This window comes from Triticum aestivum, chromosome 2D (assembly GCF_018294505.1).
Source record: "Triticum aestivum cultivar Chinese Spring chromosome 2D, IWGSC CS RefSeq v2.1, whole genome shotgun sequence".
Taxonomy (NCBI): Eukaryota; Viridiplantae; Streptophyta; class Magnoliopsida; order Poales; family Poaceae; genus Triticum; species Triticum aestivum.
In genome coordinates, this window is record NC_057799.1 from 436,144,007 (window position 1) to 436,288,185 (window position 144,179).

Sequence of the window (144,179 nt, forward strand, 5' to 3'; positions counted from 1 at the left end):
GTGTGCGATACAAGTGCAATGTGAATCACCACGCCTGCGCAACGCGAGCAAATTAAGGCGGAGGTACTGGCTCAACTTTGTGCGATGCAAGTGCGCTGAAATCACCACGACCGCGCAAGCGCGAGCAAATTAAGGTGGAGGTACTGGCTCAACCGTGTGCGATGCAAGTGCGCTGAAATCACCACGACCGCGCAAGCGCGAGCAAAGGGTGGAGGTACTGGCTTAACCGTGTGCGATGCAAGTGCATTGTAAAACCACCACCTGTGCAAGCTAAAGGCAGGTAAGTTTATTTCGAAATTAGGACGAACCGTGTGCGATAGACCCCTAGCTAGAAATGTAAAAAAACAAACTACCCGCCTTGAGCGTTGCAAAAATCGGTGGATCTGCGCCACTTTTCCTTATTATCATACATGCCTATTGTTATTGGACCGTGCGTGATCTTGGGCACTCCCGCCCTGCATCAATTCCTTTACCCAAATTTTAGTAGCCGCCGTACTTCAACAGTCGCCCACACTCCTCCAGCACCGACCTTATAGTAAAATTGCAGTAGCCGAGGCATTTGAACCGCCACCCTCCCTCGTCCACCACCATCTCCACCCACCATTACCAAAACTTTCAGTAGCCGCGACGTATCCTCAAACACCACCCCCCTCCACAATCTACCACTGATGTCTACTACGCAACCTTCTTCTTGTAGATGTTGTTGGGCCTCCAAGTGCAGAGGTTTGTAGGACAGTAGCAAATTTCCCTCAAGTGGATGACGTAAGGTTTATCAATCCGTGGGAGGCGTAGGATGAAGATGGTCTCTCTCAAGCAACCCTGCAACCAAATAACAAAGAGTCTCTTGCGTCCCAAACACACCCAATACAATGGTAAATTGTATAGGTGCACTAGTTCAGCGAAGAGATGGTGATACAAGTGCAATATGGATGGTAGATATGGGTATTTGTAATCTGAAAATATAAAAACAGCAAGGTAGCAAGCGATAAAAGTGAGCGTAAACGGTATTGCAATGCTAGGAAACAAGGCCTAGGGTTCATACTTTCACTAGTGCAAATTCTCTCAACAATAATTATATAATTGGATCATATAACTATCCCTCAACATGCAACAAAGAGTCACTCCAAAGTCACTAATAGCGAAGAACAAACCAAGAGATTATTGTAGGGTACGAAACCACCTCAAAGTTATCCTTTCTAATCGATCTATTCAAGAGTCCGTAGTAAAATAACATGAAGCTATTCTTTCCGTTCGATCTATCATAGAGTTCGTACTAGAATAACACCTTAAGACACAAATCAACCAAAACCCTAATGTCACCTAGATACTCCAATGTCACCTCAAGTATCCGTGGGTATGATTATACGATATGCATCACACAATCTCAGATTCATCTATTCAACCAACACAAAGAACTTCAAAGAGTGCCCCAAAGTTTCTACCGGAGAGTCAAGACGAAAACGTGTGCCAACCGCTATACATAAGTTCACAATGTTACGGAACCCGCAAGTTGATCACCAAAACATACATCAAGTAGATCACATGAATATCCCATTGTCACCACAGATAAGCACATGCAAGACATACATCAAGTGTTCTCAAATCTTTAAAGACTCAATCCGATAAGATAACTTCAAAGGGAAAACTCAATCCATTCAAGAGAATAGAGGGGGAGAAACATCATAAGATCCAACTATAATAGCAAAGCTCGTGATACATCAAGATCGTGCCGAATCAAGAACACGAGAGAGAGAGAGAGATCAAACACATAGCTACTGGTACATACCCTCAGCCCCGAGGGTGAACTACTCCCTCCTCGTCATGGAGAGCGCCAGGATGATGGAGATGGCCACTGGTGAGGGATCCCCCCTCCGGCAGGGTGCCGGAACAGGGGCTTGCGACGGCGGAACTCCCAATCTAGGTTATGTTCTGGAGGTTTCTGTATATATAAGAGGTTTTGGCGTCGAGAACAAGTCAGGGGGGTCTCTGGGCTGTCCACGAGGTAGGGGCGTGCCTCCCACCCTTGTGGGTAGCCCGGGACTCTTCTGGCCCAACTCTTTTACTCCATGGCCTTCTTCTGGTCCAAAAGTAAGCTCCGTCAAGTTTCAGGTCAATTGGACTCCGTTTGGTTTTCCTTTTCTGCGATACTCAAAAACAAGGAAAAAACAGAAACTGGCACTAGGCCCGGGACTTTGAAGCACAAGTGTGGTAAAAGGATAGTAGCATTGCCCCTTCTCTCTTTTTCTCTCATTTTTTTTGTTTTTTTGGGCCTTCTCTTTTTTTGGCCTCTTTTTTTTCGTCCGGAGTCTCATGCCGACTTGTGGGGGAATCATAGTCTCCATCATCCTTTCCTCACATGGGACAATGCTCTAATAATGATGACCATCACACTTTTATTTACTTACAACTCAAGAATTACAACTCGATACTTAGAACAAAATATGACTCTATATGAATGCCTCCGGCGGTGTACTGGGATGTGCAATGAATCAAGAGTGACATGTATGAAAGAATTATGAAGGTGTCTTTGCCACAAATACGATGTCAACTAATGCAAAGCAGTATGACAATGATGAAGCGTGTCATAATAAACGGAACGGTGGAAAGTTGCATGGCAATATATCTCGGAATGTCTGTGGAAATGCCATAATAGGTAGGTATGGTGGCTGTTTTGAGGAAGGTAATGGTGGGTGTATGGTACCGGCGAAAGTTGCACGTCACAAGAGAGGCTAGCAATGGTGGAATGGTGAGAGTGCGTATAATCCATGGACTCAACATTAGTCATAAAGAACTTACATACTTATTGCGAAAATCTATTGGTTATCAAAACGAAGTACCACGCGCATGCTCCTAGGGGGATAGATTGGTAGGAAAAGACCATCGCTCGTCCCCGACCGCCACTCATAAGGAAGACAATCAATAAATAAATCATGCTCCGACTTCATCACATAACGGTTCACCATACATGCATGCTACGTGAATCACAAACTATAACACAATTATCTCTAAAATTCACAACTACTCAACTAGCATGACTCTAATATCACCATCTTCATATCTCAAAACAATCATAAGGAATCAAACTTCTCATAGTATTCAATGCACTTTATATGAAAGTTTTTATTATATCCCTCTTGGATGCCCATCATATTAGGACTAAATTCATAACCAAAGAAAATTACCATGCTGTTCAAGACTCTCAAAATAATATAAGTGAGGCATGAGAGTTCAACAATTTCTTCAAAATAAAACCATCGCCGTGCTCTAAAAAGATATAAGTGAAGCACTAGAGCAAACAACAAACTACTCCGAAAGATATAAATGAAGATCAATGAGTAGTTGAATAATTATGTAACTATGTGAAGACTCTCTAACATTTAAGAATTTCAGATCTTGGTATTTTATTCAAACAGCAAGCAAAACAAAAGAAAATACTGACACTCCAAGCAAAACACATATCATGTGGTGAATAAAAATATAGCTCCAAGTAAAGTTACCGATGAACAAAGACGAAAGAGGGGATGCCTTCCGGGGCATCCCCAAGCTTAGGCTCTTGGTTGTCCTTGGATATTACCCATGGGTTCCTTTGGAATCCCCAATCTTAGGCTCTTGCCACTCCTTATTCCATAGTCCATCTAATCTTTACCCAAAACTTGAAAACTTCACAACACAAAACTCAACAGAAAACTTGTAAGCTCCGTTAGCGAAATAAAACAAACCACCACTTAAAGGTACAGTAATTAAATCATTCTTTATTTATATTGGTGTTAAACCGACTGTATTTCAACTTCTCTATAGTTCGTAACCTCCGATACTAGCAATAGATTCATCAAAATAAGGAAACAACACACGAAAAACAGAATCTCTCAAAAACAGAACAGTCTGTAGTAATCTGTATCAAACGCAAACTTTCTCTAACTCAAAAATTCTACCAAAATAGTAAGACCTAGATAATTTGTTTATTGATCTACTGCAATTGGAATCAGTATTTTATCACGTTCTGGTGATTTTTAACAATTGTTTTCGTGAATAGAAAGTTTCTGATTTTTTTCAGCAAGATCAAATAACTATCATCCAAGAAGATCCTATAGGTTTTACTTGGCACAAACACTAATTAAAACATAAAACCACATCTAACCAGAGGCTATATCAAATATTTATTACTAAACAGAACCAAAAATCAAGAAACAAAAATAAAATTGGGTTGCCTCCCAACAAGCGCTATCGTTTAACGCCCCTAGCTAGGCATGATGATTTCAATGATGCTCACATAAAAGATAAGAATTGAAACATAAAGAGAGCATCATGAAGAATATGACTAGCACATTTAAGTCTAACCCACTTCCTATACATAGGGATTTTGTGAGCAAACAACTTATGGGAACAATAATCAACTAGCAATTCCTACAAGCATATATTCCTCCCTCATAATAATTTTCAGTAGCATCATGAATGAATTCAACAATATAACTATCACATAAAGCATTCTTTTCATGATCTACAAGCGTAGAAATTTTACTACTCTCCACATAAGCAAATTTATTCTCATCAATAGTAGTGGGAGCAAACTCAACAAAACAACTATCATGTGAAGCATAATCCAATTGAAAATTAAAATCACGATGACAAGTTTCATGGTTATCTTTATTCTTTATAGCATACGTGTCATCACAATAATCATCATATATAGGAGGCATGCTTTCATGATAATAAATTTGCTCATCAAAACTTGGGGGACTAAACATATCATCTTCATCAAACATAGCATCCCCAAGCTTGTGGCTTTGCATATCATTAGCATCATGGGTATTCAAAGAATTCATACTAACAACATTGCAATCATGCTCATCATTCACATATTTTATGCCAAGCATTCTATGTAATTCTTCTTCTAGTACTTGAGCACAATTTTCCTTCCCATCATTTTCACGAAAGACATTAAAAAGATGAAGCATATGAGGCACCCTTAATTCCATTTTTTGTAGTTTTCTTTTATAGACTAAACTAGTGATGAAACAAGAAACAAAAAGATTCGATTGCAAGATCTAAAGATATACCTTCAAGCACTCACCTCCCCGGCAACGGCGCCAGAAAAGAGCTTGATGTCTACTATGCAACCTTCTTCTTGTAGACGTTGTTGGGCCTCCAAGTGCAGAGGTTTGTAGGACAGTAGCAAATTTTCCTCAAGTGGATGACCTAAGGTTTATCAATCCGTGGGAGGCATAGGATGAAGATGGTCTCTCTCAAGCAACCCTGCAACCAAATAACAAAGAGTCTCTTGTGTCCCCAACACACCCAATACAATGGTAAATTGTATAGGTGCACTAGTTCGGCGAAGAGATGGTGATACAAGTGTAATATGGATGGTAGATATGGGTATTTGTAATCTGAAAATATAAAAACAGCAAGGTAGCAAGCGATAAAAGTGAGCGTAAACGGTATTGCAATGCTAGGAAACAAGGCCTAGGGTTCATACTTTCACTAGTGCAAATTCTCTCAACAATAATAATATAATTGGATCATATAACTATCCCTCAACATGCAACAAAGAGTCACTCCAAAGTCACTAATAGCGGAGAACAAACCAAGAGATTATTTTAGGGTACGAAACCACCTCAAAGTTATCCTTTCTAATCGATCTATTCAAGAGTCCGTAGTAAAATAACACGAAGCTATTCTTTCCGTTCGATCTATCATAGAGTTCGTACTAGAATAACACCTTAAGACACAAATCAACCAAAACCCTAATGTCACCTAGATACTCCAATGTCACCTCAAGTATCCATGGGTATGATTATACGATATGCATCACACAATCTCAGATTCATCTATTCAACCAACACAAAGAACTTCAAAGAGTGCCCCAAAGTTTCTACCGGAGAGTCAAGACGAAAACGTGTGCCAACCGCTATACATAAGTTCACAATGTTACGGAACCCGCAAGTTGATCACCAAAACATACATCAAGTAGATCACATGAATATCCCATTGTCACCACAGATAAGCACATGCAAGACATACATCAAGTGTTCTCAAATCTTTAAAGACTCAATCCGATAAGATAACTTCAAAGGGAAAACTCAATCCATTACAAGAGAATAGAGGGGGAGAAACATCATAAGATCCAACTATAATAGCAAAGCTCACGATACATCAAGATCGTGCCGAATCAAGAACACGAGAGAGAGAGAGATCAAACACATAGCTACTAGTACATACCCTCAGCCCCGAGGGTGAACTACTCCCTCCTCGTCATGGAGAGTGCCGGGATGATGGAGATGGCCACTGGTGAGGGATCCCCCCTCCGGCAGGGTGCCCTGTGCCGGAACAGGGCCCCGATTGGTTTTTGGTGGCTACAGAGGCTTGCAGCGGCGGAACTCCCGATCTAGGTTATGTTCTGGAGGTTTCTGTATATATAAGAGGTTTTGGCGTCGAGAACAAGTCAGGGGGGTCTCTAGGCTGTCCACGAGGTAGGCGGGCGCGCCCAAGGGGGTGGGCGCGCCTCCCACCCTCGTGGGCAGCCCGAGACTCTTCTGGCCCAACTCTTTTACTCCATGGCATTCTTCTGGTCCAAAAATAAGCTCCTTCAAGTTTCAGGTCAATTGGACTCCGTTTGGTTTTCCTTTTCGGCGATACTCAAAAACAAGAAAAAAACAGAAACTGGCACTGGGCTCTAGGTTAATAGGTTAGTCCCAAAAATCATATAAAATAGCATATAAATGCATATAAAACATCCTAGACGGATAATATAATAGCATGGAACAATCAAAAATTATAGATACGTTGGAGACGTATCAAGCACCCGCCCCTCCCCCCCTCGAACCTTAGCTCGCGGCCGCCCCCGGTGCCGCCGTCAACCCCTGCCGGTCTGCCCGTTCCTCCTAGCTTAGATAATAAAGTTCAGGTTACCCAGCGATTCCCATACCGTCGCCCCACTCCCCTGAGTTTTTAGATGAGGCCTGCGGTGTCCCTCCCCGCCAGATCCACATCCTCTGCTCCAGAATGTCGCAGCCTAAGCTCGACCATGTATCCCGGGGAGCCCGATGAGCGTTCGGGCAAGAAAAGGTTTATCATGGCCTCTCCGGTGGACGTTGGCGAGGTGGCCGCCGTTCGCCCTGACCTGTTGATCCCGGAGCAACACGTCACCGCGGAAGCTGGCGAAGACGTTGACTATGTTGCCATGCCGAAGGCTTCATGTCAGCGGGCTAGCGTATTACTGTATCTTGGGAAAGCTGGCTACGACATCAAGCAAGTCCACACCGACGGCTTCACGCGGGCCATGTCATACGTTAAGTGGTCCATCCCCAACCCCTCTGGTTCAACCGCCGTCGATCACTTCGATGGCCCTGCCGCTGATCTCCTCCACCAAGCGGTCAAGGATTTACGAGCTTTGTACGCCACCGGGACCATTTTGTCATTTCTAAAGGACACGTTCTACGGCGGCGGCTTGGTATCCTAAATTGGCAAGTCAGATCTCATCAACCATGACCAGGACCACGAGGAGGGCACCCACGAAGGTTCTTCCAAGGTAAAACAGCCCATCTGTGACATCAGAGAGCGCACCATGGGTCTGTGCTCTTCCAACTGGAAGGATCCCGTCCATGAAATGTGAGGCAACATTCTATCAGCAAATCTTACCTTTTCTAGCTTGCCAACCCGTACCCTTTATTGTAGAAGCATTTGTCGTGCGGTGCTTTAACTGTGCCATGTTTCATTATTTCAGTTATGCAAAATTGTATTGTTCAATAGGTCTATGTGATGTTTAAGTATGAATTGTCCACTTCAGTTTCATGAATGGCTATATTTGGTTGTTTATAGTGAGTAGATGCCTTGTTTATCTGTATTTGGTTTTAGGTTGGTTGGAGTGAGCATTTTTCCAGTTATCGAGCAGATGCCTTGTTTATTTGTATTTGGTTCTTAGTTTGGTTGCAGTGAGCATTTGTCCAGTTATCAAGCAGATACCTTGTTTATCTGTATTTGGTCGTTAGGTTGCTTTTTTTAGCATTTGTCTAGTTATCAAGCAGATGCCTTGTTTATCTTTATCTGCTTGTTAGATTGGTTGCAGTGAGCATTTGTCCAGTTTTCAAGCATATGCCCTGTTTATCTGTATTTGCTTGCTAGGTTGGTTGCATGAGACTCTGTCCAATTTTCAATGGCTATATTTGGTTGTTATACTAGTCATTTATGCCTTATTTATTTCAGTCATTCACAATGTGTTGTTCATTATGTGCAAGTCGGAACTGTGCCGCTCGACTACATCAATACCAGTTTGAACGGCTATATTTGGTTCCAGTTATTCCTGGTGTATTTAACACATGCCCTTTATTTCAGTTTTACACATTTTTTTGAAGGTTAGATAGTAGGAAAGGCTCCTACTGCAAAATTATATTAATCAAATAAAAAGTATAGATGTTACATGGGGGGGAGAGGGGGGGTCTATACAAGATCATAAGAATTTACAAAACGTGACTCAGAGGGAGACTATGCTATGGAGTCTAGGAAGTCAGCAATCAGATGTTTCTTGTGGACAGGCAGTCTGTGAGCAATGTTGGAGAAATCAGCTATGAACCTGGCCCTCCAAGAAGAGAAGGAGGGTGTCATTTGCTGGAAGAAGTTATTGTTCCTTTCTTTCCAGAGACTCCAAGTGGCCACAAGGAAAACGTCCACGAGCATTTTTTGACGATATCTGGCTTTCAAGTGGGTCATCATATCTAAGCGGTCTCCAACAGTCGGCCAGGTTATGTTGAGTTCGCACCAGCATCGCTTACTGGACGTGCAATGGAAGAAAAGGTGCTCAACAGTTTCCTCAATATGTTCCCCATAGAGCAAGCAGTCCAGGTTAGTCCCGATGTTATAATGCCTACGCTTCAGCATGTTATGAGTGTTAAGGCGATCAACCAGGAGGAACCACCCAAAAACCTTGATCTTAGGAGTACTTTTGGCTTTCCATAACCATCCAAAGGCTGCGTGGGCATTTACCTCGCGGAAGAAGAACTTATAATAGTCTGTGGTTTTAAAGAGCTGTGCTCCCCACGTGCAAATCCAAACATCTTTGCCCTCAAAGAGGGTGACGGAGCTAACATCCTATTGGAGGGCTCGGAGTTCTTCATGAGCTTGAACAGAGAGGGGTAGGTGAAACGCCTCCCGTATGTTTGAGATCGAGAGCATTTTTTGGACCGAGGCATCTTCTGTGGTGGTGTAGGAAAACGCTCGAGGAAAAGTTTCCTCGAGGACACGTTGGTTCCAATCATCTTTCCAGAATAGGGTTGACCTACCATCATTGATCAAGACTTTCGTTACCCCACGGTAAGTCGGGATGAGTCTCACAAGCTCACGCCACCAGAAGGAGCCGCAAGGGGCCGTTGCGTGCGGGATTGCATCCGAGTAGTATGTGTCCCAGATGAGTTTCACCCAAGGTGTGTCAATTTGGTTATAGAACTTGTGGAGCATCTTAAGCAGCATCGCATCATTTTGGACTTTAAGATTGAGCACTCCGAGACCTCCATTCATTTTTGGGCGGCACACCATGTCCCAAGCTGCCAGAGAATTAGATTTGTCACCCGTCTTGGTCTTCTTCTTCCAAAGTCCATGTCTTCTGATTTTATCAAGCTGTTCAATAATTTTAGGTGGCAGACGCAACACTCCCATGGGATAAATAGCCAGGGAAGTGACTAGTGAATTCATAAGCGCCAGTTTCCCAGCGTATGACATGAGAGACATAGCCGCAGTGATCCTGCCTTCGGCTTTGCATACCCAGGGAGTCATATCTAGCACCGAAGGTTTAGTGGTTCCAAGGGGGAGGCCAAGGTACGTGAATGGCATGCAGGCCGTGATGCACCCAAAGATAGCTGCTAGTTCCTGGCATTTTTCATCCGGAGTGTTGATGGGAATCAAAGTTGATTTATGAAAGTTGATGTGTAGACCCACAGAGGCAGCATAGTCGGTAAGGATTTTTTTCATGGTCGCCGCTTGTGTTGCGCACACCGGCATGATGATTATTGTATCGTCGGCGTATTGGATCACAAGAAATTTGGTCGTGCTGGAGGAAGGAATAGGCAGTTGCAGGCGATTTTCCTCCAAAGCCTCATTGATAGCTGCCTGAAGCAAGTCCGCGGCAAGGACAAAAATGACGGGAGAAAGAGGGTCCCCTTGTCGCACCCCGCACTTACACCAAAATTACTTACCAGGGACTCCCTTAAGCAAGACAGAGGATTTACCCGAAGAGGAAAGGCTCGTGATCCAGGACATCCATTTATCATTGAACCCCATGCTTCTCATAATTTGGATGATGGCATCATGTTCCATAGTATCGAATGCCTTGGCAAAGTCTAGTTTGAGAAGGATAATTTCACGTTTAGAAGCTTGGCATTGATGTATGTATTCGAAGGCCCATGCAAGGCAGTCATGGATGGATATCCCCTTCAAAAACCCATATTGATTATTGTGTACAATTTTTAGGATCACTCTTTGAAGACGGTTGGCTAGAATCTTGGTGATAAGTTTGAGACAGCAGTTAAGCAATGTGATGGGCCGAAAGTCGTTGACAGTTTCTGGGGCTCTGATTTTAGGTATGAGTGTGATGTACCCGTAGTTTAGACTTTCAAGGTTTAGACTACCACTGTGGAATTCCTCGCATAGAAGATAAAAATCTTCCTTGATTATAGGCCAACAAGCTTTAAGGAACACGCCGTTGAAGCCGTCAGGGCCCGGAGCACGATCAGGAGGCATTTCATTAATGACATCATCAATCTCTTTATGCGTAAAGGGCACAGTTAAGCTATCAAAATCCACTTCCGCACGCATCATACGGGAGAAATTGAATCGCATTTGAGAAGTGTTCTTTGTGCCGAGACGTTTTTTGAAGGCTTCGAACATGATAGATTCTTTGCTGGAGTGATCATCCACATGTAACCCATCATCAGTTTTCAGACTGGAGATGCAGTTTTTTCTATATCTTTCCGTGGCCACAGTTTGGAAGAATTTAGAGTTCTCATCACCAAACTTGATCCATCATATGGTGCGCCATTTCTTCCAGTACTCTTTTTGATATTGCAGGAGCCGGAGCAGGTGAGATCAAAGAATGCATTGGAAATTCCCCTCGGGGATGGTTAAATCACGTTTATCCTCAATATTGTCCAATTCCAGGAGAGCTTTATTAGTGTTCTCAATTGCTATTTTCAACCGTGAGATTCTTTTGCTCCAGATGGTGAGATCATGCCTGAGGTTTTTAAGTTTCTGACAAAGTCTGGAGGCGGCATTATTGTTCTTTCCATGTCTGATGGGTTTATTCCATGTAGACTTGACCACATCTAAGAAGCCGGGATGTGCAATCCAATAAGTTTCAAAACGGAACAACTTGCATTTAGGAATGGTAGTTTGGATGACGACATTGCAAGGAATATGATCAAAGATTGGTTTTCCCATAGGAGTAACAAGGGTATTTGGAAAAGTGGTCGTCCAGTTAAGCATCGTGAAAAACCAGTCAAGCTGTACGAGAAGGGGATTTTGTTGCATATTGGACCAGGTGTAGTTTCTACCTTTGATGGGCAGTTCAGTAAGGTTTTGATCCCTGATAAAATCATTGAAAGTGAACATATCGTTGACATCCCCACCTGGTTTGTTGCGATTCTCTGGTGCCCTTATAAAGTTGAAATCTCCAAGAATGAGCCAATCTTCAGAAGATGGAATATTCACATCAAAGAGCCAATCGGTGAATGATGTCCGTGCATCACCTTGACAAGGGCCATAGACATTTACAAGTTTCCAACGATGTGGTGACTGCCGGGAGGAAAATTCAACACCGAGAGCAAATTGTTCCGATAAGAAAACCGTGCCATCGAAAACATTACTACACCAGATCGTGATGATACCTCCCGAGGTGCCTACCGCAGGTACGAACACAAAGGAATCAAAACGTCGTGGGCAAATCAATTTAAGCGTACTAGCGAATACATATGACTGTGCAGCCTGACGAGTTGATCGCGTTCATAAGAGCTAAATGTTTGTCAGGCCAATTTAAACCACGTACGTTCCAAGTATGCAAAAGGACCATGAAAACAAACTAAAATGGAAATAGCTTAAATGGACTCTGAAGTCGAGCCACCATTCCTGACAGAAAGGATCTCATCACTGAGATCTTCAGCAGGGATAGCACAGAGTTGCATACCAATGTTCTGCATGGTGCTGACAGGAGTTGGAGGGGGCACTGTCTCATCAGTGGTGTTAACTGTATTCTCCTCCATCTCCTTAGTGCCGGGGAGAGCAGATGGCAGCAGACGGGGCTTCACTTTGGACTTGGTGGTCCCAGACTCTGTGAGCAAATTTGTGCGAAAACCATCATATTTGTTTGACCTGTTGCTGCGTCTGAGAGTGGCAGTGTCAATTGGAGCCTGACTTTTTCCCTTACGAAGCTTGTGCTCGTGCATAGTACTACTTGCACCCACAAGAGCAGGACCAGCAGACAGTTGAATCATGGGCGCAGTATCAACTTGATAATCAGAAGGTGGCAGAAGTGCAGCAGTCTCAGCAGACGTAGCAGGCGCAGGCAAAGCATGCAAGTCCAGCGGCGGTTGAATGTTCTCCAAAGTGTCATTCTGAATGTCAACAGCATGTGCAGAGATATGGAGAGCAGCAACATCAGAAATCTCCTGACCAAGATTGGGTCGGTGATAAACCACAATGGCCAAATCAGTAACAGGAGTGGACTCAGGCTGAAGAGCATCTGTCTCCTCCTCGTCAGGCAGTTCCTGAATAAGGACAGAGGAGGTGGGAGCTAGACTGCTGGCTACTTGAGGGAAAGAGACAAACTGCAGTCCATCCTCCCCCATAGAAACCTGTATCTCAACACGGAAATGAGCATCTCTCATCCCATATCCGTGTGCGCAGGGGCCCATGGTGGCCAACAGAGGACGCATAGCATGGTAAATAGAAGTGTTGAGTTGCTGCCTAGGGATGGGATCCGCCAGGAGAAGATTCATAAGCTAATTACCTTGGTTTGAGAGACCAAGACTCATTCCCTGATTGTGAACATCAACAGTGACCGTCAGTAACTCACTTGTAGCAGCCATAGCAGCTTGGGCATTACAGGCAGAGGTTGGATTAGCCACAATCAGAAAAGCCGGCGCAGAATCAGAGCTAGTGCTATTAGAAACCGTGACAGAATCATTCCAGGCATCGGCTGCATTATCAACAATGTTGTTTTCAGGTGTTATGCCAGCTTCAAAAGTAAGACCCTGGGCTGCCAGCCAAGCTTGAAAAGTTCATTAGGTGTGGGGGCATGACCGCAGGGGGGGAGGGGGAGGGGCAGGATCAGCAGGCCATTCTCCCCAATTTGCATTGTTCTGAGCCGGGGCAGGGGCGTCAGCGTGAGGTGCGGCATTCTGCACTAACCAGTTGTGTACTTGTTGCTGATAGAGTTGTTCAGCGGTAAGATCAGGGCCAAATTGTGGGTGAGGATTGCCATCAGGGGGTGGCGGCTCCTCTACTGCAGGAAGAACTTCGGGAAGAAGTCCATTCCAATCATTGCTACGCAGAATAGTAACCTGGATAGTCCAACAATCTCTAGCCCCTCCTAACTGCCAGACCACAAAACTCTTTGGAACCAGACTGAGACGAAGAACCTGAACTTTGAGCAGCATAAAACGACGATCTTGTCTAGGATTATACCAAGAAATCAAGGAACCAAAACCCCCAAGAGATTTGTTGATGTAGTAGTCCGTCTGGTAGTCATATGGGAATCCAAAGTACATCAACCAAATAGTCGGACCAAAAGAGGTGGTGCGGCGATTCAAAGCCTCATTATGCGGCACAAACGTGATGAGTAAATCCTCATCTTCAAGCTCTATGGGGGTATTCACCGCAGTGTCTCGCATGAAAGAATCAACAAAGCCAAAAATCCCGATCCCAAACGGATGATCGCTGACCTCATTAGTGAAGAGCTGTAGTTCCTGAAGCAGACCTTGGATGGTGTGGCGAATCGCTGCATGACGATGAAGAGGAACATACTGCCTGGTCTCTGCAATGGCCAAGTAGTCGTGGTTGAGAGGCGGAATCGGCCCGACCACCATCCCGCTGCGGACGACACGATTTGCCAGACCAGGCTCGACGGCGAACCCCGGAGGCAGGAACGACACGGGGTTGAGCGGATAGTTGGCCATGGTGACCAATGGGGAGGGTGGCAGCGAAGGTGGCAGCAATGGTGAGAGGACAGGACCGGGCGGTGGCGTCTGTGTTTGGGAAATCCAGGAGAGGGTGGAATGCGGAGCGTGAGGGGTAGGAATGGAAGAAGATTTCCTTTTGGGTATCCATCTCCAGCCCTCTCGTCTGCTCCGGTGAAAGTAGGATCGAGCCACGTGTCCATAGGCTCCACAAACGGTGCATCGGACGGTGGTGGCAATGGGAACCCTACGATGGGAATTATTCTTCGTAGGGAAACTCGAATCGGGGATGTCGGGTGGTCCGTGCCAGTTACCAACTGAAGTAGATCCTGTTGGCGGCTGGAGATTATTCAAAGGGCAATAAATTGCTTTGTGATCAGGGGCCGAACACTTAATACAGATTAACTTGGCGTGACAAGAAATCTTTTGATGGCCCCATTGTAAGCACCGGCCACAGAGATTAGCCCAATTAGTGGCTAAATTAGAAATTTCTTGCTCCGAATAGCAGCCCTGGGCCAAATCAACCTTATGATGGGCCGACAGAGTAGGGGGGCCAGACCGAGTGGGGTGGTGCATATTTGAACGCAGAAGCCAGAAAACATTGCGGTGTTGGAGGATAATCTCGGCGAATAACACATTTAAATTTCCCTAGGACAAGGTAGGAAGGCAAGACTAATTCCTCCAAATCCCCTTTCTGTTGATACTGAGCCATTAACTGCTTCCGACACGTAGAGGCCGTGACAGGCGCCTTGTCATTATTGCTTAATTGAATAGTACCAAATTTGAGCCCATGATCATGATGAACTGATGAACATTTGCCAATGAAGAAGAAGCTTTAGCATGATGAGAATTAGAGAAATCCATCCGAGATAAAGGAACCAAATTGAATTTGCTCAGCTCCTGTAAGGAGGATTGGTGCAAAGAGACCCCAGGGGACAAAGCGGGCTTAATCGCAATCGGTCTCCTGGCAGAAATATCTTTGAGTTCCTCATCCGCATGCCAAAATGAATTCACATGAGAAAACCGGGCAAAATGGCCATTGAATAGATGAAAATGACAAACAAAATCTATCCAGATGCGATCTTTGAGCCGATAGATGAAATGACCAACTTTGTTACCAGCCACAGAGAAATGAAAGGACCTCTCATTTAATCTTGAGACCTTAAAACCTTTGTGATGTCCACCAAGACAGCATTGGAGGGCTACTCCCACTAATTCTTGAGAGAGAGTAAAAGAAGCCGAGGAGAAGGAGACCACTAAGAAAAATTCCTTGATGGCGCGAGAGGGAGAGAAATGAATCGTTTCTCCAAACCGTCGACGTACCTGATCGGCAACCGCAAGACCAGGATTGAAATCCCAGTGTAGGAGGCCTTCCATGGTGAGGATCAGTGGCTAGATCCATGGTGAGTGGCGTGGAGCAGGTGGGGAGGGAGGAGGGAGGGAGGGAGGGAGGAGCCATCTCAGTTTTACACATTTATCCAGTGTGATGTTTAAGCATTACCTACGTTCTATTCATTTTCAACAATACCAGTTTGAATTGCAATATTTGATGGCTGTTAAGCCTGCTGTTGGTAACATTGCCTTCCATTTTATATCTGCTTTAACAGCATGCTGAAACCAACACATTCAAGCTATCATTTGGAGATGTTGTTGTTTACCTTTGCTATATTTGTTTGATGTTAAGGTTGCTGTACTTATCATGCCTTTCCACTACTTATGCAGGAAAACAATGGGAGTGGCCACCATTTTCCGCCAAGGTTAGCTTCATGCCTCGGCTTGTACTCCCCCCGTCGTTCCATAATGTAGTGCATATAGATCCAGGCCTGGACACTAGTTAGTTTCTAATACTGACTTGTTGCTTGTAGGTACGTAAGCCCTTGGCAAGGATCCACGCATCGACCCTTTTTGCGTATGGGGCAATGAGATATTGATGAACAAGCATCAAGTGAGGAAACTGATAAGGATTATTAGCAAAAATATACGAATGGTGGCAAGCAAATTATTTTTTTATGCTCTATCCAACACAACAGTGAGCTATAGGATGGTAACTACAAACTCTGCAGCCTTCTCTTTTTACTGCCCATAATGAGTTGTTAGACAACAATGTCTGAATCTTTTTCATTCCCAGTGGTTCCCGAAGCAGTTCACTCAAGATTACCTCGCAAAGTACATGATTGGTGGACACACAATGAAGGTTAAAGTATTTCATCCAGACTAAAATGAGCATCGAGAAGTCCTAATGGAGACAGTGAAGGATGGACGGGCAGCCATCACAAGCGGTTGGCCTAGAGTCGTGCGCGCATTACGCATGGAGGAGGGCACAATATGGGCATTCCGCTTCACCTTCTCCACCAACCAGAATGTCTTTCGCCTCTCTCTTTATAGTCCTTAGTACAACTGTGGTTCATCATTCTTTATTTGGTGCTTCTGTAGTTCATCAGTATATGTACCTGTGCATCGAATTATGCATTCGTGGTTGAACCTATATTTGTAATAAACATGGTTGGATATGAAATTAGTGATTGCCTACTTTCAAATTCAAAACAAGTGATTTTTAAATTAGGGATTACACTGCACACGGTTTGCGAATGCGAAACGTCTGTGATATACGTGGAGATCAAAAACGTTTCTAGGATCCACTACGTGTGCGATCAATCTCCACTGCACACATGAATTTCTCTTGAAAACTGTTTGCGTTAGGCCACCTTGCGCAAATGTTTACCACATAAAAACTGTGTGTGATGGACAGCCTTTGCCACACAGTTTATTAATATCGTGTGCAATGGCAACGCTATCACAAACGATTTAATGGGAAAAATTGTGTGTGATGTACCTGTGAACGGAGATGTTTTCCTTGGAGCGACTGTGTGGGATGTACATACGAACGAAAATGTTTAGCAGGGACTGACTGTGTGGGATGTACTTGCGACCGAAAATAATTTCGCCTGTATAATTGTATTTTTAGCTCTACTGTACGTATTTTCGTATTTGAGCGCTCGCCGGTCGCACACGACTTCATTTTGCCGAGCGTGTGTGCCAGGAGGGCATATCCCCGATGGTTCCTGGGTTGTGTGGGAAGGACCCCCCTATCGCCCACACTCACTTGGCGACGGTTCCAAATGCCATCGCGAAAAGGGGTTAAAAACCGTTTGTATAGCACCGACGCGCACCGGTGCCAGCTGATCCTCTGCTAACGAGGATGCTGGTCCCGGCGCCATACCAGGCGCCGGAGAAGAAGACTAAGAAGAAGGGCAAGGAGGCCAAAGGTGGCCTTCGCCGTAAAGGTACTTCGGACACCGTGTCCGGAGAGACCGAAGCTCCCTCCTCCCACGAGGGAGATGAAGATGATGATGAGGAGGAGGCCAAAAGCGATTCTCCCCCGAGGAGGAGGAATAAGAAGAGGGCGGCATCCATAGACCCAGAGGCAGAGGCGTCCAAAAGGGGGAAGGTATCCCTCCCGGATGGCTCGGATTCGGATGCCGAAGCCAGCCCTGGGTGGCACCCCAGGTCAAAGCCCCCAGCCGCATCGTAAATATCCCTGGACACTGTACACATATCTGGTCTTTATGACTGTTGTTTTACCACATGGTATTGTGTGCTTCAGTCCGGCCCGCGATCTCCCCCAACTATCATCATCTTCAGGGAACTCGCTGGAGCCGGGGATGGTGGAGAGTGAGACGCCTCCGCGAGCCTCCCCGCCAACCGCCACGGACGACACCGAAGTGTTGTCCCAAAGGGCCTCTCCAAGCCACGGAGAGGTGCGGGAGGCTGCAAGGCGGCGCCAGAGGGTAATGCCTCGGCTGCTGATACGTCCATTTTGCATCATGCTTTTATATCGATATTTATTGTATTATGGGCTGTTACTACACATTATGTCACAATACTTATGCCGTTTCTCTCTTATTTTACAAGGTTTACATGAAGAGGGAGAATACTGGCAGCTGGAATTCTGGACTGGAAAGGAGCAAATATTAGAGACCTATTCTACACAACTCCAAAAGTCCTAAAACTTCACGGAAGTTAGTTTTGGAATATATTAAAAATATTGGGCGAAGAAAGCACCAAAGGGGGACCACACCCTCTCCACAAGGGTGGAGGGCGCGCCCTACCCCCCTGGGCGCGCCCCCCTGCGTCGTGGGCCCCCTGGCAGGCCTCCGGTGCCCATCTTTTGCTATATGAAGTCTTTTGCCCTAGAAAAAATCAGAAGGAAGCTTTCGGGACGAAGCGCCACCGTCTCGAGGCGGAACCTGGTGAAACCAATCTAGGGCTCCGGCGGAGCTATTGTGCCAGGGAAACATCCCTCCGGGAGGGGGAAATCGTCACCATCGTCATCACCATTGATCCCTCATCAGGAGGGAGTCAATCTCCATCAACATCTTCACCAGCACCATCTCATCTCAAACCCTATTTCATCTCTTGTATCCGATCTTTGTGTCAAAACCTCAGATTGGTACCTCTGGGTTGCTAGTAGTGTTGATTACTCCTTGTAGTTGATGCTAGTTGGTTTATTTGGTGGAAGATCATATGTTCAGATCCTTCATGCATATTAATACCCCTCTTATTATGAACATGAATATGATTTGTGAGTAGTTACGTTTGTTCTTGAGGACATGGGAGAAGTCTTGCTATAAGTAGTCATGTGAATTTGGTATTCGTTCGATATTTTGATGAGATGTATGTTGTCTTTCCTCTAGTGGTGTTATGTGAACGTCGAGTACATGACACTTCACCATTGTTTGGGCCAGGGGGCAGACATTGGGAAGTAATAAGTAGATGATGGGTTGCTAGAGTGACAGAAGCTTAAACCCTAGTTTATGCGTTGCTTCCTAAGGGGCTGATTTGGATCCATATGTTTCATGCTATGGTTAGGTTTACCTTAATATTTCTTTTGTAGTTGCGGATGCTTGTGAGAGGGGTTAATCATAAGTCGGATGCTTGTCCAAGGAAGGGTAGTACCCAAGCACCGGTCCACCCACATATCAAATTATCAAAGTAACGAACACGAATCATATGAGCGTGACGAAAACTAGCTTGACGATAATTCCCATGTGTCCTCGGGAGCGTTTTCCTTTATATAAGAGTTTGTACAGGCTTGTCCTTTGCTACAAAAAGGATTGGTCCACCTTGCTGCACCTTGTTTACTTTTGTTACTTGTTACCCGTTACAAATTACCTTATCACAAAATTATCTATTACCGATAATTTCAGTGCCTGAACAGAATACCTTACTGAAAACCGCTTGTCATTTCCTTCTGCTCCTCGTTGGGTTCGACACTATTACTTATCGAAAGGACTACGAAAGATCCCCTATACTTGTGGGTCATCAAGACTCTTTTCTAGCGCCGTTGCCGGGGAGTGAAGTGCCTTTGGTAAATGGAATTTGGTAAGGAAAAATTTATATAGTGTGCTGAAATTTACTGTCACTTGTTACTATGGAAAGTAATCCTTTGAGGGGCTTGTTCGGGGTATCTTCACCCCGACCAGTAGAGCAAAGAGTTGCTCCTCAACCTACTGAACCTACTGAAAATGTTTACTTTGAAATTCCTTCGGGTATGATAGAGAAACTGCTAGCTAATCCTTTTACAGGAGATGGAACATTACATCCTGATTTGCACCTAATCTATGTGGATGAAGTTACTGGATTATTTAAGCTTGCAGGTATGCCCGAGGATGTTATCAAGAAGAAGGACTTCCCTTTATCTTTGAAGGGAAAGGCATTGACATGGTTTAGGCTATGCAATGATATTGGATCATGGAACTACAACCGATTGAAATTGGAATTTCATCAGAAGTTTTATCCTATGCATCTGGTTCATCGTGATCGTAATTATATATATAATTTTTGGCCTCGCGAAGGAGAAAGCATCGCTCAAGCTTGGGGGAGGCTTAAGTCAATGTTATATTCATGCCCCAATGATGAGCTCTCAAGAGAAATTATTATTCAAAAATTTTATGCTCGGCTTTCTCTCCATAATCGCTCCATGCTCGATACTTCTTGTACTCGTTCTTTTATGATGAAGACTATTGAATTCAAATGGGATTTATTGGCAAGAATTAAACGCAACTCTGAAGATTGGGAACTCGACGAAGGTTAGGAGTCAGGTATAACACCTAAGTTTGATTGTGTTAAATCTTTTATGGATACCGATGCTTTTCGTGAATTTAGACTAAATATGGATTTGACTCTGAGATAGTAGCTTCTTTCTGTGAATCCTTTGCTACTCATGTTGATCTCCCTAAGGAGAAGTGGTTTAAATATCATCCTCCCATTGAAGTAAAAGTAGTTGAACCTATTAAAGTTGAAGAAAAGACTATCACTTATAATGTTGATCCTATTGTCCCTACCGCTTATATTGAGAAACCACCTTTCCCTGCTAGAATAAAGGATCACGCTAAAGCTTCAACTGTGGTTCGTAAGAGTAATACTAGAACACCTACACCCCCTAAGCAAATTAAAGTTGAACCTAGTGTTTCTATGGTTAAAGATCTCTTGGTCAATAATATTGATGGGCATGTTATTTACTTCTGTGATGAAGCTGCTAGAATTGCTAGACCCGATACTAAAAATAAACATAGACCTATTGTAGGCATGCCTGTTATTTCTGTTAAAATAGGAGATCATTGCTATCATGGCTTATGTTATATGGGTGCTAGTGTGAGTGCAATACCTCATTCTTTATACGAAGAAATTATGCATGATATTGCACCTGCTGAGTTAGAAGGTATTGATGTTACAATTAAGCTTGCCAATAGAGATACTATTTCACCAGTTGGGATTGTTAGAGATGGTGAAGTCTTGTGTGGGAAAGTTAAATATCCTACTGATTTTCTTGTTCTTGGTTCCCCACAAGATGACTTTCGTCCCATTATATTTGGTAGACCCTTCTTGAATACTGTTAATGCTAAGATAGATTGCAAAAAGGATATTGTTTCTGTTGGTTTAGGGGGATCTGTCTCATGATTTTAACTTTGCTAAATTTCGTAGACAACCCCATGATAAAGAATTGACTATTAAAGATGAAATTATTGGTCTTGCTTCTATTGCCGTGCCTCCTAATGATCCCTTAGAACAATATTTTCTAGACCATGAAAATGATATGTTTATGAATGATAGAAGGGAAATAGATGAAGTATTCTTTAAACAGGGACCTATTTTGAAACACAACTTGCCTGTTTAAATTCTTGGGGATCCTCCTCCACCCAAGGGTGATCCCGTGTTTGAGCTTAAACCATTACTTGATACTCTTAAATATGCTTATCTTGATGAAAAGAAGATATACCCTGTTATTATTAGTGCTAACCTTTCAGAGCAGGAAGAAGAGAAATTATTGAAAACTCTGAAGAAGCATCATGCTGCTATTGGATATAGTCTTGATGATCTTAAGGACATTAGTCCCACTCTATGCTAGTACAAAATAAAATTGGAGAAAGACGCTAAACCGGTTAAATCCTAAGACGAAAGAAGTGGTAAGAAAAGAAATACTCTGTTCCACCCCTCGCCCACTCGCCGGAGTAGCAGAAGACTCCGTCTTCAAGTCCAACCGCCGCCGGAGCCGCCTCTGTTCCCTTCTCCTCGCAGTCGTCCCGCCCCTCCCCGGTGCCGGCTGACCTTGGGGACTGGTGCGGCCGGTCCTCCCGAGCCCACCGGTGCCGTCACCCTCGCCGGAGACGGCCGGAGCCGGCCGGCCCGTCGCCGGTGACGCGCCCTCCCCTGCCTCCTCTGTAACGTGCGGGAGCAGGACAAGGAAGAAGAAGACAGAGGCCAGGTGGGCCCTCTTCTCCTCGCGGGCCCCGCGTGGCAGCCTCAGCCCCGTTGACCCAGGTATGCTGACGTGGATAAGTGGAGGCGTAATCCACTGATTACGTCTTCGCTTTCCGAAAGCGTAGTTTCGTCCTTCTTTAGACCAGAATGCGCTTTCACTCATCTGAAAGCGTATTTTCTTTCTGTTTCAGCGTGGAATACATTTTCCAGAGGAGAAGGCATATTTCTGCCAAGTATACATGTTAGCAGGGACTGACTGTGTGGGATGTACTTGCGACCGAAAACAATTTCGCCTGTATAATTGTATTTTTTAGCTCTACTATACGTATTTTCGTATTTGAGCGCTCGCCGGTCGCACACGACTTCATTTTGCCGAGCGTGTGTGCCAGGAGGGCATATCCCCGATGGTTCCTGGGTTGTGTGGGAAGGACCCCCCTATCGCCCACACTCACTTGGCGAGGTTCCAAATGCCATCGCGAAATGGGGTTAAAACCGTTTGTATAGCACCGATGCGCACTGGTGCCAGCTGATCCTCTGCTAACGAGGATGCTGGTCCCGGCGCTATACCAGGCGCCGGAGAAGAAGACCAAGAAGAAGGGCAAGGAGGCCAAAGGTGGCCTCCGCCGTAAAGGTACTTCGGACACCGTGTCCGGAGAGACCGAAGCTCCCTCCTCCCACGAGGGAGATGAAGATGATGATGAGGAGGAGGCCGAAAGCGATTCTCCCCCGAGGGGGAGGAATAAGAAGAGGGCGGCATCCATAGACCCAGAGGCGGAGGCGTCCAAAAGGGGGAAGGTTTCCCTCCCGGATGGCTCGGATTCGGATGCCGAAGCCAGCCCTGGGTGGCACCCCAGTTCAAAGCCCCCGGCCGCATTGTAAATATCCCTGGACACTGTACACATATCTGGTCTTTATGACTGTTGTTTTAACACATGGTATTGTGTGCTTCAGTCCGGCCCGCGATCTCCCCCAACTATCATCATCTTCAGCGAACTCGCTGGAGCCGGGGATGGTGGAGAGTGAGATGCCTCCGCGAGCCGTTATGTGATCCGTGAATCATCACCGTTTGGTTACGAGGGAACCCGTTGAACCAAGTGTGGTTCCGTTTGTGATCCGTGAATGATCACCGTTTGGTTATGAGGTAACCTTTTGAACCAAGTGTGGTTCCGTTTGTGATCCATGAATGATCACCGTTTGGCTACGAGGTAACCCGTTGAGCCTAGAGTGGTTCCGTTTGTGATCCATAAATGATCACCGTGGTATCGAGGATATCGAATTGTTGGATATTCGTGATGTTGTGCGAGAATCATGGGTAAAGATCAAGCTCCTTATGGTCATTTAATGATTACTACGGTATTGTTTATACGAAGCTTGATTTGATCCTGAGATGATCGTGTGATGTCCGAGGTTGGTAAGTGCTGCATGTGATGGTTACGAGATAACCCGAGCAGAGTAAGTTGGTGCATGATAATGTCATCATGTTGCATGATAGTGTCATCATGTTTATATATCCATGCCATGATCATATTGTTCTAGCTGTATCATGTTGTTCAGGCTATGTTGTTCGGATAATATAATGTTAATCCGTGTTTAACCTGTAATTGCCATGCTGTTGTATGTCTTGAATGCTTCTGGTTATTATGAGCTTGCAAGTACATTCAATGTACTAACCTGGCGTGTCATGCCAGTTTGCAGGTCATGCCGGATTTGATTGCTTGCTTGTCATGGTTTCCATTCGTTCGAGCTAGGATAAGCGTTCCAGCCAGAGTCCCTGCGGAGTGGAGTTCACCACCGTCGTTGTTGTTCCGCTGCTAGAAGTTTTTTCGCTGCTTCGAGTTGTTCTGCAGGTTGCATAGAGCAACTGAGGATGGCGTAGTGTTGTCGTGCCGATGTTATTCATTGTAATATCGGAGACCTTGTATTCATATTCATGTAATAATAGAAAGCCGGTTGGTTCTATGCTAAGCAGTGCCGTATTCCAGAAGACTTCTCCTCGATCTCTGGGCTGGAATACGGGGCGTTCTGGTTTCTCTGAGCCGGGGTGCCATAGTGCTTGTATCAGAGCAGGTCTGGCTGTAGGACGCCCTAGTCAGCGCGAGCGGTAGAAACTAGTAGATTTCGGTAGTTTAAAGTCCGGCCTGGTTATTGCATTTGGTTGCTGCATTTGTTTGTTGCATAGCATGCATATAGCCTTAGTATTTGTTGATAACAGTTTATATGGTGAGTGTAGCTGGCATCGGTTCAGATCCACTACAGCTCAGCCTTTGCATTTCTCCAGTTTTCTATTCCTGCTTGTTCTTCGGTATTTGGTGTCGTTTCTGTCTCAGCAGAGTGATGCCAAGTGATCCCGACACCGTTTGAAAAAATGGTGCTCAGGTATCTCGCCGATATCCTCCTTTCAGCCCCGCCTATCGTTTCGGTGATGGACATGCTTCTATTCCGAATCGCTCTTTTATATTGTCGTGTTGGCAACCCTTAATGATCTTAGTTATCAAGAAAGGCCAATGTCAGCAGCCTCAGTTTTTCCCAGCTATCCTATTTCTTGGACGAGTATGGATCTTTTTCCGTACGCTTGATGATAATGTGGTTGCGACCTTCGTGTCCCACTACATGATTACCGAGTGCGTCCACGCCTCCGAGCTAGTCCGGGTTGCTACCTGGCTAAGCTTGCACTTGGTGTAGCGATGTTTACACCAATTCTTCCACACATTTATTTGTCCTCGTGCACACCATGACAGCATGCTAGATCATAGAACCGGAGATCCCGCAAGATTTGTGTGCTTAAGTAGGCATGCATATTGTGTGCCTAGCAGTAATATGTGACATTGATTGTGTGTGAATTGATTGTTGTTGTGTGCTTTTGTTTAAGTTGAGTTTTCTTTTGCTTCTTTCTTTTTGGGCCCCGGTGTTGCATTATTTTTCCCCTATAGAGTTGCTCATCAACTGACATCGGACTCAAAGAAGCAACAAGGAGTTTAAATATTTGGAAAACTCAGCTAAACCGAATGGAATTCTCAGCCGACTGCGTGAAATGGGGAATATATGATTTTGAGGCTGATAATCAATTTTGCATTAGTGTGCACTCCTCACAACAGTACAAATAACTCAAGTCTACATCAGTACAAAATCCTCACAGCAGTAATGATCAAGCCAGCAGCAACACAAGTCAGGTACAAGATCAACGGTATATTTTCAGTCAAAGGTATGGATCATATACAAAATTTTGGCTCAGCAATGCATGATTGCTTAAAATATGTTATCATCCGAAATAAAGTCAGAATGTGATATGCTCAAGGAAGACAGTCAAACAAATTTTCTCATGCAAATACTCAGCCACGTAATATTATGGGCATGTGTGTAGGTTTCAGTCTGCATATTAGTATGAAGCTTTGGTTGTAAGAAACACAGTAATATTTCACATGCTATCAGAAGAAATTTATGATGCAAGGCTCCTCAATTTTCCTCAGCATGATATGTGAACAATTTCCGGTCCAAGATACTTGGTCTTTCTCAGCAAGATACCTCGGTAAAAGCTTCTGACAGACAGAAATGAATTTTTCTCAACAAGCAAATCCGACGAGAAGTCTTCTCAAGTACGGTACTCAGGCTTCTCCAGCACAATAATCAGACTAAGATTTGTGTGTAAGCTATAGAGCCTTCTTCTGCACGATACCCAGACAAAAGATTTGAGCAGAAGTTAACAAGTCTTCCTCGGCAAGCTACTCGGATGGTTTCCCTCATAAGCCACTCAGTCCGCGTCAGTACCACACAATTGCACCGTCCTCAGAGATTATGCGGTGCGTTGGCAATATATGGCAGTACATCTCAAGAGTCAGATCAGCAATATTTTTGGTCAGAAGTACAAATTAGTCAAAACATATGCCTACCTCAAGGATCAAGTGTTTGGTTGCATATGATTCTTACACATATGGTGAGCATGCATCCCCAATCATATCCGTCACTCATACGAGGTAGGCAAGGATCCAACAGATATACCTAAGGAAAGTACGGATCTCACAGCCTCAGGAATCATGAAAATGAAGATAAGCAGAGATACACATCTTATGTAATACCAGGATCGACGAGATCTGGATAAGACATCACAGAATCAACAGTCTTGACAATTGCCACCAAGGCCAATATTCCTGTATCGACAAGGAGATCTCATGAACTCTTGTATGGTTGACCTCAACAATGAGCTTTGTATAGCTACAAGCCCCAGAATATGTCATATACATGCGGAACCCAAGCACCAGGAATAATGACAAAAATATTGCGCTAGCCACAGCCATGGTCCTACGAAGAATCAAGGACAGGTGTGGCCAAGCTATTTCAGTAAGATATCCTAACAAAGAAAATCATGACCGTCAAATGGACGAGACTGACAGCAACGGTATGATGATCTTTACATGACCATCAGGGTCCGAATACCCAAATCAGTTAGTGGCCAGATTACATATGGAGCCACAAAGGCATACCCTCAGAGGATTACTCTGCTCTACCAGGATTTCATATCCCGCTGACCCGATTAAAATGGTTAGTGTGGAATATCCAAGTCTGCTCTGTCAGATCCAAGATTCTTTTGCAACCTCAGCAGTTTGACTTCATGGCAGTAGTAAAGCATCTCGCGACCTATTACCACATCTGGGTATACCGACAAAATGAGAAAATAAAAAGTCGAACAATCAACTCAGACCAGGTATATCCACTGGTGTAACTAAGTACCTGGACAACCCGTCATGAAGAGTATCTTCCCACCAGCATACCTGTCAGGACGGTCCCAATTGTTAATATTTGAGGTATGCTACAGTTATAAGAATATACCCTATTATATTTCTCACGACAAAAGGCAGTCAAATCTTTGGTACATATCTCATGATCGAGCCAAAGGAATAAATCAAAATAAATCAGTACCACCTATGAGCAGTCAGATTCCGTCAAAGATGACCATGATTAATTCTCAGCATTTATTGAACCAAGAAGGCCTGCATTTATTTAAAGCTACCCCATGACAGAAGTAAAAAGGTTTTCATGGAAAAATGAAATTTATAATCAGACTCATTGGATATCACCGCAGAGATGAGAAAATCTACGTCAGCAAAAGGATGTGGTATATGAGCAAAAACCAATCAGGATTTGGGAAAGGTGAAGCAAACCACCCCACAGCAAGGGAAGTTGATCATCCGAAATTCTTGGCGGAACAATAAATAAAGGAAAAAGGATACTCGAGTTGGATACGGTGTCCTAAAGTCATACTTGTTCCCTGAGCAACCAAATCTCGAGGACGAGATTTCTTTAAGGGGGGAAGGTTTGTAACAGCCTGGTTTTTGGCCCTTTTCTTTTTCTTTTAATTTAATTGGTTTTTGCTTTCTTTTTCTTTTTGGAGTGGTTATGTGGCCTTGCCACCTGGGAAATCATCTTCATTTCCTCTCCCAAGTGGCTCATCATTCTCAAAACCTTGCCAAGATCATGTCACTTGTCGGGTGGTTGGAGCGACATATGCCAACGGGTGGCTTATCATTGTGGGTGCCAATAAGACGTCGCCGGTGCCTGGAAACGGGATGAGGCGAAGACATGCACGCCGGCGGATCTTACCCAGGTTCGGGGCTCTCCGAGGAGATAACACCCCTAGTCCTACTCTGCGGGGTCTCCGCATGATCACTAGATCGGTAAAAGTAGCTACAATCGCTCCTAGAGCTGTTGGGTTCAAGGGAGAAGATGAACAAGGCTAGCTCTCACTTCTCTCTCTCTATGGTGTGTGTGCTATGCTTAGAAGCCAACCCTTTGCATGGGTGCTCCAGGAGGTTTATATAGGCCTGCCCCCCGAGGGTACAATGGTAATCTGGCTGGGCACTGGTCCCAGCCGTCAGTGTCTACGCTCGCCGGCTTCTCCGCCGGCTGTTGGGTCCCGCCGGCTGGTGGGTCCCGCCGGCTGCCAGCCCCTTGATCGATAGGCCGGCCCCACCGCCTAGGATCTTATCGGCGGCTGCTTACTATAGCCTCGCCCTTGATGATGAGGGCTTCATTGAGGTAAGCGTGGCTACAGTGGGCCGCCTCGGGGGCTCTCACTGTAGCCTTACCTCGTCTTGTCTTCTTAATGTGGCACATGCTTCGAGGGAGGGGGTAGCCGGCTTCTGGGGGCCGGCTACGCCCTTGGCCGACTAGGGGAGGCCGGGCCGCCTTCACGCCTCTCTCTGGCTGAAGGGGCCCGCCGCCCGTGGGCCGTACGGGAGTCTGTCGTGGATGACGTTGAGGCTAGCATGGCTACAGTGCCGAGCCGAACAGGAGACGGCCGTCCCGTACGGCCTCCTGTAGCCATGCCCGCCTCGGGCTTCGGGGGTAGTGGGCCGCACTGTGGCCACACCCCGTGTTGTCACCGTTATGTGGGTGTAGCTCTGGTGGTTGTGGTCTCGGCCGGCTTCTTGGAGTCGGCGCTCTTCGAGGCCGGCTTCCTGGAGTCGGCCACCCCGCGGATATCCTGGGAGGTTGCTGAGGCTGGGCCGCCTCCCGTGAGTCGGCTTCGAGGGTAGCCGGCTAGGGGAGGTGGTCCAATGCTTGGAGTGCTTGGAGGCCCAAAGGCCTGATAATTTTTCTGAAGAACCAGGGGTAGTCGGTTAGGCTACCCGTGGCCATTTACTCCGACAGTAGTCCCCGAAGCTGATTGGGCTTCGAGGTTGAGTAGGAGTTGAGAAGTTCGATCAGCTTCCTATCGTGACAAGCCGGCAGCTGGGAGCCGGCTTAGGTTAGGCGTGCCGCCTTGGTCGAAAACTCCGGAGTCGGAGGGCGGGAAGTCGCCAGTGCGTGCACCGGGCCGCGGGCCGGCCACTGGCCGTCTGCGAACCACGTGGCCCCTCTTGGCCGGAAAGCCTGCCAGCCCACGCGCGCGACGGGACGTCGCCGCAGGGCGGGGGCCCGCCACGTCCACGCCCGGGCCCAGGCGCGGATTGTCTGCATCCCAAAACCGTCCGCACGTCTCATTGCGGCAGTTTCGGCTCGCCTTTAGGGCGCAATAATCGCGAGGCGTGGGGGGAGTGGGTGTAGTTAATCCCACGACTCCCCCACGTTCGGCCTCCCCGGCCTCGCCTCGCGAAGCTATAAGTAGGGGGGGATGGAGGGCGGCAGGCTCTCGCACGCTCCTCCTCCTTCCATCTTCTTCCTTCGCTCGCCGCTTCTTGCAGCAGCGCTTCGCCGCCGCGCTCTTCCACCACACGCTCCTCCGCCGCCGTCCTTGTTTTCGCCATGCCTCCCGCCGCGGAGCAGTATGGCGGAGATTGGGACGGCTCCAACGTCCACGATGATCACGTCGAGTTCCTCCGCAATACGCGGCGGCTGCCCAGCGCGGACAAGGTGGAGGTCCGTCTTGCGCCGGCGAAGGAAATTACGCCGGAGCTGCAGGAGGGCGAGCGGGTGGTCTTCTGCTCGCATTTCCTGCGCGGCATCGGTCTACCAGCGAGCGCTTTCTTTCGCTCCTGGCTCGATTCCTACCAGCTCTAGCTGCACCACCTCACCCCAAACGCGGTGGTGCTGCTGTCAGCCTTCGTCACCCTGTGCGAGGGCTACCTCGGCGTCCTCCCCACCCTCGAGCTCTGGGGGGAGTTGTTCCAGTCCAGGCTGGGCACGCGCATGCAAGGCGTGCTGGCTCAGACTGGCGCCTTCATCGCGTCGAGGAGGTCGGTCGCCGACAACCCCTTGCCCGTCATCCCGCTGATCCAATCGGTGAAGAAGTGGCAGAAGTCGTACTTCTACGTGCGGAACATCGCCCCACGGGGCGACTACATCAACCTGCCGGCTTACGTAGCCGGCCCACCGGCGGGCAGGCGGTCCCAGTGGTCCTTCCAGGCCGTGACTCTGACGCCGGCTTGGTCCGCAGCCGTCGCCCGAGTGCGAGTGATGACCTAGTCGGAGGGCCTGACGGGGCCCGACCTTCTGGCCGCCTTCGTCACGCGCCGGGTTCTTCCGCTCCAAAGCCGTCCTCATCTGATCTGTCAGATGAGCGGCCAGCTCGATCCGAGCCGGATGTGCACCAAGGACATGCCGCACGCGGAGGTCGCCTATATGGTGAACTACCTCGCGAACTGCAAATTCTCCGAAGAGTGGCAGTTCGGCAAGGAGCCATATAGCCGAGCCAATCCACCGCCCACGGTATGCTCTCCTTGTTTCTTCTTTTTCTCTTAACTTTGTTGCCGAGTTCCTCTTGGCCGACTCTAACTTAGTCGGTTTGTTTTTCGACAGAGCCCTCTTCTTCGGCCGGCCGGCGGGTCAGACACGGAGCGTCGATTCGTCCCCGACCGGACGGAACACGATCTGGAGGACCCCGATCTGGGGGCGGCCGGTATGGACGACAACATCGAGCTGGGTGGTGGCCAAGCCGGCGGCGAAGCAGGCGGCTCCGGGCTCGGAGTCACCTTCGACGACTGGCCGGACGACGATGAGGCCGAAGTCGCCCCGCGCTGCCAGCCGGCATCTGGACGCGGCGTGGGTTCCTCCGCTGCACCGCCTGCTCGAGGCGGAGGGCAGAAGCGTCGCGCCGCCCAGGGTCTGTTCGGCAGTCGGACGAAGAAACCCAGGGGCGGGGCGGCAACAACCAGGCGGGAGGAGGCGGCCGCGAAGGCGGCTCGCTTCCGCAAGACGGTGAAGCAACCGCAGACCGTGTCGGCGTAAGTTCAAATTTTTTGTATACTCTTTTTCTTTCTTTTCTTTGGTGGTTTCTGAACCCTTGTCTTTTTCTCCAAACGATCAGAGCTCCGTTGTCGCTTGAGCGGGCGGCTACCGCCTCCGTCGTCGAGTCGCCGAGGGGGTCTGGGAGCACCACCCGCCGCGTGGATCCCCGTGCCGACCTTCAGGAAGCGACAGAACGGAACGCGCGGGAGGCGCGGGCGGAGCGAGAGGCGCGAGAGGCGGAGGCACGGAAGGCGGCCGCCGCTCAGGCGGAGCGGGAGGAAGAGGCGGCGAAGGCGCTTGCTGACGCCGCTGCCAGGGCCCAAGCGGAGGCTGCGGCGGCGGCGGCGGCGGAGGAGGTTTTGATGGTCACCCCGCTGCGCGTCATGGCGCCTGGGGACATTGAGCCCTCGCCAGAGGGAGCCAGCGGCGACCAGCCAGGGCTGGGGAGAGACGACGACGTCATTATCCTGGAGAGGGCGCCGGTGCCGACCCCACCAACTAGGGCGGCTCAAGGCGGCCGGCCTGATCCGCCGCCTGCACAGTCGGCGGGGGGCGAGCCAGCCGCGAGGACTGAGATGGCGGTCCGGATGCCGTCGAGCCGGCGAGCGGGGAAGGCTGCGTCGGAGCCACAGAAGGCCGCGTCAGAGCCGCAGCCGGCCGTGGGCTCCAACTCGTCGGCCCAGGATGCGGAGGCGGCCAGCGCTACCTCGGGGTGGATGCCAGGCGGAGGGACGGCCGTGATGAACGTGGCTGCGCAGGACGTCCGGACCCGGCTCCAGGGCCAAGCTGCGGCGCTGAGGCAGTTCACCGACGAGTTCCTTGCGACGCGGGCGGCCATCCGGGTTAGTCTTCCCATCTTGCTTCTTCTTGATCTTGATTTATTCTGTGGGGGCGCGTCAGCGCACCCACTGGGTGTAGTCCCCGAGTTCCGAGTCGGCTGCTGAGCAGGCGGCTTGGAACTTCTTAGTGGATTTATCTTTGCTATTCTTGTTCTTACTTCGATCTTCTGTCTATCTTGCAGGACTACCACAATCTTCGTGCGGCCGCCTTCAACTCCCAGGGTCGGGAGCTGACCCAGAAGACCGCCGACCTTACTGAGAGCCGAGGTACGTGCTTTGTTCTTTATCTCATGTGGGGCGCGTCAGCGCACCCACTAGGTGTAGTCCCCGAGATTCGGGCCGACTGTTGAGCAGTCGGGTCGGATCTTCCTTGACGACTTCCTCTTACTGTTCTTTCTTTTTCTGCCGTCTCCGCAGCGGCCAACGCCAGTCTGAGGGCACAACTGGGGGAGTCCCAGACTGCCCTTCATGCCAAGGATGCCGAGCTCGCCGCCTTGGTGCAGGAACGCGACCGCCTGGCCAAGAAGTTGGCCGACCAGGAGGAAGGCCACAAGGCGGCTCTGAAGGCAGTGCAGGACCGCGAAGCCGCCGTCCAGGCCGAGTACGAGACGGAGGCGGCTGGCTGGGCTGAGGCCAGGCAGACTCTGATCTCTGGCTATGGTCAGATCCAATATCTGGTTGACGGTAAGCCGCATACCTCTTCGTCCTTTCTTGCCATCCGCCACTTTTGGCTCGTTTTCTGATTTGGTGCTCTTTTCTTCTTTTCTTCTTCTTTCCTGCGCAGAATATTTCCCTGGCTATTCTACCGCCGCCAACCAGACTATCGAGGCCCGCCACCAGGTGCGGAGGCAGGCTGGCTTTGAGATTTTGCCAACTGCCGGCCGTTCGCTGGAGGAGCAGCTCTTGGCGATCCAGGCCCGCATCCAGCCGGCTCACCGACTGCTCCGCCAGCTTCAGCGTGCCGGGGCGCAAGTCTTGGCCGTCCTCTGGCCCGGCCAAGTGGTTCCTCGCACCCCCAGTCGGACTGCCGACTGGCTGGAGGTGGCAGTCGGCCGCTTCGAAGCCTGGAAGGCCTCAGCGGCTCGCTCCGGCGCCAGGCGGGCGCTGGAGTTCGTCAAGGCCTGGTATCCCGGCCTGAGCCTGGATCAGCTGGCTACCTGGCGGCAGCAAGCCGACACGGAGCTTGAGCCGGCGCGGCCGGCTATCATCCGGCGGGCTTCGGCGATCGCCGACTACACCGACACCAGCGTCTTCGCCCCCGAGGTAGACGACAACGGTGTCGCCCAGCCGGAGGAGTGGTTCGGGCTGAACCCGGCGGACGGTGAAGATTCGGCGGAGGAGATCGACTCCAGCGACGAGGGTGAGGAAGAGGAGGAGGAACGTGAAGATGCCGAGCCGGCTGGTGGAGCGGCCGGCTAGCCTCAGCCTGACCGCACCTCCAGCACTACGTCGCGCGCGAGTGCGTCGCCTGCCGTTGGTGGTGATCAAGCCGAGACCCGCTAGGCGGCCACTCCTTCAGCCGGCGAGGCCGCCTTCACCGACTAGCTTGGCCTCCGCAGCGCGCCTTAGTCCGCCATCTTTTGTTTTCCTGTCTTGTTACTTTTGGGACAATGTTTGGTTAAGTCTGCACAATTCCACCCACTGGGTGTATTCGAACTTATGTCTGTTGCCAGCCTGTTGGGGGCTTTATATGTATATATAACTTATGCATGCATTTGGCCTTTCCTCGTACTTTTGCTTTTTGTCCTTCCGCTGTTTCCTTTGCCACCCTTCCTTGGCTGCCGCCTCCCCAGTCCAACAGTTGCTCTGCAATCTGTAGCTGGAAGAGTGCTTGGCCAATTGGGGGGGAGTACTCTAGCTTTGCTGGACTAAAGCTAAGTGTGGAGGAAGCCGGCCAGCCGGCTGTTCTGACAGCCGGCAGGCATGTTTGGAGGCCGTCTCTTTGCTATATAGGTTCGTTGTTCCTTAGCCATTTTTCATGTGGGCACCCTTTCTGCCTTGCCTCTTGCTAGTCGGACAGTCGGGTCTTCGAACTGCGACTTTCAACAAGAGAGGGCTTGGGAGCCGGCACACTACTTTTCTGACTTCAGGTAGAACTTTTAATATAGCTCGAGGCGGCCAGTCCCCGGGCCGACTAATCGAACCTGGTGCCAGACAAGAAATCAAATGTAATAATACATTCATGGATATGACACTTGCCATTCATAGATAAACAAAGGCAGTCCCCGAGTACTGTTCGGGGGGCCTTTGTACTTAATACAAAAGGGTAGCATGATACATACTGCTTTCAACTGTAAAATCGTCTCAGGAGGTTTGCGTTCCATGGTCGCTCCGACTCCTTGCCGGAGTCGTCTCTCTTGCGTGCTCTTGGTTTTTGCGCGTCGATCAGGTAGTAGGAGTCGTTGCCTAGTGCCTTGCTGATGACGAAGGGGCCTTCCCAAGGGGCCGAGAGCTTGTGCTGGCCGGCTGTTCGCTGGATCAGCCGGAGCACAAGGTCGCCCTCTTGGAAGGATCTTGGCTTGACCTTGCGGTTGTAGTAGCGGCGCAGCCCTTGCTGGTAGATGGCGGACCGGCTGAGTGCTAACAGCCGACCTTCTTCCAGTAGGTCGACACCGTCTTCTCTTGCTTCCTTTGCCTCCTCCTCCGTGTACATGGTGATCCGAGGTGAGTCGAACTCGATGTCTGTTGGGATGACAGCCTCGGCATCGTACACGAGGAAAAATGGAGTAAAGCCAGTTGACTTGTTGGGTGTAGTGCGCAGGCTCCAGAGGACAGCCAGCAGCTCAACGAGCCAGCAGCCGGCCGATCGCTCCAGTGGTACAACCAGTCGGGGCTTGATGCCGGAGAGGATGAGTCCATTTGCTCGCTCGACCTGGCCGTTTGACTGCGGGTGGGCAACGGACGCTAAGTCCAGTCGGATGCCCTACGTCGCGCAGAAACGTGCCAGTGCTCCTTTGGCGAAGTTCGTGCCGTTGTCGGTGATGATGCTGTGTGGCACGCCGTACCGAGTAGTGATGTCGGTGATGAATGTCACGGCAGTCGGCCGGTTCAGCTTCTTAATCGGCTTTGCTTCGACCCACTTTGTGAACTTGTCCACAGCGACCATTAGATGTGTCAAGCCGCCGCGGGCTGTCTTGAAAGGGCCCAGCATGTCCAGTCCCCAGACGGCAAAAGGCCAGGTGAGGGGAATGGTCTTGAGTGCAGAAGCCGGCAGGTGTTGCTTGGAACTAAAAACTTGGCATCCTCTGCAGCTCTTGACTATTTCTTTAGCATCCTCCAAGGCAGTCGGCCAGAAGAAACCATGGCGGAAAGCCTTGCCCACAAGTGATCTTGAGGCTGCGTGGTGGCCGCATTCGCCTTGGTGGATGTCTTTGAGGATTGCCACTCCTTTTTCTGGCTCGACACAATGCTGGAAGACTCCAGTGATGCTGCGCTTCACAAGCTCTCTGTTGATTATTGTGTATGCTGCGGCTCGTCGTTGCACTAGTCTTGCTGAGATCTCATCAGCCGGCAGCTCTCTGCTGACTGGGCCCATGACGGAGCTGTGACTTCTTCTTCTGTTAATGTAGCCACCATGACTCGGGTGGGTGGGTTGGGTTGCGTGGAATTGGAGTCGGCCACCGCTTCTTGTGTCGTTGCAGTCCCCGGGCCGACTTCTGCAGTCCCCGGGCCGGGTTCTGAAGTCCCCGGGCCGGGTGCGACTATGGCAGTCCCCGGGCCAGTTGTCGAAGTCCCCGTGCCGCCTGTGGGGTTTCTCCAGTCGGATCTGGCTGTATTTGGCGCAGGCGGTACGAAGATGGAATCCGACTCTGGAGACGGCTTGAGGAGGCACTGGAGGGAGACGCCAGTCGGTATGGCTTGTCGGGTGGAGCCGATCCGTGCTAGGGCATCTGCTTGGTCGTTGTCGGCCCTTGGCACGTGAAGGAACTCGCACCCTTCGAAGTATCCGCTGATCTGCTGGACGAGGAATCGATAGCTCGCCATGTTCGCGTCCTTGGCGTCCCAGTCGCCAGACGATTGCTGGACCACCAAGTCTGAGTCGCCGTAGCACAGGATCCGGCGTATGCCGAGTTCTTTGGCTAGCCAGAGCCCATGTACGAGCGCCTCGTACTCGGCCACGTTGTTGGAGGCGGCGAAGTGGATCTGCAGCGTGTACTTGAGTTTGTCGCCTTTGGGAGAGGTGAGGACGATGCCGGCTCCCAAGCCGGTGCGCATCTTGGACCCGTCAAAGTGCATCCGCGAATGGGTAGAGTCGGGAGCCGGCGGTAGGTACTGGGTCTCGGCCCAGTCGACGAGGAAGTCGGCCAATGCTTGCGACTTGATGGCGGTGCGGGATTGGTAGAAGATTGTGTAGGGCGCCAATGCAATGGCCCATTTAGCCACCCGGCCGGATGCATCCCGGCTGCCTATGATCTCGGCGAGCGGGGCAGTGCACACGACCGTGATGGGGTGCTCTTGGAAGTAGGGCTTCAGTTTCTTGGCAGCGAAGTACACCCCATAGCACATCTTATGGTAGTGCGGGTAGTTTTGCTTTGAGCTGGATAGCACTTCGCTGAGATAGTACACCGGCCTCTGGACTAACTGGGCTCGGCCTTCCTCCGGGCGCTGGACCACAACAACAGTGCTGACGACTCAGCTAGTCGCGGCGATGTAGAGGAGCATGGGCTCCTTCTCAGTCGGCGCCGCCAGGACAGGCGGAGTGGTCAGCATTTTCTTCAACTCATGGAAGGCTTGGTCGGCTTGGTCGTTCCACTCGAAGTGAGTGGACTTCTTCATGAGTCGGTACAGGGGGAGAGCCTTCTCTCCTAGTCTGCTGATAAAACGATTCAGGGAGGCTAAGCAGCCAATGAACTTCTGCACATCTCGTAGTTTGGTGGGAATCTCCATCCTCTCGATGGCCTTGATCTTGACGGGGTTGCATTCGATGCCGCGTTCAGAGACCAGGAAGCCTAGCAGCTGGCCGGCTGGCACTCCGAACACGCACTTCTCGGGGTTGAGCTTGATTTGGCGAATGTTTCTTTCAGGTCTTCCAGCAAGGTACCGCGCTTCTCTGTCTTCACCGCAATGTCGTCTACATAGACGTGGGCATTTCTGCCGAGTTGTTTCAAGAGGCATTTCTGCATGCAACGCTGAAAAGTGGCACCGGCATTCCTCAAGCCGAATGTCATAGTCAGGTAGCAGAAAGCTCCAAAGGGTGTGATGAAGGCAGTCTTCAGGCGGTCAGCTGGGTCCAACTTGATCTGATGGTACCCTGAGTACGCATCCAAAAAACTTAACAGCTCGCATCCGGCTGTGGAGTCTATCACTTGGTCAATCCGTGGCAGAGCGAACGGATCCTTTGGGCAGGCCTTGTTCAGACTGGTGTAGTCTATACACATTCGCCACTTGTTATTCTTCTTCAGAACCAGAACTGGGTTGGCAAGCCATTCTGGAAAGAACACTTCCATGATAAAGCCAGCGGCAAGGACTCGGGCTATCTCTTCTCCCACAATTCTTCGCTTCTCTTCTGACAGTCGGCGGAGGGGTTGCTTGACCGGCTTTGCGTCAGCGCGGACATGTAATTTGTGCTCGGTGAAATCCTTCGGGACACCCGGCCTGTCCTTTGGGGACCATGCAAAAATGTCTCGATTCTCATGGAGGAAGTCGACGAGCTCGCCTTCCTATTTACTGTCCAAGTTCGCCCCAATGACAGCGAACCTCTCCGGGTTCTCCGGGTCCAGAGGTATCTTCTTCGTCTCTTTAGTAGGCTGGAAGGAGCCCTCCGCATCACAATCCTTGGGGTTAGGGGACAGGGCCGGCTGCTTGCCGGCCATGGCCACAACCCGTTCCAACATCTTCTTCTCTTCTGCCACCACGAGGGACTCGGCCAGCTGGCTGCTGGCCATGGCGCACTCGATGGACTTCTTGTAATCGCCGGATACCATGATGATCCCCTTCGAGCTCGGCATCTTCATCTTCAGGTAGGCGTAGTGGGGCACAGCCATGAACTTGGCCAGAGCAGGTCGGCCAAGCATAGCATGATAGGGGCATTCCAAATCCACTACCTCGAACTAGATTGCTTCTCGGCGAAAATGATCTTTGTCTCCGAAGAGAACATCCATTTTGATCTTGCCGATTGGGGAGCAAGACAAGCCGGGGGCGATACCATGGAAGACGGTGCGGCTTGGCATGAGCTGCTTCGCTTTGATGTTCAGCTTCTCCATGGTATCGCGGTACAGTATGTTGATACTACTTCCGCCATCTATCAGGACGCGGGAGAATCGGGCAGCTCGCCTCTCCGTCGCGAGGGTGACATCCAAGACCATTGCATAGGAGCCAGGAGAGGGCATCACCTCTGGGTGGTCGGCCTAGCTCCAGCTGATTGGCTTCTCTGACCAGTGCATGAACTCGGGGTTGCTGGAGGCGATTGCATTAACTTCTTGATGCTGTCGGCGTCGACTGCGCTTGTCGTCGGCTTGACTGGTGAAGACGACATAGGCGGCGTGCTCTTCGGGGAATTCGTCTTGGATGGCACCGACTGCCGGTCGAGCCGCCGGCTGCTGGGGGGCTGGAGGCGGCGGACCGGGAGGCGGAGGCGGCAGCATCCCCTCGCCCTCTGTGATGCGGGTGAGCCAATGGCATTTCCGAGTTGTGTGATTGGACGGCTTCGCGCCGCTGTGGAATTTGCAGGGGCATGAAGAGCCTGTTCGTAGGAGAAAGCCGGCTGCCAAGGCGGCCTGCCACCCTTCTTCTTGGGAGCGGGCCGTTCTTCGGGCTGCTCATCTTCAACGGTGGCCACCTGCCGACTGGTGGAAGTCGGCATGGGGGCCTTGCGCTTGTGGTCGTTCTGGTAGGGGCGCCGAGTAGGGTCGCCAGCCGGCGTCTTAGGAGCCGGAGCGATCACCTTCCCCGAGGCGCCCACTCGGAGCTCGGTCTTCATCGAGGAGTCGGCTGTGGCATACTTGTCCGCGATGACCAGCAACTCGTCGAGGGTAGCCGGCTCGTCACAGAGGAGTCGATGCTTGAGGAGGGTGCCCTCTCGGCACCCGGCGGTGAAGTACTCGATGGCCTGGACCTCATGCACCCCCTCGCAGGAGTTGCGGAGCTCGGCCCACCGCATGAGGTAGTCGCGGGTCGACTCGTTGGGCCCTTGGACGCAGAGGGAGAGCTGGCGAGGCTTGGGAGGCCGCTTGTAGGTGCTGGTGAAGTTGCGGACAAAGACTTCCATGAAGTCCAGCCAGCTGTTGATGCTGTAGGGCTTGAGGCTGTTGAGCCATGTGCGCGCCGTGCCTTGCAGCATGAGGGGGACGTACTTCACGGCGACGCGCCGATTGCCGTTGGCTATGCTGACGGCCGTGGAGTAGTCGATGAGCCAATCTTCCGGCTTCACTGAGCCGTTGTACTTGGGCGTTGTCTCTGGGGAGCGAGAACCCTTTGGGGAAGGGCTCATCGCGGATGCGGGGGCCAAAGCATGGCGGGCCGACATCGTCTTCTTCTTCTAACGCCAAGGATCGAGCAAGGCGGTCGATCCTGTGGCGGGCGTCGTTCTCGCCGACTCCTTCTCGGCGGCCGAGTCGGTCGCCAAGAGTCGGGTGTGTGATAGGCGGCGGAGTGAGGCATCTTTCTCTTCGAGGCGGGGGAGGAGGCAGATTTCCTTGGTGCTCTACTACTCGAGGGCGGCCCTCCGCGTCGCGCTCGATGGTGATGCGAGTCCGGCTGCGGCTAGCAGCCGGCTCCTTGTCTTTTTTGTGGCATGCGCCACACGCAGTCGGCGAGCGGGACGTCGCGGCGTGCTCCCGGCGCGGGGATGACTATCAGCACAGGCGCCGGCTTCGTGCCGTTCTGCAGCCCCATCAATCAGCTGCTGAATCCGTCTTGTCATGTAAGGGAGCTCATCGGCTCCCAGCCCATTGAGCTCTTCTGCAGCTGCCTGAGCGGCTCGCAGATTCTCGAGCGGGGTGGCGTAGACGGGCCGATCTGCCCCCAGCATGCTGGCGACGGCCGCGCCGCGCTTCTGGACGAAGCCGGCTCGGCTTGGGCCGCTAGGCGGTGGCGTACCGAAGGCGGCGCGGTCGACTTCGCGCTGGTGGGCCTCGGTGAGGCGTCTCATGGAGGCTATCTTCTGGCCCTCCGCGATGAGGGCGAGGCGGCGTGCCTCCAGGGTCTCGGCGTCGGCATCGGCCGGGATGGGGACGGAGAGGTCGTGCATCACCGCTTGTAGGGCGTCGTGGGCGTTCTCGCCCGAGTTGGCGACGTGGCTGATGACCAGCACTTCGGTGACAGCGCTGCTGCCGCTGTCAGCTCGAGGGAGGGGATCGTCGAAGACCACCACGTCGGAGGGGTAGGCGTCAAGCGATGCTGTGTCGGAGTCGACCAGCATCGGGTCGGTGGAGCCGACCGACTCCACATCTGCAGCAGGCTCGCTGGAGACGTGAAGTTGGTCGAGGAGGCTGACGAGGCGGCTCTCGGGTAGTCCATGCCTGCGTCGGACGCAGGCTCGTCGGAGACGCGAGTCTCGCCGAGCAGATCGGCGAGGCAGCTCGCAGCGCAGGCGTCGTCGACGCCTTGCAGCGCGTCGAGGCAAACGCCATCGGGCGCAGCAGGCTGGCTGCGCTCACCGGGGAGGAAGAGGGTTCCCGTCCAGAACAGGTCTCTGGACGATGGTGCACCTGGCCCCACGGTGGGCGCCAAATGTCGGGTGGTTGGAGCAACATATGCCAACGGGTGGCTTATCATTATGGGTGCCAATAAGACGTCGCCGGTGCCTGGAAACGGGATGAGGCGAAGACATGCACGCCGGCGGATCTTACCCAGGTTCGGGGCTCTCCGAGGAGATAACACCCCTAGTCCTGCTCTGCGGGGTCTCCGCATGATCACTAGATCGGTAAAAGTAGCTACAATCGCTCCTAGAGCTGTTGGGTTCAAGGGAGAAGAAGAACAAGGCTAGCTCTCACTTCTCTCTCTCTATGGTGTGTGTGTTATGCTTAGAAGCCAACCCTTTGCATGGGTGCTCCGGGGGGTTTATATTGGCCTGCCCCCCGGGGGTACAATGGTAATCCGGCTGGGCACTGGTCCCAGCCGTCAGTGTCTACGCTCGCCGGCTTCTCCGCCGGCTGTTGGGTCCCGCCGGCTGGTGGGTCCCGCCGGCTGCCGGCCCCACCGCCTAGGATCTTGTCGGCGGCTGCTTACTGTAGCCTCGCCCTTGATGATGAGGGCTTCGTTGAGGTAAGCGTGGCTACAGTGGGCCACCTCGGGGGCTCTCACTGTAGCCTTACCTCGTCTTGTCTTCTTAATGAGGCACATGCTTCGAGGGAGGGGGTAGCCGGCTTCTGGGGGCCGGCTACGCCCTTGGCCGACTAGGGGAGGCCGGGCCGCCTTCACGCCTCTCTCTGGCTGAAGGGGCCCGCTGCCCGTGGGCCGTACGGGAGTCTGTCGTGGATGACGTTGAGGCTAGCATGGCTACAGTGCCGAGCCGAACAGGAGACGGCCGTCCCGTACGGCCTCCTGTAGCCATGCCCGCCTCGGGCTTCGGGGGTAGTGGGCCACACTGTGGCCACACCCCGTCTTGTCACCGTTATGTCGGTGTAGCTCTGGTGGTTGTGGTCTCGGCCGGCTTCTTGGAGTCGGCGCTCTTCGAGGCCGGCTTCCTGGAGTCGGCCACCCCGCGGATATCCTGGGAGGTTGCTGAGGCTGGGCCGCCTCCCGTGAGTCGGCTTCGAGGGTAGCCGGCTAGGGGAGGTGGTCCAATGCTTGGAGGCCCAAAGGCCTGATAATTTTTCTGAAGAACCAGGGGTAGTCGGTTAGGCTACCCGTGGCCATTTACTCCGACATCACTCCACTGCTTGACCAAACCCTAATTTCTTTTTCTAGGGAAAATTCCTTTTTCTATGAAAGGAATAACCCTGTCTGCCCTAGGTTGTGAAGCAACCTATATTTTTGTCCATCCAAAAATTCCCAAATAATTCTCATAATTTCTTTGGGTCATATATTGCTTAAATATGCCCAAACTTTCCTGTCCTAGCCCAAGAATAATTCCCCAATAATTATTCTTCATTTCTGTCCAGAGTGGCACTTTGTGAAGGAAGTGTCATTTATCTTATCTTGCTTGCTCCCAAACTTGTTGGGCATTCTTTTATGTCCAAATAATTGCCACATGGCAAAATTCAACTTTATTTGCCTAGCCAATCTTCCTCAGTGATTTTTCAAAGTTTCTGTCAGACAGAAGCCATTGTGAAGGAAGTGCTAGCTAGGGTTATCCACATGAGTTGAAATTTGGAATGCCTCTTAATGTGCTCATATAATTACCCTCCTCCAAATTTCAGCCCCATACAATCAACTATGTGAGCACAGGACCAAATCTTTGATTCTGGCAATATTTTCAGGTTGTGAAGCAAGTGCATTTTATATTGCTTCAAAAATCCTGATAAATCAGATTGTGCTTCTACCCTTATAACTTCTCTCCACCAAATTTGGCACCATTTCACCTAGCCAATATTTCTCCAAAATTCTTGCAAGATTCTGGTCCGTGAAGATAGCTGTGAAGGAAGTACCATTTTGGTGAATCCAATTGGTATGAAATTTTTACAGCTTCTTACTGTGACCAAATCAGTAAGCCTTGCCAAATTTCAGTTCAATTTGATACCCCATGTGAGTGCACCATCATGATCTTGATTCTGGACTAAATATGCAGTTGTGAAGCAACTATGATTTACCTTGGTCCAAATCTTCTCAAAGTTACCAAGATGAAAGTCTTTCTTACCCTAAACCTCGAAGACAACTTCATTGCTCCCAATCACTTCCCTGTGGATCAGCAGTTCACGACCAAGTTTACTGCAGTAAACTTCAGAGGGTGATTACCATTTAACCATAGAAGTTTTCACCGAACTACCACCGTGGTTGTAACCTACCCAGGAAGGACTTACCACTAGACAACGTTTGCCAACCCTTGGCACCTTCTCCTCGCCAGCTCACGTGGTGACCACCGGTTTGGCACGCTCTGGCCACGCCCAGAACGTCTTCTTGCTCGGGCCCCTCCTCTGCTCGGCGTCTCAGCGAGCACGGGCCTGTCCATCGTGTTCCCCGCGTCTTCGCCGTCCTCCTAGAGCCATCTCCCCCTCCGTCTGCTTCTCCGTCGGTGCTCGTCGCCGCGCGCCCACGGGCGCACTATGGCCGACCGAGCATTCAAGGCGTTTGATTTCTTTCTCCCCTGCGCCCTCGGCTCCTCTTGCCCCGTGCACCACTGTCGCTCGTCCGCTCCTCCCTCGTCGTGTTCCCGGGCCTCCCCGTGATCGCTGCCGTCGTCAGAGCCTTGGCCGGATCCCAAGGGCGGCAATCGGCTCGGCCTCCCTCACCCCGCCTATATATAGCCCTTCCCGCGGCCTCCTGAGATCACAATCAACCTCACCACACTCCTCTGACCCCGCCCACCTCTTCCCCGAGCACCGGAGCCCCTCTGCTCGTTCGCCGTCCGCCATGGCCGCCGTGGTGCTCCGGCTAAATTCGGATGAGCCGAGCCTCCTCACTCCATTCTGCCCCGACCACTCTCTTCCCCACTCCTCGGTGCACCTCTTCCACCCCTCGCCCACTCACCGGAGTAGCAGAAGCCTCCGTCTTCAAGTCCAACCACCGCCGGAGCCGCCTCTGTTCCCCTCTCCTCGCGGTTGTCCCGCCCCTCCCCAGTGCCGGCTGACCTTGGGGACGGGTGTGGCTGGTCCTCCCGAGCCCACCGGTGGCGTCGCCCTCGCCGGAGACGGCTGGAGACGGCCGGCCCGTCGCCGTTGACGCGCCCTCCCCTGCCTCCTTTGTCCCATGCGGGAGTAGGACGAGGAAGAAGATGACAGAGGCTAGGCGGGCCCTCTTCTCCTCACGAGCCCCGCATGGCAGCCTCAGCCCCGTTGACCCAGGTACGCTGACGTGGATAAGTGGAGGCGTAATCCACTAATTACGTCTTCGCTTTCCAAAAGCGTAGTTTTGTCCTTCTTTAGACCATAATGCGTATTTTCTTTCTGTTTCAGCATGGAATACGTTTTCCAGAGAAGAAGGCGTATTTCTGCCAAGTGCACGTTCTGTTTTTTTTCTACTGAGGGCCTGTTTGTGATGATTTTATTACAAATAGGTCCCTGGCAGAAAAACAACTATAACTTTTTGATCCTAACTCCAAATGAGGTCATTCCAAAGCCCACTTCTTTCTTTCATCGAGACCGTTCTGTTGGTCTCATTTTCACCATGTGAAAACATTCTGAAAATGACCATTTTGCCCTTGCCATTAACCAGCCCCTTTCGAGAGAGAAGAGTTTCTGGCGAATCTTTCTGCGATATTTCCGCACAACTTCCCGTTGTTTTCTTCATCCCCAGGCAAGCCACCACCTCCATTTGAATGATAGCCATGCAGTAGCATTGGTTTTCAACTTGAATCTTTAATAACTCTACGCTTGTTTTGCTATTGCTATCGTTATTTCGGTTATGCTTATGGATCGGTGGTTACCGTCATGCGTTGCTTTCTTGCACTCTGTTATTATGAATTATTTGCTAGTATTACTTTCACATTGGTCATGCTTGATAATAGTACATGTTGGGTTGGTCATGTTCTTCGGTGCATGACTAACGTCGGTTACCGAGTATCGTTAATATGCATTGTTCCTTTGTTGTTAGTTGATTAAGTGATTACTCGGTAATGCTTTTGATGTATTCTTGCATGGTATTTATTGCTGATGCTAAAGGTCATGTTATGAGTAGTGTTGTACTTGTAATATTCATGCTCATCATTATGGTATGCTTAGTTGGATATGATTCATTGTTGATATGGTGGATAGTTATGTTGCACCCCATTCTTATGTTGATAGCATGCTCATGCCTTGTAATTGCATCATGTTATTTTTTATCATGGCTCAGCATATTGCATTCAAGTTTAACCGGATTAAATTGAACTTGAACAACTGTTGGCTGAGTCATGGTGCCACCATATCGAGCTGACCAGTGCAACCATGCTTACCTTTATGGGAAGGTCCTAACTGGGTCTATTGCCATGCCTCTCGTCGGTGCCTCCAACGAGGGAAGGTTATGGGTGTGCGCTACCCTGATCAGGTAGGCGGACATAAGCCTTGTGTGCCTGTTGTTGTTGTTGTTATGGATCCTTGTCCCCGTTTGGGACCGTTTTTGCCACGACGGTGGCCGTTGGTTTCTTTGGTAGACAAGGGGCCACCCAGGACTAGCCCAGTGGGGAGTGAGTCGGAGTGGTCGGGAGAGTGTCATGGCAGTAGATCGGTTTTGTCGGAACGCCATTGGTCCACCCGAATGGGAGTGCGAAGCCATGGGTTCCGTGGTGTGGGTACAGTGTACTAACCTCTGCAAAGTGTATATTAAATCTATCGACAGCAGGGCCCGCGGATAAGGGCCCAGTTCGTGTCGGTCACACTGTGGGTCAACAGTATTAATAATAATGTGCTTAATAACAACCCCGATTCGATGATGAGATAAGTTGGTTATGTGATCCATGAATCATCACCGTTTGGTTACGAGGTAACCCGTTGAACCAAGTGTGGTTCCGTTTGTGATCCGTGAATGATCACCGTTTGGTCACGAGGTAACCTGTTGAACCAAGTGTGGTTCCATTTGTGATCCGTGAATGATCACCGTTTGGTTACGAGGTAACCCGTTGAGCCCAGAGTGGTTCCGTTTGTGATCCATGAATGATCACCGTGGTATCGAGGATATCGAATTATTGGATATTCGTGATGTTGTGCGAGAATAATGGGTAAAGATCAAGCTCCTTGTGGTCATTTAATGATTACTACGGTATTGTTTATACCAAGCTTGATTTGATCTCGAGATGATCGTGTGATGTCCGAGGTTAGTAAGTGCTGCATGTGATGGTTACGAGATAACCCGAGCAGAGTAAGTTGGTGCATGATAATGTCATCATGTTGCATGATAGTGTCATCTGAAGGAAATATGCCCTAGAGGCAATAATAATATAGTATTATTTATTTCCTTATATCATGATAAATGTTTATTATTCATGCTAGAATTGTATTAACCGGAAACATAATACATGTGTGAATATATAGACAAACAGAGTGTCACTAGTATGCCTCTACTTGACTAGCTCGTTAATCAAAGATGGTTATGTTTCCTAGCCATAGACATAAGTTGTCATTTGATTAACGAGATCACCTCATTAGGAGAATGACGTGATTGACTTGACCCATTCCGTTAGCTTAGCACTCGATCGTTTAGTATGTTGCTATTGCTTTCTTCATGACTTGTACATGTTCCTATGTATGAGATTATGCAACTCCCGATTACCAGAGGAACACTTTGTGTGCTACCAAACGTCACAACGTAAATGGGTGATTATAAAGGTGCTCTACAGGTGTCTCCAAAGGTACTTGTTGGGTTGGCGTATTTCGAGATGAGGATTTGTCACTCCAATTGTCGGAGAGGTATCTCTGGGCCCACTCGGTAATGCACATCACTATAAGCCTTGCAAGCATTGTGACTAATGAGTTAGTTGCGGGATGATGTGTTACGGAACGAGTAAAGAGACTTGCCGGTAACGAGATTGAACTAGGTATCGAGATACCGACGATCAAATCTCGGGCAAGTAACATACCGGTGACAAAGGGAACAACGTATCTTGTTATGCGGTCTGACCGATAAAGATCTTCGTAGAATATGTGGGAGCCAATATGGGCATCCAGGTCCCGCTATTGGTTATTGACCGGAGACGTGTCTCGGTCATGTCTACATAGTTCTCGAACCCGTAGGGTCCGCACGCTTAACGTTACGATGACAGTTTTATTGAGTTTTGATGTACCGAAGGAGTTCGGAGTCCCGGATGTGATCGGGGATATGACGAGGAGTCTCGAAATGGTCGAGACGTAAAAATCGATATATTGGACGACTATATTCGGACTTCGGAAAGGTTCCGAGTGATTCGGGTATTTTTCGGAGTACCGGAGAGTTACGGGAATTCGTATTGGGCCTTAATGGGCCATACGGGAAAGGAGAGAAAGGCCTCAAAAGGTGGCCGCACCCCTCCCCATGGTCTGGTCCGAATTGGACTAGGGAAGGGGGGCGCACCCTTCCTTCTTTCTCCTTCCCCCTTCCCTTCTCCTACTCCCACAAGGAAAGGAGGAGTCCTACTCCCGGTGGGAGTAGGACTCCCCCCTACGGCGCGCCTCTCCCCTTGAACGGCTGCCTCCCCCTTGCTCCTTTATATACGGGGGCAGGGGGCACCCCAGAGACACAGAATTTGATCCTTAAGATCTCTTAGCCGTGTGCGGTGCCCCCCTCCGCCAGATTACACCTCGATAATACCGTCGCGGAGCTTAGGCGAAGCCCTGTGTCGGTGGAACATCATCATCGTCACCACGCCGTCGTGCTGACGAAACTCTCCCTCAACACTCGGCTGGATCGTAGTTCAAGGGACGTCATCGAGCTGAACGTGTGTAGAACTCGGAGGTGCCGTACGTTCGGTACTTGATCGGTCGGATCGTGAAGACGTACGACTACATCAACCGCGTTGTGATAACGCTTCCGCTGTCGGTCTACGAGGGTACGTGGACAACACTCTCCCCTCTCATTGCTATGCATCACCATGATCTTGCGTGTGCGTAGGATTTTTTTTTGAAATTACTACGTTCCCCAACAGTGGCATCCGAGCCTGGTTTTATGCGTTGATGCTATGCACGAGTAGAACACAAGTGAGTTGTGGGCGATATAAGTCATACTGCTTACAGCATGTCATACTTTGGTTCAGCGGTATTGTGAGATGAAGCGGCCCGGACCGACATTATGCGTACGCTTACGCGAGACTGGTTTCACCGTTGCGAGCACTCGTTGCTTAAAGGTGACTGACGGGTGTCTGTCTCTCTCACTTTAGTTGAACCGAGTGTGGCTACGCCCGGTCCTTGCGAAGGTTAAAACAGCACCAACTTGACAAACTATCCTTGTGGTTTTGATGCGTAGGTAAGAACGGTTCTTGCTAAGCCCGTAGCAGCCACGTAAAACTTGCAACAACAAAGTAGAGGACGTCTAACTTGTTTTTGCAGGGCATGTTGTGATGTGATATGGTCAAGACATGATGTGATATAATTTGTTGTATGAGATGATCATGTTTTGTAACCGAGTTATCGGCAACTGGCAGGAGCCATATGGTTGTCGTTTTATTGTATGCAATGCAATCGCCATGTAATGCTTTACTTTATCACTAAGCGGTAGCGATAGTCGTAAAAGCAATAAGTTGACGAGACGACAATGATGCTACGATGGAGATCAAGGTGTCGCGCCGGTGACGATGGTGATCATGACGGTGCTTCGGAGATGGAGATCACAAGCACAAGATGATGATGGCCATATCATATCACTTATATTGATTGCATGTGATGTTAATCCTTTATGCATCTTTTCTTGCTTTGTTTGACGGTAGCATTATAAGATGATCCTTCACTAAATTATCAAAGTATAAGTGTTCTCCCTGAGTATGCACCGTTGCGAAAGTTCTTCGTGCTGAGACACCACGTGATGATCGGGTGTGATAGGCTCTACGTTCAAATACAACGGGTGCAAAACAGTTGCACACGCGGAATACTCAGGTTAAACTTGACGAGCCTAGCATATAACAGATATGGCCTCGGAACACGGAGACCGAAAGGTCGAGCGTGAATCATATAGTAGATACGATCAACATAGTGATGTTCACCATTGAAACTACTCTATCTCACGTGATGATCGGACATGGTTTAGTTGATATGGATCACGTGATCACTTAGAGGATTAGAGGGATGTCTATCTAAGTGGGAGTTCTTAAGTAATATGATTAATTGAACTTAAATTTATCATGAACTTAGTCCTGCTAGTATTTTTGCAAATTATGTTGTAGATCAATAGCTCGCGTTGTTGCTTCCCTGTTTATTTTTGATATGTTCCTAGAGAAAATTATGTTGAAAGATGTTAGTAGCAAAGATGCGGATTGGATCCGTGATCTGAGGATTATCCTCATTGCTGCACAGAAAAATTATGTCCTTGATGCACCGCTAGGTGACAGACCTATTGCAAGAGCAGATGCAGACGTTATGAACGTTTGGCTAGCTCAATATGATGACTACTTGATAGTTTAGTGCACCATGCTTAACGGCTTAGAATCGGGACTTCAAAGACGTTTTGAACGTCATGGACCATATAAGATGTTCCAGGAGTTGAAGTTAATATTTCAAGTAAATACCCGAGTTGAGAGATATGAAGTCTCCAACAAGTTCTATAGCTAAAAGATGGAGGAGAATCGCTCAACTAGTGAGCATGTGCTCAGATTGTCTGGGTACTACAATCGCTTGAATCAAGTGGGAGTTTATCTTCCAGATAAAATAGTGATTGACAGAATTCTCTAGTCACCATCACGAAAGTTAGTAGAACTTCGTGATGAACTATAGTATGCAAGGGATGACGAAAGTAATTCCCGAGCTCTTCGTGATGCTGAAATCGACGAAGGTAGAAATCAAGAAAAACATCAAGTGTTGATGGTTGACGAGACCACTTCAAGTGTTGATGGTTGATGAGACCACTAGTTTCAAGAAAAGGGCAAAGGGAAGAAGGGGAACTTCAAAAAGAGCGGCAAGCAAGTTGCTACTCAAGTGAAGAAGCCCAAGTCTGTACCTAAGCCTGAGACCAAGTGCTTCTACTTCAAAGGGACTGGTCAACTGGAAGCGGAACTACCCCAACTATTTGGTGGATAAGAAGGATGGCAAAGTGAACAAAGGTATATTGGATATACATGCTATTGATGTGTACTTTACTAGTGTTTATAGCAACCCCTCGGTAATTGATACTGGTTCAGTTGCTAAAGAGTAGTAACTCGAAAACGGGAGTTGCAGAATAAACAGAGACTAGTAAAAGGCGAGGTGACGATGTGTGTTGGAAGTAGTTCCAAGATTGATATGATCATCATCGCACACTCCCTGTACTTTCGGGATTAGTGTTGAAACTAAATAAGTGTTATTTGGTGTTTGCGTTGAGCATGAATATGATTTGATCATGTTTATTGCAATATGGTTATTCATTTAAGTTAGAGAACAATTGTTGTTCTGTTTACATGAATAAAACCTTCTATGGTCATACACACCAACGAAAATGGTTTGTTGGATCTCGATCGTAGTGATACACATATTCATAATATTGAAGCCAAAAGATGCAAAGTTAATAATGATAGTGCAACTTATTTGTGGCACTGCCGTTTAGGTCATATTGGTGTAAAGCGCATGAAGGAACTCCATACTGATGGGATTTTGGAATCACTTGATTATGAATCACTTGATGCTTGCGAACCGTACCTCATGGGCAAGATGACTAAAACGCCGTTCTCCGGAACTATGAAGAGAGCAACAGATTTGTTGGAAATCATACATACAGATGTATGTGGTCCGATGAATATTGAGGCTCGTAGTAGGTATCATTATTTTCTGACCTTCACAGATGATTTGAGCAGATATGGGTATATCTACTTAATGAAACAAGAGTCTGAAACATTTGAAAAGTTCATATAATTTCAGAGTGAAGCAGAAAATCATCGTAACAAGAAAATAAAGTTTCTACGATCTGATCGTGGAGAAGAGTATTTAAGTTATGAGTTTGGCCTTCAGTTAAAACAATGTGAAATAGTTTCACTACTCACGCCACCTGGAACACCACAGCATAATGGTGTGTCCGAACGTCGTAATCGCACTTTAATAGATATGGTGCGATCTATGATGTCTCTTACTGATTTACCGCTATCATTTTGGGGTTATGCTTTAGAGACGGCTGCATTCACGTTAAATAGGGCACCATCAAAATCCGTTGAGACGACGCCTTATGAACAGTGGTTTGGCAAGAAACCAAAGTTGTCGTTTCTTAAAGTTTGGGGCTGCGATGCTTATGTGAAGAAACTTCAACCTGATAAGCTCGAACCCAAATCGGAGAAATGTGTCTTCATAGGATACCCAAAGGAGACTGTTGGGTATACCTTCTATCCCAGATCCGAAGGCAAAACTTTTGTTGCTAAATTCGGAAATTTTCTAGAGAAGGAGTTTCTCTCGAAAGAAGTGAGTGGGAGGAAAGTAGAACTTGATGAGGTAACTATACCTGCTCCCTTATTGGAAAGTAGTTCATCACAGAAACCTGTTTCTGAGACACCTACACCAATTAGTGAGGAAGTTAATGATGATGATCATGAAACTTCAGATCAAGTTATTACTGAACCTCGTAGATCAACCAGAGTAAGATCCGCTCAAGAGTGGTACGGTAATCCTGTTCTGGAAGTTATGTTACTAGACCATGACGAACCTACGAACTATAAAGAAGCGATGGTGAGCCCAGATTCCGCAAAATGGCTTGAGGCCATGAAATCTGAGATGGGATCCATGTATGAGAACAAAGTATGGACTTTGGTTGACTTGCCCGATGATCGGCAAGCAATTGAGAATAAATGGATCGTCAAGAGGAAGACGGACGCTGATAGTAGTGTTACTGTCTACAAAGCTAGAATTGTCGCAAAAAGGTTTTTCGACAAGTTCAAGGTGTTGACTACGATGAGAGTTTCTCACTCGTATCTATGCTTAAGTCTGTCTGAATCATGTTAGCAATTGCCGCATTTTATGAAATATGGCAAATGGATAAACAAAACTGCATTCCTTAATGGATTTATTAAAGAAGAGTTGTATATGATGCAACCAGAAGGTTTTGTCAATCCTAAAGGTGCTAACAAAATATGCAAGCTCCAGCGATCCATCTATGGACTGGTGCAAGCATCTCGGAGTTGGAATATACACTTTGATAAGTTGATCAAAGATATAGTTTTATACAGACTTGCGGTGAAGCCTGTATTTATAAGAAAGTGAGTGGGAGCACTACAGCATTTCTGATAAGTATATGTGAATGACATATTGTTGATCGGAAATAATGTAGAATTATTCTGCAAAGCATAAAGGAGTGTTTGAAAGGAATTTTTCAAGAAAGACGTCGGTGAAGCTGCTTACATATTGAGCATCAAGATCTATAGAGATAGATCAAGACGCTTGATAAGTTTTTTCAATGAGTACATACCTTAACAAGATTTTGAAGTAGTTCAAAATAGAACAGTCAAAGAAAGAGTTTCTTGCCTGTGTTACATGGTGTGAAATTGAGTAAGACTCAAAGCCCGACCACGACAGAAGATAGAAAGAGAATGAAAGCCATTCCCTATGCCTTGGCCATAGGTTCTATAAAGTATGCCATGCTGTGTACCAGATCTATTGTATACCCTACACTGATTTTGGCAAGGGAGTACAATATTGATCTAGGAGTAGATCACTGGACAGCAGTCAAAATTATCCTTAGTGGAATAAGGATATGTTTCTCGATTATGGAAGTGACAAAAGGTTCGTCGTAAAGGGTTACGTCGATGCAAGTTTTGACACTAAATCTAGATGACTCTAAGTCTCGGTCTAGATACATATTGAAAGTGGGAGCAATTAGCTAGAGTAGCTCCGTGCAGAGCATTGTAGACATAGAAATTTGCAAAATACTTACGGATCTGAATGTGACAGACCCGTTGACTAAAATTATCTCACAATCAAAACATGATCACACCTTAGTATTCTTTGGGTGTTAATCACATAGCGATGTGAACTAGATTATTGACTCTAGTAAACCCTTTGAGTGTTGGTCACATAGAGATGTGAACTATGGGTGTTAATCACATGGTGATGTGAATTTTTGATGTTAAATCACATGGCGATGTGAACTAGATTATTGACTCTAGTGCAAGTGGGAGACTGAAGGAAATATGCCCTAGAGGCAATAATAATATAGTATTATTTATTTCCTTATATCATGATAAATGTTTATTATTCATGCTAGAATTGTATTAACCGGAAACATAATACATGTGTGAATATATAGACAAACAGAGTGTCACTAGTATGCCTCTACTTGACTAGCTCGTTAATCAAAGATGGTTATGTTTCCTAGCCATAGACATAAGTTGTCATTTGATTAACGAGATCACCTCATTAGGAGAATGACGTGATTGACTTGACCCATTCCGTTAGCTTAGCACTCGATCGTTTAGTATGTTGCTATTGCTTTCTTCATGACTTATACATGTTCCTATGACTATGAGATTATGCAACTCCCGAGTACCGGAGGAACACTTTGTGTGCTACCAAACGTCACAACGTAAATGGGTGATTATAAAGGTGCTCTACAAGTGTCTCCAAAGGTACTTGTTGGGTTGGCGTATTTCGAGATGTGGATTTGTCACTCCAATTGTCGGCGAGGTATCTCTGGGCCCACTCGGTAATGCACATCACTATAAGCCTTGCAAGCATTGTGACTAATGAGTTAGTTGCGGGATGATGTGTTACGGAACGAGTAAAGATACTTGCCGGTAACGAGATTGAACTAGGTATCGAGATACCGACGATCAAATCTCGGGCAAGTAACATACCGGTGACAAAGGGAACAACGTATCTTGTTATGCGGTCTGACCGATAAAGATCTTCGTAGAATATGTGGGAGCCAATATGGGCATCCAGGTCCCGCTATTGGTTATTCACCGGAGACGTGTCTCGGTCATGTCTACATAGTTCTCGAACCCGTAGGGTCCGCACACTTAACGTTACGATGACAGTTTTATTGAGTTTTGATGTACCGAAGGAGTTCGGAGTCCCGGATGAGATCGGGGATATGACGAGGAGTCTCGAAATGGTCGAGACGTAAAAATCGATATATTGGACGACTATATTCGGACTTCGGAAAGGTTCCGAGTGATTCGGATATTTTTCGGAGTACCGGAGAGTTACGGGAATTCGTATTGGGCCTTAATGGGCCATACGGGAAAGGAGAGAAAGGCCTCAAAAGGTGGCCGCACCCCTCCCCATGGTCTGGTCCGAATTGGACTAGGGAAGGGGGGCGCACCCTTCCTTCTTTCTCCTTCCCCCTTCCCTTCTCCTACTCCCACAAGGAAAGGAGGAGTCCTACTCCCGGTGGGAGTAGGACTCCCCCCTACGGCGCGCCTCTCCCCTTGGCCGGCTGCCTCCCCCTTGCTCCTTTATATACGGGGGCAGGGGGCACCCCAGAGACACAACAATTGATCCTTAAGATCTCTTAGCCGTGTGCGGTGCCCCCTCCACCAGATTACACCTCGATAATACCGTCGCGGAGCTTAGGCGAAGCCCTGCGTCGGTGGAACATCATCATCGTCACCATGCCGTCGTGCTGACGAAACTCTCCCTCAACACTCGGCTGGATCGGAGTTCGAGGGACGTCATCGAGCTGAACGTGTGTAGAACTCGGAGGTGCCGTACGTTCGGTACTTGATCGGTCGGATCGTGAAGACGTACGACTACATCAACCGCGTTGTGATAACGCTTCCGCTGTCGGTCTACGAGGTTACGTGGACAACACTCTCCCCTCTCGTTGCTATGCATCACCATGATCTTGCGTGTGCCTAGGATTTTTTTTTGAAATTACTACGTTCCCCAATATCATCATGTTTATATGTCCATGTCATGCTCATATTGTTCTAGCTGTATCATGTTGTTCAGGCTATGTTGTTCGGATAATATAATGTTAATCCGTGTTTAACCTGTAATTGCCATGCTGTTGTATGTCTTGAATGCTTCAGGTTATTGTGAGCTTGCAAGTACATTCAATGTACTGACCTGGCGTGTCATGCCAGTTTGCAGGTCATGCCTGATTTGATTGCTTGCTTGTCTTGGTTTCCGTTCGTGCGAGCTAGGATAAGCGTTCCAGCCAGAGTCCCTGCGGAGTGGAGTTCACCACCGTCGTCGTTGTTCCGCTACTTCGAGTTGTTCTGCTGGTTGCATAGAGCAACTGGGGATGGCGTAGTGTCGCCGTGCTGATGTTATTCATTGTAATATCGGAGACCTTGTCATATTCATGTAATAATAGAAAGGTGGTTTGTTCTATGCTAAGCAGTGCCGTATTCCAGAAGACTTCTCCTCGATCTCTTCGCTGGAATACGGGGCGTTCCGGTTTCTCTGAGCCGGGGTGCCACAGCGCTTGGTATCAGAGCAGGTCTGGCTGTAGGACGCCCTAGTCAGCGCGAGTGGTAGACACCGGTAGAAATCGGTAGTTTAAAGTCCGGCCTGGTTATTGCATTTGGTTGCTACATTTGTTTGTTGCATAGCATGCATATAGCCTTAGTATTTGTTGCTAACGGTTTATCTGGTGAGTGTAGCTGGCATCGGTTCAGATCCACTACAGCTTAGCCTTTGCATTTCTCAAGTTTTCTTTTCTTGCTTGTTCTTCAGTATTTGGTGTCGTTTCTGTCCCAGCAGAGTGATGCCAAGTGATTCCAACACCGTTTGCAAAAATGGTGCTCAGGTATCTCGCCGATATCCTCCTTTCAGCCCCGCCTATCGTTTCGGTGATGGACATGCTTCTATCCCGAATCGCTCTTTTATTTTGTCGTGTTGGCAACCCTTAATGATCTTAGTTATCAAGAAAGGGCAATGTCAGCAGCCTCAGTTTTACCCAGCTATCCTATTTCTTGGACGAGTACGGATCTTTTTCTATACGCTCGATAATAATGTGGTTGCGACCTTCGTGTCCCACTACATGATTACCGAGTGCGTCCACGCCTCCGAGCTAGTCCTGGTTGCTACCTAGCTAAGCTCGCACTTGGTGTAGCGATGTTTACACAAATTCTTCCACACATTTATTCGTCCTCGTGCACACCGTGACATCATGCTAGATCGTAGAACCGGAGATCCCGCGAGATTTGTGTGCTTAAGTAGGCATGCATATTGTGTGACTAGCAGTAATATGTGACATTGATTGTGTGAATTGATTGTTGTTGTGTGCTTTTGTTTAAGTTGAGTTTTCTTTTGCTTCTTTCTTTTTGGGCCCCGGTGTTGCATTATTTTTCCCCTATAAAGAGTTGCTCAACTGACATCGGACTCAAAGAAGCAACAAGGAGTTTAATATTTGGAAAACTCAACTAAACCGAATGGAATTCTCAGCCGACTGCGTGAAATGGAGAATGTCTGATTTTGAGGCTGATAATCAATTTTGCATTAGTGTGCACTCCTCGCAACAGTACAAATAACTCAAGTCTACATCAGTACAAAATCCTCACAGCAATATGATCAAGCCAGCAGCAAGACATGTCAGGTACAAGATCAACGGTATATTTTCAGTCAAAGGTATGGATCATATACAAAATTTTGGCTCAGCAATGCATGATTGCTTAAAATATGTTATCATTCGAAATAAAGTCAGAATGTGATATGCTCAAGGAAGACAGTCAAACAAATTTTCTCATGCAAATACTCAGCCACAGAATATTATGGGCATGTGTGTAGATTTCAGTCTGCATATTAGTATGAAGCTTTGGGTGTAAGAAACACAGTAATCTTTCACACGCTATCAGAAGAAATTTATGATGCAAGGCTCCTCAATTTTCCTCAGCATGATATGTGAACAATTTCCGGTCCAAGATACTTGGTCTTTCTCAGCAAGATACCTCGGTAAACGCTTCTGACAGACAAAAATGAATTTTTCTCAACAAGCATATCCGACGAGAAGTCTTCTCAAGTACGGTACTCAGGCTTCTCCAGCACAATAATCAGACCAAGATTTGTGTGTAAGCTATAGAGCCTTCTTCTGCACGATACCCAGACAAAAGATTTGAGCAGAAGTTAACAAGTCTTCCTCGGCAAGCTACTCGGATGGTTTCTCTCATAAGTCGATCAGTCCGTGTCAGTACCACACAATTGCACCGTCCTCAGAGATTATGCGGTGCGTTGGCAATATATGGCAGTACATCTCAAGAGTCAGATCAGTGATATTTTTGGTCAGAAGTACAAATCAATCAAAATATATGCCTACCTCAAGGATCAAGTGTTCGGTTGCATATGGTTCTTACACATATGGTGAGCATGCATCCCCAATCATATCCATCACTCATACGAGGTAGGCAAGGATCCAACAGATATACCTAAGGAAAGTACGGATCCCACAGCCTCAGGAATCATGCAAATGAAGATAAGCAGAGATACACATCTTATGTAATACCAGGATCGACGAGATCTGGATAAGACATCACAGAATCAACAGTCTTGACAGTGGCCACCAAGGCCAATATTCCCGTATCGACAAGGAGATCTCATGAACTCTTGTATGGTTGACCTCAACAATGAGCTTTGTATAGCTACAAGCCCCAGAATATGTCATATACGTGCGGAACCCAAGCACCAGGAATAATGACAAAAATATTGCACTAGCCACAGCCATGGTCCTACGAAGAATCAAGGACAGGTGTGGCCAAGCTATTTCAGTAAGATATCCTGACAAAGAAAATCATGACCGTCAAAAGGACGAGACTGACAGCAACGGTATGATGATTTTTGCATGACCATCAGGGTCCGGATACCCAAATCAGTTAGTGGCCAGATTACATATGGAGCCACAAAGGCATACCCTCAGAGGATTACTCTGCTCTACCAGGATTTCATATCCCGCTGACCCGATTAAAATGGTTAGTGTGGAATATCCAAGTCTGCTCTGTCAGATCCAAGATTCTTTTGCAACCTCAGAAGTTTGACTTCAGTGGCAGCAGTAAAGCATCTCGCGACCTATTACCACATCTGGGTATACTGACAAAATGAGAAAATAAAAAGCCGAACAATCAGCTCATACCAGGTATATCCATTGATGTAACTAAGTACCCGGACAGCCTATCATGAAGAGTATCTTCCCACCAGCTTACCTGTCAGGATGGTCCCAATTGTTAATATTTGAGGTATGGTACAGTTATAAGAATATACCCTATTATGTTCTCACGACAAAAGGCAGTCAAATCTTTGGTACATATCTCATGATCGTGCCAAAGGAATAAATCAGTACCACCTATGAGCAGTCAGATTCCGTCAGAAGATGGCCATGATTAATTCTCAGCATTTATTGAACCAAGAAGGCCTGCATTTATTTAAGGCAACCCCATGACAGAAGTAAAAAGGTTTTCATGGAAAAATGAAATTTATACTCAGACTCATTGGATATCACCGCAGATATGAGAAAATCAACGTCAGCAAAAGGATGTGGTATATGAGCAAAAACCTATCAGGATTTGGGAAAGGTGAAGCAAACCACCCCAGAGCAAGGGAAGTTGATCATCCAAAATTCTTGGGGGAATAATAAATAAAGGAAAAGGATACCCGAGTTGGAAACGGTGTCCTAAAGTCATACTTGTTCCCTGAGCAACCAAATCTCGAGGACGAGATTTCTTTAAGGGGGGAAGGTTTGTAACAGCCTAGTTTTTGGCCCTTTTCTTTTTCTTTTAATTTAATTGGTTTTTGCTCTGTTTTTCTTTTTGGAGTGGTTCTGTGGCCTTTCCACTTGGGAAATCATCTTCATTTCCTCTCCCAAGTGGCTCATCATTCTCAAAACCTTGCCAAGATCATGGCACTCCACTGCTTGACCAAACCCTAATTTCTTTTTCTAGGGAAAGTTCCTTTTTATATTAAAGGAATAACCCTGTCTGCCCTAGGTTGTGAAGCAACCTATATTTCTGTCCATCCAAAAATTCCCAAATAATTCTCATAATTTCTTTGGGTCATATATTGCTTAAATATGCCCAAACTTTCCTGTCCTAGCCTAAGAATAATTCCCCAATAATTATTCTTCATTTCTGTCCAGAGTGACACTTTGTGAAGGAATTGTCATTTATCTTATCTTGATTGCTCCCAAACTTGTTGGGCATTCTTTTATGTCCAAATAGTTGCCACATGCCAAAATTTAACTTTATTTGCCTAGCCAATCTTCCTCAGTGATTTTTCAAAGTTTCTGTCAGATAGAAGCCATTGTGAAGGAAGTGCTAGCTAGGGTTATCCACATGAGTTGAAATTTGGCATGCCTCTTCATGTGCTCATATAATTACCCTCCTCCAAATTTCAGCCCCATCCAATCAACTATGTGAGCACAGGACCAAATCTTTGATTCTCGCAATATTTTCAGGTTGTGAAGCAAGTGCATTTTATATTACTTCAAAAATCCTGATAAATTACTAGATTGTGATTCTACCCTTATAACTTCTCTCCACCAAATTTGGCACCATTTCACCTAGCCAACATTTCTCCAAAATTCTTGCAAGATTCTGGTCCGTGAAGAGAGCTGTGAAGGAAGTACCAATTTGGTGAATCCAATTGGTATGAAATTTTTACAGCTTCTTACTGTGACCAAATCACTAAGCCTTGACAAATTTCAGATCAATTTGATACCCCATGTGAGTGCACCATCATGATCTTGATTCTGGACTAAATCTGCAGTTGTGAAGCAACTATGATTTACCTTGGTCCAAATCTTCTCAAAGTTACCAGGATGAAAGTCTTTCTTACCTTAAACCTCGCAGACAACTCCATTGCTCCCAATCACTTCCCTGTGAATCAGCAGTTCACGACCAAGTTTACTGCAGTAAACTTCAGAGGGTGATTACCATTTAACCATAGCAGTTTTCACCGAACTACTACCGCGGTTGTAACCTACCCAGGAAGGACTTACCACTAGACAACGTTTGCCAACCCTTGGCACCTTCTCCTCGCCAGCTCACGCGGTGACCACCGCTTTGGCATGCTTTGGCCACGCCCAGCACTTCTTCTTGCTCGGGCCCCTCCTCTGCTCGGCGTCTCAGCGAGCACGGGCCTGTCCATCGTGTTCCCCGCGTCGTCGCCGTCCTCCTGGTGCCATCTCCCCCTCCGTCCGCTTCTCCGTCGGTGCTCATCGCCGCGCGCCCACGGGCGCATTGTGGACGACCGAGCATTCAAGGCGTTTGGTTTCTTTCTCCCCTGCGCCCTCAGCCCCTCTTGCCCTGTGCACCACTGTTGGTCGTCCGCTCTTCCCTTGTCGCGTTCCCATGCCTCCCCGTGATCGCTGCCGTCGTCAGAGCCTTGGCCGGATCCCAACGGCGGCAACCGGCTCGGCCTCCCTCGCCCCGCCTATATATATCCCTCCTCGCGGCCTCCCGAGCTCACAATCGACCTCACCACACTCCTCTGACCCCGCCCCACCTCTTCCCCGAGCACCGGAGCCCCTCTGCTCGTCCTCCGTCCGCCATGGCCACCGCGGTGCTCCGGCTAAATTCAGATGAGCCGAGCCTCCTCACTCCATTCTGCCGCCACCACTCTCTTCCCCACTCCTCGGTGGACCTCTCCCACCCCTCGCCCACTCGCCGGAGTAGCAGAAGCCTTCGTCTTCAAGTCCAACCGCCGCCGGAGCCGCCTCTGTTCCCCTCTCCTCGCGGTCGTCCTGCCCCTCCCCAGTGCCGGCTAACCTTGGGGACGGGTGCGGCCGGTCCTCTCGAGCCCACCGGTGGCGTCACCCTCACCGGAGACGGCTGGAGCCGGCCGGCCCGTCGCCGGTGACGCGCCCTCCCCTGCCTCCTCTATCCCGTGCAGGAGCAGGACGAGGAAGAAGAAGACAGAGGCCAGGCGGCCCCTCTTCTCCTCGCGGGCCCCGCGTGGCAGCCTCAGCCCCGTTGACCCAGGTACGCTGACGTGGATAAGTGGAGGCGTAATCCACTGATTACGTCTTCGCTTTTCGAAAGCGTAGTTTCGTCCTTCTTTAGATCAGAATGCGCTTTCACTCATTTGAAAGCGTATTTTCTTTCTGTTTCAGCATGGAATACTTTTCCAGAGGAGAAGGCATATTTCTGCCAAGTGCACGTTCTCGTTTTTCCGGCTGAGGGCCTGTTTGTGATGATTTTATTACAAATAGGTCCCTGGCAGAAAAACAACTATAACTTTTTGATCCTAACTCCAAATGAGGTGATTCCAGAGCCCACTTCTTTGTTTCGTCGAGCCTGTTGTGTTGGTATCATTTTCACCATGTGACAACATTCTGAAAATGACCATTTTGTCCCTGCCATTAACCAGTCCCTTTCGAGAGAGAAGTGTTTCCGGTGAATCTTTCTGCGATCTTTCCGCACAACTTCCTAGTGTATTCTTCATCCCCAGGCAAGCCACAACCACCATTTGCATGATAGCCATGCAGTAGCATTGGTGTTCAACTTGAATCTTTAATAACTGTATGCTTGTTTTGCTATTGTTGTCGTTATTTCGGTTATGCTTATGGATCGGTGGTTACCATCATGCGTTGCTTTCTTCCACTCTGTTATCATGAATTATTTGCTAGTATTACTTTCACATTGGTCATGATTGATAATAGTACATGTTGGGTTGGTCATGTTCTTCGATGCATGACTAACGTCGGTTACCGAGTATCGTTAATATGCATTGTTCCTTTGCTGTTAGTTGATTAAGTGATTACTCGGTAATGTTATTGATGTATTCTTGCATGGTATTTATTGTTGATGCTAATGGTCATGTTATGAGTAGTGTTGTACTTATAATATTCATGCTCATCATTATGGTATGCTCAGTTGGATATGATTCATTGTTGATATGGTGGATAGTTATGTTGCACCCCATGCTTATGTTGATAGCATGCTCATGCCTTGTAATTGCATCATGTTATTTTATCATGGCTCAGCATATTGCATTCAAGTTTAACTGGATTAAATTGAACTTGAACAACTGTTGGCTGAGTCATGGTGCCACCATATCGAGCTAACCAGTGCAACCACGCTTACCTTTATGGGAAGGTCCTAACTGGGTCTATTGTCATGCCTCTCGCCGGTGCCTCCAACGAGGGAAGGTTATGGGCGCGCGCTACCCTGATCAGGTAGGCGGACATATGCCTTGTGTGCCCGTTGTTTTTGTTGTTATGGATCCTTGTCCCCGTTTGGGACCTTTTTGCCACGATGGTGGCCGTTTTGCCACGACGGTGGCCGTTGGTGTCTTTGGTAGACACGGGGCCACCCAGGACTAGCCCAGTGGGGAGTGAGTCGGAGTGGCCGGGAGAGTGTCATGGCAGTAGATCGGTTTTGTCGGAACGCCGTTGGTCCACCCGAATGGGAGTGCGAAGCCATGGGTTCCGTGGTGTGGGTATAGTGTACTAACCTCTGCAGAGTGTATATTAAATCTATCGATAGCAGCGCCCGCTGATAAGGGCCCAGTTCGTTTCGGTCACACTGTGGGTCAACAGTGTTAATAATAATGTGCTTAATAACAACCCCAATTCGATGATGAGATAAGTTGGTTATGTGATCCGTGAATCATCAACGTTTGGTTACGAGGTAACCCGTTGAACCAAGTGTGGTTCTGTTTGTGATCCGTGAATGATCACCGTTTGGTTACGAGGTAACCCATTGAACCAAGTGTGGTTCCGTTTGTGATCCGTGAATGATCACCGTTTGGTTACGAGGTAACCCGTTGAGCCCAGAGTGGTTCCGTTTGTGATCCATGAATGATCACCGTGGTATCGAGGATATCGAATTGTTGGATATTCGTGATGTTGTGCGAGAATCATGGGTGTGACACCCCAAAATTTTGGCCTTGTTTTATCTATTAAAATGTTGCCAGGAAATAAAACTTTTCCATTTGTCAAGATTTACCCTTTTGTTATTGTGGATTTTTACTTCAAGTGGAAAAACCTTCAAAGGTATTGTTGGACTTGTTTGCTCTCTATGATAAAACAACTTCTTTATCAGTGGATTTAAATTTGCAAAAATTTATTTTCTCAGAGTTTTATTCTTTTAAAATGATTTCTTTTGCATTTGGAGCCTGTTTTGCACTGCAACCACTTGACAAATGCATTTAAAATTTCCACCAAAATTTGGGGATGTCATGTGATGTTTCCACATCACTTTTATGCAAAAATACCTTCTGGCCATTGGAGATTTTGAGCTCTACACCAACTTTTCCAATCTGGTCCAGTAGGCACTTTTGCACTACAACCCATTTAAATATTTCTTTAAAAATTCTTCCAAGTGTTTGGAGATGGCAGTGGATGCATACAATTCATCTTCTAGCAAAAACCCAGTGATGTTCTTTGAAAAATTTGAGTGGATCAACCTCTTTTGCATTCTGGTCCAATTTGGAGATTTGTACTGCAACCTTATTTTTCTTTGCTCTAGTAACCCTGAGCTTTTTCCTACTTGTAGCCCTCCCTACCAAACTCTTAAGTCCAGGAGATTGGGCTCATTGGAGGTTTTGAAGTGCATGCTTTAAACCCTTTTTCTTTCTGTCCAGAACTGGAGTTTTGCAAAACTTGCACTAACAAGTTTCTGGTTTTGCTCAAGTGATCTTACCACCATCTCCTGCATCTAAAGAGACCCTGATCTGGAGACTTTGGCCACTCCAAGAGTTGCCTAAGCACACTTGGCATTCTGTCGAACACCTGGTGTGCACAGTCTGTTTTGGCATGAGTTCTTTGTTTGCACTGTGGACTTGCTCCAATGACCCAAAAATCTTGTCCACTGAGCTCCTAGCCACCCCTACCCTTGTTCTGTTCTTTGCCAGCCTCACCCGAGCTCTCTAGAACGCGCTGGCATTTCGTCGAGCAGGTGCCGTGCGTGCTCTGGGCGCGCCCAGAGCGCACGTTTTGCACGCGCGTGCACTGAGCCGACACGCCGCACTGCCGCACTCGACGCGACCCGTCCCTGGCCCCTACTGCATCGCTGAACCGCGCACGAGCCCGCTCCCTGCTCCACGGCATCTCTGGCGCCCTGCAGCGCTGCTGGCAGCGCCCTTGGCGGCACGCCGGCGTCGGCAGCGGCCTCTGCCATGTTCGGCACCGCCCAAACCACACCAGCGCGCCAGCTGCCCCTGGGAATAGCTCGATCCTATCCCAAAGCTCGTCGGAACGCGTTCGTCGCCGCCACGACGCCCTGCAACTATAGAAACGGCTGTCGCCGGTGATCTTATCTTCTGCCGCCGCGGAGCCAGCCTAGTCACGCTATAAAAGGGGACCCCGAGCCCCTCCGAGCACTCAGGCGACATCAGACCCTCCTCGTAGAGCTCCCCTAGCAGTAGATTGACCGGAGAGGACCGTCTTCACCAACTCCGGCCAGTTCGGCCGCCGCTAAGCTCCGGTGCGATTCGTCGCAGCCAGCCACCCTTTCGCCCAACCAATGCCACCAGTAGCTCCCCTGGTCCTTGCGGAGCTGCCCAGCTACCCAACTTCGATCGGAGACCACCGGAGCACAAAAAGCACTTCGCTACCGTAGCCTCTCTCCGCCGCGGAGCTCGCCGCCGGTGACTCCTTCCACCTCTGACGACCCAACAACCACCTAGGGGACCACCTCGGTCTGGCCGTTCCATCCCCGCCCTTGGATGCCCATGAGGCGCTGCCGTTCGTCGATGGCGATCGCCGGAGCCCCGCTCCCGTCGGGTAGAAGAGAGGAGGAGGAGGGAAGAAAGGCCAAACCTGACCAGTGGGCCCTCTGGAACCACTGTCAGTGACCCGCGCGGCCGTCCTCTCTCTGTTTAAGTGAAGGCGCATAACTCCCGAGTGCGTCTCCTCTGCTGCGAAAGCGTATTTCTTCTGAATCATTTTCTTTTCTGGTTTTATTTAAAAACAGACTTTGACCAGACTTTGACCAGCTATAACTTCTAAAATAAAGCTCCAAATGAGTTGATTCTTTTTCCTACCTCTCTCAAATTTCATCTAGTTTATTTTAAGATTTATTTCAAAAATATTTGAGAAAACTTTTGGTACTGTGTTTGAAATATTTGTTATTTGTGTATTTTGCAAAATAGGATTTTGGAGAAAAAGGAAAGCTTCCAATAAGTGCATCCTTTGCATACTCTTGAAGGCAAGCATTTCTGAACTCTGGCATAATATTTTGTTGTGGTGTTTTGATACGATCACAACACCTTTTGACTTGGAGTATGTGATAGCTTTATGTATCGATATAGTCTCATGCATGAGCACACTTTGGAGTTGTTTTGTGATCAGAGATGGATGCACTAGTGACTTGGATCATCCTCGTAAGCTCCTCATGCATACTGGAAGGAAGCCGGGAGACTCGTGGTCTTGGGTAGACACGAGCTTGTCCCTAGTCCCTCGTCGAGACGAGTATGTCCGGTATGGCATGGTGAGGCTTGAGGAGTGGTGATTCATTTCACAAATGGTAATATTGTTGGAGGATACTTGGACCACCTATGTCGGTCGCAGATCGAGTCTTGATCAGTAGCTTCCCTATTTGTTTGGTACCACCACTTGTCCCGGTCGCAGACGGGGTATGGTTCAGTAGGTTGTCAACCCCTTTCCAAAGCACACACCGTACAGAGAGGCCATGGTGGAAGATACCGGGTGCATCCGGTAGGCAGGCCACCTGGTCCGGGGGCATGGGTGTTTCCGGTTGGGACCAAGAGGGGGGGCACCCCCTTAGAGAGCACGAATAGAAATTTGATCCCATGCTACGTCGAGGTTGTAGCCTCCCCACTTAGAGTTTCGCTTGGCAGGTGTCGTGGGTGATTCCAGACACCGGTGAGTTAAGCTGGTGTGTGCAGGTCAGGCGTGTTTTCAATTAAAAGACCGTAGACGGAATTAGTCCCGATGGACTAAGTAAACCCGTTACTCGTGGGAAAATGGTACTCCCTCTGCAGAGGATATATCCTGTTGGATAGTCATGTTCTTGAGTAAGGACCACATTCTGAGTTAAATCTAGTAACGGTATTCGGATGGAGAACGATTTAGCTAGAACTCAGTGACGGTTTTCGAATGGAGACACGGCTAACTGGATCACAATAACGGTATTCGGATGGAGATACGGCTTGATTAGACCAAATTATCGGTTTTCGGATGGAGAAACGACTGAACTAAATATTATTCATGATTATGGCACATATGGATTATGATCTTTGTTATTTTGGACTAACCATTTATATTATGTATTTTATTGAGTATCCCTGGGATGGTTCTACCTCCTGGATATTCGCTGTGAATATTCTCTTATAAGCCCTTTCTGTGGTGTCGCTCAGACGCCCGACTGCGGCATGCTTGTTGTTCATTTACCTTTTATAAGCCCTTTATGTGGTGTCGCCCCGACGCCCGACTGCGGCATTATTACTATTGCAGTTTCCTCTCGAGGAGTCATTCAGACCCTCGTTTGGCACCAGTATTACTATTCTTGCAGTTTCTGCTCGAGGAGTCATTCAGACCCTCGCTTGCACCCAGTATTACTATTCTTGCAGTTTCCGCTCGAGGAGTCATTCAGACCCTCGCTTGGCACCTAGTATTACTATTCTTGCAGTTTCCGCTCGAGGAGTCATTCAGACCCTCGCTTGGCACCCAGTACTTTATATTTGTTTATTTTACCCACATGTGTGCATCATGGTTTTTCATACTTTTCGTGACAGACGTGTGATCACTTAATAATCCGGAGCATGTTTGATATATTATACCCGTGTCCTTAATGTTTGCGAGTACATTCAAACGTACTCACTGGCTTGTCCCTGGCTATTGTCTTGGCCAGATTCCTTGTGTGGAGATAAGCATCGCGGTGGCAACCTCGGAGCCTACGTGTTGACTTTTGCAGCCTCGCGAAGATAGGAGTTATCCTGGTCAGCTGTTCTTGTGGGAAATGGAGTCCCATAGACGCAGATGTATCCAACCGCTTCCGCCTTCTACCATTAGAAACCAAGTGTTGTACTCCTAGGCCTAAATGGTCTTGTACTACATATTTTTGTACCTCGCTTGGAATTCTTGTATCAAGTTGGTGCCTCATCAGCTAACAGTAAATCCTGGGGCTGGTGGGCACAAGGCCGTTTTTCTGGGAAATTATTATCTCAAAAATCCGGTCGTGACAGACTTGGTATCAGAGCCAGGCTGACCATTGGCTAATCCTATCCTGGCCAGGTCAATAAACCTAGGTTAACCAAACCACCAGACCTTAACCTAGTCCCGGCCAAGCTTCTCGCGTAAGATAGCCCCACAGTGACCCGATGCCCTTTTCGGCGGACGGTGCCCAACCTATCAGCCTAGCCCGTCGATCACGCGCCAGTGACCGACACCCAACCAGTCTCTATCGCAAGCGTGCGGAGGAAGACTCCGTCCCCTTTCCCTATAAAAAGGGCACGCTAGCCTCAAACACAGCACAACACAACCTTTTCCCCCCAAACCAAGCCACGATGCCTGGCCCCATTGTTCATAATGAGACCACAGCAACCAACCTTGGAGGTTTTGTGACCGTACTCGCAAACCTCACCCGCCGTGCCTATGTGTTGGAAGAGCCTCCTGAGTATGTTGTGTACCAGGGACCCATGTACGGTGAGAGCCGTCAGTACTGGGCCACTGTGCACATCTATGGTAGGGGTCTGTCGCTAGAACGCCCCTACAGGTTCACTTGAAGGACAACTTCCTTTGAGCCACAAGCCATCCAACTGGCAGCCCGCGAAGCTATAGTTCAACTCCGGCACCTGTCGCCCAGAGTTAACTGTCGCTCGTTCTACTACTACCCCAGTCGTGACGGGTATGGTAGGCCGCCCCAGGTTGCCAACGGAGACCACGAGACGGATCCAGCACTATTGCATCTGGTGCGCTATGTAAGCGCCCTAGAGCAACTGTTCGATCAGGTCACCCTTGATCTGATCGTAGCTCGTGGGGAACTGGTTCGCCGAGCCCCGGCGAGAAGAGAAGCGGAGCCCGACGCCGACAACCCAGTCGTGCTGTTCGGACACCCGATCGATCCCTTGAGGTCTGCGCCAGCCCTCAACCAGAGTGCTTTGGTGACCCCAGAAGCGCTTCGTCGCCTTTTGGGCACCCATTCCAACGGGATTGTGGCCAACAACCCCCGCGATGGTCATCACCATTTCCCCGACTCTGCAGCCCCTCAGCCTCAGCCAGCAAATCCCGACGGTGAGAACCGTGGAGAAGCATCGGCGTCTGCAAGGCCAGCTCACTTAGACATTAACGTAGTAGACTAAGTCGCTCGAGTTGTATCGAGCCTTAGTTTTCCTACGCTTTGTAATGATGTGGTCTTGTATCGCTTTTATTACATGCCGTCTGCTTGAGCGCCCTTATTGTTGGAGTAGTAGCCATGCTTGTGTACGTTAGCGTGCAGTTGCATCTTTAAGTTTCGGGCGCAGCTACCAAGACCAACCCCGTCGGCACCCACAGTAATGCGTCACATTTATGTGATATGTATATCTGTGCTTTTGACCCGGGAACAGGATCGGCAGCCAGTTACCCTTCACCCCGGTGGATGACCCAGCCCCGGTGCTATATAAAGGCCACTTCGTGACCTTGCCGAGCACCCCTCACCTTTGTGCGCAGCACTCACAGCCATTCCTTGCCATGTCGACCCCCAGTATTTATCTGAGAACCCCAGACGCAACCCCGGGCAGTTTTGTCAAATTATTGTGGGACTTTACCTGCAGTACTATGAGTGCCACCCGTCCACCCCAATACGAGTTGCTCAAATCGAGGATCACACCTTCCACCTCGAAATATTGGGCGGTGGTGCACATCCCTCCCGCGTACCCAAACCAAGACCCAACGGAAGTCTCCTTCGTGGGGAAATCCATGCCGACTCCGCATATGGCTATAGAAGCTGCTGCGTACGAGGCGCTCACTCGTCTTCGATTCGCAGTACCCTATGCCAGCGAGAGAGGATACTATTATTTTCCGAGTCGTGCAGCACCCGGAGGAGTTGCATCTTTTCCCGGTGGGCGCATTGAGAGAGATCCAGTACCGGCCAACCTTGCCCAGTACGTTATCGCACAGGAGCGTTTAACTCAGCGGGTAATGGGTTATCTCCAGAGCCTCGCTGATTTAAATCCTCGGATCGCTATTGGCAGACCACTGAGGCCTGACCAAGAAGGGCGCATTCATCGGCTGGTCAACCCGCTTCCCCCGATAGAAGAGGAGTGTGCCCCAGTGCCAGAGGCATTTTCTCAGGACCCTGTCTTTTTGCCGTTTTCCTTGTAAACGCCTCCGATGTATTTATTGTCCCAGTACCTGTATTTATGTGTTGCAGCATGTTCGTAAAAATTTTGTGCAACGGATCCGATTTTCTTTAGTTCCTGTTTTGTGAGCAGTTTTACTGCTGTTAGTTCGGTTTTAATTATTTCTTCTCTCGCAACATGTTTTCGAGGATGATTTCTTTCCCCGAGTCACTGCTGCATATATATTTTCACGACATAGATTTTTATTCGCGCAACATCGTATCAGCAAACTCTCAGCAGCCACCACTCGACCTCGAGCGCTAATTACAAACCCTTGAGCACATTTTTGCGCCTATCTAACCACACTCGAGGACACCACAGTCTCAGTAAGAGAGATTTGTGAGTGTTCAGTCGAGCGCGAGCTGCCCCAGCACACCGACGGCAGTCAGCCCCGAGGCCACGCCTAATCCACGTGATCGCCGCCACCGCGAAGAGCCAACACTCGAGCGGCAGCATCACGACGATCATCCAGGATCATCGCGCACAGGAGCAAGGAGAACCCCAGCAGCACCGCCAAGCCTCCGCACACCAGGACCACATACCAGTCCGGCATTGCCTCCGCCATTAGAGCCTCGGCTCGAGCTCCTGCTGGCAGCTACGAAGGAGAAGGAAGGAGAAGTAGAAGCGAGGCCAGGTGTGAGGAAGAAGAGAGAGGCACCGCGATCGTTTTATAGCCCGAGATCGGTGTACGGTGGGCAAGGTCCACCAGCGCCACTCGTCGCTCGACCGCCGGTGTTCGGAGGCGAGTGCGCGAGCAGTGCCGACAGCGCCCTGGCCCGCGAAGTGAGTGCACGCTGCACCGGCAGCAAGCACGCCGCGCACTACCACGGTACGGCCTCGATGCCCTACGAGCTAGGCATCGCCGGTGGAGGAAGCGCGGGAGAGCGCGCGGAGGAGAAGAGAGAGCCAGAGGTAGGAGAAGAGGCTGACAGTGGGCCCTGGGTCCACCTGTCAGCCAAAGAGAGCACTGTGCTCTCGGGTGCGACCAGCGTATTTTAGTAATTTAGAATTTATTCTAAATTTACTGTATCTATGCAGAAATTTCTCGTTGTCCCTAACCGTGGATTTTTCCACACTACGGCAGTGTAGCACACTGTGGTTTTACACCACTTATTGCCCTCTCACTGTAGCCGTATTGTTTATGTGCAATTGGAGGATTTCTTTGATAAAAACAAATTTATTTCAAAACGGTTCTTGTTCAAACCAGATTCTAACAAATCTCGAGGACGAGATTTCTTCTTAAGGGGGGTAGTGTTGTGACACCCCAAAATTTTGGCCTTGTTTTATCTATTAAAATGTTGCCAGGAAATAAAACTTTTCCATTTGTCAAGATTTACCCTTTTGTTATTGTGGATTTTTACTTCAAGTGGAAAAACCTTCAAAGGTATTGTTGGACTTGTTTTCTCTCTATGATAAAACAACTTCTTTATCAGTGGATTTAAATTTGCATAAATTTATTTTCTCAGAGTTTTATTCTTTTAAAATGATTTCTTTTGCATTTGGAGCCTGTTTTGCAGTGCAACAACTTGACAAATGCATTTAAAATTTCCACCAAAATTTGGGGATGTCATGTGATGTTTCCACATCACTTTTATGCAAAAATACCTTCTGGCCATTGGAGATTTTGAGCTCTACACCAACTTTTCCAATCTGCTCCAGTAGGCACTTTTGCACTACAACCCATTTAAATATTTCTTTAAAAATTCTTCCAAGTGTTTGGAGATGGCAGTGGATGCATACAATTCATCTTCTAGCAAAAACCCAGTGATGTTCTTTGAAAAATTTGAGTGGATCAACCTCTTTTGCATTCTGGTCCAATTTGGAGATTTGTACTGCAACCTTATTTTTCTTTGCTCTAGTAACCCTGAGCTTTTTCCTACTTGTAGCCCTCCCTACCAAACTCTTAAGTCCAGGAGATTGGGCTCATTGGAGGTTTTGAAGTGCATGCTTTAAACCCTTTTTCTTTCTGTCCAGAACTGGAGTTTTGCAAAACTTGCACTAACAAGTTTCTGGTTTTGCCCAAGTGATCTTACCACCATCTCCTGCATCTAAAGAGACCCTGATCTGGAGACTTTGGCCACTCCAAGAGTTGCCTAAGCACACTTGGCATTCTGTCGAACACCTGGTGTGCACAGTCTGTTTTGGCATGAGTTCTTTGTTTGCACTGTGGACTTGCTCCAATGACCCAAAAATCTTGTCCACTGAGCTCCTAGCCACCCCTACCCTTGTTCTGTTCTTTGTCATCCTCACCCGAGCTCTCTAGAACGCGTTGGCATTTCGTCGAGCAGGTGCCGTGCGTGCTCTGGGCGTGCCCAGAGCGCACGTTTTGCACGCGCGCGCACTGAGCCGACACGCCGCACTGCCGCACTCGACGCGACCCGTCCCTGGCCCCTACTGCATCGCTGAACCACGCACTAGCCCGCTCCCTGCTCCACGGCATCTCTGGCGCCCTGCAGCGCCGCTGGCAGCGCCCTTGGCGGCACGCCGGCGTCGGCAGCGGCATCTGCCATGTTCGGCACCGCCCAAACCACACCAGCGCGCCAGCTGCCCCTAGGAATAGCTCGATCCTATCCCAAAGCTCGTCGGAACGCGTTCGTCGCCGCCACGACGCCCTGCAACTACAGAAACGGCTGTCGCCGGCGATCTTATCTTCTGCCGCCGCGGAGCCAGCCTAGTCACGCTATAAAAGGGGACCCCGAGCCCCTCCGAGCACTCAGGCGACATCAGACCCTCCTCGTAGAGCTCCCCTAGCAGTAGATTGACCGGAGAGGACCGTCTTCACCAACTCCGGCCAGTTCGGCCGCCGCTAAGCTCCGGTGCGATTCGTCGCAACCAGCCACCCTTTCGCCCAACCAACGCCACCAGTAGCTCCCCCTGGTCCTTGCGGAGCTGCCCAGCTACCCAACTTCGATCGGAGACCACCGGAGCACAAAAGGCACTTCGCCACCGTAGCCTCTCTCCGCCGCGGAGCTCGCCGCCGGCGACTCCTTCTACCTCCGACGACCCAACGGTCTGGCCGTTCCATCCCCGCCCTTGGATGCCCGTGAGGCACTGCTGTTCGTCGACGGCGATCGCCGGAGCCCCGCTCCCGTCGGGTAGAAGAGAGGAGGAGGAGGAAAGAACGGTCAAACCTGACCAGTGGGCCCTCTGGACCCACTGTCAGTGACCCGCGCGGCCGTCCTCTCTCTGGTTAAGTGAAGGCGCATAACTCCCGAGTGCGTCTCCTCTGCTGCGAAAGCGTATTTCTTCTGAATCATTTTCTTTTCTGGTTTTATTTAAAAACAGAGTTTGACCAGACTTTGACCAGCTATAACTTTTAAAATAAAGCTCCAAATGAGTTGATTCTTTTTCCTACCTCTCTCAAATTTCATCTAGTTTATTTTAAGATTTATTTCAAAAATATTTGAGACAACTTTTGGTACTGTGTTTGAAATATTTGTTATTTGTGTATTTTGCAAAATAGGATTTTGGAGAAAAAGGAAAGCTTCCAATAAGTGCATCCTTTGCATACTCTTGAAGGCAAGCATTTCTGAACTCTGGCATAATATTTTGTTGTGGTGTTTTGATAAGATCACAACACCTTTTGACTTGGAGTATGTGATAGCTTTATGTATCGATATAGTCTCGTGCATGAGCACACTTTGGAGTTGTTTTGTGATCAGAGATGGATGCACTAGTGACTTGGATCATCCTTGTAAGCTCCTCATGCATACTGGAAGGAAGCCGGGAGAGTCGTGGTCTTGGGTAGACACGAGCTTGTCCCTAGTCCCTCTTCGAGACGAGTATGTCCGGTATGCATGGTGAGGCTTGAGGAGTGGTGATTCATTTCACAAATGGTAATATTGTTGGAGGATACTTGGACCACCTGTGTCGGTTGCAGATCGAGTCTTGATCAGTAGCTTCCCTATTTGTTTGGTACCACCACTTGTCCCGGTCGCAGACGGGGTATGGTTCAGTAGGTTGTCAACCCCTTTCCAAAGCACACACCGTACAGAGAGGCCATGGTGGAAGATACCGGGTGCATCCGGTAGGCAGGCCACCTGGTCCGGGGGCATGGGTGTTTCCGGTTGGGACCGAGAGGGGGGCACCCCCTTACAGCGCGCGAATAGAAATTTGATCCCATGCTACGTCGAGGTTGTAGCCTCCCCACTTAGAGTTTCGCTTGGCAGGTGTCGTGGGTGATTCCAGACACCGGTGAGTTAAGCTGGTGTGTGCAGGTCAGGCGTGTTTTCAATTAAAAGACCGTAGACGGAATTAGTCCCGATGGACTAAGTAAACCCGTTACTCGTGGGAAAATGGTACTCCCTCTGTAGAGGATATATCCTGTTGGATAGTCATGTTCTTGAGTAAGGACCACATTCTGAGTTAAATCTAGTAACGGTATTCGGATGGAGATACGGCTTGATTAGACCAAATTATCGGTTTTCGGATGGAGAAACGACTGAACTAAATATTATTCATGATTATGGCACATATGGATTATGATCTTTGTTATTTTGGACTAACCATTTATATTATGTATTTCATTGAGTATCCCTGGGATGGTTCTACCTCCTGGATATTCGCTGTGAATATTCTCTTATAAGCCCTTTCTGTGGTGTTGCTCAGACGCCCGACTGCGGCATGCTTGTTGTTCATTTACCTTTTATAAGCCCTTTATGTGGTGTCGCCCCGACGCCCGACTGCGGCATTATTACTATTGCAGTTTCCTCTCGAGGAGTCATTCAGACCCTCGTTTGGCACCAGTATTACTATTCTTGCAGTTTCTGCTCGAGGAGTCATTCAGACCCTCGCTTGGCACCCAGTATTACTATTCTTGCAGTTTCCGCTCGAGGAGTCATTCAGACCCTCGCTTGGCACCCAGTATTACTATTCTTGCAGTTTCCGCTCGAGGAGTCATTCAGACCCTCGCTTGGCACCCAGTACTTTATATTTGTTTATTTTACCCACATGTGTGCATCATGGTTTTTCGTACTTTTCGTGACAGACGTGTGATCACATAATAATCCGGAGCATGTTTGATATATTATACCCGTGTCCTTAATGTTTGCGAGTACATTCAAACGTACTCACTGGCTTGTCCCTGGCTATTGTCTTGGCCAGATTCCTTGTGTGGAGATAAGCATTGCGGTGGCAACCTCGGAGCCTACGTGTTGACTTTTGCAGCCTCGCGAAGATAGGAGTTATCCTGGTCAGCTGTTCTTGTCGGAAATGGAGTCCCATAGACGTAGATGTATCGAACCGCTTCCGCCTTCTACCATTAGAAACCAAGTGTTGTACTCCTAGGCCTAAATGGTCTTGTACTACATATTTTTGTACCTCGCTTGGAATTCTTGTATCAAGTTGGTGCCTCATCAGCTAACAGTAAATCCTGGGGCTGGTGGGCACAAGGCCGTTTTTCTGGGAAATTATTATCTCAAAAATCCGGTCGGGACAATGGGTAAAGATCAAGCTCCTTGTGGTCATTTAATGATTACTACGGTATTGTTTATACCAAGCTTGATTTGATTCTGAGATGATCGTGTGATGTCCGAGGTTGGTAAGTGCTACATGTGATGGTTACGAGATAACCCGAGCAGAGTAAGTTGGTGCATGATAATGTCATCATGTTGCATGATAGTGTCATCATGTTTATATGTCCATGCCATGCTCATATTCTTCTAGATGTATCATGTTGTTCAGGCTATGTTGTTCGGATAATATAATGTTAATCTGTGTTTATCCTGTAATTGCCATGATGTTGTATGTCTTGAATGCTTCTGGTTATTGTGAGCTTGCAAGTACATTCAATGTACTGACCTGGCGTGTCATGCCAGTTTGTAGCTCAAGCCGGATTTGATTGCTTGCTTGTCATGGTTTCCGTTCGTGCGAGCTAGGATAAGCGTTCCAGCCAGAGTCCCTGCGGAGTGGAGTTCACCACCGTCGTCGTTGTTCCGATGCTAGAAGTTTTTCCGCTGCTTCAAGTTGTTCTGCTGCTTGCATAGAGCAACTGAGGATGGCGTAGTGTCGACGTGCCAATGTTATTCTTTGTAATATCGGAGACCTTGTATTCATATTAGTGTAATAATAGAAAGCTGGTTTGTTCTATGCTAAGCAGTGCCGTATTCCAGAAGACTTCTCCTCGATCTCTGGGCTGGAATACGGGGCGTTCCGGTTTCTCTAAGCCGGGGTGCCACATAACTCGTGAAAATATTCTGTTGCAAGAGCATATCACCGCACTCAAGGGCATTATTCGTAAGTTGGAGCACCTACTACGCTCGATGTTGGACGACAAGCCTACGTCATCAACAATCCCATCATCACCACCTCCCAAGAAAGAGACATAAGCACATGGGTATGGGCACTCCCCTTGGCAACTGCCAAGCTTGGGGGAGGTGCCCCTGTATCGTATCACCATCACACTCCTATCTTTACCTTTTTTTAGTTCGATCCTTTTGGTTATATGTTGATCTAGTAGAAAAAAGTTTTAGTATGATCTAGTTTTGAGTTTTGCTTTATGATCCTTCTATGTAATCGAGTCCGTGAGCTATATAATAAAGATTAGTCTTGAGTTGAGGGCTTGGTTACCTTGCTATGATCTTGAGGGAATAAAAGAAAGAATAAAAAGATCATATTGATCTTATGGAGAGTAATGACTTCACATATAAAGCGTATGATGAATAAAAGTTGTTGAGAGTTGACAAGCATAGTTTTGGTCATCGTTGCAATTAATAGGAAGTAATAAAGAAAGAGAGGTTTTCACATATAAATATACTATCTTGGACATCTTTTATGAATGTGAGCACTCATTAAAATATGACACGCTAAAAGTTGATGTTGGACAAGGAAGACAACGTAATGGGTTATGTTTTCTTATATCCGAAATAAAGTATATTCTCATGGATCATCCAACATGTTGAGCTTGCCTTTCCCCCTCATGCTAGCCAAATTCTCTGCACCAAGTAGAGATATTACTTGTGCTTCCGAATATCCTCAAACCCAGTTTTGCCATGAGTGCCCACCATACCTACCTATGGATTGAGTAAGATCCTTCAAGTAAGCTGTCATTGTTGCATGCAATAAAAAATGCTCTCTAAATATGTATGATCTATTAGTGTGGAGAAAATAAGCTTTATACGATCTTGTGATATGGTAGAAATAAAAGCAAGGGACTGCATAATAAAGTTCCCTATCACAAGTGGCAATATAAAGTGATGTTCCTTTTGCATTAAGATTTTGTGCATCCAACCATAAAAGCACATGACAACCTCTGCTTCCCTCTGCGAAGGGCCTATCTTTTATTTTTGTCTTATGTCTTATCTAAGAGTCACGGTGATCTTCACCTTTCTTTTTTACACTTTATCCTTTGGCAAGCACATTGTGTTGGAAAGATCCTGATATATATATATATATATGTATATATATATATATATATATATATATATATATATCCAATTGGATGTAAGTTATCATGAACTATTATTGTTGACATTACCCTTGAGGTAAAAGGTTGGGAGGCAACACTATAAGCCCCTATCTTTCGCTGTGTCCGATTAAAACTCCATACCCATAAATATTGCGTGAGTGTTAGCAATTGTGAAAGACTAAATGATAGTTGAGTATGTGGACTTGCTGAAAAGCTCTTATATTGACTCTTTCCGATGTTATGATAAATTGCAATTGCTTCAATGACCGAGATCATAGTTTGTTAGTTTCAATGAAGTTTATGATTCATACTTGACATTGTGAATTGATTGTTACTTTTCCATAAGAAATCATATGACAATATATATATATATATATATATATATGTTGCTGTTATAAGAATGATCATGATGCCCTCATGTCCGTATTTTATTTTCTCGACACCTCTATCTCTAAACATGTGGACATATTTTTCGTTATCAGCTTCCGCTTGAGGACGAGCGAGGTCTAAGCTTGGGGGAGTTGATACGTCCATTTTGCATCATGCTTTTATATCGATATTTATTGCATTATGGGCTGTTACTACACATTATGTCACAATACTTATGCCTTTTCTCTCTTATTTTACAAGGTTTACATGAAGAGGGAGTACCGACAGCTGGAATTCTGGGCTGGAAAAGGAGCAAATATTAGAGACCTATTCTGCACAACTCCAAAAGTCCTGAAACTTCACGAAAGTCAGTTTTGGAATATACTAAAAAAATTGGGCGAAGAAAGCACCAGATTGGGGCCACACCCTGTCCACTAGGGTGGAGGGCGCGCCCTACCCCCTGGGCGCGCCTCCCTGCCTCGTGGGCCCCCTGGCGGGCCTCCGGTGCCCATCTTTTGCTATATGAAGTCTTTTGCCCTGGAAAATCAGAAGGAAGCTTTCGGGACGAAGCGTCGCCGTCTCGAGGCGGAACCTGGTGAAACCAATCTAGGGCTCCGGCGGAGCTGTTCTGCCGGGGAAACATCCCTCTGGGAGGGGGAAATCGTCACCATCGTCATCACCATCGATCCTCTCATCAGGAGGGGGTCAATCTCCATCAACATCTTCACCAGCACCATCTCATCTCAAACCCTAGTTCATCTCTTGTATCCGATCTTTGTCTCAAAACCTCAGATTGGTACCTGTGGGTTGCTAGTAGTGTTGATTACTCCTTGTAGTTGATGCTAGTTGATTTATTTGGTGGAAGATCATATGTTCAGATCCTTCATGCATATTAATACCCCTCCGATTATGAACATGAATATGATTTGTGAGTAGTTACGTTTGTTCCTGAGGACATGGGAGAAGTCTTGCTATAAGTAGTCATGTGAATTTGGTATTCGTTCGATATTTTGATGAGATGTATGTTGTCTTTCCTCTAGTGGTGTTTTGTGAACGTCGACTACATGACACTTCACCATTGTTTGGGCCTAGGGGAAGGCATTGGGAGGTAATAAGTAGATGATGGGTTGCTAGAGTGACAGAAGCTTAAACCCTAGTTTATGTGTTGCTTCGTAAGGGGCTGATTTGGATCCATATGTTTCATGCTATGGTTAGGTTTACCTTAATATTTCTTTCGTAGTTGCGGATGCTTGCAAGAGGGGTTAATCATAAGGGGGATGCTTGTCCAAGGAAGGGCAGTACCCAAGCACCGGTCCACCCACATATCAAATTATCAAAGTAACGAACGCGAATCATATGAGCGTGATGAAAACTAGCTTGACGATAATTCCCATGTGTCCTCGGGAGCGTTTTCCTTTATATAAGAGTTTGTCCAGGCTTGTCCTTTGCTACAAAAAGGATTGGGCCACCTTGCTGCACCTTGTTTAGTTTTGTTACTTGTTACCCGTTACAAATTACCTTACCACAAAACTATCTGTTACCGATAATTTCAGTGCTTGAAGAGAATACCTTACTGAAAACTGCTTGTCATTTCCTTCTGCTCCTCATTGGGTTCGACACTCTTACTTATCTAAAGGACTACGATAGATCCCCTATACTTGTGGGTCATCAGCTGCCGAGAACATGGGGGGCACAACCCCCATGGAGACTGACGACGGGGGCCCTGACCAGTCCGGCCCCCAGCCAAACACTATTCTGGAGACCCATGTTGCTCCGGAATCGAGCGAGCAACCCCCTTCAAAGAAGGGGGGAGCGCCTACTCTGACGGCGACCTCAGCTAATCCGGAGGCGCTGAATCCTCTGATGGACGCACTGCAACGTGCTTCCGTCGTAGAGGAGCACCGCACCCTGATGGGTACGGTGGTTGAGAAGGTTCAATCCGCCAAAAGCGGGCCGAACGAAGCCTTCACCAGCCTATTAACAGGCTTTGAGGTATGTGATGTAATATTCTTAGCCGCTCTGTATATGCAGAAAATATGCATGTGTGTAGATAGTAGCGCCTGAGACTCTGTTCGGCTTTGGAAAAAGGGCCGAACAAAGGATCAAGTATTATCCGCAGGAGATAACGTACTTGTCTATTGTGATAAACAGGCTTCACTGTTAGCGGCGACCGCCCAGGCCGCCGAAGTATCCGAACTGAAGCGGAAGCTGGAGCTGGCCGATGAGGATCTCGTCCGCATCAACAAGCAGTTTGATGCAAGGTATGTTTTTGGAAAAATTGTTTACACACCTAAAGTAATATGCCAGTGCGGAGTATAATCTCTTGTGTTCCCTAATCATTATTGCAGGTAGTGCGGCTGAGGTCGAGACCTTGAAGAGCGCCCTTTCCCAAGCCAAGGAGCGGGCACGGGTGAGCCAAGCGGCCGCGGATTTAATGGCCGAGCAGGTCGCCCGCCGCCGATACGAGGAGCGGGTGACCGAAGTGGAGCAAGAGCTCAAGGATGCCACCGGCAAGTGCGAGACCTTGGAAGAGAAGAATAAGGCCTAAGCGGCCGATCTCGCCAAGGCTCTCCAGGGGGGCCAAGGAGGTGCGGACCGAGTCCCGGGCGGCTCGTGAGGAGATCAAGCAGGCCGAACAGATAGCGGCTGGTAAGCCCTTTCTTTTGCAGAGTAAATTCGGCAGTCAGGAATATGCCTTGCTTACTCGACTATGGAGTTCTCCGGACGCTTTTTCGGATCTTCCGAGGAGTGCGGCCGACACCGCACAATTCTTCCTGGCCCAGGAGGGGAACACTACGGAGAAGCTCTTTTGGTCACAATACCTGGAGCCAGAACGGCCAGCGCTGCTGAACAACCAGATGATGCAGTTGGCGGAGCTGCATAGGATGTCCGGGTCGGCCATGAAGGACATCATAGTCCGGCTATGGCCGGCCGGACCCATTCCTAGCAGCTACTTCGGCCTGGTCAAGCGACTCGGCGAGGCCCTACCCCGAGTTGAAGCTATGAAGTGCTCGGCGTGCATAGAGGGTGCATGGATGGCCTTTGCCTGTGTCAAGATGGACTGGGCGAAGATGAAGGCCGCCGTCGTGGAAGTTGAGGGCCCACCCGAAGGCAAGGACCATCGCAAGCCGGAGCAGTATTTTAAAGACGTCCTAAAGGGTGCCCATGTAATAGAGGGTCAATGCTGGAAGGATGTCATGTTTGAATGAATGTATCCGGGCTACCCAGGCTTTGTTTTTTGAACTAAGGCTTTGTAATATATTTGTGTCTTTATCTGAAATTATTTTCCTCCCGTGCGGCCGTTTTTATTTCTGAAAGTTTACCAGTCATCGGCTTCATCCCCCACGTAAATACTACAGGGGTGTTCAGAATAGCACATGACCACACTTGACCCAACGTCTTGGTCCGTAAAGGAGGGGTCTGTGCAGCGAACCAGGCAATTATACCATGCGGCTTCATCTCTCTCACTTAGCCATAGGAGTTTGACAATGGGACTATGAGCTAGCCCCTGGTGCGGGTGCGGCTATCCGAACTTGGAAGCCATAGGCGCGTGACTGGGTGGAAGTCGGTCCTTCCTACAATACGGAAAAAATGCAAGAGATTTAATAAGTCACTGAACCGCTGACCAGCTCTCGATGTATCATGACAGTCAGTTTTCGACTTTCTCTACTGAGGTGTTTGACCGGATGAACCAGAAACACAATTGCAGTATTTATCCCTTTACTACCTTAGCCGAACAACCGGAATGTAAGGTGGTAACCACAGGAGTCGGGCAACCCAACTATTGACCGAAGACATGATTCGGAGCTGATGCATATAATGTAGTATTCGGGACGCCAAAGTATACAATAAAAGTGTTTGGACTTTTTTTTGAAAATATATGTGGCCGAATAGAGCCCCTGGCAATTTAAATCATGCCGAGGTGTATATGCCAACCTGACATGAAGAGGGAATACAAATTATGAAATAAGCCAATACCGAATAGGGTTGAACAAAATTGTTTCCCTTATAGTCTGATTGATACGTCAAAACGTGCTCTTACAGAGAATGCCATAAGCGTCAAGGCTATTTTACATGCCAAGATTTTGTTAACAAGGGAAAGTTGTGTACAGGTCCTAAAAAAGAAAAGGTGGTCTTGAAGATCCTTTGGACACCTTACCGCACATCTGCGCCACTTCTCACCTTGGTGTAGGATCCTTTGAGAGGATCAACGATCGTGTATATAGAGGGGGCCTGGGAAAGGGCCCTTGTACCACCGAAAAGTGATTTAGGTTTTAAAGAACCTAAAATAAGAAAGAAAAAAGGAAAAAAGGAGAAGAAAAAGAAGAAAATCAAGGTCCGAATAGGGTTGAGCTGTGTTGTGGGCCTTGTCCTTAGTGTGCCTCCGTCCTTGCCCAAGGTATTTTGAGTGCGTAGTTATGCACGCGCGGTACATACGCCACGGTTAGATGGGGGGATCGACGGAGGAAGAATTGCTAGTCCAGCTTGGGATGTACCGGGCTGTCGTTCTGTAGGTTAGACCGGACTCATTTGACAATGTCCGGGGGCTTAATGGCCGATGAAGTGTTCGGCTTGAAAGGGCCGCTATGTACCTCAGCTGCGAGGGCCGCGGTGTGCTCCTCGGTACAGAGGGAGCGCTCCATGTTTCCATTAACTGTGATGACGCCGCGAGGTCCAGGCATTTTGAGTTTTAAGTAACCGTAATGCGGGACCGCATTGAAGCGAGCGAAGGCGGTTCGTCTGAGCAGTGCGTGATAACCACTGCGGAAGGGGACGATGTCGAAGAACAAGTCTTCGCTTCGGTAATTATCTGGTGAGCCAAAGACTACCTCCAGCGTTATTGAACCTGTGCAGCAGGCCTCCACGTCGGGTATTATTCCTTTAAAGGTTATTTTAGTGGGCTTGATCCTTGACGGATCGATACCCATTTTACCGACGGTGTCCTGATAAAGCAGGTTGAGACTTTTGCCGCCGTCCATGAGGACTCGCGTGAGATGGAATCCGTTGATGATTGGGTCGAGGACCAAGGCTGCCGAACCTCCATGATGGATACTGGTCGGATGGTCCCTGTGATCAGAGGTGATCGGATAGGCCGACCACAGGTTGAATTTTGGGGTGACTGGCTCCATGGCGTAGACGTACCTTAGTGCGCGCTTGCGCTCCCGCTTGGGGATATGAGTGACGTAGATCATGTTCACTGTTTTCACCTCAGGGGGAAATTTCTTCTGTCCCCCTGTGTTCAGTGGGCAAGGCTCTTCATCATCCTCACTCGGTGGCCCTTCCCCTTATGTTCGGTGTTTAGCTTACTGTCCTGTTTAAAGACCCAACAATTTCTGTTGGAATGATTGGCAGGCTTGTCAGGGGTGCCATGAATCTGGCAAGGTCGATCGAGTATTTTGTCCAAACTAGATGGACCATCTTTGTTTCCTTTGAATGGCTTCTTCCGCTGACCAGATTTAGAGCCACTGAATCCGGTGTTGACCGCTGTGTCTTCGATATCTTCATTGTTGCTTCTACGCTTGTGTTTGTTGCGTCGTGGCCTACCGTTGCCGTCTCTGGCTTCAGAGGTGCCAGGGTCGCTGGTACTATTGCTTCTACGAGCTAACTAGTTGTCTTCTCCCATGCAAAAGCGGGTCATGAGTGCGGTAAGGGCTGCCATGGACTTCGGTTTTTCTTGGCCGAGGTGTCGGGCGAGCCATTCGTCACAGACGCTATGTTTAAAGGCCGTCGGGGCTTCGGCGTCTCGACAATCAATGATTTGGTTCTTTTTAATTAAGAACCTAGTCCATAGTTTCCGGGCGGACTCTCCGGGTTGCTGGACTATATGACTGGGGTCTTTGGTGTCCGGAGGCCGGACATAGGTACCTTGGAAGTTGTCTCTAAAGGCATCTTCCAAATCTTCCCAGCTACCGATAGAGTTCTCTGGGAGGCTGTTTAACCAATGTCGTGTTGGTCCTTTTAGCTTTAAAGGGAGATATTTGATGGCATGGAGATCGTCACCGCGGGCTGTGACACCCAAAAATTTTATTTGGCTTTTTCAAACTTTTATTTGATTTGAGGGATGTTATTTAAAGTTTTCTTCTAAAGGACTCTCCCTCTCAAAAACTTTCTTTTATGACAAGTGTTTTGTTTGGATTCACCCAAGACTTGATTTTTTGGTCTTGGAGGTTTTTCCTTCTTATGTGGACTCAAAACCAAATGCTTTTCACTTGGGAAATTTCTTTTGAAAAATCTTTTAAATAGCCCTATGGCATTTGGAGTGATCTTTTCCCCTTTTCTAAATCTCCTCTTGCCATGGCATGAGTGGAAATCCCCTCCCAAAAGCCATTCCCCATCTTGGTGCCAAGATATACTTCAAATCCAGCAAGTTGAACCTCCCCATGAATTTTCTTCCATTTAATTCTTATCAAAAATAATTTATGCCTTCTATTTTGATCCTTGGAGGTTTACAAAGGAACTACCTTTTCTCCTTTGAGTTTTGCCTCCAAACCAATTTCCCTGGCTAGTCCTTAGAGCCCTCAACCAAGATCCATGAAGATCCACTGGTCTCCAGTTCAAATATTTCAAATTGTACTTGCTGCAAGTTTGGACCATATTTACCAAATTTGATGAAATTCATTTGAATTCTCCTCCTAAAAATCTGAGAAAATTCAGGCAGCCTCTGGATGCATTGAGAGGTCACCTCACCAAGCCCCAGCTCCAGAAAAAAATTTCTTCATGCCAAATCATTTCGTCGAGCACTTGAAGGGCACTATTTCTGTCAGGTTTAGAGGTTCAGTTAACAGTTTCAGTGAGCACTGTCGTTTTCTTCAGAAACCGTTCTCGATCTTGCCAGTACCACGCTGGCGCCTTGCTCACTGTCCCCTCCTTCTTATCTCTGCGCCGCACGATCACCTGGAAGCTTGCGGGCGTCGGCGACGAGCAGGAGGAGGTGCGCCACCCCGTGAGCGACGGCAGCAGCGGCCTTTGCGGCTGCCAGAGAGGCGCAGCGTTGGCCGGCGCCGTCCAGCGCCGCCCAAGCCACCCGAGGCCGCCGCGTGGCCATCCACTCACCCATGAACGCTGCGGTCCGTCGTCGTGAACTGCTAGGCGCGGAGCGCGCTCTCTGCCGCCGCCGTGCGCGTACGGCCGTCCCGTCGAGGATCGATGCATTACGCCTAGCCCGACCAAGGTTTAGCGGAGGAACGGCACCAGTGATCCTCCCTGATGGTGCCTAGCCCCCTAAACCCCCTGCCCAACCTCTGCCTCACCGTAATCGCTCGCCGGAGCTATCCCGTTCACGGCCACCCCCTCGGATCGCCTATAAAAGGAGGCCCCGAGCTCGAACTCGAACCCACGCCACCTCTACACACCACCAGTACCACGCCACGCCAAGCCTCGGTCTGGTTAAGAGTACAAACTCTGCAAAGTCAATTCCTTCTGAGTCATCGTGTCCATGGTCAAGGACCGAGGCCAACTTATCCATATCCGTGTCAGTCCCTATGTCAGTCTCCATGGTAAATCCCCGGTCAACAAGCTTGAGTGGTAAACCCGGTTGAATTGTTATTCCTGTGGATGGACTAACCTTTTGTTTATCTCGTACCTGAATATTTCCTTGAAATGATTTAAATTCATGAGCCACTGAAATATTAAGTTATGAAATATAAGCCCTTTATGTGATGTCGCTCATACGTCCGACTGTGGCACTCTTGTCATTTACTTTTGATATAAGCCCTTTATGTGATGTCGCTCAGACGTCCGACTGTGGCACTCTTGTCATTTACTTTTGATATAAGCCCTTTATGTGATGTCGCTCAGACGTCCGACTGTGGCACGCTCGTTATTTACTTTTTATATAAGCCCTTTATGTGATGTCGCTCAGACGTCCGACTGTGGCACGCACTGTCATTTATTTTCCACTATAAGCCCTTTATGAGGTGTCGCCTTGACGCCCGACTGCGGCATTGTTATTTCATTTGTACCCTTCCGAGGAGTCATTCAGACACTCGATTGGCCTTCAGCATTACTTTGGGATTTCGGGAGGACTACCGCCCGACTTCCTTTTTATTTCCCATGCATAGCTATTTTATTATCTGAGTGCGATTTATTAGTATGTCCATATGCATCATGTTTACATTTGTTATATCTTATGTCCGAACTGTCTTGCTAGTACTTTCATAGTACTCACCTGGCTTGTTGATTTGGCCAGATGTTGACGAAGGCGATCTCATGGATGAAGAGTTTGATAGTGAGTCCGACGCCTAGAGGAGTCCCAGTCAGTCCCGTGCGATCCTGGATATTGGTCACTTGTATTATATTCGCTTCCGCCATCCACAATAAGAATCCTCGAGCCTCACTCCGACGCTTGAAGAGCTGTTAGATTCAGGAGTCATGTCACCCACGTCACTGTGATATATCCACCACCGTTTTTATTGTGAGTCAGTAGTATGCCACCCTATCCGCCTTTATGTATTTATTGGCGTGCTTGTAATAAATTGTTGAGCCGTCTCCGCTCAACCTTGTTTTATATTTAGTACTCCTGGTTTTTCTTCTGTGATCAAGAATTTGTCTACCAGTGAGAAGGATTCTTCTCTACTGGTCCGTAAAAGGGATCGGTTTCTCAATAAATATTTTTGTTGGAAAACCGGTCGTGACACGGGCCATATGGATATGGAGACGGAAATCTTCAATCCACACCACGGGATCCGTCGTGCCGTCGTATGATTCGATGTTTACGGGTTTAAACCCTTCTGGGAACTAGTCCTGCATTACCTCATCAGTAAAGGATAAGGGGTGTGCGGCGCCTCTGTATCGGACAACGTAACGGCAGAGTTTGGATGGCATCCGTGTGCGGTTTTCGGCCCGGGTGAGGTTATGCCTATCGTGCCAGGCTTGATGGCTGTCTTCTCGCGTTGGGGCACGCCCCCTTGATCCATAGATTGATCTGGCTTGGCCTGCTCTATTGTCCAGGTCCTGTCGTAGGTGTATCCTGGAGCCGCTGCCTCCTTGCCTCTACGGTGAGGTGGTGCGGGTTGATGTTCGGCGTAGGTAGCTGCTTTATCTCGCCCACGTGGTGGATGGTCTGGTTCATCAGCGCGGTCATATCTCGACGGCATTGGCTCAAGGGCCTCGTCATCGAATTGTGGTAGTAGCCGACGCTTCGGATAACTCTTTGTTGGGCGCTCGAGGCCATATTCCTCGGCAGCTAGGACCTGGGTCCATCTATCGTTGAGTGTATCCTATTTGGCTTGGAGCTGTTGCTGCTTCTTTTTTAGGCTTCTCACAGTGGCGATTAGTTGGCGCTTAAAGCGCTCCTGCTCGAGGGGTTCCTCTGGCACGATGAAATCTTCGTTGCCGAGGCTAACATCATCCTCAGAGATCGGTAGATAGTTACTATCTTCCGAATCCTCATCCCCAACCTGCTCGTCGGAGTTAACTTGCCCATCTTCCCGTTCATCCTGTTCGGACGTAGGCTCCACGGGGTCTTCGGGGTCTTCGGCGTTGTCTGGAGTGTTATCATCTCTGGTGCCAGTATTACTTTCCTTTCCGCGACGTGATTTTGAGCGGCATCGCTGACGTCGACGTTTCGGTGCTGCATCCGCGGGTTTATCCTCGATCGGATCCTTCATGCCTTCATCGTCGTCCTCTTTGGGTGTATCCACCATATACACATCATATGTGGAGGTAGCCGTCCAGCACCCGGTGAATGACGGTTCTTGGATTTGTTTGTCTCCATCATCGTCGTCCATGCCGTCCATGCCTTCGAAGGCGTAATCCAGCATGTCGGTTAAGTCTTCGACAGTGGTGATGAAGTGGGTGGTGGGTGGGACGTGAAATTCCCTGCTCTCAGCCCCTAATCCGGGCTGGGCGTAGTTCGGAGGTGATTCCTCTCTGATGGCGAGGGATCGCATTAAGTCTAGAGCCTCGTTTAAGAGTGAGGTTTAGACGGGGAAACGAGGGTCCACGGAGCTAGTCAGGGCAAAAGCCTCCTGGCCATGCTCGCTTGGCGCGGACCTCGAGAGTTCGGAGCTAGGGTCCGGGGGCGAGTCCGGCTTTTCAATGATAAGGGGAACCCAGTTTGACTCCGGGCTTGCCGATGACACAGTCGCCTCCGCGTCTCCGGTAGTGAGCTTCATAATAGCGGAGAGTCCGGTGGGCTCCGAGCTCCCATCTTCGGACCCGGCAGTTTGCTTCGGATCTAAGGCCAGAGCGGTGGTCGAGGCCGCGAACCCTTCGAAGATCAAGTCTCCTTGGATATCAGCTAGGTAATTCAAGTTCCCAAAACTGATCTGATGACTAGGGGCATAGTTGTCGATCTGTTTGAGGTGGCCAATTGAATTGGCACGCAGAGCGAAGCCTCCGAACACAAAATTTTGACTGGGGAGGAAAGTTTCCCCAGAAACAGCATCGTTGTTGATGATCGAGCGAGCCATCAAACCTTCTGTCGACGGCACAGTGGAACTTCCAATGAAAGCACCAATGTCGGTGTCAAAACCGGCTGATCTCAGGTAGGGGGTCCCGAACTATGCGTCCGAGGATCGAAGGTAACAGGAAACAAGGGGACACGATGTTTACCCAGGTTCGGGCCTTCTTAATGGAGGTAATACCCTACTTCCTGCTTGATTGACTTTGATGAGTATATGGGTTACAAGATTCGATCTACCTCGAGATCTTAATGGCTAAACCCTAGCTGTCTAGCCTATGTCAATTCTGATAGCCTCTACGGACTAAACCCTCCAGTTTATATAGACACTGGAGGGGCCTAGGGTTGTACAGAGTCAGTTTACAGAGAAAGGAAACTATACATACGGACGTCAAGCTTGCCATCCACTCAAAGGAGAGTCCCATCCAGATACGGGGGAAGGCCTTCTATCTTGTATCTTCACGGCCCATAAGTCCGGCCCATGCTACACAGCCCGGACACCTGAGGACCCCCACGCCGGTGGCTACTATGATGGAGATGACGACGGAATGGGAGTGATACCGCCCAACGGAGGCCTCCGGCGTTTGTCACGAGTGAGGCGTGCATGGTGCGCATGGCTGGATCAACAACCATGAATGGATGTATCGTACGGTGTGAGAGGGGCCGATCACCAGCTCGTGTCGCTCGAAACAACGAACAACATCACCCATACAATAGTAGTTTGATCATTATGGCTTTTTATCGTGTGGCAACGCATGAGCATTCAATAAGTTGTCTATGACCTTCCCAAAACTAAAAAAATCACACTCTTCTTAAAAATATTTTTTAGAATAAATTACATGGGATTATAGGTAAACTTTGAGGATAAGCTTCCATTCGAATAATACTAGTGCATGCAGTCTTCACAGTTTTATTTCTTCCACAGAAAGAAAGAGTCCCCTTTGATCTTAGGTGACGGTTTGTGGCTTGTCACTAGGATTTTTGTTGCAATATAGCACACATTTTGTACTGACTAGAATAAGATGAGATCAACCTAAGCAAAAAGGGGTCGCAAACTACTTGATCTATAAGTGATCCTGAATGAAGGCCTCTCGCATTGTCGTGAGTGGGGTGTGCAAGGTGTGTGGGCTGATCCAATAGCCACGAACGGACGTATCGTATGGTGTGGGAGGGGACCGATCACTAGTCACCCATACAGTAAGTTCGACCATTATGTTATTTTTTATTTCGTGGCAATGCATGGGTATCCAACGAGTCTGTGTAACATTTTACTGGCTTTTCCAAAACTAAAAAATTCACACTCTTGTGAAAATTATTTTTTAGAATAAATTAGTTAGGAATGTGGGCATACTTTGTGGATAAACTTCCATCCAAGTAGCAACAAGAGAGGAATATGTACAAAATTTAATGAATATTTCCAAATAAATACAACCTTTGGATATGCATCCAATAAAACAGGCATGAGCACAAACGTGTGTCCGTGTCAGCAAATCTTCGGTCAAAAGCAACAAAAGCACGGTTCCTGCTCTACCCCACCAAGCTCGTGGCACACACATCATCCACGTGTCCCAATCAGCATCGGCGTAGGCCCAGCCCAGTGAGGCAACAGCCACAAACGCTGCTGGTGGGCCGCCCTGGATCTAACCGAACACTCGGATCCTCCTCTTTGATTCCAGCCATCTAACCGGTCAAATCCGCCCTCTCATCAACGGTGATATCCGCCGCGTATAGCTGATCCTGTGTGTGCACTGTGCGGTGGGGCATATATATATCAACGTCAGCTTCCTTTCTCCACGGCACTATATAGCTATCGCTGAGCTCCCGACTTCTCCCCATTCCTCGTCCATATTGGTTTGGTCTAGATCCCTTCATCTATTGGCTAGCGAAACCAAAGAGTTCACCAGAAGAGGACAAAGGATTTCCAAGAGGATTGTGTGATGTCTACTATGCAACCTTCTTCTTGTAGACTCGTGTTGGGCCTTCAAGCGCAGAGTTTCGTTGGACAGTAGCAAATTTCCCTCAAGTGGATGACCTAAGGTTTATCAATCCGTGGGAGGCATATGATGAAGATGGTCTCTCTCAAACAACCCTGCAACCAAATAACAAAGAGTCTCTTGTGTCCCCAACACACCCAATACAATGGTAAATTGTATAGGTACACTAGTTCGGCGAAGAGATGGTGATACGAGCGTAATATGGATGGTAGATATAGGTTTTTGTAATCTGAAAATATAAAAACAGCAAGGTAACTAGTGATAAAAGTGAGCAAAAACGGTATGGCAATGCTTCGAAACAAGGCCTGGGGTTCATACTTTCACAAGTGCAAGTTCTCTCAACAATGATAACATAACTGAATCATATAACAATCCCCCAACATGCAACAAAGAGTCACTCCAAAGTCACTCATAGTGGACAATAAACGAAGAGATTATTGTAGGGTACGAAACCACCTCAAAGTTATTTTTCTGAGCGATCTATTGGGCTATTCCTATTGTTGGGGAAGGTAGCATGCAATTTCAAAAAAATTCCTACGATCACACAAGATCTATCTAGGAGATGCATAGCAACGAGAGGGGAAGAATGTGTCCATGTACCCTCATAGACCAAAAACGGAAGCGTTTGTCGGCGTTCTGGGAACGGGGGTCCCCAGACTTGCCTGCCTGCGGCCCACGGCGTGGCTAAGGTAGTGGGCCGTACGGCCCATCTTCATCAACAAGGCATCCAAGACACTCGCGAGGGGCCAAGCCTCGCGAGGCGGACGACGCAAGACCTCCTCAGGAGTAGCCTAGTCAGGCAGGCTCACGAGGAGCAGAGATATCAAGGCGCGGCAAACCTCATGAGGCTTTCGTGACGTGAGCCATGACGATCGAGACCAGGCGGGCGCCAGTGCGCGCAGCTTCCTTGTTTCCTCTTTGGTGCTAAGGAGGCAAGCGCAAGCGAGGAGTACCGAGGCATCAGGCAAAGGTTGCCATATCGGTGCAACAAGACCAAGACCAAAAGGACGGCAAGACAGAGGTCATTGTGGAGCCCAAGACGGCGTCACCACTAGAGCCTTTTGCAGGCGAAGACCACTTTTATCAGGATAGCTTGTACTAGCTGTCCCCCTTCAAATTTGCCCGCCGTTGTTGGCTCCCTTCCCGCTCAATATTTGGGGAGAGGACCAGGGCCTATATAAGTAGAACTAGCCACCAAAGTAGAGGCATCTCACGGCATCTCAGCTTGATCTGATCTGATCGAGAGCCTACCCTAGCCACAAGAACACCCCAACCTCAGGAGGCTGTTCTTCCCCTTGTACTGTTCATCATCAGCCCAAGAGGCAATCCACCACCACCACACTGGAGTAGGGAATTACACCACAACGGTGGCCCGAATCAGTATAAATCTCGTGTCTTTTTTGTGTTGCGAGTTCGTCGAGTTCGTCCGCAAGATCTTAGCGAGCTAGGGCGTGGATCGGTAGGAGGGAAAGACTTCGCGCGCACCCCAGAGTTCGAACCTTAAGGGTTTTGCCGGAACCCCACATCCGACATTTGGCGTGCCAGGTAGGGGTGCACCGTAGCTCCTCTCCACCAGCCTGCGCCCTGTGCCGCCGCACTTCGCCCCCATGGCAGGTGCCCCGCCATCCACCTCTGCGGCCAGCATCGACAGTGGGGCATCTGGGTACCGAGCCCTGGCCCCCGCCCTACAGCGGGTGCAGTGGCCAACCAAGTTCAAGCCGGAGATGCCGCCGCGTTACGACGGCGCGGCAGACCCGTCGCCGTTCCTGCTGGCGTACGAGGAGGCTGTCCTCGAGGCCGGAGGCGACGACAAGATCATGGCCAACTGGTTCCCCATGGCCCTCGCCGGCGAGCCACGCACCTGGCTGCTCAACCTCCCTGGATCCACGGTGGCGTCCTAGGGGGAGCTCTGTGACCTCTTCGCTGCTCGCTACGCAGTGCCGGCGCACCACGCAGTCGCAGCCCTGCTGGGCGGCTCTCAACCACTGCCTTCAGATCGCCACGTCAAACTGTTCCTCCGTCAGATCGGGGCCACCTCCAAGCGCCCAGGGGCTCCGCCGGGTTGGGCTGCGCCAGAGGCCGACCTCACTTTTGACTCAGAAGACCACCCTGACTCCACCGCCAGCTCGGGCATGCTCCCAATGCTCTGCACGCCCACCATCTGCAACGTGGCTGTTACCAAGACCCTCATCGATGGCGGTGTCGGCCACAACTTGCTCTCTGTAGAAGCCTTCAGCCTTCTTCACGTGCCGCTCGAGCGGCTCAGCCTTAGCAAGCCCTTCTCAGGAGTTGGTGGTGGAGCTGCCCACTCTCTGGGGCAGATCCGCCTCCCCGTCACCTTCGGCACACGCGACAATTACCGCATCGAGCTGGTAGACTTCAACATCGCCCGCATCGGTCTCCCGTACAACGCCATCCTCGGGTACCCAGCTCTCGCTCAATTCATGGCGGCGACTCACCCGGCCTACAACCTCATGAAGATGCATGGGAGCAAAGGCGTCCTCACCATCAAGGGGGACACTAAGGAGGCCATGACGGCACTCAGGTTTGCCTTCAAGACCGCGACGGCAGCACAGCCCGCCGGCGCCGGTACCCCCGAGGCCAAGGAGGCCGCGCCTACCAAGAAGAAGCGGCTATTCACCCAAGACAAGGCGGAAACCAAGCAGGTGCCGGTCAATGAGGACGGATCTTCGGGAGCCACCTTTACCATAGGTGCCGGCCTTGACCCGGGTCAAGAGGAGGCCTTGGTGAGGTTCTTGCGCGCAAACAAGGAGATATTCGCGTGGGAGCCCAATCAGCTGGTAGGGGTCCCGAGGGAGGTGATTCAGCATCATCTAAGGGTATGCCCCAACATACGCCCCGTGAAGCAGCGAGCGAGACGGCGGTCCACTGAGAAGCAGGTCTTCATCGTCTAAGAGACCCGCAAGCTGGAGGCGGCGGGTGCCATTCGCGAAGTTCGATATCACGAATGGCTGGCGAACCCCGTCGTAGTGCCAAAGAAAGGCGGGAAGGAACGGATGTGCGTCGACTTCACCAACCTTAATAAAGCCTGCCCCCAAGATCCGTTCCCGCTCCCGCGCATTGACCAGATCGTCGACTCCACCGCCGAGTGCGAACTACTGTGCTTCCTGGATGCGTTCTCAGGGTATCATCAGATCAAGATGGCGATGGAAGATGTGGAGAAGACAGCCTTCCTGACACCATGTGGGGTGTACTGCTACACCTGCATGCCCTTCGGGCTGCGCAACGCGGGCGTGACTTTTCAGCGGCTGATGCACATCGCCCTGGGGTGGCAACTCGGGAGAAACACAAAGGCCTACGTCGACGACATAGTGGTAAAGTATAGCGAGGCGAGAACATTGATTCAAGACTTGGAGGAGACCTTCGAGAGCCTGCGCCAGGTGAACTTGAGGCTTAACCCGGAGAAGTGCGTGTTCGGTGTCCCCTCCGGCAAGCTGCTGGGATTCCTCGTATCCCACAGAGGGATCGAGGCGAACCCAGAGAAGATCAAAGCCATCGAGGACATGAGCCCACCACAGACCCTCAAACAGATGCAGAAGCTAGCAGGGCGGGTGACCGCATTGGGGCGTTTCATCTCCAAGCTGGGAGAGCGCGCCTTACCCTTCTTCAAGCTCATGAAGAAGAAGGGCCCGTTCGAGTGGACCCCGGAGGCTGACCAAGCCTTCCAAGACCTCAAGAAATACCTTACCAGCCCTCCGGTGATGGTGGCACCACGGCCTCTCGAGCTCCTAGTACTCTACCTTGCCGCAACCCCGTACTCCGCCAGCGCGGCGCTGGTGGCGGTTCTGGAGGAGCGCCAAGCCAAAGGCGCACTGTGCCAAGCCAGAGCTAAAGTGGTGCAGGGTCAGGAAGGCGCAGCAAAGGCCTCAGCGGCAGAAGACCAAGCTCGGCAGGACAACGTCGCAAAAACTCCTGAAGACAGTCAGGTCTCAGGAACCCCTCCACCTCAGGAAATGCCCCAATGCCCGCAGGACCCGGGCCTCGATAGTGTACCAGCCCTCGTCGAACACCCGGTGTACTTCGTCAGCACCGTGCTGCGGGACGCGAGGGCACGCTACCCCATGCCTCAGAAACTCCTGCTCGCACTCTTGGTGGCCTCACGCAAGCCGCGACACTACTTCTAGGGCCACCCCATCAAGGTCGTCTCAGCCTACCCATTGGAGAGGGTGCTCAGGAGCCCCAACTCAGCTGGAAGGGTCGCTCAGTGGAACATCGAGCTGCAAGCATTCCAGTTGGAGTTCAGCACTACACGGGTCATCAAGGGGGCCGCGCTCGCTGATTTTGTGGCAGAATGGACGGATGCCCCGACACTTGAGGAAGGCGAAGACCGGTCCACCTCACCAGGGAGCGAGGCTCCAGACGGCTGGGCCATGTATTTCGATGGCGCCTTCCCGCACCAGGGCACGGGGGCTGGAACAGTGCTCATCTCGCCCACTCAGGACAAGCTCTACTATGCCGTGCAGCTCTGCTTTCAGCATGGCGGGAAGGTCTCCAACAATATCGTAGAATACGAAGGCCTCATAGCTGGCCTGAAGGCTGCGGCAGGTCTAGGGGTGAAGCGCCTTACCGTCAGAGGCGACTTGCAATTGCTCGTCAACTTCTCCAACAAGGTATACGAGCCAAAGGACGAGCATATGGAGGCATACCTCGCGGAGGTGTGTAAGATGGAAAAGCAGTTCTCGGGCCTGGAGCTGCAGCACGTACCCCGAGGCACCAACAAGGAAGCCGACGACATCGCCAGGAGAGCATCCAAGCGGCAACCGCAAGAGCCCGGCGTCTTTGAGGAGCGGCTCTTCAAGCCATCAGCTACACCACCACTTTCAAGCGCAACTTAGCCTCGGGAGGAGCTCCCACAGCCTCCAGCCACGGGAGCCCCAGCTTGTGGCCCGGCCTCAGGAGCTCGGCTGCTCTTGGCGCTCGAGCCCCAGGAGGAATGCTGGACCAAGGAATTCAAGGAGTACCTGATGCAAGGGACGCTGCCGGAGAAGGAAGAAGATGCAGAGCGCGTGGCCCGGCAGGCCACGACATACTGTATCCAAGACAGCGAGTTGTACAGGAAACGACCGAACGATGTCACGCTGCGCTGCATCTCCAGTGATCAAGGAAGGGAGTTGCTGGTTGACATACACGGTGGGGACTGTGGGCACCACTCGTCGTCACGGACCCTCGTCGGCAAGGTGTTTTGCAGTGGATTCTACTGGCCTACGACACTCAACGACGCAGCCGAGCTGGTGAAGTCCTGCGAAGCTTGCCAATTCCATGCCAAGCCAATTCACCAGCCAGCTCAGGGACTCCAGACCATCCCGCTCACGTGGTCGTTCGCGGTCTGGAGGCTGGACATCTTAGGCCCGTTCCCTCGGGCGCCAGGGGGCTACCGCTATCTCTACATCGCTGTCGACAAGTTCACCAAGTGGGCGGAAGTGGAAGCCGTCCGTACCATCCCGGCTGGCTCTGCTGTCAAGTTCACCAAGGGCCTCGTGAGCCGCTTCGGGGTCCCCAACCGCATCATCACAGATAACGGCTCGCAGTTTACAAGTAACCTCTTCAAAACCTACTGTGCTAACCTTGGAACGCAGATTTGCTACGCTTCGGTGGCACACCCCAGGAGCAATGGTCAGGCCGAATGCCCCAACGCGGAGGTCCTGAGGGCTCTCAAGACCAGGACCTTCAAGAAGAAGTTGGAGGCCTGCGGCAGGGGCTGGCACGACGAGCTCCAGTCCGTGTTGTGGTCCATCCGCACCACCGCCACAAAGCCAACGGGCGAGACTCCATTCTTCCTCGTCTACGGAGCTGAAGCAGTCCTTCCTCACGAGGTCAAGCATCGCTCCACACGGGTCCTGGCGTTCGACGAAACGCAGCAGGACGCCACGCGGGGGATGGATCTCGTGCTGGGGGAGGAACGTCGTCGCGAAGCTGCATTGAGGGCGGCAAGGTACCAATAAGCGCTGCGGCGATACCACTGCCGCAACGTCCGCTCCAGGACGCTCGAGGTGGGTGACCTCGTCCTGAGGCGGGTCCTCTCCAGGGAAGGGCTGCACAAGCTTTTGCCCATGTGGGAGGGCCCGTTCAGGGTCGTCCATGTCTCCAGGCCTGGTGCAGCGCGCCTGGAGACGCAGGACGGGATGCTCATCCAGAACGCCTGGAACATCCAGCACCTTCAGAAGTTCTACCCATGAAGCAAGCCCCAGAGCCTGTGAAGAAGGCCCGGTGCCTGTGAAGAATCGCCGCCCGTGACACTCTCACGTAATAATGAGTGGGGCTGTACACGCCCCGGAGTCTCAGGAGCGCCGGCCTCAGGCCCTGGGGCTCCCGCCCACGCCTAGTGGCAGCACTTAGCTCCGCGCTGGTGAGAAGACTTGAAGACTAAACTAGGTGCCGGACGCGGCTTTTCATTTGCTTTCCGTGGTTGGCTTGCTTTTTCTTAAATCGAAGTTTTCCTTTGGTGTTCCTTGCTGATTCGGTTCCCTCACCTCTTACTGCATTTTCTGGCTCTAGTTCGCTTGTGTTCTCTCTCTCGCATACCTCGCGAGGGGGCTAGGCAGGTGCCCTCGCGAGCATTTCTCTTCTACCTGCCTCGCGAGCATTTCTCTCCTCTGTGCCCTCTCGTGAGCTACCCTCGTGCGAACCCAAAAACTGGCGCATCTCTCCTAGCCTGTGCCCCTCGGGTACCGTGATGCAAAGCGCCAGGTCAAGGCTCGGGTGAATGGCAAATCTCTTAGCGCACTTTCTAACGAATTTTCACAGTTCCTGAGCAAACAGGTCAAGATGGACACGAGGAAATAAACGCCTCGTAAGGGGGAGGGCGCCCCGACCGCACCAGGTTAAGTTATCTTTGCGCAAAATGGCCACACAGCACTGAAGCAACAAGCGTAGCATAATGGTTGATAGGTTATGGTTTGATACATGCCCCTCTGGGCCCATGCCGGTTTCATTTCGATGCAGGAAGGGAAAGGGAAACATAATAAAAGCAGTGCTCGCCCCTGCAGCAGCCGACGGGGGCAGGGTCACGACGATGTCTCAGGTCTAGTCGGACCCCTCTTCACACTTCACCGATGCGCGGCGACGGGACGACCCGCTACCACCTTCGAAGCGGGCGCGGCGGCGTGGCGGCTGATCAAGGCCGCCACTGCTAGAACTGTCGCCAAGGGAGGAGTCACCATAGCCAGACGAGGCGCGGCCGGCGGGTTCGTCCTCCTCCTCGTCCCGACCATCGCCAAGGCCGAGCACCTCCTCGCTGTCGTTCACCTCGGGGCAGCATCCGGCGCGACGACCGTCTTCCCCGAACACCCTCACGAAGAGGGTCGCGTCGCCGTCGAACTTGAAGTGGAGGGTGCACCGCCTACCCAGGCCGCGCGCGCGGGCAAACGTCTGCCAACCGCGGACCAGAGCTATGTTGCCCGCGACGGAGACCTCGACCGCGACCCAAGAAGCCCGGCTGCAGCAACCGTCCGCCTGCAACCAAAGCCCGCCGGGACCGGAGGCCGGCAGCTCATCGGCGAAGAAGCGTGGGAGCTGGAGCCAGTTGCCAGCCGGATTCTCCGACCAGACAACAAACTCCGGCAACAACACCTCTGACGCATGGAACCGCGGTTGGGGGGGGGGTTGCGCAACCATGGCGCACCTCCTTTCGTCGACAGAACTGCCGCGACCAGAGCGACTCCTGCCATGCACTGCGGCGCCGCCCTGGGAGCCGGGGGCCACGGCGGGGGTCGCGTTATGCTTGCGGGGACGGCCACGTCCACGCTTGGGCGCCGTGGAGCCGGGCCCCTCCCGAGGGGCCTTGCCCTTCTCCGCAGCAGAGAACCTCTTCGACAGCGCCATTGCTACTGGCGGTGGAGCAAGGAGGAAGAAGCAAACAATCAAGGAAGAGATGGGAGACGGGGGCTCCGCCCCCTCCTCATTTATAGCAAAAGAAGGCCAACCGGCGCCTCCCACGATCGCAGGTAATGATGGTTTTCCTTGCATGTCGCAGGGACTTGTCAAGTCGTGCAGTTGCCAAGGCAGCATGGGGAAGCGAAGACGCGCACGTCCAATCAACCGCCACGCATAAACTAAGGCCGCATGCTTTTGGGGCCCGTGGCGCTCCGTACTTGACCCTTGGCTTCGCCACGAAAGCCATGCCTGAGCGCACCTTGGGCCCGGGGGCTACTATCGGCGTTCTGGGAACGGGGGTCCCCAGACTTGCCTGCCTGCGGCCCACGGCGTGGCTAAGGTAGCGGGCTGTACAGCCCATCTTCATCAACAAGGCATCCAAGACCCTCGCGAGGGGCCAAGACTCGCGAGGCGGACGACGCAAGACCTCCTCAGGAGTGGCCTAGTCAGGTAGGCTCACGAGGAGCGGAGATATCAAGGCGGGCAAACCTCACGAGGCTTTCGTGACGTGAGCCATGACGATCGAGACCAGGCGGGCGCCAGCGCGTGCGGCGTCCTTGTTTCCTCTTTGGTGCTAAGGAGGCAAGCGCAGGCGAGGAGTACCGAGGCATCAGGCAAAGGTTGCCATATCGGTGCAACGAGACCAAGACCAGAAGGACAGCAAGACGGAGGTCATCATGGAGCCCAAGACGGCGTCACCACCAGAGCCTTTTGCAGGCGAAGACCACTTTTGTCAGGATAGCTTGTACTAGCTGTCCCCCCTTCAAATTTGCCCGCCGTTGTTGGCTCCCTTCCCGCTCAATATTTGGGGAGAGGACCAGGGCCTATATAAGTAGAACTAGCCACCACAGTAGAGGCATCTCAAGACATCTCAGCTTGATCTGATCTGATCGAGAGCCTACCCTAGCCACAAGAACACCCCAACCTCAGGAGGCTGTTCTTCGCCTTGTACTGTTCATCATCAGCCCAAGAGGCAATCCACCACCACCACACTGGAGTAGGGTATTACACCACAACGGTGGCCCGAACCAGTATAAATCTCGTGTCTTTCTCTGTTGCGAGTCCGTCGAGTTCGTCCGCGAGATCTTAGCGAGCTAGGGCGTGGATCGGTAGGAGGGAAAGACTTCACATGCACCCCAGAGTTCGCACCTTAAGGGTTTTGCCGGAACCCCACATCCGACAGCGTTAGTTTAACACGGTTGATGTAGTTGAACGTTGTGGCACCCCAGCTCAGAGAAAACCGGAATGCCCTATATTCCAGCCCAAAGATCAAGGAGAAGTCTTCTGGAATACGGAACTGCTTAGCATAGAACAAACCAGCTTTCTATTATTACACGAATGTGATTACAAGGTCTCCGATATTACAATGAATAACATCGGCACGGCGACACTATGCCATCCTCAGTTGCTCTATGCAAGCAGTAGAACAACTCGAAGCAGCGGAATAACTCTAGCAGCGGAACAACGACGATAGTGGTGAAGTCCACTCCGCAGGGACTCTGGCTGGAACGCTTATCCTAGCTCGCAAACAAAGAATCCAGGGCAAACAAGCATGCAATCCAGGCACGACCTGCAAGCTGGCATGACAGGCCAGGTCAGTACATTGAATGTACTTGCAAGCTCACAATTAACCAGAAGCATTCAAGACAAACAACAGCATGGCAATTACAGGTTAAGCAGGAATTATCATGAGATCATCAGGATAACATGGCATGAACAACATGAACATAATACTGCTAGAACACTATGAGCATGGCATGAACATATAAATCTGATGATACTAGCATGCAACATGATGACACTACATGCATCATTTATTCTGCTCGGGTTACTTCGTAACCATCACATGCATCACTTACCATCCTCGGACATCACACGATCATCTTAGGATCAAATCAAGCTTGGTATAAACAATACCGCAATGATCATTAAATGACCACAAGGAGCATGATCTTTACCCACGATTCTCGCACAACATCACGAATATCCAACAACTCGGTATCCTTGATACCACGGTGATCATTCCGGCGATCACAACCATGACCAACACTTGGTCTCAAACGGTGATCTTTCCGGCGATCACAACCAACTTACCTCATCGTCGAATCGGGGTTGTCATTAATCAAGTTATTATTAATACTGTTGACTCACGGTGGGACCGACACGAACTGGGCCCTTATCCGCGGGCACGGCTATCGATAGATTTAATATACACTCTGCAGAGGTTAGTACACTGTACCCACGCCACGGAACCCATGGCCTCGCACTCCCATTCGGGTGGACCAATGACGTTCCGACAAAACCGATCTACTGCCATGACACTCTCTCGGCCACTCCGACTCACTCCCCATTGGGCTAGTCCTGGGTGGCCCCGTGTCTACCAAAGACATAACGACCACCATCGTGGTCCGTCCCAAACAGGGACAAAAGCGCTTATCATCCAACCTACGGGCACACAAGGTTATGTCCGCCTACCTGATCAGGGTAAGCACGCCCATAACCTTCCCTAGTTGGAGGCGCCGGCGAGAGGCACGACAATAGACCCAGTTAGGACCTTCCCATAAGGTAAGCGTGGTTGCACTGGTCAGTTTCGATATGGTTGCACCATGACTCAGCCAACAGTTGTTCAAGTTCAATTTAATCCGGTTAAACTTGAATGCAACTATGCTGAGCCATGATAAAATAACATGATGTAATTACAATGCATGAGCATGATATCAACATAAGCATGAGAGTACGACATAACTATCCACTATATCAACAATGAATCATATCCAACTGAGCATGGCATACTGACTAACATGAACATCACAACTACATACTTCTCAGAAACATAGCATGACCACTAGCATCAACAATAAATATCATGCAAGAACATAACAACAATACAAGCATTTAACCAATGGGATGCAATGAAACATGTATAACAACGGTACTCGGACCGGACGACAGTTATGAACCGAAGACCATCACCAACATCAACAGGTACTACTAGCAAGCATAAGCATATGAAAGGAATACTAGCAACTAGCAGGGCATGATAACCAGGTGCATAACAACATAGCAAGAAAGTAAGCACTAGTCCAGAAGCATTACCGAAACAACGATAACCATATTTTAAACAAGCAAACATTTAGTAAATATTCAAGTTGAAAACCACGGCTACTGCATGACTATCATGCAAGTGGGTATTGTGGCTTGCCTGGGGGTGACGAAGGCACCGGGAAGGAGTGCGATGAAGCCGCGAAAAGATTTGCCGGAAACAGTTCTCTCTCGGAGGGGCTGTTTACGTGCAAGGGAAAAAAGGTCATTTTCAGAATGTTAAAGCATAGAGAAAATGATACCAACAGAACGGGCTCGACGAAACGAAGACGTGGGCTTTGGAATCACCACATTTGGAGTTGTGGTTAAAAAGATATGAAGGGTTGAAGTTTAGGGACTTTTCTGCAAAAATATCATCACAAACAAGTCCCTGAGTGGATAAGGCAGAAGCGCAAAGTTAGAAATACGCTTTCTGTTTAAGAAAACGCATTCTGGGCTGAAACAGAGAGGAAATATGCTTTCAGTAAAAGAAAGCGTACTTTGAGCTGAAGTAGAGGGAAAATGCGCTTTCCCGAATGTGAAAACGTACTCGACCGAGTACGCCTCCACTTAATCCAGTCAGCCGAGGCGGGACCGGGGCGTGTGACGCTGACATGCGGGTCCCACGCGGGTGGGGCCCGTCACTTATCCAGCTAGGCAGGCGGGGTCAACGCCTACCCACCGACGGGTGGGGCCGCGTGGAGATGGGGCCCGCCAGGCTCCTGTCTTCTTCCTCCTCCTCGCTGCGCCCCGATGGAAACAGAGGAGGGAGGTAGGGAGGAGACCGGCGATGGGGCGGGCAACTCCGGTCGTCCTAGGCTCAGGCGAGAGCACCGACCGGTTCGGAGCGGAGTGTCGCGCCCATCCAGACGATAAGAGGGCACCGGGGAGGACCAGGGGCGACGGGGCTCACGGCGACAGGGAGGCGGCAGAGGGCGGCGGCCGTTCTCGGGGCACGGCCCTAGGGGTGCTCCGGCGAGGTGGAGAGAGGGTAGGGAGGTTCACCGGACTCCGAGGAAGCCGAGGGTGGTGGCTAGGGGAAGAGTAGGGCTCTGGTGGCCGCGAATTTAGGATGAGGAGGCCCGCGGCCATGGCGGCAATGGTGGGGCAGGAGAGCTCCAGAGGCTCGGCGGATGGATGGGGAGGTTGCTGGGAGTGAGGGGGGGCTGGTGGTGAGCTCGGAGGCGCTCGGGGTGGGCTTATATAGCCAGCGGGGGAGGAGGTCGAGCTAGCACCGCCGCGGACGCGTGTCCGGCGCCATGGACGCGTGCCCACGCGCATGAGCTCGCTGGTAGACGACGGGGGAGGAGCAGTGGAGCGTCTCACGGGGCGGAGGAGGCCAACGGAGCGCAGGGAGGAAGGCGACGGCGATGATTCGAGCCAAACGCCACTTTGCACCCGTGGGCACGCAGCGACTTGCGTCCGCGAGGAAGCTACTGGAGGGGGGCGGGGTCCAGGTAATCGGCGACGACGAGGTGAAGCCAAGGGACATGCTCACGCGCGCTAAGATGACGAGAGGAGGAGGGGCCCGAGCAAGAATCCATCCTGGGCGCGGCCAACGGCAGCAGAGCGAGCGCACAGGCTTGCCATTAATGCGGTCACCGCGTGCACTGGCATGTAGCGGGGGAAATGAGCTGGAGCGTGTTGTCTAGTGCCAAGTTCATCCAGGGGAGGTTCCTACTACGGTGGTAGTTTGGTTAAAATCGCTCTGGTTAAGTGGTAAACCACCTCTGAAGTTTACTGCAGTAAACTTGATTGTGTACTGCTGCTCAACAGGGAGGTGATTGGGTCAAATGGAGTTGTCCGGGAGGGTGAGGTAAAAAGAACTTACATCCTGGTAACTATGGAGGGGTTTGGATCAAGATTTAACAGAGTTGCTTTGCAACTGCCAAATATGGTCCAGAATCAAGATTTGGATGATGCACTCTGATGAAGCATCAACTTGAGCTCAAATTGGGCAAGGCAGAGTCATTTGGTCCTATGAAGATGCTCAAGAAGTCTCATACCAATTGGCCAAGCCAAACTGGTACTTGCTTCACAAACATCTCCTCTGGACAGAAACTTGCAAACATTCTAGAGGAATAATGGCTTGATGAAAAATGCCCAAAATGGGTGGAGGTAAGTTATATGGATAATAGAAGGCCTAGAAAAAATTGGCAGCCATAATGGAGCAAGATAATATATACTTGCTTCACAAACTGAAATTTTGGATAGAATCAAAGAATTGAAGATGAGCTCATATGGAGGCATCACATGAGCTCTACTTTGGTGGAGGGCTATGATATGATGATATGAGGGATCATGCAAAATAGCAACTCATTTGGATATGCCTAGCTTGCACCTCCTTCACAAAGCTTCTTTCTGGATAGATACTTTGGAAAATCATAATTAAATAATTACTAGGCAAATGAGATTGCATTTTTGCATGTGGCAATGATATGGACAGGAAAAGGTGTCCAAGGAGTTTGAGGTTATTTGGGAAAAGGAAAATAGCACTTGCTTTACAATGTGCCATTTAGGGAAGAATAGAAAATGAATTATTTGAGCATGATGATAAACATGAAAAATGAAATATTTTGTCATATTTGAGAAAGATATGACCCAAAAAATTTCTGAGAATTATTTGGGAATTTTAGGAGTGATGGAAATAAAGGTTGCTTCACAACCTAGGACAATTTGAGTTATTCCTTTAATAGAAAAGGAATATTCCCAATAAAAAGAATATTGGGATTTGGGCTAGGATGAAAATGACAGGGCCTAGGGAAGGATTTGGGTATGACAAGCCACTCTGGAAGCAAAGAAGAGTTCATCTTCTTCAGTTTCCAGACCACAAAGCCACGGAAAAAGAAAACTCAAGCAAAAACCTCAGAAAAACAAAAGAAAAAGAAAGGGCCAAAAATCAGGCTGTCACAAACGTCTTCGCGATCCAACCGATCAAGTACCGAACGTACGACACCTCCGAGTTCAGCACACGTTCAGCTCGATGACGTCCCTCGAACTCTTGATCCAGCAAAGTGTCGAGGGAGAGTTTCGTCAGCATGACGGCGTGGTGACGGTGATGGTGATGTGATCCGCGCAGGGCTTCGCCTAAGCACTACGACAATATGACCAGAGGAGTAAACTATGGAGGGGGGCACCGCACACGGCTAAGAGAACAATTGATGTACTTTAGGGTGCCCCTGCCCCCGTATATAAAGGAGGAGAGGAGGAGGCCGGCCCTAGGGGCGCACCCAAGTGGGGGGAAACCGACTAGGACTCCTAGTCCTAGTGCACCCCCCCATTTCCTTTCTTTCAGAGGGTGAAAGGGGAAGGAGAGGGAGAGGGAGAAGGAGAGGGGGGCCGCGCCCCATTCCCCATGTCCAATTCGGACAACCCATGGGGGGGCGTGCGCCACCCCTTGTGGGCTCCCCTCTCTCTTCCCTATGGCCCATTACTTTCCCGCGGGGTTCTGGTAACCTCCCGGTACTCCAAAAAATACCCGAAACACTCCAGAACCATTCTGGTGTCCGAATACTATCGTCCAATATATCAATCTTTACCTCTCGATCATTTTGTACTCCTCGTCATGTCCGTGATCTCATCCGGGACTCCGAACAATCTTCGATCACCAAAAACACATAACTCATAATACAAATCGTCATCGAACGTTAAGCGTGTGGACCCTACGGCTTCGAGAACTATGTAGACATAACCGAGACACATCTCCGATCAATAACCAACAGCGGAACCTGGATGCTCATATTGGTTCCTACATATTCTATGAAGATCTTTATCAGTCAAACCACAATGACAACATACGTCATTCCCTTTGTCATCGGTATGTTACTTGCCCAAGATTCGATCGTCGGTATCCTCATACCTAGTTCAATATCGTTACCGGCAGGTCTCTTTACTCGTTCCGTAATGCATCATCCCGTAACTAACTCATTAGCCACATTGCTTGAAAGGCTTATCATGATGTGCATTACCGAGAGGGCCCAGAGATACTCTCTGATACTCGGAGTGACAAATCCTAATCTCGATCTATGCCAACCCAACAAACACCTTCGGAGACACTTGTAGAGCATCTTTATAATCACCCAGTTACGTTGTGACGTTTGATAGCACACAAGGTGTTCCTCCGGTATTCGGGAGTTGCATAATCTCATAGTCAAAGGAATATGTATAAGTCATGAAGAAAGCAATAGCAATAAAACTTAACGATCATTATGCTAAGCTAACGGGTGGGTCTTATTCATGACATCCTTCTCCTAATGATGTGGTCCCGTTCATCAAATGACAACACATGTCTATGCTCAGGAAACTTAACCATCTTTGATTAACGAGCTAGTCAAGTAGAGGCATACTAGGGACACTTTGTTTTGTCTATGTATTCACACATGTATCAAGTTTCCGGTTAATACAATTATAGCATGAATAATAAACATTTATCATGAAATAAGGAAATATAAATAACAACTTTATTATTGCCTCTAGGGCATATTTGCTTCAGTCTCTCACTTGCGCTAGAGTCAACAATCTAGATTACATTATAATGATTCTAACACCCATGGAGTCTTGGTGCTAATCATGTTTTGCTCGTGGAAGAGGCTTAGTGAACGGGTCTGCAACATTCAGATCCGTATGTATTTTGCAAATCTCTATGTCTCCCTCCTTGACTTGATCGTGGATGGAGTTGAAGCATCTCTTGATGTGTTTGGTCCTCTTGTGAAATCGGGATTCCTTCGCTAAGGCAATTGCTCCAGTATTGTCACAAAAGATTTTCATTGGACCCGATGCACTAGGTATTACACCTAGATTGGATATGAACTCCTTCATCCAGACTCCTTCATGTGTTGCTTCCGAAGCAGCTTTGTACTCATCTTCACACGTAGATCCTGCCACGACGCTTTGCTTGGAACTGCACCAACTCACAGCTCCACCATTCAATATAAATATGTATCCAGCTTGCGACTTAGAGTCATCCAGATCAGTGTCAAAGCTAGCATCGACGTAACCATTTACGACAAGCTCTTTGTGACCTCCATAAACGAGAAACATATCCTTAGTCCTTTTCAGGTATTTCAGGATGTTCTTGACCACTGTCCAGTGATCCACTCCTGGATTACTTTGGTACCTCCCTGCTACTTATAGCAAGGCACGCATCAGGTCTGGTACACAACATTGCATACATGATAGAACCTATGGCTGAGGCATAGGGAATGACTTTCATTTTCTCTCTACCTTCTGCAGTGGTCGGGCATTGAGTCTGACTCAACTTCACACCTTGTAACACAGGCAAGAACCCTTTCTTTGACTGATCCATTTTGAGCTTCTTCAAAACTTTATCAAGGTATGTGCTTTGTGAAAGTCCAATTAAGCGTCTTGATCTATCTCTATAGATCTTGATGCCCAATATATAAGCAGCTTCACCAAGGTCTTTCATTGGAAAAATCGTATTCAAGTATCCTTTTATGCTATCCAGAAATCTACTATATCTAAATAGGAGCCCCCCACTATCTCATTTCTCTTGACATGGAAGCTATCCACATAGCAATCCACATGCAGCCATACACCGCGGTCCACCTGGGCAGTCTAGCTACATCAGTCCACCTCAAAACATCATCAATTCCAAATACCCTTTCCATTCCTTTGATTTAATTTCTCCTTTTCACTGCTTCATTTTTCTTTTGAGAAAACACCGCTTCGTTTCTTCACCACGGAACACTTCATTTTTTCCCAAAGGCCCACTGCTCTGGCCCGAACGCACCGCTTCTTCTACTCCACAGCAGTGTTGTTCCACAACCGATTCCCCGTTGTAGGGCCAATATTTACTCCAAGGGAGTGTTTTCTTTCTCCACATTCTCTGTTGCTGCCTCCTGCTTCACCCCAATATCCACGCCACCCGTCTCCTTCACCTTCTTGAATCCCCATCAAATCCCACTACTGTATTGCAAAGAGACGGATGGATTTTCCTATCCCTCATTCATGGGTAACAGATGCAACTCCCCTTTAAGAAGTGCCACCTGCGCAGCCTACGCACATGCATGGCAGAGGGCGTCGTCGCGGAGGACCGGTCGGGAGCCGTGGCCAAGCTTCCAGCATGGCCACACCCAATGCTACAGCTCCCGATTGGAAGCTTGGTCGTGCGTCGCTGTAGGCTGCCTCCATGGTCAGGCTCGCCGGGTAGCAGCGACGGGTCAAGCCGAAGGGCTTCGACACACGCAGTCGCGCGCCGACAATGACTCGCGCTGCTGACGATGCCATGCAACGTCACACTGCGATGTCGTGCCGGGACGAGAGGCGTCGTGGCGGAGGGCCTCCACCGCGCGAGTTAGGTAAAGCCGAAGGGCTTCTCCACATGCCGTCATACGCCGAGAAGGACGCGCGCTGCTCACGACGCCATGCAATGTCGCGCTGCGATGCCATGCTGGGACGAGCGGCGTCGTGTCTGAGGGCCTCCGCCGCGTGGGTTAGATGCCACCTCCGTTGCGAGCAGCGGTGTCGCCGGCTGGGCCAACCTGAGAGAGCGCCATTGTTTGAAGCCAGATACGAATACGTTGTTGTTGTCGCGTGCGAGGTCCAACACGTGTTGTTTGCTGCTCTTGATCGCATCATACCAGGCAGCAGCTTCTTCGGTGAAGAACATCTTCCAGGTGCTGCTTGTAGTAGCACATACTCGATCAAGTCGATTCCTACATGCATAGATCAATATACACTGGTGCGCGTCGGTCCTAAACAAACGGTTTAAAACCCCTTTTCACGACGGCATCTGGAACCGTCTCCAAGTGAGTGTGGGCGATAGGGGGGTCCTTCCCACACGACCCAGAAACCGTCGGGGATATGCCCTCCTGGCACACACATTCGGCAAAATGAGACCGTGTGCGACTGGCGAGCGCTCAAATACGGAAATACGAACAGTACAGATAAAAAATACAATTATACAGCAAAATTGTTTCCGGTCGCAAGTACATCCCACACAGTCAGTCCCCCGCTAAATGTTTCCGTTCGTATGCACATCCCACACAGTCGCTCCAAGGAAAACGTTTCCATTCACAGGTACATCACACACAATTTTCCCGTAAAATCGTTTGTGATAGTGTTGCCATTGCACACGATATTAATAATTTTATTGTTTGCGTTATTGAATGCATCACACACGGTGCGTAGAAAGAAACTGTGTGGCAAAGGCTGTCCATCACACACACTTTTTATGTGATAAACGTTTGCGCAAGGTGGCCTAACGCAAACAGTTTTCAAGAAAAAGTCGTGTGTGCAGTGGAGATTGATCGCACACGTAGTGGATCCTACAAACGTTTCTGATCTCCATGTATATCGCAGACGTTTCGCTTCCGCAAACCGTGTGCAGTGTAATCCCTATTTAATCCATAATTAAGCCAATTAATCCCTAATTTAAAAATCACATGTTATGAATTTGAAAGTAGGAAATCACTTATTTCATATCCAACTATGTTTATTACAAATATAGGTTCAACCACAAATCCATAATTCAATGCACAGGTACATATACTGAAGAACTACAGAAGCACCAAGTAAAGAATGATGAACCACAGTTGTACTATAGACTGTAAAGAGAGAGGCGAAAGACATTCTGGTTGCTGGAGAAGGTGAAGCGGAATGCCCATATTGTGCCCTCCTTCATGCGTAAGGCGCGCACGACTCTAGGCCAACCCCTTGTGATGGCTGCCCGTCCATCCTTCACTATCTTCATTAGGACTTCTTGATGCTCATTGTAGTCTAGATGAAATACTTTAACCTTCATTGCGTGTCCATCAATCATGTACTTTGTGAGGTAATCTTGAGTGAACTGCTTCGGGAACCACTGGGAACGAAAAAGATTCAGACATTGTTGTCTAACAACTCATTATGAGCAGTAAAAAGAGAAGGCTGCAGAGTTTGTAGTTACCATCCTACAACTCACTATTGTGTTGGATAGAGCATAAACAAATAATTTGCTTGCCACCATTCGTATCTTTTTGCTAATAATCCTTATCAGTTTCCTCACTTGATGCTTGTTCATCAATATCTCATTGCCCCATACGCAAAAAGGGTAGATGTGTGGATCCTTGCCAAGGGCATATGTACCTACAAGCAACAAGTCAATATTAGAAGCTAACTAGTGTCCAGGCCTGGATCTATATGCACTACATTATGGAACGACGGGGGGAGTACAAGCCGAGGGATGAAGCTAACCTCGACGGAAAATGGTGGCCACTCCCGTTATTGTCCTGCATAAGTAGTGGAAAGGCATGATAAGTACAACAATCTTAACATCAAACAAATATAGCAAAGGTAAACAACATCATCTCCAAATGATAGCTTGAATGTGTTGGTTTCAGCATGCTGTTAAAGCAGATATAAAATGGAAGGCAATGTTACCGACAGCAGGCTTAACAACCATCAAATATTGCAATTCAAACTGGTATTGTTGAAAATGAATAGAATGTAGGTAATTCTTAAACATCACACTGGATAAATGTGTAAAACTGAAATAAAGGGCATGTGTTAACTACACCAGGAATAACTGGAACCAAATATAGCCGTTCAAACTGGTATTTCTGTAGTCGAGCGGCACAGTTCCGACTTGCACATAATGAACCACACATTGTGAATGACTGAAATAAACAAGGCATAAATGACCAGTATAACAACCAAATATAGCCATTGAAAAATGGACAGAGTCTCACTGCAACCAACCTAACAAGCAAATACAGATAAATAGGGCATATGCTTGAAAACTGGACAAATGCTCACTGCAACCAACCTAACAAGCAGATAAAGATAAACAAGGCATCTGCTTGATAACTGGAGAAATGCTGAAAAAAGCAACCTAACAACCAAATAGAGATAAACAAGGCATCTTCTTGATAACTGGACAAATGCTAAAAAAGCAACCTAACAACCAAATACAGATAAACAAGGCATCAGCTTGATAACTGGACAAATACTCACTGCAACCAAACTAAGAACCTAATACAGATTAACAAGGCATCTGCTCGATAACTGAAAAAATGCTCACTCCAACCAACCTAACAACCAAATACAGATAAACAAGGCATCTACTCACTATAAACAACCAAATATAGCCATTCGTGAAACTAAAGTGGACAATTCATACTTAAACATCACATAGACCTATTGAACAATGCATTTTTGCATAACTGAAATAATTAAACATGGCACAGTTAAATCACCGCACGGCAAATGCTACTACAACAAAGGGTACGGGTTGGCAAGCTAGAAATAGTAATATTTGCTGATAGAATGTTGCCTCACATTTCATGGACGGGATCCTTCCAGTTGGAAGAGCACAGACCCATGGTGCGCTCTTTGATGTCACAGATGGGCTGTTTCACCTTGGAAGAACCTTCATGGGTGCCCTCCTCCTGGTCGTGGTTGATGAGATCTGACTTGGTAATTGAGGATCCCAAGCTGCCGCCGTAGAACGTGTCCTTCAGAAGTGACAAAATGGGCTCGATGGCGTATAAAGCTCGCAAATCCTTGACCGCTTGGCGGAGGAGATTAGCCGCAGGGCCGTCGAAGAGATCGATGGCGGTTGAACCAGAGGGGTTGGGGATGGACCACTTAACCTGTGACATGGCCCACGTGAAGCCGTCGGTCTGGACGAGCTTGATGACGTAGACAGCTTTCCTGAGATACAGTAATACGCTAGCCCGCATGGCAACGTAGTGAACGTCTTCGCCGGCTTCCACGGCGACGTGTTGCTCCGGGATCGACAGGTCGGGGCGAACGGCGGCCACCTTGCCAACGTCCGCCGGAGAGGCCATGATAAACCTCTTCTTGGCCGAACGCTCGTCGGGCTCCCCGGGATACGTGGTCGAGCTTAGGCTGCGACATTCTGGAGCAGGGGATGTGGATCTGGCGGGGAGGGACACCGCAGACCTCAACTAAAAACTCAGGGGAGTGGGGTGACAGTGTGGGAATCGTTGGATAACATGAACTTTATTATCTAAGCTAGGAGGAACGGGCAGACCGGCAGGGTTGGCGGCGGCACCGGCGGCGGCCGCGAGCTAGGGTTTGAAGGGGGAGGGGCGGGTGGGGGACTGTGGAGGGGGGTGGTGTTTGAGGATACGCCGCGGCTACTGAAAATTTTAGTAATGGTGGGTGGAGATGGTGGTGGACGAGGGAGGGCGACGGTTCAAATGCCTCGGCTACTGCAATTTTACTATAAGGTCAGTGCTGGAGGAGTGTGGGCGACGGTTGAAGTACGACGGCTACTAAAATTTGGGTAAAGGAATTGATGCGGGGCGGCAGTGCCCAAGATCGCGCACGGTCCAATAACAATATGAGTGTATGATAATAAGGAAAAGTGGCGCGGATCCTCCGACTTTTGCAACGCTCAAGGCGGGTAGTTTGTTTTTTATATTTCTAGCTAGCTGGTCTATCGCACACGGTTCGTCGTAATTTCCAAATAAACTTACCCGCCTTTAGCTTCCATAGGTGGTGGTTTTACAGCGCACTTGCATCGCACACGGTTAATTTAGTACCTCCACCCTTTGCTCGCGCTTGCGCGGTCGTGGTGATTTCAGCGCACTTGCATCCCACACGGTTGAGCCAATACCTCTGCCCTATGCTCGCGCTTGCGTGGTCGTGGTGATTTCAGCGCACTTGCATCGCACACGGTTGAGCCAGTACGTCCACCCTTTGCTCGCGCTTGCGCGGATGTGGTGATTTCAGCGCACTTGCATCGCACACAGTTGAGCCAGTACCTCCACCTTGATTTGCTCGCGCTTGCGCGGTCGTGGTGATTCACATCGCACTTGTATCGCACATGGTTAAGATATTATACCCCGTTTCCGTTGAAGATCCATGAGAGGGGCCAGAAGTCAAGAACCACCTGGAAGTGGCCAAATATATGTACGAATATTGGGGATGTTTAAAACTTTAAATACACAATGCATAACTTTGGTGGCACCTGCCTCGCAAACCCGAAAGCTCCCTAACAACCACCTAGCTAGGATATATATAATGACATAATGTCGTACCTAGCTAGGATGCTTGGCCCACCACCTCCCACTTCGTGTCAGCGGGGCGGATGCACGTAATGATCGATACTTACGCAGGGTTTGATGTAGGTCGAACCCAGCAATCCGAGCATCTGGGAGGGAATCCTAACAACGCATGAGCTCGAGCTTTGGTTGACCGACATTTGACGGTAACCGGCCCTAACATGAACTGGGAGGAATCCATTCATGGCCAACACATACCCCTCATTATAGGTCAAAGGGATGATATATATACACTCGGGGAGCCCACAGATATCCGTGTCGTCACAAAAACCCGCACAAGGGAGACGTGGTCGATCAGAAGACCCCGTATACACTGCATGCGGCCCGAAAATATGTATGGGTACGATGGTGTATGATGTGTTTAAATCCCAAATGCATAACTTCGATGGGCCACGCCAAGTACATTACAAACCGAACACCGTGCCCGACTCCAAGCCTGGTTCAATACCTATGATGTCAGTTTCCCAACTTCGAGGCGACAGCGGGGGGGGGGGGGTCCCACGCATGCGGTCAAACTTTATATTGTCTAGCATGGGACACATCTATATATATCTATACATCTATACACATATATAGTGTGTGAATAACTATGAAAGTTGCTCGTTGGATGAAGCCAATCCGACGGTACAGAGATGGCAAATCTGAGCACTACTGGCCGTTGGATATCATCTACATTCCACCAGATTCTGCCACATGTACAATCTAGAAGACTCCATGGTTGAACTTAAGCATACTGCACAAACCTCAAAACACAAGCACTTCTCCTTTGTTCTCTAGAATCTTCCATATCTTAATTGCCCAAACCTTTTTTTCTAAATGAATTGTCACCTTTTATTTTTACCTTTACAATGCACAATTCCATGAATCTTAAAATAGCTTTTTTACAAAACTAATTGATTTTGGATGAGATGAACTATAAGAATTAAACGAACATCTACATCATGTATATCTGGGAGAAGAGGCGAGAAACCGATGAGAGGAGTGGCGAGAAATGGTAGCCTATTTTGAATGAAAACCTACTAGTAGAGAAGGAAGCGTGAGCTACACGACGCATGCGCACAGTGCTTACCCATGTACTGCATGTGCTGTCGAAAGGGCTCAGGGTTGCCGTTCGATCTGGGAGCATCCAACGGTGCACACGTACGATCCGTGGGGTTTGGGTTCTGGCCAGTCAGAACGAAGGACTCAGATCACGCGCGCAGCGGGGGGGATATCATACGGAAACCATCATTCGGTGGAAACCGGTGAAAACCACGAAAAAGATGTTTTGAAGTTTCAAAAAAATGCGGGATGTTAAGAGGATGATGTTTTATTGGCGCACAAAATTTCAAGTTGAAACATATTAAGAGATGTGAGCTATGAAAAAGACAAAATCAGTGTTGAATAGTGCCGAATAGTAATGTCACTATTCACGGCGGAATTTTTCTTTTTCATAGCTCACATCTCGTAATGTTTTTCAACTTGAAATTTTGTGTCGCAATAAAACATTACCTTCTTAACATCCCACAATTTTTTTCAGATTTTTATGAAACTTTAAAATATGGTTTGCACGAAGTTTTCATTGAATATCGGTTTTCGTGAGTGAACCGTGTGCTATTTGAAAACATTTAGTGAGAAGAATCTCGGTTTTTAAATCCCCGTAAATCCAAAACTAAGCTGAAAATCGTGAAACCTGCCATGGTGTCACGACATTGCACTTATATGTCAAGGAATTTTTTTCGTCCATGGTGGCGCAAGTTTTATTACAAGCCTCTTACAAACCGGAGCTTCTCTCAAAGAAGCCTCGTGGTTCCGATAGGGAAACGTGTCCCCCTTGTTGGCGAAACATAATCACTGCCTCTTTTCACCTTGTATTTTCTTCTACGGGCAACATGGAACGACGGGATATCCGTGCTGAAATTTAAACTTATTCAGGGTTCGTTTGGCCTTTTTATACACTAATTGATTTCCCTAGGCACTTAATGTCCATAATTCAAATCTGAACTACAAATACATGCTCCAGTTCACCAAAATGGCTAGAAAAATTATACTTGTGTCCTTGGGTGGATGTTTAGGTCTCATGCCAGGAATGTGTTCCCCTTGTGGGCGAAACGTAATCACTGCCTCTTTTCGCCTTGTATTTTGTTCCATGGGCAACATGGAACCACGGGATATCCGTGCTGAAATTTAAACTTATTCAGGGTTCGCTTGGCCTTTTTATACACTAATTGAGTTTCCTAGGCATTTAACGCCCATAATTCAAATCTGAACTACAAATACATGCTCCAGTTCACAAAAATGGCTAGAAAAATTATACATGTGTCCTTGGGTGCATGTTTAGGTCTCATGCCAGGAATGGGAGCGAATTACAACCGTACCGGTGTCCTGGCTCTTCCTCAAACATTTCGAATCTCGGTTTTTAAGTCCCCATAAATCCTAAACTCACCAGAAAGTCATCAAAGGTGACAAGGTGTCATGTCATGGCACATATATGTCGTGGTAAAAACATTGCCAATTTGGGCCAAGTTTTATTACAAACCTCTTACATACCGGAGCCTGCCGCAAGAACCCTCGTGGTTTCGATAGGGAAACGTGTCCCCTTGTGGGCCAAACGATAATCACTCCCTCTTCTAGCCTCGTATTTTCTTCTACACGCGACACGGAACAACTGGAGATTCGCGCTGAACTTTGAAATTATTCAGGGTTTGTTTGACCTTTTTTATTCATTAATTGAGTTTTCTAGGCATTTAATGTCCATCATTCAAATCTGAACTACAAATACCTGCTCCAGTGCACTAAAATGGCTAGAAAAAACATACATGTTTCCTTGGGGTGCATGTTTAGGTCCCATGGAACGAATGGGAACGAATTCAACCGTCTCGCCGTCCTGGCCTGGCCACAAACATTGCGAATCTTGGTTTTTAAATGTCTGTAAATCCAAAACTCACCAGGAAATCATGAAACATGGCATGGTGTCACTACATGGTATATATAATTGTCCAATTTGGGCGAAGCTATATTACAAGCCTTTTACAAACCGGAGTCTGTCGCAACCCTCGTGGTTCCAGTAGGGAAACATGCCCCTCTTGTGGGCAAAACGATAATCGATGCCTCTTCTCGCCTTGAACTTTGGTTTCTACAGGCAACATAGAATAACAGGAGTGTCAGGCTGAAATTTGAAACTATTCAGGGTTCGTTTGGCCATTGTATATATATTACTAATTACTAAGTTTTCTATGCATTTAATGTAGTCCATAATTCAAATTTGAACTACAACCACATGCTCCAGTGAAGCAAAATGGGTGGGAAATCGTACATGTGTCATTGGGTGCATGTTTAGGTCTCGTTTAAGGAATGAGAATGAATTACAAACTTGTCGTCGTCCTGAAACAATGAGAATCTCGGTTTTTAAATCCCAGTAAATAAAAAAGTCACCCAAAAAACATGAAACTTGGTATGGTTTCATGACATGGCACATATATGCCGTGGTAAAAAAACCGTCTAGTTTGAGAAGAGGCGCACACATTAGTACCCAACGAAGTCCTTTTTGAAACAAAAAGCTGACACGTTAATATCGCAAACGGTTGTATTATATTTACCGTCTCGAAATTTAACCATACTCGGTGGCGTGCGTCCAGCTGTTTGATTAGACGGGACGAGCGCGAGAAGTCCGCCGTGCAGGAACGACGGGACGCGTGCGAGCAGTCCGCCGCGCAGGCTCGACGGGACGCGTGCATCCTGTCCACCTCGCAGGCTCGACGGGACACGTGCGAGCAGCAAGGCCACCCATGCTCACCGGGAAGCGAGCTCTTTGACCTCCATGCACCAGCCGCCGCCCGCCTCGCTCACAACTTCTCCATTAATGGGTTAATTAAAGCACCTGGACGGAGGGTGTTTGCTTGTGATCCCATGGCAGCATTTGCTTTGTTCGTGTTTTCAATTAGTATTCTGCCCTAATTTAAATTGCCACATAGGGCAACGGATAATACGACCACAAATAAAATGGCAACGGATAATACGACGACAAATTTACAATGGCGCACATAATAATTGTCTTATATATTCCAGATAATTTAAAATGCCACATGCGGCAAAGCCCGGAAGACACGGGGGCAAGAGAAGAAGGAAATTGCAGACAACGATCTGGGTCGCTACTGTCTCTACTTGTCGATGGATCGCCGGGCGGCGAAATCCTGCAGCTCCTTCTTCAATTCCTCACGACTTTGCTTGAAAGCAGCCATGGATTCCTCCACCTCCTACTCGTGCTCGATCCGGAGCTTCCTCAAGCCACCCATCAGTTCCTCGACGACCGCTTTCAGTGTCATCTCCGAGGCACTGCTCTGCTCATGCAGCATCTTCCAGCCGGCGGCCTCCTCCTCCTTCTCGACGACCAACTTGAGGAGCTTCGCATTGTCATCCATGAGTTGCTCGACGAGGCCGGTCGCCTTGTCAACCGAGGCATGCTGATCTTGAGCAGCTTCATCAAGCCGTCGACCAACTTCTGCTGCGTAGTGACACCAACGAGAATGTCGTCGTCGCCGGTGAAGGACTTCAGGAACGCTGGCTCGTCGCGATGGCCGACGCTGCGAATGCGCTTGTGAGAGCCCTTGCATGCCCGTGAGAACTCGTTCGAGGGCTCCGCGACGCACCGGGACATCTCTGCTGCAGCTGCGGCTTCGCGGTGGGACCTCTCTAGTGCTTCCGCGGCCTTGGTCTTTGCTGCCTGGTTATATGTCCACCCTAAACTCCTCCTACAGGTCATGGCAGAACGACTTGACAGAGAAAACCAGTTTTGTGGGTGATGAGGAGAGGAACTGTGAAGTAATTTTCGAGTGGTTAGTTTTTATAGCCCGTTGCTAAGTGTGAACACATATTAGTTTGATAGATGTGAATAGATTTGCAATTGTACTTATTGCGTTGTAATCAGCAATGTGACGAGAAACAAGGTTAAAATTTATTGATGGAAGAAGTTTGACCACGTGGTTGCTTCCCGTTGAGGCGGCCGCGGCGCGCTCCGCTCTGGCATCCCTATGCGAGCTCTGCTCGCTGTTGAGGCAAAGTTACAATGGCAATTGTTAATAATTCTTAATAATTGTCTTACATATTCAGGATAATTTAAAATGCCAAATGCGGCAAGGCCCAGAGCACTCATGACCTACATATGCATACAATTATAATAAAATATAAGCTAAAAGGCTAAGCTGGCGGCCTTCCAATGATGGTCTTCTCGGACTCCATGATCAGCATAGCACCCTTGCGGCCGTTCACTCCGAGTGTCCCGACCCGCCTCCGCCTACGGAGCTGCTGGCGCTGGGAGGCTCTTGGGGCTGCTGGGCCTCTTCCAGAAGAGCTTGACAGCGTGCAATCGCGTGCATGACAACTCCGCGGAACCGCTCCATTTCCATGTCTTTGGCCTGGTAGCAAATTCCGTCGATCACCTGCATCCTCAAGATATCACGTTGGTGATGTTCTACTTCGTCGGGGACGTCAACTCCGCCAAGGATGCGCTCGAGCATGGCCACCACATCATCGGGATCGAGGTTGACACGGCCGCTGCGGGCAATGATGAAGCCGTAGGCTGCCTTTATCTTGACTGAATTGCAGAGGTCCTTTCCCATTCCTTGCGGGACATCAGGCTCTCGATGAGCACTAGTGACGGCGGCTCTTCGGGTGGGTCATCGATCATGCCGCCGAGCAGCTCTGGATCTTCTGCATGGTGGATGGCAAACTGCTCATCACACCTCCTTTGTAATATGTCGATTGTGCTCCCAAGGACTGTGACGTGGATATCGCTGCCGATTGGCCATGGTGCCTGCACCGGCCGATGAAGCTCTTGCTCCCCGACCTACTCCGTCTCATTCTCCACGCCGAAGATGTAACGCAGGTAGGCATCAACGTTGAAGCTTTGGACGTTGCCTGGCATGCTTGGAATAACTAATGGTAGATGGGTGAGGACTAGATCTTCGCAGAGTGTCGCGGTGGTGCGTTGCCGCCTGGGTTATATCCAGCAAGCCGTAGCTGGTGGCGGGAAACCGGTGAGGGAATAGGCGTGGATTTTACAATTCATCCATGTGGAGCGCGGGAAGACTAAGTGGAGCACACACACAACCCGAATACCATATCCAGTGCCACGTGTTATTTATCACACACATGTTAACATAAGGAAATGTATGTGTAACTTACTAATCATCGCATACGAGTACTCGCAGACGCATCGTGTGCGATATTCCTAGCCACCGCAAGCAACTAGTTTGCATATTTCAAAGTTTTTTGTACACACAGAATCGCACACGAACTAACTGTATTAACCGTCCATGTTGTAATTTCTCCTCGCAAACAGTTCACCCGATTCGGCTGTTTGCCATCTATCACACACATCTTGTTAAGTTGAACCGTTTCTGTTGCGTTAGCTAATCGAAAACAGTTCGTCCGAGTGAACCGTATGCCCTATATCACACACCTTGATCTGGCTAATTGTTTATGTTGCAATCCCTAATAGCAAATGGTTCATCGGAGCAAACTATACGCCGTATATCACACACACATTGATATGGTTACCTGTTTCTGTTGTTCTGCCTCATCGCAAACAGTTCGAACGGGTTAACTGTGTGGCCTGAATCTGTAACATCCCAAATTTTCAATTTGGAATGTTATACATAGGTCATTCATGCATATCATATTTTAATGCATTTTTGATTTGCGATCCTTGAAATCCTAAGCAACTCAAGGACCCTCGGAGAGAGTTGGGGATTCCACCGTTTTCATATTTGAATCATATCAAATATTGAAACAAGGATCATTTTGGTTTTAATTAATTTTTCCCTCCGAAAATATTTCATATCAAAATATATGAGAGGAGATAATTTGACTTCTCCAAAATAAATGAAGTATTGGAGGAAAAATATTAAAATCAAATAAATAATTTATTTGGATTTTATTGCAATTTTATTTGAATTAGAAAAATATGCATTTTTCAAAATTGCATTTTAGGGCCAAGAAAATGTTCATCTTGTTCTAAATATTCAATTTAGACGGTGAAAATTTGTTTTGGTATTTTTTTGATTTTTATTTATTTTTCTAGGATTTTTCTGGCGAATCCGTTTAAAAAAATCAAACCGACTCCGGGCCGTAACCGGCCAGGACTCCCCAGGCCGGCCCTCTTATAAGCCGCGCCCCGCGACCCCGCAGCCCACCCCGCCGCCGCAGCCCACCCGCGCCTCCTGAACCCTAGCGCCGCCGCCGCCGCCGCTGCCCCGCGCCGACCGCCTTGCCGCGCCGCCATGCCGCCTTGCTGTGCCGCCGCCCCGCAAGCGCCGCCGCCACCCAGTTCCGCCGGATCCGCTCGCCGCCGCCGCCGCCAACCCCGCCGGAGCCGCCGCCTACCCCGCCGGACCTCGCTGAGGTAGCGCCCGCCGTCGCCGGTTTTCGCTAGAAATCCGCTCGGTTTTTTTCGAAACCCTAGGTCGTCTTTTTATTTATTAGATCGGTTTTTCCGTCAGTTTATTTATTTAGCGGACGTTCGTCCATACATTCATTTTAACGAACGTTGTTCATCCGTTAGTCACATACAGCAAACGTTTGCTCGTTAGCCTGTTCGTCAGTTTTTCTTTTTCCAGGGTTATTCCGCGATTATTTTCGATCGTGATTTCTGCCCTAATCTTCTATCTAGTGTATCTTTTCGCTCATTTATCCAAATCAGGTGAAACAAGCGCCTAGATTTTCGTCTCAAAGCCCTCTTTCTGTTTAAGCAACTTGAACAAGATTTTGGTACTGTAAAATTTGACTTTAGTCCAGATTAGTAATCGGATCTTTTTTCTTTCGCAGTTTGAGTTTCGTTGCTCCGTTTGATTCGATTCTTTTTGCAAACCGGAGTTCTTCAGCTGGACTTTCTGGTTATATATTCTTATTTTGGTTTTACCGATGCACCTTTGCTTGATTGCTTATGTAAGCTATTGGTTGTTTGCGATAGAATTCCCGGTGTGCGAAGCGTGCTACTACGAGTCTCTAGGATTTGCAGATCGTCAGCAAGGCAAGTAACACATTGATCATACCCATTTATTACCCAGTTTTTATGCATTAGTTTCAACCCTCGCACATTGCACGAGTATGATCTCTTAACATGTGGGTTTGGGAAGTAGATGATGAGGAAGAACCTATTGCCTTTTATTATGAAACCCTTGGGAGTTACTTCTACGTTATGCTTATTGCCATGCTATGCTCGTAGACGTGGATTGGGTCTGAGTGTATCCATGACAGATGTGAGTTTGTTAATTAATGGTTCAACTTAAGGTGGAATCTTTAATACACATCTGGGTGGATTGCTTGTGGGCACCTAGAGAATCCAGTGTTGTCCTAGGATATCCCGGAGGACCCGTGTGATCATCCTACGGTCCGCCACCCAGGCTCAAAGGGATCATAAGATTATTCATGCTAGAAACTTACGTGTGCAGCCACAAGCCATTATGGGCTCTGGCATAGTTGAGTATGTTGCATGACCTCTTCCAGTGGTAGGCTAGCAGATGTAGGGGGTGTAGGTTGGTACTGTCTACCCGGGGTTAGAGTTAATGCTTCTGAAAGATTGTGTCTCGGTCATCCGTTTCTCAAACTCCATGCAGTGCGAGAAATCCAACGGAGGAGATCGAGTCTTGTGGGGAAAAGTGCGCAAACCTCTGCAGAGTGTAAAAACTAATCATGGTTAGCCGTGTCCCCGGTTATGGACATCTTGAGTATCTGGTACTTGAATTATTGATTTGATCTCATCACTCTAAATTAATTTGTTGGGTTGTTAATGATTACTTTAATGGGATTGAGTTGGAGGAACCTTCTCAATGATGTTTCAACCACCATGATAGTTAAATAAAATGTATTCCTTTGTTGTAGGGAAAATTTGGCTTTTCGCAAAAACATATAACCTTAGAGCCTCCACCCGCCAAATATGCATGTAGTGATAGCATTTATCCGTTCATTGCTCTACTGTGTTATATTGCCAGCATATTCCATGTGCTGACCCGTTTTCGGGCTGCAACGTATCATGTTGCAGACTTTTCAGACGAGGAGTAAGGTGCGCTAGGTCGTTTGTCATGCACTCAGCTATGCCGTTGGAGTTGATGGACTCACTTTATCTTCCAAGCCTTCCGCTGTTATCTTATTTAGATGGCCTTAAGCCATATTTACTGTAATAAGTTCTCTTTTGAGACATTCGATGTAATAAGTGTGTGATTACTACTCTGTTATAAATCCATTTGAGTATTGTGTGTGTCAGTATTACCGATCCAGAGATGACACTGAAGCACAGAGACTTGACCGTCTGAGGTCGGGTCGCTACAAGATGGTATCAGAGCACACGCTAAATGTAGGACATGACCACTAAGAAAAAGCCATAGGTCGCTCTTCTCTACTCATTTCTGACTCCTCTCCACTTTCTACTCTTTAGGATGGCGGACTCGAGGAACAAGTTTGCACAACCGGATGAAGACACACCCTTTGGACGACACCTTGAAGGAAGTCACTAGATACCTGAACATTGGAATACCAAGCTTCACCGGGACCTACACCGCCACTTTACCAGAAGAGGAGCGCTGGATGATTCGAGTTCAAGTTCCAGGAAGGACATTCATGCCAGTCACTGAGCCCATAGAGTTTTCCTTCGATGCACCAACCTGGAGTCTAGGAAAGAGCATGGCAGCCCACATCGCCATGGGACGCATTGGCGAAGTTTACCACAAGGATCTCAAGGATACTATCTACCAGATATGTGGGCGCCGAGATGAGCAATGGGAGATAGTTAGCACCAGGAGAGACAGATCCGTTGCAGCATTCATCCAGGAGTTAAACCAGCACATTCGACGCTAGGAGAACCAGATGTGTGCAATCATGATAGATTTAAAGAAGGCAATGACAAGGGTCTCGGAGCTAGAAGAGGAACTCAAGTCTACACGTGATGGATACGAGGAGGAAATGACGATAATCGTGGAGAAGAATGACGACCTAATAAAGAAGATCGGAGTTTTTATGGGAGACACCGTGCCAGGAGGAGAAGAAGACGAACCCAAGGAGATTCGTTCTGAAGACTACATCATCATCGACGACACCGACTCCGACCCTGATGGTAGTGATGATGATTATGAAGACGAAGTTGGAGCGGATATCATGGAGTCTTCCACCGATCAAAATTTCTAGATGACCACCATATGATTAGTAGTATTCCCCCTGTATATAGTAGTAGTCTAAGCACTTTTGTAACGGTAGTTCTAGACCGTTTGTATGCCCTTGCTTGATTGATTGAGTGATATGATATGATTGTGTTTGTCTGATGTGCATATGGGTAGTGCTTTCTCACTAGACCTCATTTCTATTATAATCTCTCCCCTCTAAACCCATCAGATGCCTCCGAGACATGACACCGGATTTGTTCTCCCACCGGAGATCACCCAGTTGATCCAGCAGCAGAATGCCTTGATGCATATATTAGTCCAAAACCAAGGCAACAACAACAACAACAACCCGCCACCACCACCACCAGTTGATAACTTAGCCCGTTTTCTGAGGTTGCAGCCGTCGGTGTTTTCCAGTAGCACCGAGCCCATAGTTGCGGATGACTGGCTACGCAAGATTGGAAGGGAGTTGACCACCGCAGGTTGCACAGATGCTGAGAAGGTGCGTTTTGCCACACACCAATTGGATGGACCAGTAGCTTCGTGGTGGGAGAATTACACAGCCACTTTCCCTATAGCCAATATCACTTGGGATCAGTTTCAGCAAGCTTTCCGCACAGCCCATGTCTCAACTGGAGCTATGAGCATGAAGAAGTGTGAGTTTCGCAACTTGCGCCAGGGAAATTGTACTATGGCTCAGTATGTAGATGAGTTTAGTAAGCTATCCCGTTATGCCCCTTATGATGTGGCCACAGATGCCGCGAAGCAGGAGAAGTTTATGGAAGGGCTGAATGATGAGATGAGCATGCAGTTAATGGTGGCAACATTTAATAACTACCAGGAGTTGGTAGACAAGGCTCTTATGATGGAAGGGAAGCAGTAGCAGAGAGCCGCAAGAGGAAGTATGGACAAGGAAAGTACAATTCTGGAGCTCAGCAGAAGCCTCGTTTAACCCCGAACTCGGGAGGATATACCCATAACCCTGGAGGCCATACTCACAATGGAGGGAGTTCTCATAACCACAATGGCCCCAGGAATGCGAATGGGAATGGAGCAAGCAGTAATCAGAACCGCTCCACTCCAGCCACACCCGCCAAGAGGGACCTAAGTCACATTACTTGTTTCAAGTGCGGGAAGACTGGACACTATGCCACTGAGTGCCCGAAGCAAAGAATGGTAATGGCAATGGAAGCGCTGGGAAGAAGCCCAACCCTTTCAACAGGGGACAAGTGAACCACGTGAACGTGGAGGAGGTTGAAGAGCAGCCTGATGCAGTTATCGGTAAGTTTTTGGTTAAGTCATTTACTGCAGTTGTTCTTTTTGATACTGGTGCATCGCATTCATACATTTCAAGGGGATTTGTGGACAAGTTTAAGTTACCCACCTTAGCCCTTAGGACACCTTTATTAGTAAGCTCACCCGGTGCAGAGTATATGGCCAGCCGATGGTGCGATCGGATACCCTTAACCATTGGTAGCCATGTTTTCCCCTCAGACCTAGTAATTTTGGAGTCACAAGGTTTGGATGTGATACTAGGAATGGATTGGCTATCGAAGTATGGAGGAAACATTGACTGCGCTAGCAGGTCTATTCTACTCACCACCCCGGAGGGAAAAGGATCAAGTATGTTTCCAGGCATGCGCCGAGGAGGACCCAAGTAAATTCTCTCACGGGAGTTGTTCAGGAAGAAGTGCTGGTAGTGAAGCATTGCCCAGATGTATTTCCAGAGGAGTTACCAGGCATGTCGCCAGATCGAGACATCAAGTTTTTTATAGAACTATTGCCAGGCACCGGACCGATATCGAAGAGACCGTACCGGATGCCCGCAAATGATCTGGAGGAGATCAAGAAGAAGATTAAGGAGTTGTTGGAGAAAGGTTACATTCGACGAAGTTCATCACCATGGGGAGCCCCAGTGCTCTTGGTTGAGAAGAAGGATGGATCGTTAAGAATGGTTGTTGATTATCGTGCGTTGAATGAAGTAATGATCAAGAACAAGTACCCATTGCCGATGATCAATGATTTCTTTGACCAGCTCCAAGGAGCTAAAGTGTTTTCGAAGATCGATTTGGGATCAGGATATCACCAGCTGAAGATTCAAGAAAAAGATATGCCTAAGACGGCCTTCACCACAAGGTACGGGCTATATGGTTATGTCATTTGGATTAACTAACGCCCCAGCCTATTTCATGAGTATGATGAACAAGGTGTTCATGGAGTTCTTGGATAAGTTTGTCGTGGTGTTCATTGATGATATCTTGGTGTACTCGAAGAATGAAGAGGAACACAAGGAACATTTGCGATTAGTTCTCGAGAAGCTCAGGGAACATCAGTTATATGCCAAGTTCAGCAAATGTGAGTTTTGGTTGAAGGAACTTGGATTTCTTGGACATGTTATATCAGGAGAAGGTATAGCAGTGGATCCTACCAAGGTTCAGTCAGTCACTGAGTGGTTGGCACCCACCTTAGTTGGAGAGATCCACAGTTTTCTTGGACTCGCGGGAAACTACCGGAGATTTATTGAGAATTTCTCCAAGATTGCGAAGCCGATGACGGCATTGTTGAAGAAGGACACCAAGTTCCATTGGACTGAAGAATGTGAAGCAAGTTTCCAGGAGTTGAAGAAACATTTGACTACAGCCCCAGTGCTGATTCTGCCGGATATACGCAAGGGTCCAAGTGTATTGCGATGCCTCTCGCTTAGGACTTGGAGGAGTACTTATGCAAGACGGAAGAGTTGTTTCATATGCCTCAAGACAACTTCGACCGCATGAGTTGAATTATGCCACACACGATTTGGAGTTAGCAGCCGTAGTGCATGCGCTCAAGACCTGGAGACATTTTCTTATTGGAAACCGTTGCGATGTGTACACGGATCACAAGAGTTTGAAGTACATTTTTACTCAGAAGGAGTTGAACCTCAGGCAGAGGAGATGGTTGGAGCTCATAAAGGATTATGATATGAAGTTGCACTATCATCCAGGCAAGGCCAATGTCGTAGCAGACGCTTTGAGCCGGAAGAGTTATGTCAATACCCTCGTGAGCGGAGGATTGCCCAAGGAGTTAGCGGAAGATCTCAGGGAGCTACGTTTGGAGATAGTTCCTAAAGGTTTTGTTGCAGCATTAGAGGTTCAGTCAACATTATTGGAAAAGATTCGAGAAGCTTAGAAGGATGACAAAGAAATTGCCGAGATAAAGGAGAAGATGAGCGAAGGAAAAGCGAAAGGTTTTTGTGAAGACGAGCACGACACCTTGTGGTTTGAGGACCGTATATATGTGCCCAATAATGCAGAGCTCAGGAAGTTGATACTACAGGAAGCTCATGACTCACCATACTCGATACACCCCAGTAACACCAAGATGTATTTGGATTTGAAGGAGCATTTTTGGTGGACTGGAATGAAGAAGGATATTGCCGAGTATGTAGCCATATGTGATGTATGTCAGAGAGTGAAGGCAGAACATCAGAAGCCAACAGGATTACTGCAGCCTATGCCGATACCCGAATGGAAGTGGGATAAGCTTGGCATGGATTTTATCACCGGATTACCCAGGACCCGATCGGGATATGATTCTATCTGGGTAGTAGTGGATCGCTTGACCAAAGTAGCTCACTTTATCCCAGTGAAAACCACTTATACAAGTGCAAAGTTGGCCAAGATATATATGACCAGGATCGTATGTCTGCACGGAGTTCCGAGGACCATCGTATCAGATAGAGGAACACAGTTTACTTCAAAGTTTTGGCACCAGCTGCACCAGACTTTGGGTACCAGGCTAGAGTTCAGTACAGCTTTTCACCCGCAGACAGATGGACAGACCGAGAGAGTCAATCAGATTCTGGAAGACATGTTGAGAGCTTGTGCGCTAGATTATGGATCTAGTTGGGATGACAACTTGTCCTACACGGAATTCTCATACAACAACAGCTACCAGGCCAGTTTGAAGATGGCGCCATTCGAAGCCCTGTATGGAAGAAGATGCCGAACACCGTTGATGTGGTATGAAGTTGGAGACCGCCAGTTGTTTGGACCGGATTTGATTAAGGAGTCTGAAGAGAAGGCTAAGCTGATTTGAGATAGACTGAAGGTAGCTCAGTCCAGACAGAAGAGTTATGCAGACTCGAAACGCAAGGAGGTAGTCTATGAAATCGGAGACAGAGCATATCTACGAGTGTCACCTCTGCGAGGAGTTAAGCGTTTTGGATTTAAGGGAAAGTTAGCCCCGAGATTTGTAGGACCGTACCGTGTTTTGGAACGCATGGGAGAGGTTGCCTACAAGTTAGAGTTACCCGAAGGACTGTCAGGAGTTCATGATGTGTTTCACGTTTCCCAGTTGAAGAAGTGCCATGCAGAGATGGCCGATATTCCTCTAAGAGATATAGTGCCCCTGGAAGCAATTCCGTTGGATAGTGGAGAAACCCGTCAAGATTCTCGAGTTTGCCAGCCGAGTTACTCGCAGCAAGGTTATCAAGTTTTGCAAAGTTCAGTGGAGCCACCATACCGAGGATGAAGCCACCTGGGAACGAGAGGATGATCTACGCAAAGACCACCCACATCTATTTTCTAGCTAACCCGAATCTCGAGGACGAGATTCATCTTAAGGAGGGTAGGTTTGTAACATCCCAAATTTTCAATTTGGAATGTTATACATAGGTCATTCATGCATATCATATTTTATTGCATTTTCGATTTGCGATCCTCGAAATCCTAAGCAACTCAAGGACCCTCGGAGAGAGTTGGGGATTCCACCGTTTTCATATTTGAATCTTATCAAATATTGAAACAAGGATCATGTTGGTTTTAATTAATTTTTCTCTCCGGAAATATTTCATATCAAAATATATGAGAGGAGATAATATGACTTCTCCAAAATAAATGAAGTATTGGAGGAAAAAATATTAAAATCAAATAAATAATTTATTTGGATTTTATTGAAATTTTATTTGAATTAGACAAATATGCATTTTTAAAAATTGAATTTTAGGGCCAAGAAAACGTTCATCTTGTTCTAAATATTCCGTTTGGACGGTGAAAATTTGTTTGGGTATTTTTAGATTTTTATTTATTTTTCTAGGATTTTTCCGGCGAAATCCATTTTTTTAAATCAAACCGACTCCGGGCCGTAATCGGCCAGGACTCCCCAGGCCGGCCCCCTTATAAGCCGCGCCGCGCGACCCTAGCCCACCCCGCCGCCGCAACCCACCCGCGCCTCCCGAACCCTAGCGTCGCCGCCACCGCTGCGCCGCGCCGACCGCCTTGCCACGCCGCCGCCCCGCCCCCGGATCTGCTCGCCGCCGCCGCCGCCAACCCTGCCGGAGCCGCCGCCGACCCCGCCGGACCTCGCCGAGGTAGCCGCCCGCCGCCACCGGTTTTGTTAGAAATCCGCTCGGTTTTTTTCGAAACCCTAGGTCGTTTTTTTATTTATTAGATCGGTTTTTCCGTCGGTTTATTTATTTAGCGGACGTTCGTCCGTACGTTCATTTTAACGAACGTTGTTCGTTCGTTAGTCACAGACAGCGAATGTTCGTTCGTTAGCCTGTTCGTCAGTTTTTCTTTTTCTAGGGTTTTTCCGCGATTATTTTCGATCGTGATTTCTGCCCTAATCTTCGATCTAGTGTATCTTTTCGCTCGTTTATCCAAATCAGGTGAAACAAGCGCCTAGATCTTCGCCTCGAAGCCCTCTTTATTTTTAACCAACTTGAACAAGATTTTGGTACTGTAAAATTTGACTTTAGTCTAGATTAGTAATAGGATCTTGTTTCTTTCGCGGTTTGAGTTTCGTTGCTCCGTTTGATTCGATTCTTTTTGCAAACTGGAGTTCTTCAGTTGAACTTTCTGGTTAGATCTTCTTATTTGGGTTTACCCATGCACCTTTGCCCTATTTCTTATGTAATCTATTGGTTGTTTGCGATAGAATTCCTGGAGTGCGAAGCGTCCTACTACGAGTCTCTAGGATTTGCAGATCGTCAGCAAGGCAAGTAACACATTGATCATACCCCTTTATTACCCAGTTTTTATGCATTAGTTTCAACCCTCACACATTGCATGAGTAGGATCTCTTAACATGTGGGTTTGGGAAGTAGATGATGAGGTAGAACCTATTGCCTTTTATTATCAAACCCTTGGGAGTTACTTCTACGTTATGCTTATTGCCATGCTATGCTCGTAGACATGGATTGGGTTTGAGTCTATCCATGACATATGTGAGTTTGTTAATTAATGGTTCAACTTAAGGTGGCAACTTTAATACACATCTGGGTGGATTGCTTGTGGGCACCTAGAGAATCCAGTGTTGTCCTAGGATATCCCGGAGGACCCGTGTGATCATCCTACGGTCCGCCACCCAGGCTCAAAGGGATCATAAGATTATTCATGCTAGAAACTTACGTGTGCAGCCACAAGCCACTATGGGCTCTGGCATAGTTGAGTATGTTGCATGACCTCTTCCAGTGGTAGGCTAGCAGATGTAGGGGATGTAGGTTGGTACTGTCTACCCGGGGTTAGAGTTAATGCTTCTGAAAGACTGTGTCTCGGTCATCCGTTTCTCAAACACCATGCAGTGCGAGAAATGCAACGGAGGAGATCGAGTCTTGTGGGGAAAAGTGTGCAAACCTCTGCAGAGTGTATAAACTAATCATGGTTAGCCATGTCCCCGGTTATGGACATCTTGAGTATCTGGTACTTGAATTATTGATTTGATCTCATCACTCTAAATTAATTTGTTGGGTTGTTAATGATTACTTTAATGGGGATTGAGTTGGAGGAACCTTCTCAATGATGTTTCAACCACCATGATAGTTAAATAAAATATATTCCTTTGTTGTAGGAAAAATTAGCTTTTCGCAAAAACATATAACCTTAGATCCACCACCAGCCAAATATGCATGTAGTGATAGCATTTATCTGTTCATTGCTCTACTGTGTTATATTGCCAGCATATTCCATGTGCTGACCCGTTTTTGGGCTGCAACGTATCATGTTGCACACTTTTCAGATGAGGAGTAAGGTTCGCTAGGCCATTGTCATGCACTCAGCTATGCCGTTGGAGTTGATGGACTCACTTTATCTTCCAAGCCTTCCGCTGTTATCTTATTTGGATGGCCTTAAGCCATATTTACTGTAATAAGTTCTCTTTTGAGACATTCGATGTAATAAGTGTGTGATTGCTACTCTGTTATAAATCCATTCGAGTACTATGTGTGTCAGCATTACCGATCCAGGGATGACACTGAAGCACAGAGACTTGACCGCCTGAGGTCGGGTCGCTACAGAATCGCACACGTAACTAAAATCTGAACCGTGTTTGATGCATCCTCCATCGCAAACGTTTTGCATCATTTCTGACGGTTTTCATACAGCACCGTTTGCGATTATTGCATCACACACAGTTTCTCGAAGGTTCTCTGATCATAGTGTCGTGTTAGCAGCATCCTGCAGTAGTGATACAATACACCATTATTCAGTAGATGTTTGATCTTAGTTGCAAAAGAAAGTGCGTCTTCTCCATATACCACCCTCATCACAACTTCCAGCTCACATCTCCCTAGATAATCAATAACCTTGATGGGGCTAATTTTAAGTTTTCAATCTCCACACACATCGCATGTTGATGCCACACGTGCTGCCTGTTGGTAATCATCCCTTCATGCATATGACAAGAAGATTGCCAAGCTACGCAAACCGGTTCCTTCTGTGTATGTGTGTGTTGGCTTCCTTTTTGTTATATTCTGCAGGTGCCAATGGTTGCCCTCAATATAGATGGCCTTTGGCAGGAATTGTTGTGTTTGGATCGCTTTTTCGTCATTTTCTTTGCTGTGTGTCCACCTTCTCAATATGTCAGGTAGCTAATTCCATTGGATCCTGCTCTATGGTTTCTTGGTCACAATTGGTCGCGTCATTACTTTTCTCAATTTCATGGTGCCTAACTATATTAATTAACCATGGTACTGAAAATATTCCTTACCTTGCTCTATGTCAAGTCCTTCCCGATTGATTGTTTCAATTGGGGGTTCAACTGCCCGCCACTGTTGGCGGTGAATCAATACAATATATACATTTATACCACTAATAATTTGAACCATTATCTCTATATGAAAGCTATCATATTGTTTCTTATCATCACCTATATGAAATATCATATTATTGATTCAAATGTTTAACTTATTTTCTATGTGGATGTTACTCATCACAAGAAATTCCCGCAGCAACGCGCGGGGCATCAACTAGTTCTATATCATTTCCAATCAAAAATATGTCATCCACATATAATATTAGAAATGCTATAGAGCTCCCACTCACTTTCTTGTAAATACAGGCTTCTCCAAAAGTCTGTATAAAACCATATGCTTTGATCACACTATCAAAGCGTATATTCCAACTCCGAGAGGCTTGCACCAGCCCATAAATGGATCGCTGGAGCTTGCACACTTTGTTAGTACCCTTAGGATCGACAAAACCTTCTGGTTGCATCATATATAACTCTTCTTTAAGAAACTCATTAAGGAATGCAGTTTTGACATCCATTTGCCAAATTTCATAATCATAAAATGCGGCAATTGCTAACATGATTCGGACCGACTTAAGCATCACTACGGGTGAGAAGGTCTCATCGTAGTCAACTCCTTGAACTTGTCGAAAACCTTTCGCAACAAGTCGAGCTTTGTAGACAGTAACATTACCATCAGCGTCAGTCTTCTTCTTGAAGATCCATTTATTATCTATGGCTTGCCGATCGTCGGGCAAGTCAACCAAAGTCCATACTTTGTTCTCATACATGGATCCCATCTCAGATTTCATGGCCTCAAGCCATTTCGCGGAATCTGGGCTCATCATCGCTTCCTCATAGTTCATAGGTTCGTCATGGTCTAGTAACATGACTTCCAGAACAGGATTACCATACCACTCTGGTGCGGAACGTACTCTGGTTGACCTAGAAGGTTCAGCAGTAACTTGATCTAAAGTTTCATGATCATCATCATTAGCTTCCTCACTAATTGGTGTAGGCATCACCGGAACTGATTTCTATGATGAACTACTTTCCAATTCGAGAGAAGGTACAACTACCTCATCAAGTTCTACTTTCCTCCCACTCACTTCTTTTGGGAGAAACTCCTTCTCAACAAAGGATCCATTCTTAGCAACAAATATCTTGCCTTCGGATCTATGATAGAAGGTGTACCCAACAGTTTCTTTTGGGTATCCTATGAAGACGCACTTCTCCAATTTGGGTTCGAGCTTATCAGGCTGAAGCTTTTTCACATAAGCATCGCGACCCCAAACTTTAAGAAATGACAGCTTAGGTTTCTTCCCAAACCATAGTTCATACGATGTCGTCTCAACAGATTTAGATGGTGCCCTATTTAACGTGAATGCAACTATCTCTAATGCATAACCCCAAAACGATAGTGGTAAATCGGTAAGAGACATCATAGATCGCACCATATCTAATAAAGTACGGTTATGACGTTCGAACACACCATTACGCTGTGGTGTTCCAGGTGGCGTGAGTTGCGAAACTATTCCACATTGTTTTAAATGAAGACCAAACTCGTAACTCAAATATTCGCCTCAGCGATCAGATCGTAGAAACCTTATTTTCTTTTATGATGATTTTCCACTTCACTCTAAAATTCTTTGGACTTTTCAAATGTTTCACACTTATGTTTCATTAAGTAGATATACCCATATCTGCTCAAATAATCTGTGAAGGTCAAAAAATAATGATACCCATCGTGAGCCTCAACACTCATTGGATTGCACACATCAGTATGTATTATTTCTAATAAGTCAGTGGCTCGCTCCATTGTTCCGGAGAACGGAGTCTTAGTCATCTTGCCCATGAGGCATGGTTCGCAAGCATCAAGTGATTCATAATCAAGTGATTCCAAAAGCCCATATGCATGGAGTTTCTTCATGCGCTTTACACCAATATGACCTAAACGACAGTGCCACAAATAAGTTGCACTATCATTATTAACTTTGCATCTTTTGGCATCAATATTATGAATATGTGTATCACCACGATCGAGATTCAGCAAAAATAGACCACTCATCAAGGGTGCATGACCATAAAAGATATTACTTATATAAATAGAACAACCATTATTCTCTTATTTAAATGAGTAACCGTCTCGCATCAAACAAGATCCAGATATAATTTTCATGTGCAACGCTGGCACCAAATAACAATTATTCAGGTCTAAAACTAATCCCGAAAGTAGATGTAGAGGTAGCGTGCCGACGGCGATCACATCAACCATGGAACCATTTCCGACATGAATCGTCACCTCGTCCTTAGCCAATCTTCGTTTAATCCGTAGCCCCTGTTTCGAGTTGCAAATATGAGCAACAGAACCAGTATCAAATACCCAGGCGCTACTACGAGCATTAGTAAGTTACACATCAACAACATGTATATCAAATATACCTTTCACTTTGCCATCCTTCTTATCCGCCAAATACTTGGGGCAGTTCTGCTTCCAATGACCAGTCCCTTTGCAGTAGAAGCACTCGGTTTCAGGCTTAGGTCCAGACTTGGGCTTCTTACCGGGAGTAGCAACTTGCTTGCTATTCTTCTTGAAGTTCCCCTTCTTCCCTTTGCCCTTTTTCTTGAAACTAGTGGTCTTGTTAACCATCAACACTTGATGCTCCTTCTTGATTTCTACCTCCACGGCCTTGAGCATTGCGAAGAGCTCAAGAATCGTCTTGTTCATCCCTTGCATATTATAGTTCATCATGAATCCTTTATAGCTTGGTGGCAGTGATTGAAGAACTCTGTCAATGACACTATCATCCGGAAGATTAACTCCCAGCTGAGTCAAGTGGTTATGGTACCCAGACATTCTGAGTATGTGTTCACTGACAGAACTGTTCTCCTCCATCTTGCAGCTATAGAACTTGTTGGAGAGACATTCTGAGTATGTGTTCACTGACAGAACTGTTCTCCTCCATCTTGCAGCTATAGAACTTGTTGGAGATTTCATATCTCTCAACTCGGGCATTTGATCTACAACATAGACATGCAAAAACTATCAGTACTAAGTTCATGATAAATTAAAGTTCAATTAATCATATTACTTAAGAACTCCCACTTAGATAGACATCCCTCAAGTCATCTAAATGATCACGTGATCCATATCAACTAAACCATGTCCGATCATCATGTGAGATGGAGTAGTTTTCAATGGTGAACATCTCCATGTTGATCATATCTACTATATGATTCACGTTCGACCTTTCGGTCTCAGTGTTCCGAGGCCATGTCTGTACATGCTAGGCTCGTCAAGTTTAACCCAAGTATTCCGCATGTGCAAAACTGTCTTGCACCCGTTGTATGTGAACGTAGAGCTTATCACACCCGATCATCACGTGGTGTCTCGGCACGACGAACTGTCGCAACGGTGCATACTCAAAGAGAATACTTATACCTTGAAATTTAGTGAGGGATCATCTTATAATGCTACCACCGTACTAAGCAAAATAAGATGCATAAAAGATAAACATCACCCGCAATCAAAATATGTGACATGATATGGCCATCATCATCTTGTGCCTTTGATCTCCATCTCCAAAGCACCTTCATGATCTCCATCGTCACCGACTTGACACCTTGATCTCCATCGTAGCGTCGTTGTCGTCTCGCCAACTATTGCTTCTACAACTATCGCTAACGCATAGTGATAAAGTAAAGCAATTACATGGTGTTTGCATTTCATACAATAAAGCGACAACCATAAGGCTCCTGCCAGTTGCCGATAACTTCTACAAAACATGATCATCTCATACAATAACGTATATCACATCATGTCTTGACCATATCACATCACAATATGCCGAGCAAAAATAAGTTAGACGTCATCTACTTTGTTGTTGCAAGTTTTACGTGGCTGCTACAGGCTTCTAGTAAGAACCGTTCTTACCTACGCATCAAAACCACAATGATTTTTCATCAAGTGTGTTGTTTTAACCTTCAACATGGATCGGGCGTAGTCAAATTCGATTCAACTAAAGTTGGAGAAACAGACACCCGCTAGCCACCTTTATGCAAAACAAGTTGCATGTATGTCGGTGGAACCGGTCTCATGAACATGGTCATGTAAGGTTGGTCCGGGCCGCTTCATCCAACAATACCGCCGAATCAAAATAATACGTTGGTGGTAAGCAGTATGACTATGATCGCCCACAACTCTTTGTGTTCTACTCGTGCAAATCATCTACGCATAAACCTGGCTCGGATGCCACTATTGGGGAACGTTGCATGCAATTTCAAAAAAAATCCTACGACGCAAGATCTATCTAGGAGATGCATAGAAACGAGAGGGGAAGAGTGTGTCCATGTACCCTCGTAGACCGAAAGCGGAAGCGTTAGTTTAATGATGTTGATGTAGTTGAACGTCTTCGCGATCCAACCGATCAAGTACCAAACGTACGGCACCTCCGAGTTCAGCACACGTTCAGCTCGATGACGTCCCTTGAACTCTTGATCCAGCAAAGTGTCGAGTGAGAGTTTCGTCTGGACGACGGCGTGGTGATGGTGATGGTGATGTGATCCGCGCAGGGCTTGGCCTAAGCACTACGACAATATGACCGGAGGAGTAAACTGTGGAGGGGGGCACCGCACACGGCTAAGAGAACAATTGATGTGCTTTGGGGTGCCCCCTGCCCTCGTATATAAATGAGGAGGGGAGGAGGCCGGCCCTAGGGGCGCGCCCAAGTGGGGGGAAAGCAACTAGGACTCCTAGTCCTAGTCGCCCCTCCCCCCTTTCCTTTCTTTCGGAGGGGGAAAGGGGAAGGAGAGGGAGAGGGAGAAGGAAAGGGGGGCCGCGCCCCTTCCCCTTATCCAATTCGACAGACCATGGGGGGGCGCCACCCCTTGGGGGATCCCCTCTCTCTCCCCTATGGCCCATGTTGGCCCATTACTTTCCCGGGGGGCTCCGGTAACCTCCCGGTACTCCAAAAAATACCCAAAACACTCCGGAACCATTCCGGTATCCGAATACTATCATCCAATATATCAATCTTTACCTCTCGATCATTTTGAGAGTCCTCGTCATGTGCGTGATTTCATCCGGGACTCCGAACAATCTTAGGTCACAAAAACATATACTCATAATACAAATCGTCATCAAACGTTAAGCGTGCGGACCCTACGGGTTCGAGAACTATGTAGACATGACCGAGACACGTCTCCGATCAATAACCAACAGCGGAACCTGGATGCTCATATTGGTTCTTACATATTCTACGAAGATCTTTATCGTTCAAACCGCAATGACAACATACGTCATTCCCTTTGTCATCGGTATGTTACTTACCCAAGATTCGATCGTCGGTATCCTCATACCTAGTCAATCCCATTACCAACAAGTCTCTTTACTCGTTGCGTAATGCATCATCCTGTAACTAAATCATTAGTCACATTGCTTGCAAGGCTTATCATGATGTGCATTACCGAGAGGGCCCAGAGATACCTCTCTGATACTCGGAGTGACAAATCCTAATCTCGATCTATGCCAACCCAACAAACAGCTTCGGAGACACCTGTAGAGCATCTTTATAAGCACCCAGTTACATTGTGACGTTTGATAGCACACAAGGTGTTCCTATGGTATTCGGGAGTTGCATAATCTCATAGTCAAAGGAATATGTATAAGTCATGAAGAAAGAAATAGCAATAAAACTTAAGGATCATTATGCTAAGCTAATGGGTGGGTCTTGTCCATCACATCATTCTCCTAATTATGTGATCCCGTTCATCAAATGACAACACATGTTTATGGTTAGGAAACTTAACCATCTTTGATTAACGAGCTAGTCAAGTAGAGGCATACTAGGGACACTTTGTTTTGTCTATGTATCCACACATGTATCAAGTTTCCGGTTAATACAATTCTAGCATGAATAATAAACATTTATCATGAAATAAGGAAATATAAATAACAACTTTATTATTGCCTCTAGGGCATATTTCCTTCACCTATAAGTGTCACAAATAGCACTAGAGTTTGTACTAAAATAACACCTTAAGATACACATCAACCAAAACCCTAATGTCACCTAGATACTCCAATGTCACCACAAGTATCCGCTGGTTTGATATACGATATGCATCACACAATCTCAGATTCATCTATTCAAACCAACACAAAGAACTTCAAAGAGTGCCCCAAAGTTTCTACCGGAGAGTCAAGAAGAAAACGTGTGCCAACCCCTATGCATAAGTTCACAAGGTCACAGAACCCGCAAGTTGATCACCAAAACATACATCAAGTAGATCACATGAATATCCCATTGTCACCATAGATAAGCACATGCAAGACATACATCAAGTGTTCGCAAATCCTTAAAGACTCAATCCGATAAGATAACTTCAAAGAGAAAACTCAATCCATTACAAGAAGGTAGAGGGGGAGAAACATCATAAGATCCAACTATAATAGCAAAGCTCGTGGTACATCAAGATTGTGTCGTATCAAGAACATGAGAGAGGGAGAGAGAGATCAAACACATAGCTACTGGTACATACCCTCAGCCCCGAGGGTGAACTACTCCCTCCTCGTCATGGAGAGCGTCGGGATGATGAAGATGGCCGCCGGTGATGATTTCCCCCTCCGGCAGGGTGCCGGAACAGGGTCCCAATTGGTTTTTGCTGGCTATAGAGGCTTGCGGCGGCGGAACTCCCGATCTAGGTTCTGTTCTGGAGGTTTTGGGATACATAAGAGGTGTTGGCGTCGAGAACAAGTCAGGGGAGTCCAAGAGGGGCCCACAAGGTCAGGGGGCGCGCCCTAGGGGGTGGGCGCCCCCACCCTTGTGGTGGTCTCTGGATCTGGTGCATCTCCGGTACTCCGTGGGCTTCTTTTGGTCCATAAAAGATTGTCGTAAAGTTTCAGGTCAATTGGACTCTGTTTGATATTCCTTTCCTGCGAAGCTCAAAAACAAGGAAAGAACGTAAACTGGCACTGGGCTCTAGGTTAATAGGTTAGTCCCAAAAATCATATAAAATAGCATATAAAACATCCAAGATAGATAGTATAATAGCATGGAACAATCAAAAATTTAGATACGTTGGAGACATATCAAGCATCCCCAAGCTTAATTCCTGCTCATCCTCAAGTAGTTAAATGATAAAAACAGAATTTTTGATGTGGAATGCTACCTAACATATTTATCCAAGTAATGTTCTTTATTGTGGCATGAATATCCAGATCCACAAGATTCAAAACAAGATATTAATATTGGCGTAAAAACAATAATACATCAAGCATACTAACAAAATAATTATGTCTTCTCAAACTAACATGGCCAAGGAAAGCTTATCCCTGCAAACTCATATAGTATGGCTATGCTCCATCTTCATCACACAAAATATTAAAAGCATGCACAACTCCAATGACAAACCAGGCAATTGTTTCATACATTTGACGTTCTCAAAAAAATTCAATTTTCACGCAATAAATGAGCATGAGCCATGGACATAGCACTATAGGTGGAATAGACGGTGGTTGTGGAGAAGACAAAAAGAAGGAGATAGTCTCACATCAACTAGGCATATCAACGGGCTATGGAGATGCCCATTAATAGATATCAGTGTGAGTGAGTAGGAATTGCCATCCAACGGATGCACTAGAGCTATAAGTTTATGAAAGCTCAAAAGGAAAACTAACTGGGTGTGCATCCAACTCCCTTGCTCACGAAGACCTAGGGCATTTTGAGGAAGCCCATCCTAGGAATATACAAGCCAAGTTTCATAATGAAAATTCCCACTAATATATGAAAGTGACAACATAGGAGACTCTCTATCATGATGATCATGGTGCTACCTTGAAGCACAAGTGTGGTAAAAGGATAGTAGCATTGCCCCTTCTCTCCTTTTCTCTCATTTTTTTATTTGGGCCTTCTCTTATTTTTTGGCCTCTTTTTTTCGTCCGGAGTCTCATCCCGACTTGTGGGGGAATCATAGTCTCCATCATCCTTTCCTCACATGGGACAATGCTCTAATAATGATGATCATCACACTTTTATTTACTTTACAACTGAAGAATTACAACTCGATACTTAGAACAAAATATGACTCTATATGAATGCCTCCGGCGGTGTACCGGGATGTGCAATGAATCAAGAGTGACATGTATGAAAGAATTATGAACGGTGGCATTGCCACAAATACGATGTAAACTACATGATCATGCAAAGCAATATGACAATGATGGAACGTGTCATAATAAATGGAATGGTGAAAAGTTGCATGGCAATATATCTCGGAATGGCTATGGAAATTCCATAATAGGTAGGTATGGTGGCTGTTTTGAGGAAGGTATATGGTGGGTGTATGGTACCGGTGAAATTTGCGTGGCACTAGAGAGGCTAGCATTGGTGGAAGGGTGGGAGTGCGTATAATCCATGGACTCAACATTAGTCATAAAGAACTCACATACTTATTGCAAAAATCTATTAGTCGTCGAAAAAAGTACTATGCGCATGCTCCTAGGGGGATAGATTGGTAGGAAAAGACCATCGCTCGTCGCCGACCGCCACTCATAAGGAAGACAATCAATAAATAAATTATGTTCCGACTTCATCACATAACGGTTCACCATACGTGCATGCTACGGGAATCACAAACTTTAACACAAGTATTTCTACAGTCCACAACTACTCACTAGTATGACTCTAATATCACCATATTCACATCTCACAACAATCATAAGGAATCAAACTTCTCATAGTATTCAATGCACTTTATATGAAAGTTTTTATTATATCCCTCTTGGATGCCCATCATATTATGACTAAATTCATAACCTAAGCAAATTACCATGCTGTTTAGAGACTCTCAAAATAATATAAGTGAAGCATGAGAGTTCAACAATTTCTTCAAAATAAAACTACTGTCGTGCTCTAAAAAGATATAAGTGAAGCACTAGAGGAAATGACAAACTACTCCGAAGGATATAAGTGAAGATCAATGAGTAGTCGAATAATTATGTGACTATGTGAAGACTCTCTAACATAAATAAAATTTCAGATCTTAAGGACTTTATTCAAATAGCAAGAAAAACCTAATAAAATGACATTGCAAGGATAGCACATATCATGTGAAGAAGCAAAAACTTAGGCTCAACCAAAACTGACCGATAGTTGTTGAAGAAGAAAGGTGGGATGCCTACCGGGGCATCCCCAAGATTAGATGCTTGAGACTTCTTGAAATATTGACCAGGGATGCCTTGGGTATCCCCAAGCTTGAGCTTTTGTGTCTCCTTAATTCTTAACATATCGCGGTTTCCCTAATTCTTAAAAACTTCATCCACACAAAACTCAACAAGAACTCATGAGGTAGGTTAGTATAAATCCATGCAAAACCTTATCATTCTCTATTGTATAAAATCACTAAAATTATTTTGATATTGCATACTAAATGCATCTGCATATTTAATACTCCTATCCTCAATTAGAATAATTAAACAAGCAAACATATGCAAACAATGCAAACATAACAGCAATCTGTCTAAACAGAACAGTCTGTAAAGAATGCAAGAGGAATCATACTTCCCTAACTCCAAAAATTCTGAAAAATTACCACACTGTAGAAAATTTGTTGATACTCCTTGTGTAAAAATTTCAAGATTTTATCATGTTTTGACTATTCACAAATATTCAAAACATAACAGCAAACTTTTTGTTTTTAAAACAGCAACATATGGACTTGCAAAATAAGCATGGTAAAGGCTATACTTGACCTTTTTATTGCAATAAAAGATGCAAAACATTACTCTAAATAACAGGAAGCAAATTCTAATAAAATAAAATGACTCTCCAAGCAAAACTCATATCATGTGGTGAATAAAAATATAGCTCCAAGTAAGGTTACCGATGAACGAAGACGAAAGAGGGGATGCCATCCGAGGCATCCCCAAGCTTAGGCTCTTGGTTGTCCTTGAATATTACCTTGGGGTGCCTTGGTAATCCCCAAGATTAGGCTCTTTCCACTCCTTATTCCATAGTCCATCAAAAATTTACCCAAAACTTGAAAACTTCACAACACAAAACTCAACAGAAAACTCATAAGCTCCGTTAGTATAAGAAAGCAAATCACCACTTAGGTACTGTCAAGACAAGATTCATAATTTTTCTCACATGATGCCTACTGTACAATATCATTTACACCATTTATATTACTTAATATAAGTTATGGAAACACTAAAACAAGCAAACTATGCGTTAAAAACAGAATCTGTCAAAAACAGAACAGTCTGTAGTAATCTGTAACTCTCGAATACTTTTGTAACTCCAAAAATTCTGAAAAATTAAGACAACCTGAGCAATTTGTTATTAATCTTCTGCAAAAAGAATCAGTATTTTATAACGTTTCTGTTAAAAATGAGAATTGTTTTCCTGAGCGCAAAAGTTTCTGTTTTTCAGCAAGATCAAATCAACTATCACCGTAAGCCATCCCAAAGGTCTTACTTGGCACTTTATTGAAACAAAAGCTATAAAACATGATTAATACAGTAGCATAATCATGTGAACACACCAAAACAGTAGGTATAAATGTTGGGTTATCTCCCAACAAGCGCTTTTCTTTATTGCCTTTCTAGCTAGGCATGATGATTTCAATGATGCTCACATAAAAGATAGGAATTGAAACATAATGGGAGCATCATGAAGAATATGACTAGCACATTCAAGCCTAACCCACTTCCTATGCATAGGGATTTTGTGAGCAAACAACTTATGGGAGCAAGAATCAACTAGCATAGGAAGGTGAAACAAGCATAACTTCAAGATTTTCAACACACAAAGAGGAAACTTGATATTATTGCAACTCCTACAAGCATATATTCCTACCCCATAATAATTTTCAGTAGCATCATGAATGAATTCAACAATATAACTATCACACAAATCATTCTTTTTCATGTTCTACAAGCATAGAAATTTTACTACTCTCCACATAAGCAAATTTCTTCTCATCAATAGTAGTGGGAGCAAACTCAACAAAATAAATACCATGTGAGGCATAATCCAATTGAAAATTAAAATCATGATGACAAGTTTCATGGTTATCATTATTCTTTATAGTATACATGTCATCACAATAATCATCATACATAGCAACTTCGTTCTCATAATCAATTGGAACCTCTTCCGAAATAGTGGATTCATCACTAAATAAAGTCATGACCTCTCCAAATCCACTTTAATAATCATTATAAGATTCAACACCCTCCAAAATAGTGGGATCATTACTTCCTAAAGTTGACACTCTTCCAAACCCACTTTCATCAATATAATCATCATAAATAGGAGGCATGCTATAATCATAATAAATTTGCTCATCAAAACTTGGGGGACAAAAATATCATCTTCATCAAGCATAGCATCCCCAAGCTTGTAGCTTTGCATATCATTAGCATCATGGATATTCAAAGAATTCATACTAACAAAATTGCAATCATGCTCATCATTCAAAGATTTTGTGCCAAGCATTTTATGAACTTCTTCTTCTAACAATTGAGCACAATTTCCTTTCCATCATTTTCACGAAAGATATAAAAAGATGAAGCATATGAGGCAACCTCAATTCCATTTTTTGTAGTTTTCTTTATACACTAAACTAGTGATAAAACAAGAAACTAAAAGATTCGATTGCAAGATCTAAAACCTTCAAGCACTAACCTACCCGGCAACAGTGCCAGAAAAGAGCTTGATGTCTACTATGCAACCTTCTTCTTGTAGACTCGTGTTGGGCCTCCAAGCGCAGAGTTTTGTAGGTCAGTAGCAAATTTCCCTCGAGTGGATGACCGAAGGTTTATCAATCCGTGGGAGGCATAGGATGAAGATGGTCTCTCTCAAACAACCCTGCAACCAAATAACAAAGAGTCTCTTGTGTCCCCAACACACCCAATACAATGGTAAATTGTATAGGTGCACTAGTTCGGCGAAGAGATGGTGATACGAGCGTAATATTGATGGTAGATATAGGTTTTTGTAATCTGAAAGTATAAAAACAGCATGGTAACTAGTGATAAAAGTGAGCAAAAACGGTATTGCAATGCTTCGAAGCAAGGCCTAGGGTTCATACTTTCACTAGTGCAAGTTCTCTCAACAATGGTAACATAACTGAATCATATAACAATCCCTCAACGCGCAACAAAGAGTCACTCCAAAGTCACTAATAGCGGAGAATAAATGAAGAGATTATTGTAGGGTACGAAACCACCTCAAAGTTATTCTTTCTGATCGATCTATTGGGCTATTCCTATAAGTGTCACAAATAGCTCTAGAGTTCGTACTAAAATAACACCTTAAGATACACATCAACCAAAACCCGAATGTCACCTAGATACTCCAATGTCACCACAAGTATCCGCGGGTTTGATTATACGATATGCATCACACAATCTCAGATTCATCTATTCAAACCAACACAAAGAACTTCAAAGAGTGCACCAAAGTTTCTACCGGAGAGTCAAGAAGAAAACGTGTGCCAACCCCTATGGATAAGTTCACAAGGTCACAGAACCCACAAGTTGATCACCAAAACATACATCAAGTAGATCACGTGAATATCCCATTGTCACCACAGATAAGCACATGCAAGACATACATCAAGTGTTCTCAAATCCTTAAAGACTCAATCCGATAAGATAACTTCAAAGGGAAAACTCAATCCATTACAAGAAGGTAGAGGGGGAGAAACATCATAAGATCCAACTATAATAGCAAAGCTCGCGGTACATCAAGATTGTGCCGTATCAAGAACACGAGAGAGAGAGAGAGAGAGAGAGAGACCAAACACATAGCTACTGGTACATACCCTCAGCCCTGAGGGTTAACTACTCCCTCCTCGTCATGAAGAGCGCCGGGATGATGCAGATGGCCACCGGTGATGATTTCCCCCTCCGGCAGGGTACCGGAACAGGGTCCCGAGTGGTTTTTGGTGGCTACAGAGGCTTGCGGCGGCGGAACTCCCGATCTAGGTTCTAATCTGGAGTTTTGGGATATATAAGAGGTGTTGGCGTCGAGAACAAGTCAGGGGAGTCCACGAGGGGCCCACAAGGTCGGGGGGCACGCCCTAGGGGGGGGCGCCCCCCACCCTTGTGGTGGCCTCGGGACTCCTCCGGTGCATCTCCGGTTCTCCGTGGGCTTCTTTTGGTCCATAAAAGATCGTCGTAAAGTTTCAGGTCAATTGGACTCCGTTTGATATTCCTTTCCTGCGAAGCTCAAAAACAAGGGAAAAACATAAACTGGCACTGGGCTCTAGGTTAATAGGTTAGTCCCAAAAATCATATAAAATAACATATAAATGCATATAAAACATCCAAGATAGATAATATAATAGCATGGAACAATCAAAAATTATAGATACGTTGGAGACGTATCATCGTGCAGTGCAACAAGGGATCAATGACGTTGTCGCTGATTTCGATGCGCTCCGGGCGTCAGCGGCGGACGTGCGGATCGTCACGTCGGACGAACAGAGCATCGCGGCTCATTCCTGCGTTCTTGTAAGCCGAGTGTTATGTGAGTGTTAGCAATTATGAAAGATTAAATGATGGTTTAGTATGTGAACTTGCTACATAAAAGCTCTTACATTGACTCTTTCCGATGTTATGATAAATTGCAATTGCCTCAATGACCGAGATCATAGTTTGCTTGTTTTCAATAAAGATTTTGATTCATACTTTACCTTGTGAACGAATTATTATTTTAGCATAAGAATTTGGAGCTAGGCAGATCTTCGTGATCCACCGTGGAGGTGGTGAGGTTCTCCTCTTTTGTCACACCCATGCCTAGGCAATCTGTTTTATCTGAAAAAATCTGATGAACAGTACTTATGTTCTGTTGCTGTTGTACTTCCTATTCATGCTCGACCACTCCTAGTGGTGATGTGCGATACTTTTAAGAATGGCGTTCTTGATGTACCAAATATTTGCTCTATGTCTAAACTTTTAATGCTATATTATTCTTTGTGATCATATTTTCCTATTCATGCTTTATTTCAGAATTAATATATCAATTCATAGTTCAGTAAAATGAGAGCATGTATGAAAAAAAATCAATGGATTTCAATACGAGCATCTCAACTCATAACCCCTACAAGTTTGACTCTAATATGTTCAAAACTCTCTCATGGCAGAAAACCCAAAACTATGTTTTGAAGCCCACCGCACAATTTTCTATCCTTTCACTAACCCGCTAAACATTTTCTGTGACGGTACAAAACATTGCAGAATATGCACATACCTAGTGACAACCAAATGCGGCACCTAAAACCAGACCAAAACTTCACCAAGGAACCCAAGGGAGCTGATCTGGGAAAAAATCAACTGGTGACGAAAAACTGTCATAGAAAATGATGTGACGGTTTCTTTTTCGTCACTAGAATTTTCGTTACAAAATAGCACATATTTTGTAGTGACTAGAATAAGATGAGATCAACCTATGCAAAAGGGGTCGCAAACTAGTTGATTAATAAGTGATCCTGAACACCTGCATACGATTTCATACATCACTCCCCGTGTCATCTTCTTGCTTACGTACCCACAAGAAGAGACAACCACGATAGCACGCATTGATCAAGTTTTTATTAGTCCAAACCATGTGTCGTCATATTTGACACATATTATCTACATTACAATAAGGAAAATGTCCAGAATCGGCCAATCGTTCAAAGCTCCGATCGGTCGTTGCTTTCTCCCGTGCAAAGCCACCACGTGTCGGTCACCCATTCCCCTATCCCTCGTTGGTCTCCACGCACCAGTTATCCTGTGGTCGACATTAGCAAAGGGAGTGTCATGTGCGCACCACCGCTCTATACAACCTAAGATTCCCCGCGGCTCTGGCCCTACCTTCTTCCCCAGGCACGCACATGCAACCCGCTGCTAATGCAATCTGTTGCGCGCAACCGACTGCCGTCGTGATTTGTGAAGCCGGCTATGTGGTGGCTGGAACTGGGTTTGATCCATGGCCATGCAAACCCATCCACTCATCCTCCACACACCATGGTCGATTGCTTCAAAGAGAGCAAGGGGTCTAGGACGCTGTGACCACGTGCATCGGGTGTTGTGAACAGCGGAGCCAGAAGCTGCAATGGGCGCGAGCAACGCCGTCGTGGATGATGCGACTATAACTTATACGAGTGGGCAATGCTGGGAGTGGATCGATTGGTTGCGCTGATAAATGACTCCCCCCATCCTGGTTGGCTACTATGATGGAGATGGTGGCCACTGCTCAGGAATGGGAGTGATGCCGCCCAACGGAGGCCTCTGGCGTTGTCACGAGTGAGCGCGCGCAAGATGTGCGGGGCTGGATCCAATGGCCATGAATGGATGTGTCGTACGGTGCGAGAGGGGACCGATCACTAGCTCGTGTCACTCGAAACAATGACTAGCGTCACCCATACAATTATAGTTTGATCATTATGGCTTTTTATCTCGTGGCAACGCATGAGCATTAAACAAATATGTGTAACATTTGTCTACGGCCTTACCAAAACTAAGAAAAACACTCTTATTAAAACTAGTCAATGTGTACATGCAATGCACATTAATTTGGAAGTATATTAAATGCATGCGGAAATTAAGTAGGCTATTATTTGCGTGTTATTATGTAATTAACACTATTTTTGGTATGAAATTAACTACACGCT